At 50.2% G+C, this 106,482-nt stretch overlaps 6 protein-coding genes across 11 annotated transcripts; 3 read left to right on the plus strand and 3 right to left on the minus strand.

Moving 5' to 3' along the window:
• Window positions 1-5,359: 5,359 nt before the first annotated feature.
• Window positions 5,360-8,706, minus strand: CLP1 (cleavage factor polyribonucleotide kinase subunit 1). Of its 2 annotated transcripts, none has more exons than XM_046014336.1 (3): window positions 8,389-8,706; window positions 7,267-7,894; window positions 5,360-6,469 (listed from the first exon to the last, which is right to left on the minus strand). In XM_046014336.1, exons 2-3 carry the CDS (start codon window positions 7,870-7,872, stop codon window positions 5,798-5,800), a joined length of 1,278 nt encoding a protein of 425 aa, XP_045870292.1. In that variant the 5' UTR covers window positions 7,873-7,894; window positions 8,389-8,706; the 3' UTR covers window positions 5,360-5,797. The 2 variants fall into 2 exon arrangements, with proteins under 2 accessions (XP_045870292.1, XP_045870293.1); XM_046014337.1 differs by having other exon boundaries at window positions 8,643-8,704.
• Window positions 8,707-12,591: 3,885 nt separating this feature from the next.
• YPEL4 (yippee like 4) lies at window positions 12,592-17,484 on the plus strand. 2 transcript variants are annotated; one of them, XM_046016189.1, is made up of 5 exons: window positions 12,592-12,881; window positions 15,276-15,609; window positions 15,755-15,798; window positions 16,158-16,266; window positions 16,488-17,484. In XM_046016189.1, exons 2-5 carry the CDS (start codon window positions 15,460-15,462, stop codon window positions 16,575-16,577), a joined length of 393 nt encoding a protein of 130 aa, XP_045872145.1. In that variant the 5' UTR covers window positions 12,592-12,881; window positions 15,276-15,459; the 3' UTR covers window positions 16,578-17,484. The 2 variants fall into 2 exon arrangements, with proteins under 2 accessions (XP_045872145.1, XP_045872146.1); XM_046016190.1 differs by having other exon boundaries at window positions 12,601-12,881; window positions 15,276-15,600.
• Window positions 17,485-45,385: 27,901 nt separating this feature from the next.
• SERPING1 (serpin family G member 1) lies at window positions 45,386-57,959 on the minus strand. The gene is made up of 8 exons (XM_046017192.1): window positions 57,840-57,959; window positions 56,995-57,072; window positions 55,139-55,571; window positions 53,457-53,591; window positions 51,207-51,410; window positions 50,877-51,016; window positions 46,922-47,141; window positions 45,386-45,893 (listed from the first exon to the last, which is right to left on the minus strand). The coding sequence occupies exons 2-8, from the start codon at window positions 57,046-57,048 to the stop codon at window positions 45,640-45,642; spliced, it is 1,440 nt and encodes a 479-aa protein (XP_045873148.1). The 5' UTR covers window positions 57,049-57,072; window positions 57,840-57,959; the 3' UTR covers window positions 45,386-45,639.
• Window positions 57,960-73,890: 15,931 nt separating this feature from the next.
• UBE2L6 (ubiquitin conjugating enzyme E2 L6) lies at window positions 73,891-88,542 on the plus strand. 3 transcript variants are annotated; one of them, XM_046017690.1, is made up of 5 exons: window positions 73,891-73,987; window positions 77,170-77,265; window positions 81,736-81,922; window positions 86,863-86,981; window positions 87,258-88,542. In XM_046017690.1, exons 1-5 carry the CDS (start codon window positions 73,961-73,963, stop codon window positions 87,282-87,284), a joined length of 456 nt encoding a protein of 151 aa, XP_045873646.1. In that variant the 5' UTR covers window positions 73,891-73,960; the 3' UTR covers window positions 87,285-88,542. The 3 variants fall into 3 exon arrangements, with proteins under 3 accessions (XP_045873646.1, XP_045873644.1, XP_045873645.1); XM_046017688.1 differs by lacking the exon at window positions 87,258-88,542 and having other exon boundaries at window positions 86,863-87,183; XM_046017689.1 differs by lacking the exons at window positions 86,863-86,981; window positions 87,258-88,542 and adding an exon at window positions 83,723-84,442.
• SMTNL1 (smoothelin like 1) lies at window positions 85,999-93,418 on the minus strand. Its single transcript, XM_046017691.1, has 7 exons — window positions 92,444-93,418; window positions 92,096-92,244; window positions 91,918-91,969; window positions 90,342-90,500; window positions 90,030-90,144; window positions 89,756-89,907; window positions 85,999-86,340 (listed from the first exon to the last, which is right to left on the minus strand). Exons 1-7 carry the CDS (start codon window positions 93,205-93,207, stop codon window positions 86,196-86,198), a joined length of 1,536 nt encoding a protein of 511 aa, XP_045873647.1. The 5' UTR covers window positions 93,208-93,418; the 3' UTR covers window positions 85,999-86,195.
• A 9,823-nt stretch (window positions 93,419-103,241) lies between these two features.
• TIMM10 (translocase of inner mitochondrial membrane 10) lies at window positions 103,242-106,165 on the plus strand. Of its 2 annotated transcripts, none has more exons than XM_046016245.1 (3): window positions 103,242-103,334; window positions 103,764-103,879; window positions 105,704-106,164. In XM_046016245.1, exons 2-3 carry the CDS (start codon window positions 103,809-103,811, stop codon window positions 105,903-105,905), a joined length of 273 nt encoding a protein of 90 aa, XP_045872201.1. In that variant the 5' UTR covers window positions 103,242-103,334; window positions 103,764-103,808; the 3' UTR covers window positions 105,906-106,164. The 2 variants fall into 2 exon arrangements, with proteins under 2 accessions (XP_045872201.1, XP_045872202.1); XM_046016246.1 differs by lacking the exon at window positions 103,242-103,334 and adding an exon at window positions 103,350-103,462 and having other exon boundaries at window positions 105,704-106,165.
• Window positions 106,166-106,482: the final 317 nt, after the last annotated feature.

Here is a 106,482-nt window from a genome sequence, read left to right on the forward strand (position 1 = left end):
TGGGCGAGTCTTCCCTTTCCCTGTGTCCTATTTTGAATCCCTACAGTATCCAAGAAGAAATCCTCGGAAGTAAAATTAGTTATATGTGTGTGCTGGAGATAATCAAAAGCCAGGAGCCACCCTCACTCCTTCTCCAGACCCCCTCCAAGTAAGTGTGGTACGGCCCAGACAGGCTTCTGCTGTGGCCAATCATCACTCAGCACCGCCGTCCTCCCAGTTCAGCCCCGTGGCGCATTGGCCAACCGCGTGGCGACTGAAGAGCTTCACCCCTCCCTCGCCTCTCCCCCCGGTCCCATGGCGATAACTTTATTTAAAGCCCTCCTACTGGACGAGTCCTCAGTGAAGGGAGCTCGGTGGTCCCAGCGCGATAATGGTTTAATGGGCCGCTTTGGTTGTGACTCCTGCTTGGAAGGCGCGCCAGGACTAGGAGGGTCGTGTGGGGCGAAGTTCCTGCCAAAGGCGCAGGAGGAAGAGGATGGAGAGCGGCGCGAGTTGCGGCCTACCGTAGGACCATCCGTGGAAAAAGGCTCAGAGTGGGCGCCTCCTGAGGCGGTGGCAGCCCCCCGGAGAGGGAGCAGGCTCTTGGCTTCGTTCCCTCAGTTTCTCACTGCAGCACAAGGGATGGACGCCCGCTTCGCTAGCCTCGCCGCACGCCGGGAACACCGAGTGGAATCCGGCTGTCCCTGGCGAGCTGCTGGCCGACTCTGCATAGATCGCAGCGCCACACTTTTTCCCTAATTAGCCCTACCCAGCTGTGAACCCAAGAGCTAGGCCAGGTGTTCGCTCCTCATTTAGCTCGAGGCCATTTCTCTTTTGAAAGGAGCTCTGGCTATTACATAACAGTCTTTCAAAAGCGTTCCAGCAGCCACTTCTCTGAAGCCAAAGTTGCTCACCTATGAAGTGTGATTCTAAATCCTGCGGTCTGTCCTCGGGTTTGGTGTCAAATGTTGCTGGTTTAACTGTGGTCTAATACTTCAGTACTAGGCAGCAAGGTAAAGGGGAAAGGTCTACCTTCAGTTTTCTGGGGTCTCGTTCTCATACATATGCCTCCTCAGGCATGGCATATGTATCAGGGTCTAGTTCCTTCTTACTTAGGACTTCAAGCCACGATTTACTGCAACACTCTAGAGAGTTCTTTTTTAATGACCAGTGTGTATTAAGAAATGAAGTTTTCTTTTGTTTTTAGGTGTGGTTTTTGTTGGCTTTTTTTTTTTTTAATTAAAAATGAAATCTGGGGGCGCCTGGGTGGCTCAGTGGGTTAAGCCGCTGCCTTCGGCTCAGGTCATGATCTCAGGGTCCTGGGATCGAGTCCCGCATCGGGCTCTCTGATCAGCGGAGAGCCTGCTTCCCTTCCTCTCTCTCTGCCTGCCTCTCTTGTGATTTCTCTCTATCAAATAAATAAATAAAATCTTTAAAAAAAAATGAAATCTGGGGCGCCTGGGTGGCTCAGTGGGTTAAAGCCTCTGCCTTTGGCTCGGGTCATGATCTTAGGGTCCTCGGATCGAGCCCCGCATCGGGCTCTCTGCTCCGCAGGGAGCCTGCTTCCTCCTCTCTCTCTGCCTGCCTCTCTGCCTAGTTGTGATTTCTCTCTGTCAAATAAATAAAATATTTTTTAAAAAATGAAATCTTTACCTTTTATATGAGCTAAAGTGCTTTAAAGTTATTATTGGAGATAGAGTATTTATAGAGGCTTTCTATCTATAAATCAGGTTAATTTGTTTCCTTGAGAAATCAAATTTCGGGGCGCCTGGGTGGCTCTGGGTTAAGCCTCTGCCTTTGGCTCAGGTCATGATCTCAGGGTCCTGGGATCCAGCCCGGTATGGGGCTCCCAGGGAGCCTCCTTCTCTGCCTACTTGTGATCTCTGTCAAATAAATAAATAAAACCTTAAAAAATAAATAAAAGGAAATTAAATTTCGTTTTTCTATGGTATATTTTTCTTGGATTTTAAGACTGCCACTTCCCCAACTTCACAGGTTAGGCGTCTTACCTTTACTACTTACAGCCATCTTAAGAACTTGTAAACTGTCTTGTCTTTTGGCTAGACACTGCCAAATGAAAATAAAAATTCGATCTTCCATCAACCAGTCACACATAATAAAGCTCTCCTAGGACACTGGACTACTGGATGCCAACCTTTTAGCTGGATGAGCACTAATGGTGGCATAATCACTATCCCAAGGTTTAGGCACAATTTATTTTCTTGTCCATTTTATTTTAGGGTTATTTAGCAAGATATTTCCTGGAAAGGATGTTTAATAGAACATAAGGTTTAAACTACCAGCCACTTCTCAAAAATACTGCACAGTGAAATCTAAGCTAAAACAAACTAGACCACCAAACTTCAAATAAATTACTTTGCTATTAACACCTTATACTTCTCTGATGTGTACTTTTTCCAGTCCTCTTCACTTGCATCTTTACATGCCTATAGATGGCAAACCACAAGGTCATTTCAACGTACCATAAATAAACAGGCAGGCAGAACAAACTGTTACCCTTGGGTATAGGCACAGTGAAGTTTTTTAGTTTTTCAGTAGCAAAACTGCCACTGACCTCTTTGGGTTTTTTACTTTTTTTTTTTTCTTTTAGTAATGCCTACACCCAACATGAGGCTTGAATTCATGACCCCTAGATCAAGAGTCACATGCTTTTCCAATTGAGCCAGCCAAGTGCCCCAACCTTTTTATGTTTAAATACCACTACCCATGGGGCACCTGGGTGGCTCGGTTGGTTAAGTGTCTGCCTTCAGCTCAAGTCATGATCTCAGGGTCTAGAGATCAAGCCCCGCATCTGGCTCCCTGTTCAGCAGGGAGTCTCCCTCTCCCTTTCCCACTCCCCCTGCTTGTGCCCTAATAAATAAAATCTTACAAATACATACATGCATACCTACATGCCCTTGCCTTCCTTCCTGTCCTTAGGCAATCTGCTTGTGTTAAAGCACTTTATCCCTTTGTGCTCTGGATCCCATCCCCTTCACTCCTTCATTTTTTTCCAAATTTTTTCTTTGACGAATTTTTCTTAAGATTTTATTTATTTGACAGAAAGCACAAGCAGGAGCAGTGGCAGGCAGAGGAAGAGGGAGAAGGCAGCTCCCCCCCGAGCAGGAAGCTTAATTCGGGGCTCGATCCCAGGACCCTGGGATCATGACCTGAGCCAAAGGCAGATGCTTAGGCAACTGAGCTACCCAGGTGCCCCTCTTTAATGTTGTATTTGGGAAAATACAGAAAAAAGAGTGGTGTTAAGATTCTCCTCCCCCCACATTAAATTCTCTCTCTAGTCTGTTGATACGCTGAGGCATCCTATCTAAAAAACTAACAAAAAACCCTCTCTTGACCCTACATCCAGCCCCCCTCCCTTTCTTAGCAAAGTTTGTCTATGGAGGTTATCTGTACATCTTCACAATAATAAATGTATTTCAATAGGACTTTTGTCCTTACCATTCCAAAACTACACTTGTAAGGTCAAAACTGACATCCATGCTTCCAGATCCATAGTCCAATCTCCTTGGCTAACTCCCACTACACTTCACCTCTTATGTTTGGAGTGCCTTTAAAGTCCATCTCTGTCTCCTGATTTCCACCTACAGAGTCCCTGACTTCATCCAATACTACTGCCTTAAAAAGCCCTCTATAAGCCAACAGCTCCCATGAACCTTCAGCCCTAACTTCCCCAAACCTAGCTTCTTGTTTCCACGCGTCCACACAGCATCTCCATTTGGATGAATAATAAGCACCTGAAACTTAATATTGCTAAAGTAGAATTTGATATTCCCTCATCCCCTCCCTGAGTTTCTCCAACCTCATCCAATCTAGTTACTCAAGTAAGAAATACAAGAATCAGCTTTGATTCCACTTTCTTTTCCTCACCACTGCCATCAGCAGGTCCCATCTTATCTCCAAAAGATCCCAAGACAATCTCCTACTCCACCTCGGCTACTCTAATGCCCCCCATCAGTTCTCACGCTGAAACTACCACAAGTCTCCTCACATATCTTTGCTCCTACTCTTCCTTCTATAAGCCATCTTCCACAGAGCAGTGATCTTTTCAAAATCAGGCCATTCCTCCGTTTAACCACCTGCTTTGGTCTGGATTATGTCCCCCAAAATTCATAATGTTGAAATCCTAAGCCCCAAAGATGATGGTATTTAGGAGGTGGGACCTTTGAGAGCTACTTCAATCATGATTGTAAAACTTTCATGAACAGGATTAGTGCCTTTATAAAAGCGGCTCCACAGTGCATCCTTGGCCCTTCTATGGGAGGACATAGCTAGAAGCAGGCAGTCTGCAACCCCAAAGAGAGCCATCATCACAACACGACTGTGCAGGTGCCTTGACTTTGTAATTTCCTGTCTCCAGGACTGTGAGAAATCTCTGATGTTTATAAGCTACCCAGTCTGTGGCATTTTTCATATAGCAGTCTGAAGGAACTAAGACACCACCCCTCTCCCATCCTTTGCCACTGCTCTTAGATTACAGGAGCCCAATATTATCTGGTCTCTGCTGCCCCCTCCAGCCTCAATTTTTTCCAATTGCCCCTTGATAACACCACACCAGCCTTTCCTTTCATCGAATACATCATTTTTTTTTCCTTTCTTAGGATTTAGCATGAAGATGTCCCAATTTCACACAGCCATTCAGGTCTTAATGTGACATGTGCTCAAGGAGGCCTTTCCTGACACCAATCTAAAGCATTTTCCTAGTCATTCTGTCTCAGACCACCCAATTTTAACTCTGCGTAGCACTTAACCTTTTTTTGTTTATTTTATGAAAGCTCTGTAAGACTTTGTCTAACTTGTTCCCCACCTGGAATGGTTTCTGGCAAATAGACGTTCAATAAATATTTATATTTGTTCTATAAATTAATATTTGTGAAAAGAATGAATGGATGAAGGGCATTAGACAGTACTCAATTATCCAGTCTAAACTAGGAACACAAATCATTTGCAAGAGATCAGAGAATGGGGCTTTCCCAGCTTCTTACCACCTGAAAGCTCAGTTTACACTGACCTAGGGCCCAGTTCCAATCAGACAGACAACAGGAATGATAGCTGCAGCTGAGAGCAAATGGGCTATGTCTGGAAAATGATTAAACCAGAATTCTCAATCCAAGTTTATCACCACCACCTGTAGCTCCTCAGAGTAAACCTTGCATTGACAACAGATTTAGTATCTGTTTACCTACGAGGAAGGCAAAAGAAAGCCATTATAAAAATTCAACTGCTTGGCTCACAGGTGGGCTCTTGGCTTTCCTCTCCTCTAAGGATTTAGCAATAACTCATTCCAAGAATGTTTCCATCTTGCTAGGGAGAAAAAACAAAATTTAAAAAAATTATACAACCTTCTGTGATATGGCAAAAATATTTATTAAAATTTTCCACATTTGAACTTTATTACAAAGAGGCCTTCTGATTCATTCCTTCATCCTGGATGAGATAGTAAATGCTATATACAGAATATAAAGTAGTAATGGTGTAAAAAAAAAAAAAATTCCTCCTAAAAATCAGTCCACCAAGTAGCATTGTGGAAGAAATGGGATTCTCCAGGACCTCAGAGGATTCAAAGTGGCACCTTCGGTTATCCAAAAAAACCAATTATATTCTCATGGTTGTCCTTTTGGTTCAAGATTAGAAGAGCTGGGTTTCCACCACCTGTTTTAAGAGGTAGCAATATGCTTTCTACTAGTTCACTATTTACTACTCTGCATGGCCTCAACAGAGTCTCATACCTCGGCCTATCTGCCTTTGGTGATGGCCAGAAGATCTCTAATGCCCAGGCAGCAAGGCTTCCTGCCAATCTCTACTTAAGATCCATGAACCGAATATCCATGATGAGAAGGAAGTTCTTGGGCAGTGGGCGAGGGGCTGGAGAGAGAACAGTAAACACCTGATGTTCCAGGTCCACACTGGTCACCACGATGAAGCCAGCCACACTGGTCTCGGAAAGGTTCTCCTCTGTGCCCTCAGCAGTGCTAACACTCAGGAGGTGGTGTACCATATCTCGACCAGGTGTGACAGGTACTAGCTTGAGCTGATTGTCCTCCTGAGACATGCCCAAAGGCAAACAGGAGTCTGGAATGGTGGGTGCCCCAACTTTGTAGATTTTCACATCTGAAAATTTGACATTGAAGGCATGGGGATAGAAACAGCCCCGGAATCCATAGAAATACTCACGGATACGCTCATCCCTACATTCTCGCCGGAAGTCTTTGGAGCGTTCAACCACACCCCCCGATTTAGGGAGCAGCACAGTGCGGACAAAGTGAGGCAGGTCCCGTTTTAGTTCATTGTACAGTCGTTCTTGATCCAGAACCACTACCACATCAACCTCAAAGGCTGAGGCTGCGTGCACCAGGGCCTGGTACCCAGAGCCCTTGACCCAGCCACAGGTGTTAATGACACAGCCACTCACAGAGGCCCTTCGGTTCACTTCACACCTTTGATTGAACACGTCCGCTAACCGAGATGTAATCTGCAGAAGAGAGCATCAAGGTGAGGAAAAAAACCCACAAAACCAACAAACTCATAGCTACATAGATTAAGTGGCTATTAGGTACAAGAAAAAAATGATATTCTTAATGACTGTGGTTTTAACCTGTAACATGGATTTCATTATGTTGCTTCTTCTACTGTTTCATGTCCTAAGTAGAAATTTAGTAAATTACTCAAGAACAGGGCCACAGGGGCGCCTGGGTGGCTCAGTGGTTTAAGCTGCTGCTTTCAGCTCAGGTCATGATCTCAGAGTCCTGGGATCGAGTCCCGCATCGGGCTCTCTGCTCAGCAGGGAGCCTGCTTCCCTCTCACTCTCTCTGTCTGCCTCTCTGCCTACGTATGATCTCTCTGTGTCAAATAAATAAATAAAATCTTTAAAAAAAAAAAAAGAACAGGGCCACAAGGATGCCTGGGTGGCTCAGTTGTTTAAGCAACTGCCTTCGTCTCAGGTCATGATCCTGGAGTCCCGGGATCGAGCCCCGCATCGGACTCCCTGCTCGGCAGGGAGTCTACTTCTCCCTCTGACCCGACCCTTGCCCTTCTCACGCTCTCTCTCTCTCAAATAAATAAATAAAATCTTAAAAAAAAAAAAGCCACAGAAACGTTTAACAATCTGAGGTTGACTTCTATTTGAGGCTGTCTTTTCTGAAATAATGTGGCCATCATACCAGCTGAGAGGGAGCAACAAAATGGTCATAGACAGTTTTAATTAGCACACTTTTGCACAACTTTCTACCCTAATAGCAGCCCTTCCCTCCATCCCACCTTGGCTCTGACCTTATTATAAAGCTTGATGTTGGTGCCAGGAGTGGTGGAGCCAAAGTGATATACCAGAGGGGCTTGGATAGAGAATCCCTCTTCAACATCTGCTGGTCGCTCAATGTAGAGGGCCCCCATGGTACCAGGGATGGAAACGGAGCCCTGGCCCACATCCAGCTCCACATAAGTGGGACGGCGGCCCAAACGCACTGCGTAGTTGAGCAGTAGACGACACACTGTGGACTTGCCCACATCAGTGGGGCCCACTACCATCACCCGGGGGCCTCGTTCTTCTTCCTTCTCTGCCTGCCTCCTCATCTGCTCCAAAGCTGTGTGAGTGTTGAGATAAAGCAACATAGGTGTGTCCTTGGAGACATAAGCCACCTCGGTGCGGCCACTCAGCTGTAAAGAACAACCATGCCAAGTGAAAACAGCCACCTTGGCACCAGCATCAAAGGTGAATTTCTTGTTTCGGGTCAGCTCTGTGCCAAAGATTTCTGCCATGCCAGCCAGCAGCTCCAACTGAACTGACTGAGATGCCTCCACCTCAAAGCGAAGTTCTGTTTCTCGCTCTAGTTCAAATTTAGTTGTTGGCTTCTTGTCATCGTTGGCCTCCTCTCCCATCTTTTCTGGGTAGCTGCTGTGCCTAGAACACAAATTAATTATCAGATCTAAACGGAAGTTACGACGCTGTTCAAGATCCTCCCATGGATAGTTCCCCTTACCTTGCTTTACTTTTCTCCCTATGTGTCTCATTCTGTATTTGTTTGTTGTCTGACTACCCCCGCTGGAATCTAAGGGTTGGGCAGTCTGGTCTGCTGCTGTATCTCTAGTATCTAGAATAGGGTTGACAACCCGAAGGCACCTCATAAATTCACCAAGTGAATAAATAATTCAGACATAAAATTATTTCTACACATTGACCTAAGACTTGATTATATCACCTCCATAGCTCCTTTCGTCACTCTACTGGGATACTCCACTTGATAGGGCAACAAATGTCCACTCCCCAACTCTCTTAATCAACAAGAAAGGGCGTCTGCGATCTGGATGCAAAGCAGAAAATACTGGGTTTGGACTTAGAAAAGAGCATTAACGCCCCGCTCAGCAACTGCCAAGTACTGTCGTTAGACAAATCATCTTATCTCTCTGGACCTCTTCCTCGGCTGTCAACTGGAGGCACTTAAACGCTTCCTCTCACAAAGTGTTGTTCCAGGCACTGCTGAAGGGAAAAAATTACTTCGTGGTCTAGAAAACGCCGAGAAATAGTGAAGAATGATCTCCGATCGCGAACCGCAGCTCGAAGTCCAGTACCTGTCCCGGGACCCCCAGACGCCGAAATCCGTCCTGGCCCTAAGAGGGCGACGGTTGCATTCCCGAGCCTATTATCTCACCTGCGCAGCCACAAACCCAAACCCGTAAATCGAAGAGCCCCGCCGGCACCTAAACCCAAAAGCACTCCACGCTCGCCCAGACAATGCCGGAAACGAAGGCGGTTCCGCACTTGCGCAATGGAGAAGCCGCGGTCGCGCGACGCCTCTCGGGATGTGTAGTTTTGCCGAATGGCCTCAGGCGGCTGTGCTCGCGGAGCCGCTTGGCCTTCTGGGAGTTGTAGTTAGGGGATTGTTTTGATCGTGACGCCAAAGGTGGGCGGGGCAGCGGCCGTCATTGTTCGCGAAGCTGGCCAGCCGTGGGTAGGAGGAGTGGCGGTTACGCCCAGCGCGAGGCGGGGACCGGCCAAGGAGCCAATGGTTGCCGAGGCGCGGCTCTGTGCGGACTCTAGCACCAAGGTTCCCGCTCACCTGCAGCCGGGGAAAGAGATGGGCGGTGGAGAGCCAGTTACGGGGTAGCGGGAAGGCGGGGGAGGAGGAGGGTAGGGAGAGGGAGGGAAGGGGCTGGTTAGGCTCGCCATCTGGGTCTCACGACCATCTGCTTGCCTGGACCACAAGCCGGGAGGTGGGGGGAAATCTGGGAGTAAGGAAAAGTGGAGGAAAACAGCCTGTCACAGGCCAACCTGGGCTGTCATCCCCTCTCTGATACAGCGCTTGGCACCTAGAGGGCATTAACTTTTTTTTCTTATAATAAAAGAATAAATATCCAAGAATTTCTGGCAGTCATTACCCAACAACGTTTCTCCTCTTGAGAGGGAATTTCTGTTGGTGACTCGTTTTCCCTCCCTGAATTCCTGACAGTTCTACAAAGCCAATCATTTATTCCACAGGCAACGGTTTGGGCCACATCTATAATCCTCAGGAGCTTGGGCTTTGGAATCGTGTGCTCTGCTTTGCCACTTTCTTGCTGTGTGACTTTGGGCAAATCAGGCATAAACGCTCTGAGACCGTTTCTGATCTGTAAACAGGGATAATAACAGTACTCAGCCTCTTAAAGTTGTTTTAAAGATTGAATGGGATGATACTGTAAAGTACTAAGCACAGTGTAATATAGCATCTGATGTTAGCTTTTAAGTTTTTATTATAGGCTGAGGAGGGGGAGCTCTAATAATGCCAGCCATTTGTACAACCGTTTAAACTTTTCAAAGCCTTTTCCAGTATCTTCTTTCACAGCCAACCTATAAAGTCAGTTTTGTTATCTCCAATTTCAGATGAGGAAGGAGACTAAGGTAGGTGAAGGGACTTGCCCAAGTTAGGACTCAAACCCAGGATTTGGGATTCTGAGTCCAGTTATTATAGTAGCAAACACATAGTGTTAGATGCCAGGTACGGTTCTCTGAGTTTTACAGGTGTACATTCATTTAATCCTCACGGGAGTCCTATAAAGCACCATACCATAATTAACACCCCCCAGTTTACGGATGAGTAACTTCCTTCAGTCCAACTCCCATGGTTACTCTGGATCAAGAAGCCCGGGACGATTATTTTCTGGGTTGCGTCTTTCACACCGACCCTGCCTTAGCACTCATTCTGTCGGAGTGCCATCCTCATCTCCCAAGGCTTATTCCTTAATGATTTGCTTGATTCATTCATTCACCACATATGCATTAGTTCTCCAGCGAACTTTCAGGTATCCCATAACTTTTCACCACTCTTCAAAAATTCAGTTCCAGGCTACTATTTGCAAATTCTCTCCCGGAATAAGCTCAGCCTCTCTTTCCCTGCAGTCTGTTTCCCAGATCTGTTTCTTCGCCTCCACACTCTGTCCCTTGAGGCAATTTCTCCCAATTATCTGAAGGTCATCTTTATTTGGCTTATTTATATATCCACCTCAAGCTGAACTTAGGGAAAAGAAACTCTTCTTGCCTTTAGATTATCTCCATTTCACTTCCTTTTTTTTTTTTTTTTTTTAAAGTAATCTCTGCCCCCCATTGTGGGGCTCTGACTCACACTCCCTTCCCCTACTCAGATCAAGAGTCACATGTTCCACCTACTGAGCCAGCCAGGGCCCCTCCAATTCACTTCTTGAACAGAGTGAGGACATAACATTTACAGCATGCATGCTTGCCTACACTCTCTCTTCTTCCTTGTCATCTTTCACCAAGCGTTCCTGCCATCTCCACTCCCACCCCCAAAGAATACTGTCCTCATATGTCTTTTTCATTCCCCTCTCCAGTTAAATCCTTGATCATTTTCTTCCTGAGTTAATTGGTATCCCCTTTTTTCCCTCCAAACTTCAGTCCTTGCCCTAAGAACTACTCACCTATCTTTTCCCCACTTCCCATTGTTTTCCTCAAGAATGGTTCCTCAAGTTCCTCCCCCCACTTACCTTTCCTCTTTCATCTGCTACCCAGACAGAAATACTTCTTTCTTTACCCAGCTCTCCCTCTCAGTTCCAGACTTCTGGTAATATCACTCAAGGCACTTGCAGTGTGTTTTCAGAATTTATCTTAAACCCCAGAATCTTCCCAGATTAAATAGAATTACTTGTATTTATTTTTTAATTTTATTCATTTGAGAGAGTGAGAGAGCACAAGCAGGGAGAGTGGCAGGCAGTGGGAGAGGGAGAAGCCAGCTTCCTGCTTAGTAAAAAGATCCTGGAATCCTGACCTGAGCAGAAGGAAGAGCCACCCAGGTGCCCCTCCTGGTACTTTTTCATACCCAGCTAGCAATGCCTCCCATTACCCACATTTCCCTACTCTTCCCTGACTTACATGTGAAAAGACAAAGGACCCATGAGCTGTCCTTTCTGAGTACCTGTCTTTGTCACACTTCATTTTCTAGATGGTAGCCTCTGTTAGAAATTGGGGCTTTCATCTTAGAGGATATGTTCCGTATCCACACACTTCAGAGATATGCACAGGACAGCACTCCATGAGAAACAGAATCTGAGTCAAATGAGATGTAATTGGAAGCTGCTAGAAAAATAGCCCCGAAACGTATAAGTTCTTCAGAAGATATAAAATTGGTATGTGTCTCTTGAGATGTCAGAATTTAATAGCAAATCCTCTCTGGGGTTCCGGGTATGAAGCTGAGAACAGTGTTTGGAAATAACTACCGTTTACTAAGTGCGGATCATATGTCAGGCACTTTTTCGGTGTTTACATGCTACCTCACTTTACTTCACATCTCCATGAGGTAAATCTTAGGAGGAGTGGAAAACTGGTGGCACAAAGACCAGAAACTTGTCCAGGGGTTCCTGGTGAGTGTACTGGCAAAGCTGGTACTCGAACTCAGGTCCCTTTGAGACCAAAGCCAGACACCTGGATCTTGTCGGAAGATGCAGCTCGACTGCTGTTTTGTGATCATCTTCTATAGGCAAGGCTCTGCGCTAGACGTTGCAGTCTTGGGATGCAGAGAGGAGTTTCCCAGAGGACCTTTCTCAGAAAGTTTACAGCCCAGTAGAGAACCTTATGTAATATGGGTGTCTCTCTTCCCGAAGCACAAGTAACTTGGAGGTAGCTGAGGGTTCCTGCTTGTGAGAGGTCATATTCCATCTATGACTCCTTGAGGGGCATTAAGCTGAGGCTCCGAGGCTTGGAAATGTCCGGTTCAAGCTTGGCGAGCACAATGTAACCATCAGTATGTCTTTCTTCTCCCTGCGTCAGGGCTGGCGTCCGGGCTGAGATGGGAAATATATTCTCTTGAATGTGTGCACACGCCTAGTTCTCTGCATCCATCTCTCACTGTCACTGCCTGGCCACCTCCCTCCCTCCAGCCTGCCACCCGTACTCCATCCTTGCCCAGCCCTGTCCTTCCCCCAGGTTCCTTCTGTCTCCTTGGCCACACTGCCTTCCTCCTCAGCAACCAGCCTCTCCTCTAGCATCCCTCCTCCCGTCCTATCCGTCTGCTCCCACCCCCCTGCTCCCTCCCCTAGACCCATCCCTCAACGCCTGCCCCCTCCTTTCCTCCCAACCCGCCTCCTGTGTCTCCCAGCCCTGCTCTGACGTGGGAGGTGAGGGGGTGGGGGAATGGATGACTCACAGTGTTATGATGCAGTTCCACAACACACAGCTACATTCACCCACAGACCGAGGTACAGACGAGAGACAACCTCTGGCCCCCCAGCAGCTGGCCAGCTTGGCAGCCCCAGTCTCCAGCCCCTAACTACCTTCCCCCGCCCCCATCCCCTTCCCAATTGAAGGAGCGGAGAGAGAAGAGAGAAGAGTGAGCAGAGAGATTGAGAGAGAGAGAGAGAAAAAGAGAGAGAGATAGACGGAGATCTCTGGAGCAGACCTCAAGGTGAGGGGGCAGCCCTTCTCCAAATGAATTTTTTTCCCTTTTGCAAATTTCCTCCTCCTGCTGCGTGTTGCTTTCTCCCCATTGCAAAAGCATTATTCATCCACCCTTTGTCCTCCCTTCCCCCTCCCCGCTGCCTCCGCTCCTCTCTCTGCTCCTCCATCCCTCTCAGGGCTCTGACGGTTCCCGCACTTATTTTCCGGCAACTTTGGCTGCTGCATCAGGCCTCACTGTTTATTGTTTTGCTGCTGGTGCAGACCCCCGAAGCCCGCCCGGGAGGTTGGCTGCGCTGCTAATTATTTGGACCATACCATGCCGAGAACGCCAGCCCGGGAGGGGGGGGCGGTGAAACCTCGGAGCAGATGAGAAAATCCATTGTGAGCAGGTGTTGTGTCCCACCCCCCCCCACCCCCCCACCCCCCCCCCCCCGCAACCAGGCACAGGATTCGCACCTGGTTCCACAAGCCTCCGCCTGGGCGCCTCTGCTGTCAGCGCTGGTTGCTCAGCACCCTCCTCCCCCCAGCGCTCCCTCTCCCCCACCTCCCACGGTCCAGCCCCATCTCACTTGGGGGAACATCCTCTCCCCGGCACTCAGCTTGCCTTTGTTTTTTCCGTCATTTGCCTAACTTGATTCCTCCTGTGATCTGAGCCGGGGAAGCAATGACCCAAGCTCCCCCTCCTGTGAGTGAGTCTCTGGCCTTCTGTGCAGCCTCTCCTTGGCCTGATGGGGAGGCAGGGGCGAGAGAGGGAGGGAGGTGTGTCGGAGGCCTGGGGAGGAGATAGAGAGCAGGGACCTAGCCTGGCCCCTGGCCGGGCCCCTGGCAGGTGCACTAGGTGGAGCGCAGCAGAGGGGAGCTCACAGGCAAAGTTGAAGGCAGACCTGGGAAGTGGGCGCTGAACAGTGGACGCTGGTGAGGAGGGCCCCTCTTCTGCGGCCAGAGCCCAATGTCACCCTGAACTCAGCTCAAGGTGTCTTTCTGGGGCCCAGCCAGGGGTAGAGGACCTCAAACTGAAGATGAGCTCTGTCCGGGGTGGGGGTTCTGTGGAGAGACTGCCTGGCAGCCCCAGGAAACACTGGAACGGCTGGGGTGCCAGTGGCCACCACAGGGCACAGGATGAGAGCCTGCTTGCCCAGGCTACTCGCAGTCATGCCACTTCTGCTCTGCTTAATAGCATTGTGTTGCCAGAGTACCCAGCTGGCACCTCGGAACCAGACTTGAGCTAAGTCACCCAAGGCAGGCCTCAAGGCCCCATGGAGAAGGCAGAACCTCGCCCGTTTATCAGAGCCAACAGGGGGCCCCTCCCTTCTTATCTGCTGCCTCTAGCACCCTCTGCCACTTTGGGGTTGGAGTCTAGGCAGATACTGACCTCTCCCTCAACATTCCTAATCCGAACCCAGCAATTTTATCTAATGTCACCCACAGAGTCACTGCTGTTTGTCCCTACTCCAGGGAGAAGGTGGAAACGTTCTCCGCATTGTATCCCCAGGCCTAGGTTTTGAAAATAGAGTCCCCCAACTTTTGCAGTGGACATTGCTCCCACACCACACCACACAGCCCAGGAGGGCAGCCCTCCCTGCCGTGATCCCCATTACCCATTGTTTCCAGCTAGCTATTAGATTTTCCTGAAGGAAAGATATTGTTCTCTCCTAGGGCTGGATGTCGAAGTCTTTAACTGAGGCTAAGGCAACAGTGAGCAAAGAGCAGTAGAAACCAAGGGGGCTCAGAGGCTGAGAAAAGAGCCAAGTCGCTGTTTCTGAGCTGGAATGAGTGGACCAAAGTGCAGGGCTGGCAAGCGGCCACGTCTGAGGTCTTTGGTACCAAAGGAGACATCCATGAAGTTCTAGTTCCCAAAGTGCAGGACCCCAGCCCCAGGACAGAGCTGAGCAGGGTGTGTGTGCCTTCCTGCCTTTCGGGTCGGCTTCTCCCCGACACAGAATGTATGGACCAATTGCATTGCAAATGGAGTCCGCAGAAGAGAAAAACCGCCAGGCTTCCCCAACTTGTCAAAGGCTCTGAACCCGAGCCTAGCAGCACACGTGGGGTGCAGACCCTCACAAAAGGGCTGAAACCCAGGAGAGAGGACACTTGCCAATGACAATGCTCCCATGGCAGCGTTGGTACCAGCAGGCTGCTCTCAGTGGAAAACGGCGAAGGCTCCTCCTGCCCCAGGAGGGAGAGACACCACCTCTCCGGCTGTGGCATCAGAGGCCTGGAACGGCTGCCAGCGCAGCCGGGAATCCAGGGGACCGGGCGATGGTGCGACTGACACACTGAGGGTCCCTGGTGGTGGGGGAAGTCAGGGCAGGGCGGAGTGGAGCCCATCTTCCCCATTCCCCCTGGGGAGGGGCTCTTTGGGAGGTCAGGGCTCTCCTGATGCACTCTTTCCTCTTCCCAGGTGACTTCCATTTCTATCTGGTTCACGTCTGGGGGGGCCCTGGCCGGGCAGCCCCCCCACATTTCTCCTGCCCTGAAACACGGCTCTAGCCAACCTGCTCCGCTGCTTCACCTGCGACCGTCTGTGCGGGGGCTGCACGGCGCCAGCCCCTCCGGCCCGCCAGGGCATTGTCCTCCAGCCTGTCATGCCCAGCTGCGACCCTGGCCCGGGCCCTGCCTGCCTCCCCGCCAAGACGTTCCGCAGCTACCTGCCCCGTTGCCACCGCACGTATAGCTGCGTCCACTGCCGCGCACACCTGGCCAAACACGATGAGCTCATCTCCAAGGTACGCCAGGTGGGGCTCCGCCACTTCTCTCCCACCGGGATTCACGGAGGGGAGAGCCAACGAAGGCCGTCCGCCCTCCGCCTCGCCCCTGGGGGGCTCAGGCAGTGGGGCCAAGGGCAACCCAGCAGTCACTCTCTGTCCTGTGTCTCCACAGTCTTTCCAAGGGAGCCACGGCCGAGCCTACCTGTTTAACTCCGTGTGAGTCTACCTCTCTCTGTGTGTATGTGTGTGCGTGAGTCCGAGCAACTTTCCAGGGCAGAGAAAGGGGTGAGCCGTCAGCAGGTGGCCTTGCACCTTTGGCTCTTGCCTCTCCTTCTGCCAAGGGGTCCAGAAACTCAGTCCTTGGTTCTCTCGTGGAGAGTCTGGGCAGAACTGGAACCGCTGCCCTGGAGAGGAGAGGCCCAGGCCCTAGGCATGCAGGGGTGGAGTGTGGCCGGCCCGGGCTTCCCGTGGGGTGGGCTAAGCGCTCTCCAGGTGGAAGCTCCTTTGGGCTGTTTGGGGGCTGAACTGACAGAACGACCCCACTGGTGCCGGGTCCTTCGTGTTTCCTGAGACAGGGTCAACGTGGGTTGCGGACCCGCTGAACAGCGCCTCCTGCTCACGGGGCTCCACTCGGTAGCTGACATTTTCTGCGAGAGCTGCAAAACCACCCTGGGCTGGAAGTATGTAAGTACCTAGAGAGGGGGCCACCCTCTCACGTGGACGCTCGTCATGGCCCCCAGAGCCCCAGGGACCACTGCAGGCTTTTGCATGGTCCAAAGAAGCAGGGAGCTCGTTGCTGGGTCGGACTGCGCAGGGGCTTTTGGGGACAGGGGTAGGAGCCCGGGTAGGAGGAGGACCTGGAGGGGGTTTGTTTTGTTCTACATTCACTGCTTCCCCTCCACCAGGAGCAGGCTTTTGAGACAAGCCAGAAGTACAAGGAGGGGAAGTACATCATTGAAATGTCACACATGGTGAAAGACAACGGCTGGGACTGAGGGGCTCAGGCAGGCTGTGCCCTTCCTCCGCATGCCCACCCTCCCCACACCTGTCCCCTGGCCCTGCCAAGCAGTCCATACCAGCATGAGTACTGCCCCACCCCTGGGGGGAAGCCGGCTCCCACCACCGCTCCCCCTCTCCACCTCATCACCCCCAGGCCCCTTTGGAAGGGTGGTCTGGGATACCCCAGGGGTGTTCAAGGCTCAGGAGTGGGCAGCAGTCAGGGAGAGACAGAGCTGGGAAAGAGGATGGTTGTGGGTCCTTCTAGCCCTAAGGTCCTGAAAGTGGAGGTGATGGCAGGGCATAGGTCAGGCAGAGGACCATAGAAGGATCCATTTCTGCCCTAACCTCTTGTTTGAGTGAACGGAGGACAAGCCTTAGGCATGGGGCTGGTAGGTCCCAGGCCACAGGACAGCAGATGAGAAGGGGTTTGAGTTGGAGTGAAATTTTGGCCTCAGACACCACGAGACACCAGTCTCTGAGGGTGAAGTTTTCCGCCCCCGTTTGTAGGAGAAAGGATTCGGGGGTGGAAGGGGAGAAAAAAAAAAAAAATCCCAGATCCCAAGCCCTGGGAAATAAAAGAATCACAGGGGTTTCCATTTCACTCCACTTTTTAGTTCATCTTGGCACTAAAGAGGCACTTTCGAGTATATTCGCCAGTGGGTGGGGTGGGGAAAGCTGCTCCTGCAACAGCCCCCACCCCAGCTGGCTGTTTCCAGCGCGAGCAGGCTTTCTGGGCATTCTCTGAGGCCCAGCCACTGCTCTCTGGGACCCAGTCCCTTGGAGGGGAGGTGGGGTATCAGTGCCACGGGGTCAGGCTTCCTCGTGGCTGCCACCAGCGAACGAAACTTTTGTATGATACATAAAGTGTTTGGGTCTATTTTTAATAAAAAGGGGAAAAGCAACTGTGAGGGACTCTGTCCTCTTGACTGTCCTTCCCGTGTACCGACCATATACGAGTCTGTCACACCCCCCCCCGCCCCCGCACCGCCCCCCAGGGGCCTGTCCCTTCCCGCCACTAGAGGGCAGCAACTGCTTTGTCTGTGTCAAAACCCCACAGGCGCTTTAACCAGGGGTTGGGTCTTCAGGTGAGGTCTGCTTAGTGAAGAGGGAGCTTTTGTGAGCCAAGTTCCAGCGGGAGCGTCCAAACCAGTTCCTCTTCCAGAGCCCTTGACAACGAATCCTGTTTTTGCCTGGATCCGGGACTGGGCCCCTGGAAGGGTCTCTTCCCTGAACAAGGGTGTCCTTGGGTCCTACTGCTTTGCAGCCTGGTTTTGAAATGTCTGGGTCAGTTCAGGGCCACACTTAGGGCTGAAAGGAAAATCGACCCACCCAAGGTGTTGCCCCAGCACAGCAGAGACCAAGTGGAAGGAAATGGCTCGAAAACCGCAGCATCAGTACCACCGTGTGCGCCACGCGCACTTTTTGGCAGTGATATGAAATCCCCATGGTTGTTTGCTGGGTCACTGACAACTGCGGGGAGGACTGTACACATCATACAAATACTTTTTTTTTTTTTTTGGTAAGCTAGCTTGTTATCCAGACTCGTTCACTGATACCGCCGATCTTTGTAGAGCACCCGTGACCTGCCAGGCATTGTGTTCAGCACCGAGGGGGCAGTGGAGAACAAGGCAGCTGTGGCCTGACTTCGGGGGACTTTCAGTCCTTCCCGTTAGGGAGGACAAACAATACCGAGCCAGTTCCAGGAACAGGGTTACAAGGGCTCTGGGCAGAAGGTTCTGGAGCTCCTAGGAGAGGCTTAGCCTAGATTTGAGGAGTCAAAGAAGACAGAGGTGATGACTGATGGCACGTGGAGGAGCCCTCGGGTGGGCATAGGGGGAAGTGGGGAGGGGGACTCTTTCAGACAGAGAGAACTTTGTATGTCAAGTGGCTTAGCTTAATTTGAGGAGGGAACAGAAGTTTCCCAGCGCTGGAGTGGAAATGCCAGTGGGTGAGAGAGAGGACACAGGAAAGACAGACCATTTAGGGATCTACATTTCATCCCAAGGGCATTGGGAAAACACTGAAAAATTCTTGTTTTTTGAACAAGAGTGGCGTGACATCATCAAATGGCTGTTTTGTGCCCAGAGAAGAGGCTCAAACAGAAACGTTAATACACGGAAGAAAAAAAGAAAGAAAAGAAAGGAAGGAAGGAAGGAAGGAGAGACTGGGCAAAAAGGCAGGAGGGAAGAAGATGCAAGACAAATGCAAGCCACGAAAGGATGATGTCCAGCACCTCCATCTGGGAGGCCTCAGAGGGCTGCCTGCAGCAAGGGACCCAGAAACCCTCCCAATCCCACTTCCCGCATCAAAGTCCAGGAAGTCTTCTCTTCTCAAGCCCCAAGCGCTAACCCTGAAAATCAGGCACAGATTAGCAACCTTCTTAAAGTTCCCCAAATCGGCCTCCTTTCTGTTTACTTTCACAAATGTTCATTAAGCTAACTAGGCACTGTGGGAAACAGAGAAGTGGAGTAGTCACTGCTGATTCTTTCCAGAGTTCTTTGTAATCTCTCTGGAAAGAATCATTCTGTGGCCTTGACTCCAGGGGTGCTATTTAATCTCCAAGGTCAGGTCATGGGCACTGCTGTCTAAACCTGGGATGCCCAGACAGGTGTACCCCAGAGAAGTATTGTTAATTGCCCTGTAGTACCCACGGGGTCATGCTCGGAACTGCAGGCAGAGATATGGCCTCCCTTTCATGCCCTAAAAGCTGTAGGTGTGGAATGCCAGGGGGCACACAGGTCCTTGTCCCTGTTGAGCAGTTCTTCCAGGTTAGCCCTTTTTCTTTGCTGTGTATCCACTTTTTGTCATGGAGGTCTACTCTGGTCCTATGAGTGATCCTCCCAACATTCTCTGCCCACCTTCCAATCCCAGTTTGAGCCTGGGAACTCTTCCTTCTAAGACAAGCCACCACTTTTGTCCTTAAAGGTTTGAGGCTTTGGAAGATACCCTCATACAACCAGCAGGTGGCATCAAAACTTTCCAACCCTCAGCTCAGGCAGCCTCCCAGGGTACAGAACCGACTCAAATCTCTCCAGAGAAGTCTACCAAAACATGGGTGAGCTGGCAGCCTTAGGACGGGGTTACATCTAGGCTCTGCAGTCTAAAAGCTGTGTAACCGTGGACACCATGCTTAAACCTGTCTGGCTCTCAGTGCTTTCATCTGTAAAATGGGGGTGTTACTTGCCAAGAAGTTCATTGGCTTTCATCATCAAGGATGAAGTGCCTAGCACATCGAAGTGCTTCCATTCATGTGAGCCGTTAGCGTGGCTACTAACAGGCTTCCCAGCTTCTTACCAGGAAGATAGCTGATTGGCGCCCAGAGGGGAGAGGAGGTCTTGATGCTGAGGAGGCAGCCGGCGCTGGGTAGCACTACACGGCCAATGCCCTTTTAACATTGCACTGCTAGTGGTAGGTGCAGACAGTAGCACAATGTGAAAAGAGCTCCGGCCCGCAGCATTAGCATGCCGGCCCTGCCTCCTCGTCCCTTCTCCCAGGCCCCGGCCCACTCAGCTCTCTTGGCCTCACTCGGTCCCTTCTCAGTTTTGAGACCCCTTTCCTCCCAACTCAGTGCTAACCCTCTATTTTTGTGTCCCCTTCCTCCTCTGGCCTCCTTCCTCACATCCTTCCCAACAGAGACTGCCTTTCTCTTAAGGTTTTGGGCAGGGGGAGGGGAGACAGGGTACATGGAGGGAGCTAAAGCGGAGACCTTAAGCTTGGCCCTCAGTTGGAAGAGACTGACAACAACCACAAAAGTCTGGGGGTCATTCATGTGAAACTGTGTTCCCCTGGCCTTGATCTCGGTCAGCTTCTCTTCTGGAGGAGCTTGCTGACCAGGACCACAGCACTGTCTATTCTCCCTTACTCGAAAGCTCTCCCTCCTTAGTACAGATAAAGGAGTTCTGGGCCTCGAGGGAACCAGCTCAGATGTACCTCCAGGACCAGAATGTGGAAGAGCAGAGTCACAGGTCCCAGCAACACCGTGCAGTTTTCAAGTCTAAGGGTGGAAGCCGCAGGGGGAAACCCCATCCATGGTCTTCAAAGTCACCATATGCATTCAACACCGAACAAAATCGTGAGGGTGCTTCCCTCTCTCGTAGTGAGCATTAGGGATAGGCTTTCATTGGCAGCGAGACCAAAATGTGAGCCGTTCCTGATTTTACCCAGGGACTCCCCTTACAGTCTTCAAGCTCACTCACAACTTCGCCATCCTCTCCTATTCAAGGGGGCTTCAACATTGGATAAACAATCCTGAGACTGATCAAAACCCAAAGCCAAAGGTTCAGAGCTTCCGCGTGGCCCATTCCTGGCTAAAGTGCTGGTCTCAGAAGCCTAACTCCAGTTCTGACCTGGTAAACGGTGTGCGCCCCAAAGGGGCAGAGGTGATTCCTCAGGCACACCAATCAATGAAAGCCTCCATGGGATGGAGCCGCCTCTGGGAGATGCTCTCCTCCCCACTCCACAGCCAGCAGCAGGCCCAGAGGGCAGGATTCCAGTTAGGAGCTCTTCCTCAGGGCTTCCCCTCCAGCTTCCTCCCACCCCCCCAGGAAGCAGGAGCCTTTGCTCCTGTGATCTGCAGACATGGGGCCCTATCCCACAGTTTGCACAGTTGCAATGACGGAAATCAAGGCCCCACTAGGGTCAGTCACCAGGACTGTGTTAGGCAAACCAGCCCCAGCTGGGAACAGGATCAGGCCAACAGGGAGCAGAGAGGAGTAAAGGCAGGACTACCCAGTCTGCTTCAGGGAGGCTGGTGGAAGGTTATTCACCAAGGAGTGCCCAGATCTTGCCTTGGGCAGAGCGGGGAGAGGGGGCTAGGGCCCAGATCCCCTCAGCTCTCACACCCATCTCCTTCCAGTGCGGGCCCTGCGATTCACCAGCCAGCAGGGCCCCTCCCCCACCTTGGGCCCAGGAGCCATCCCCCAGCTCCTTCCAGAGGCGGGTGTAGAGACCGAGAAGGAAATGGGGGAGGGGAGGCCCCGGCTCAAGTTCTCTCCACTCCCCCTCCTCATTGGCCACCATCTTCCGGCCCCTGCCCCCCAGAGCAGCAGGGGATGGGGCCCAGCCTGTGGAAGGGAGAGAAAGGGCAGGTGGAGGGTTAGCCGGAGCAGCAGGGGCAGGGGCTGGCCCCAACTGTCTCCTCCCACCCCCTCCCCGCAGCCATGGCGACAGGCGGAGGAGACCAGGAGGGTCGTGAAAGCCATGTTCTGTGAATGGGATGAGAGGGGCAGGGGGGAAGTGGAGGGTGGGGGGCTCTCTCCCTCAATACCCAACTGTGCCCCCCCCAACACACACACCTCCAGGCTGGACCACACACGCGCGCACACAAACTCCCAGCCATACTTGCTCAGCCCTTACTCCACACTTACCCAAACAGCGAGCTCTGGAGTGTGAGCACACAGCTCCCCCACAACCCTGCACCCCTTAATCCCGCACACTCTAAGCTCAGGAGCGGGCCTCCCACCCACTCACAGCCCCTTGGCTCACCCCACAACTTCTCAGGATGCAGAACTCCCTGCCCGGCTCCAGCCCTTCAGCCCCTGCGTTCCCCTCCCCGCACACCCCCGCCAGGGCCCCCGTGCCCCGCACCCCCACACCCTCCCACACACGCCCGAGCACGGACAGATGGCCCAGCCTCAGCCCTGCCCAGCCGGGCCCCCCGCCCCTTCCCCACCACACCCCCCGCTGGAAAATGACAGGGAAGCCACCCCGGCGAGACATGCCCAGGGCTCCCCAGTCGCCGTGGTTTCGAAAGGAGACCCCAAAGAGATGCCCACGAGTGGGGGAGCGTGAAGGGGGGGACGAGAAGACGAGAGAAAGAGCCCAGACCGGCCCCTCCCCGCCCGAGAGAGAAAAAAACCGAGAACCGCCGGCGTTACCCTTCTGGGAGCTCCCGATACCTACACATTGCTCTTCGTTACGTTCCTCTGCCTGCCACCTCCTTCTTCCCGGGCTCTTTCTCTGCCCTTCCCTCCCTCTCGGCTTCCCTCCCCGGCCTCGCTCCCCCTCTCGCACGCCCTCCCGCAGCCCGCCTGCCCTTCCCCCGGCTCGGGCTCCGGGCCCCCGCGCCCGCCCCGCCGCCCGCCGCCCAGCCCGAGTCCCGAGGCCGGCCGACCGCGGCGCCCTCGCCTCTGCCCAGCTCGCTCTTCCCCCCTCGCCCCCTTTCTCCTTCCACACTCCCTGCCGTCCATCTTGAATACTTGGGATTCTTGAATGGAGTGAGCAGGATCCGCTCCCCCAGGCTCCCATTGGCTGTGGGTTAACCCTTTTGAAACGAGATCCTCCCTCCCATTGGCTGCCAGGCTCCCCTCTTCTCCCCCAACCCCCATCCCCTCCGCCTCCCAACAGCCGGCGGGGTCAGGGCGCTCCCGGGCGCCCCCTCCCCTGGCCTCTCACCCCCTACCCCCGCCCCTGGACGCCCCTCTGCCCGCTCTTTCCATCACCCCCCCACCCCCCACTGGGTTGCAGGTGGAGGCAGGTCTGGTTCCCGCCAAATGCGGCCCCGAGGCTGGGGTGGCAGAAACCCTGTTCCCAGATGCCCCTTGTGCTGGACTTGGAGACCTTGTTCGATGTAGGGATGAGATTTCCTATCCCCCTGCAGCCCCTCCTGGAGCAGAAGTACCTCACCAACAGAGAATCCGTTCAGCTTTCTGCCTTGCCCAGCAGAGCAGAGAGCTCCCGAGTCCTCCCGAACCGGGCAGCCCCCTGGGCTGGGCAGGAAGAGAGGGCAGCTCCGGAAAGATCTGAGGCTCTTCGGAAAAGCTAATTCCCTGAGAGCCGCGGGGCAGGTCTGACCCTACCAGGAATGCGCAGCATCTGGAGCTCTGCTCAGTCACAAACATCCCCTGGGACCAGCCCGGCCTGGCCCACGTGCTAGGCCCACTAGGGGCACTGAGTTGGGGGAGCCCAGAGAGTCATAGGGAAAGGAGGCAGTAGGGAGTAGGGTATGGGTCAGACCTGGCAGTGGGGAACCTTTGTTCTAGGCCCACATGTACACGTAACATGCTTGCGGATGTCCAGTTTGCTCGCTGGGCCTGTTTCCTCATTTGCAATAGATTGGCCTAGCAGAGCTTGGTCCTATAGGAGTTTCTGTGTGAAGATGGAAATGTTCTATATCTGTATCACCTGATACGGTATCCCCTAGCCACACGTGGCTACTGAACACCTGAGAGTGGCCAATGTGACTGAGAAACTAGCTATTTAACTTCATTTAATTGTAATTACTTTTATTTTAAGATTTTTTTTAAAGTAATCTCCACACCCAATGTGGGGTTCAAACTTACAACCAACCCTGAGACCTAGAGTGGCCTACTCTGCTGACTGAGCCAGCCAGGCACCCCTGTAATTACTTCTGAATAGCCACATGTAGCCCGCTGGCTATCATATTGGACAGCATAGGCCTAGAATCCTTATGGTCCTGCTGGTAAGTAACATTCCATGATTCTTGTTGGGTGGTGGGTGGTTTGGCCGGGGGATTCTTTCTCTTCATCCTCAGGTACAGAATCCTCTAGATTCAAATCACCGATCACCAAGGCCGTCAATGTCCAGGAACTGAGGTTCAAATCGCAGTCACCTCTCTCAGGAATTTTTCCTTATGTTAATCTCTTCCTGACAAGGGAGATGAGATATGGTGTGTACTCACCAGACCAGGGAAGGTTGGGGCTAGCAGGGAATTTGCAGGTTGGCCCCACTGTCTTGTTTTTTCAGGGATAGAAACCAAGATGTGGATGGGGTGATGGTTGTAGATGTTCCTGGCCCAAGGGCAAGCCGCAGGTTATTTTGCTTCCAAACTAACACACATCCATTACATTTAGTACATGCCTTTGGGCTTCTGCAGGGTCCTTCCACACACCCCTGACCTCCTCTCCCCCACATAAATCATTAAGTTCACTCATTAAATGTACTCTGACCCAGGACGAATGTATGGCTGATATCAAGGGATAGCCAGCTCCATGGGAGGGGCAGACTGGCTCCTGGGTATGCCGGGTTTACAAGAACATAGGTAGCCACCAGACCTCGCTCCCTCAACCAGTGTGACTGAGTGACTCCATCATGCCGTCTTCTACCACGAGGAGAGAAAGCTGTGGGGCCGGAAGTGAGAGAAAGTCATCCTTGGGTTGACCAGGAAGCAGAATGAACCAAGGGCTGGGGCTTCTGGAGGAGAAGGGGTGCAGGGTGTCCAGGATCCTGGTGTCCGCAGGCTCAGATTGGCGCTCCGAGCCCTAACCCAGCAGAGAACGAACCGCGGCAGGGAACTAGCAGAGAGCGATTAATCCGCTTTGTCTTTATCCACTTCCCATGCCAGAGGGCCTCTCCTTCTGCCTGGGTAACGTGCCACAGGCAAACAGAAGACACAGTTGCCTGGAGAATGGCTTCTGCCTTCGATACTCCTTTACTTCCAGGTGAAAATTGCTAAACGGTTTCCTTGGGTAACAGACAGAGAAGGAGTTCAGAGGAAGAGGGATGGCCTCCCATGGAGAATGGAATCTCAGAAGGCTCCCTGGTGGAAGTAGCATTGCAGACTCAAAGAACAGAAAAGATGGGAGAAAGGAGGAGTGTTAGGGGTGGGTGGGAGATTCAGTGAGAACCTAGGATGGATGAAGGGGAACAGCAAGGATGGAAAGGTGTGCTGGGACAGATCACGGAAGGATTAGACACTTGCCCTTGGCCATTACTCAGCTCCAAAGATACTGTTTTTCTTGAAGGTGCTTTTCTTCTTTCCCCACCAAGAGATGCCTCCCATCTCTGCCTCCAACTACCCCCCCCCTCAGCTCTCTGCTGCTCCCACTATGGTCTGCAGGCCCCTTATTTATGTTCTACAGGCGTTCTTGCTAGGACAGAGTGGACACCAGGTCGCTATCAGGGGAGAAACTGTCCTCTCTCCCTCTTGGCTCAGTCTCCAGTCTCCGGATTTCCTCTGCCCAGGAATGGACTGCATGGAGAAAGCTTCCATTCTCGCTTACCACCTTCCAAATCCCGCTTGGCCCATCCATCCTCAGGAAAGAGTTGAAAAGGAAGCCAGGAACAGCCAGACACGGTCCAACTTGTTATAAGAGTGTTAAAAAAAAAAAAAGATCCAGGAGCTCTTTGGCTCCTAGCCACCCCACCCCACCTCCACATTCTTCCCTCCTCCTCTGGGAGTTCCAGAATATCCCATGGCTTTGTAGTGGCCTCCCTTCCCCACTGTCCCCACAACAAGTCTGGGACCATTCTAGGTGTGCCCCTTTTGTTTTCCTCCCTAACCCCAGAAATTTACCCAGGGTGTACCACATGGAATTCTGCAATTGTGAGACGGGGAGACCATCTGCTCCAATCCTCCACCTCTTGGAAGGACTGAATTTGAAATGTTGGGGAAGAGATCAGTGGCTCCTAATTCACCGGAATGATATAGGCTTTTCTGTGGGAACCTCTTCAGTTTCCCCTCCTTCCAGGATAAGGGGCCTCTGCCTTTTTACCATCCTCCTTCTCTCCACTACTTACATGTCTGAGTGCTTCCTGTATGGAAGGCTCTGGAATCATTGCTAGGACACATTCCTGGTCTCAGGTGCTCCCCGTTGAGGGGTACCAGGCAGACACACAAAGAGGAAGTCAGACCGTAACAGGTGCCCAAATAATGTAAGAACTTTCTTTACGAGGCAAACCCATTTCCCTGAGGTCTTTACCCTATTCTTGCTTCATCAGTTTTCCCCTGTGTTGTACCTCCTTTTCCCCTGTGTTGTACCTCCAATCCCTTTCCGTGAGCCTACAGCGAGGGTCAGCAAACTCCAGCCCACGGGCCCAATCCTGCCCTCTGCCTGTTTGTGAATAAAGTTCATCAGAACCCGGCAGTACCCATTTGGTTACGGACCGTCTCTGGAGGCTTTCACCGTATAGCAGCAGAGCTGAGTGGTTGTGACAGAGACTACATGGCCAGCAAAATCTAGAATAACCAGCTCTGTGTAACAAAAGTTTGCCAACACCTCATGTGTCCAAACGGCAGGCCGTTTTGGACCCTGGTGTCTCAACAAGCCGTAATGGGACTCAAGAAAGGCAGCCAAGAAGGGGAGTTGTGCAGGGACACAGCCCAGACTTTTGTCCTCAGCGTAGGTGTGCAGGTCTCCCACACCCTCCTGGAAACTCATCACTGTGCCAGTCGGCTTTTGACCTCCTTCTTAACAATCCCATGCTTCTCTCAATCCCCATCACACACAATCTCTCTCAAGCTTTTGACTCTCCGGACTATGTCAGAAATGCTCGTGGCTTCTGGAAGACTGGTCTCTCTTGGGTTGCCTCCTACTTCTCCAACTATCCCATCTCCTGTCCCTTCCCATGGGTCCTCTTCCTTCCCCTGCTCCCTACATACACACAGTCTGCAAGGATTTGTCCAGCCCTCTTCTCCCTCCATACTCTGTCACTCAACAAAATCATACACATGCCTGATTTCAACAGTCAGAGAGAGAGCACAAGCTGGGGGTGGGGAAGCAGAGCCAGAGGGCGAGAGAGAATCTCAAGCAGGCTCCATGCCCAGCTCCGAGCTGGATGTGAGGCTGGGTCTCACCACCCTAAGATCATGACCTAAGCCAGAATCAAGAGTCTGCCGCTTGACCAGCTGAGCCCACTAGGCGCCTCAGTAGTCACCATGGCTAAGCCATCTATGTGGATGGCTTCCCAATGTACAACCTCTGAACAGAAGGCCCAGATTTCTTTTTTTTTAATGATTTTTATTTATTTATTTCACAGACAGAGATCACAAGTAGGCAGAGAGGCAGGCAGAGAGAGTCGGGGGGAAGCAGGCTCCCTGCTGAGCAGAGAGCCCAATGTGGGGCTTGATCCCAGGATTCTGGGAGCATGACCTGAGCTGAAGGCAGATAGATGCCCAACGACTGAACCACCTAGGCGCCCCTTCTCTTCTCATGTAATCACCTTTGCTCTCCTCGCGTCTGCCCCTTCACTGTTGCAATTCCCGAGATCTGCCCTTGACCCTTCTCTCTTTGGGGGCAACTACCTCCATTCTTACAGTTTCAACAATCACCAATGCATGAATCACTGTCAAATCTCATGGCCAGGTATGTTTCTAGCTGCCTCTCTACATGCCCAAATATTTGCGAGAGGTAGACATCCATGCTTTTGCCTACGCAGACTTTATTCCCCTTCTGGTAACTACATCTTAGCTTTCCTTTGTGGAAACACCTATTCTCTACTTTCCATCCCCATGATTCACCTGAGGCTGACCTCATCTACCTCATCTACCCCTCCAGGGGCAATCACACAACGCAGCTGTTACTGTCTGTCTGTGTAACCATTTAGCCCCAAACCTAATGGCTTAGGACAACACTCATCTCTTGCAGTTTCTGTGGGTCAAGAATCTGAGCACGGCTTAGTTGAGTCCTCTGGTCATGATGTCTCATGAAGCTGCAGTAGAAGTGTCCCCCATGGCTGGGCTGGGTTTCTTCTGAAGGCTCCGTGGGTGAAAGAATTGCTTTCAAGTGCACTTTCACAGTGGTTGGTAGGATTCCATTCAAATTCCATTCCATTCCACCAAAGAAATGAGGGACTCATTTCTTTGGTGGCTGTTGGCTGGAGGCTACACTCAAGTTCCTAGGAATGTCTCTGTGTCCAACATGGCAGCCGGTATCATCGATGCCAGCAAGAGAGAGTGTCTGTTAGCGAGAGGGAAATCACAATCTTTTGTCAGCTAGTCACAGGAGTGACAACTCCTCGGGGCGCGGGATGGCGCTGTCGGAGGAGCGTGCAACTCTTGATCTCAGGGCAGTGAGTTCAAGCCCCACATTGGATTGGGTGTAGTGATGACTTAAAATAAATAAATAAAGTGAACTTAAAAAACATGACAACCTCTCAACATTGCCATATACTGTTAGCTAGAAGTCTTACTCCAGAGGAGGGATTGCACAAAGGTACAAATACTAGAAAGTACTATAACCAGAGGGCCAGCTTAGAGACTGTCAACCAACCACAGCCGACTTAGTCAGTTAAATGACATTAATTGATTCAAGGATGGGTATCCAGTCAGAGTCCGTCAGCAGCAGGCTAGAGACGTTGGCTGGAACCTTTGGGACAGTGGCATGGCCGAGGTTACACGGGTAGCAGGTAAGCTTGGAACTGCTGCTGGCCTAACTGTTACAATGTGGAGGAGAATCTGCCTAAAATGAAAGCATAATAGGGGCGCCTGAGTGGCTCAGTGGTTAAGCCTCTACCTTTGAATCAGGTCATGATCTCAGGGTCCTGGGATTGAGCCCCGCATTGGGCTCTCTATTTGGCGGGGAGCCCATTTCCCTCTCTCTCTGCCTGAATCTCTGCCTACTTGTGATCTCTTTCTCTCTGTGTCAAATAAATAAATAAAATCTTGAAAAAAGAAAACATAATAGAGAAAAAGAAGGCAAGAGATGGGGAGAGACAGATGACTGATGATATCATTTGAGAACCTGATACAGCCACGCCTGCAGAAGTACCTCTTGAGTGTTTAGTTAGGTACGCCAACACAGTCCCTCTTCTATTCACATAGGTTTCAGGATCCTGTCACCCATAATCAGAAGATTCCCAGATGATAAAATGTCTCAGAGATACCTTGGGGGGTGCCTGGGCAGCTCAGTTGGTTGGGCATCCAACTCGATTTCAGCTGAGGTCATGATCTTGGGGTTATGGGATCGAGCCCCGAGTTGGGCTCCGCACTCAGTGGGGAGTCTGCTTGAGATTCTGTTTCTCCCTCTGTGCCTCTGCCCCCTCCCCCTAAAATAAATAAATAAGTCTTTTTTAAAAAATGTGTCATCCAAGATACTTTGGATTCATTTTGCCCAAACCCAGTTTGATTATCATACCCTCGCCTTTCCCACAGACCTGCCTCTCTCCCTACATTTTGTTTCAACATTAAAATCATAACATAATGGTTCCAGCTGAAAACCTTGGCGTCTTCTTCACCCTCCCTTATCGGCTGTAGAGATTGGAATGACCTGTGCCCCATGGTTTGACTCTACAGAACCAGAGGAGAACCTTTGACTGTATTTACAAAGGTGGGGGAGGCTCAGAGGTCACCTGCTGAAGCACCATGTTCCTATAGGTAAACAGGGAACTCTAGGGCTTTTGCCAAGCCATTAGGATCTTACAGAATTTCTGGATGTGAATCACATGATGTAGAGGATGAGACTAGTGTATCTGGCTCTCCTATCAAAACACACCATAGGCGAAAATGAAATTCTGGCCAACTGCCTAGTAACTTGTGGTTTGGAAGGCACCCTGGGCTGCATTTGTGAAAATATTCCTTCTGTCTTTAAGGCAGATTAAAAGAAATCGTGCAGATGGTGTGTCAACTATACCTTAAAAATAAAAATAAGTAGGGACACCTGGGTGGCTCAGTCCATTAAGCGGGTGCCTTTGGCTCAGGTCATGATCCCAGTGTCCTGGAATCGTGTCCCACATTAGGCTCCTTGCTCAATGGGGAGCCTGCTTCTTTCTCTGTCTCCTTTGCCTGCCACTCTGCCTTCTTGTGCTCTCTCTCTGACAAATAAATAAATAAAATATTTTAAAAAATAAAAATTAGTAAATTAAAAAGAAATTGTGTCATTTAAAAGTCAGTCACCGTTTCTTTTATATCTTCTTCTGAGGGTTCCCGTTGTAATTCTAAACTTTACCTCTCTTTTCCTTTGCCACTTTCATCCAGTTGCCCTAAATCCTGTGCGTGCTACTTCTTAGACAGTCTTGTTTTCTCCATTCCTCTCTCAGATGAATATCCCTCTTGGGGGTTTATATCAGCCTCTGAAAATTCTCCCCCAACTACCCCCACCCCACAACCAGCTCCATCAGAGGGTGAACCCACAACACAAACTTCAGATCCTTCATCTGAAAGATGACATCGCCCAAATTGTGATGTCTCCCTGGTGCTTCCTAACCTTTAGCAGGTCATGGACCCCTTTTTAGGAAGGTGATGGAAGTTATGGGTAACTCTTTCCAGAAAAGTCTGTGTTTTTTGTCGTTTTGTGTTTTGATGTACATCTCAAGGGGATAATGAACCCTCTGGACTTCACTTACCTATTTTTAAATTTTTTTTTTAAGATTTTATTTATTTATTTGACAGACAGAGATCACAAGTAGGCAGAGAGGCAGGCAGAGAGAGGAAGGGAAGCAGGCTCCCCGCTGAGCAGAGAGCCCAATGTGGGGCTCGATCCCAGGACTCTGGGATCATGACCTGAGAAGGCAGAGCTTTAACCCACTGAGCCACCCAGGTGCCCCCTATTTTTGAATTTTTAAAAATTTTATTTATTTATTTGAGAGAGAGTGAGTACAAGTGGGGGTGGGGGTGTACAAAGGGAGAAAGAGAGAGAATCTCAAGCAGACTCCATGCAGAGCAGGGAACCCCAGCCAGGGCTTGATCCCAGGACCCTGAGATCATGACCTGAGCTGAAATCAAGAGTTGGATGCTTAGATTACTGAGCCAGCCAGGCACCCCTAGGTTAGACCTTCTTAAGAAGTATATAGTCCTGGAACACCTAGGTGGTCCAGTCAGTTAAGCTTCCAACTCTTGGTTTGGGCTCAGGTCCTGATCTCAGGGTCATGAGATTCAGCCCCTGAGTCCAGCCAAGCATGGAGTCTACTTAAGACTTTCTCTCCCTCTCCCTCTGTTTCTCCCCCATCAACCCCCACCCTGGGTTCACGTGCTCTCTCTCAAATAGATAGATGATAGATAGAGAGATAGAGAGATAGAGAGATAGATAGATAGATAGATAGATAGATAGATAGATAGAATGTAGTTCAAAGATTTTAGCCAGCATTCATGGTCTTCCAAACTTATCTCTACCTGCCTTTTTAGCTGCAACTTCTGCCTTGTGCAGTTATGTGATTTGTTTTAAGATTTTATTTATTTAGGGTCGCCTGGGCAGCTCAGTCAGTTTGGCATCTGCCTTCAGCTGGGATCATGATCCTGGGGTCCTGGAATGGAGTCTCTAGTCGGGGGGTGGTCCTTGCTCAGCAGGGAGTCTGCTTCTCCCTCTACCTGCTGCTCCCCCTGTTTGTGCTCTCTCTCTTTCTCTCTCTCTCTCTGACAAATAAAGTAGATGAAATCTTTTAAAAAAAGATTTTATTTATTTATTGAAGAGAAAGCACAAGCAGAAGGTGAGGGGCAGAGGAGAGGGAGACACAGTGTCCCCACTGAGCGAGGAGCCAGAAGCAGGGCTAATCCCAAGATCCTGAGATCATGACTGGAGCCCAAGTCAGATGCTCAGCTGACTAAGCCACCCAGGTGCCCCGAGTTATGGTTGTTTTATGTCTGATTCCCCACCAGACCAAAAGCTTCCCCAACAGCAAAGACTACGCCCTTCATTTTCCCTAGTTATAGCTCCCCAGACAGAATAGAACTTTCTCTGGAGCACAAATCAGAATGCCTAGCTTCGGCTAGATAAATTGTTGGCTCACTGCCAGATTTTTATTCTTATATTATTTCACTGTGCTAAGAACTCTTACCATGAGATCTGTCCTCTTGACGAATTTACACGCGGACGATATAGTATTGTTGACTACAGACACAACATCTTAAAGCCAGTCTCCAGAACTTCCTCATCTTGTTCAGCTGACACTTCACGCCAGTTGATCAGTAATTCCTCATTTGCCACCGTTCCACTCCTAGATTCTAAGAGCTTGACTATTTTAGATACCTCAGAGAAGTGGAGTCATGCAGTACTTGTCTCTCTGTGTCTGGTTTGTTTCACTCAGCGGAATGTCCTTGAGGCCCATCCATGGTATTGCCTCTTGCAGAATTCCCTTCTTTTTTTTAAGGTTGGCTAGTACTCCAGTGTGTGTGTGTGTGTGTGTGTGTGTGAAAGAGAGAGAGAGAGAGAGAGAGAGAGAGAGATGTTTTCTTTACCTATTCTTTTTTTTTTTTAAAGATTTTATTTATTTACTTGACAGAGAGACAGGCAAAGAGGGAATACAAGCAGGGGAAGCAGGAAAGGGAGAAGCAGACTTCTTGCTGAGCAGGGAGCCCATCGTGGGGCCCGATCCCAGGACCCGGAGATCATGACCCGAGCTAAAGGCAGACACTTAATGACTGACCCACCCAGGCGCCCCTCTTTTTATTTTTTAAGGTTTTATTTATTCATTTGACAGAGAGACAGCACAAGCAGGGGAGCAGCAGGCAGAAGGAAAGGAGCAGCAGTCTCCCTGCTGAGCAATGAGTCCAACACAGGCTCCATCCCAGGACCCTGAGATCATGATCTGAGCAGAAGGCAGACACTTAAGGACTGAGCCACCCAGGATCCACTTCTTTACCTATTCATCTGTCGATAGTAGTAATAATCCCTGAGACAAAGTTGTGACCCAGGAATGGTGGTTTATTATTATTGTGGCAAAACATATAACATGCAATTAACCCATGTTTAGTGTACATAACCGGAGTGTTAATATATGCACACTCTCGTGCAACAGATCTCTAAAACCTTTTATCTTGCAAAACTGAAACTCTATGTCCACTGAACAAGAACCCCCTCCTGCCTCCTCCTACCACCCAGGCAACCAGCATTCTAGCTTCTGTGCTTCTGTGAAGGCTGAGAAATATTCCATTGGATGTAGACACCACGGGTTCCTTATCCACACACTTTTCAGCCAGTGGACATTCACGTTACTTCCACCTCTTGGCTAGTGTAAACAACGCTGGAAGAATGCAAAACTAGTTTGTGTCAGAAACTAGTTCTCGGGGCGCCTGGGTGGCTCAGTGGGTTAAGCCTCTGCCTTCGGCTCAGGTCATGATCTCAGGGTCCTGGGATCAAGTCCCACATCAGGCTCTCTGCTCAGCAGGGAGCCTGCTTCCTCCTCTCTCTCTCTCTCTCTCTCCTCTCTCTCTGCCTGCTTCTCTGCCTACTTGTGATCTCTCTGTCAAATAAATAAATAAAAATCTGTTAAAAAAAAAAAAAACTAGTTCTCGGGGCACCTGGGTGGCTCAGTCGTTAAGTGTCTGCCTTGGCTCAGGTCATGATCGCAGGGTCCTGGGATGGAGCCCTGCATCAGGCTCCCCATGCTTGGTGGGAAGCCTGCTTCTCTCTCTCCCACTCCCCCAGCTTGTGTTCCCCTTCTCACTGTCTCTCTCTCTGTCATATAAATAAATACAATCCTAAAAAAAAAAAAGAAAGAAAGAAACTAGTTCTCTCCTTTCTTTTAACACCCTTGGGGTGAGCTTCATGGTTTATTTGCTTTTTTTTTTTAATAAAGATTTACCTATTTATTTATTTGACACACAGAGAGAGAACACACTAAAGGGGGAGTAGCTGGCAGAGGGAGAGGGAGAGGCAGAGGCAGGCTCTCCGCAGCGCACAGAGTCCCACGTGAGGCTCGATCCCAGGGTCCTGGGATCATGACCTGATCTTTTAAAAAAAATTTTTTTTTAAGATTTTCTTTATTTATTTGAGAAAGAGAGAGAGAGAGTGAGAGAGAGCATGAGCGGAGAGAAGGTCTGAGGGAGACGTAGACTCCCCATGGAGCTGGAAGCCCGATGCAGGACTCAATTCTGGGGCTCCGGGATCATGACCTGAGCCAAAGGCAGTCGCTTAACCAACGGAGCCACCCACACGCCCCATGACCTGATCTGAAGACAGATGCTTAACTGACTGAGCCCCCCAGGTGCCCCAATTTTGCTTTTTCTGTAAATAATTGTTAGGTTACACACCTCAGGCATTTGGAGATGAGAATTCTATAGATACTACATATCAATTAGGGGGAAAGAGAAAGGCTCCCCCCTCCTTCCCCAGAACAATAACAGAGTGTAGATTCTCTTTCGGTAGCCCTTTGACTAGTTAAAGAAAGACAATCTATCTGCCAGGCTGTCACAGTGCTTAATCCTACAGCTAAAATTCCAGATTCCAGAAGCTCACTTCTATAACGGGTGCAGAGCCATCCCCGCCCCCCCCCCCCCCAGTTCTGACTGAAGCAGCCCATCCATGGAGTCATAAATCCTGACCCCAGCGATCAAAAGCGGGAGCGGGGTGTAGACAGCAGTGAGGAAGGAAGACCACCAAACACAAACGTGTAACTCCCCGGTTCAGAGATAACTTGTAAGGCAGAACGCTGACTGATAATCAGGGCCGGGAGCTGTGCTTTGGTATTCCCTCCTCTAGTGATTTCCCGTCCCTCCTCTAGTGATTTCCCGGGGAGATACATCAAAAAACATTTTTTTTTTTTTAATCAAGTGAGCTCTACATCCACCTGACATGGGGTTTGAACTCAGGACCCCGAGATCGAGAATCTCCAGCTCTACAGAATGAGCCAGCCAGGCACCCTTGAACTCTGTACACTGGGAATCAAAAGCATTTGCTACACGTTTATAGGTATACATGGAGCCAGGGAACGACAGTGTGAGTCAGGTTCCCAAGGAGCTTCCTAGTAGCTGGAGTGAAGAGGCAAATACTCATGGACGTGAGACAAATTACACAAGGCAATGTATGTTCAGCGCTGTGTTTGTGGGGGGCGGGGTGCCATAGGCTGGGAAGAGCAGAGCACACCGTGGGGGGATGGGGGTTTGCCCTGGACTCAGAAGAATCTCAGCATTTCAATAAGTGGATAGGGTTTGGAGAGGCATTTGGTGGTGTCGCTGACGTACTGAGTGCTGGTCCGTACACATACAGTACTGAGTCCTGCAGTGGCAGGCTCCATGCTTGAAGCTGAGGATAATGACAAAAAGACATGGTCTCTGCCTTCAAGGAGGCTTTCAAAATTATTTCAACAGGAAACAGATTTGTCTAAGGTGGCCCACTGCTCTGGCCACAGAGACTCGCCCAGTATACTTAGTCCCCTGGAAGCAGAGCTAGACAACCGGGGATTGGGGATCCAGGGCGGACAGTCTGGCTCTGACGCTATGTCCTGAAGTCAGCCAAGTCCGGCCAGTGCGACCACACCAGCCTGGCCTGCGGTGCTCCTTGCTCATCTCACGCTGGCTCAGTTGCTCTGCATTTTCCACTCAGCCCTTAATCCTTGGCCCTTGAAGCTGGTGTTTGGTTTCCCAACCGCGGGATCCTTTGGCTCTTTAGCTGATTTAGAAGAGAAGATGAGAAGATGAGGAAGTGGGTCCTCCAAGAGGACAGGCTCAGCAATAAGCCAGTGCAGGGAGGTGGCAGGGTGACAGTGGAGGGAGCACTGGGACCCGGGGATACGCTAGTGGCCGACTCTGGTTTGAGGACCATCTCCAGCCCTTCCCCGCTGGGTGACCCTGAGCAAATGATTTCTTCACAGGCTCCTTTTCTGCATTTGCAAACCTGGCGAAACAGTACCAAGTCGCAGGATTATTGCAAATTTTCCGCGAAATACTGAAAAGGAAGCCCAGTGTGGAGCCCATGGTACCACGGGTTTGGAAGCGGATAATGCATGGAAGGGGCCCTGGGGCAGTGTTCCAGGAGCTCCCCCGGAGTGCAAAAAGAAGAGGCACAAGCCAGCAGCCCAGCTAGCGTAACCCCTACTTATGATTTTGGCCTGGACGGAGGCTACCACGCTTGGTCCTTGGCAGAGCCATTCTGCGGTCATTCAAGGAGAAAGGGAGGGCCGTGGAGGAGGGGCCGGGAGGCGGCTGCTCGGGCAGCCTGTCGCTGGGGGATGATGGATCAGCCTACTCCGTGCCTTGTAATTAGTGCTGACTGACTCTGAAAGTCTCACCGTGGGGAAATGTTCCCTGCTCCTCCGTGGCCGGGAGCCTCTCCTCTGGGATCCAGGCTGGGCGGGATTGGATGGAAAGTTTGCCCCGACACTCTGGCACCCCTTCCCAGAGGCTGGTATGCACGTGCTTTTGTACACATGTGTGAATGTGAGTGTATGTGCGTATCTGTGACTCTTGTATCAGCGTATGTGTGTACACATGTGTATGTACAAAAGTATGTGTGTATTGACATGTCTCTGAGTGCACATGTGTGCCAAGTTGCCCGTCAAGAGCGGGATTAAATGTGCAAGAGCTTTCGGCTGGGAGGAGGGGAAGGAGCAACGGTCTTCCGTCATCAAGAATCTGGGTTCATCCCACACCAGCCACCTCCACAATGCCGCCCAAGTTGGACCCCAACGAGATCAAAGTTGTATCCCTGAGGTGCACAGGTGGGAAAGTTAGTGACACGTCTGCCCTAGCCTGGGAGATCAGCCCCCTGGTCTGTCTCCAAAAGACACGGTGATGACATTGCCAAGGCAACCGGTGACTGGAGACTGGAAGGGTTGGAGGATGACCGTGAGGCTGACCATTCAGAGAGGCTCAGACTGAAGTTATCCTTCTGCCTTTACCCTGATTATCAAAACCCTCGAGGAACCGCCAAAAGACAGAAAAAAGCAGAAAAAACATGAAGTGCAGTGGAAACATCACTTTTGATGAGATTGTCAGCATTGCCTGATAAATGCGGCACCAATCTTTAGGCTGAGCACTCTCTGGAACCATTAAAGAGATCTTGGGGACTGCCCAGTCTGGGCCACAATGCAGATGGCCACCACCCTCGTGACATCATAGATGACATCAGCAGTGGTCCAGAGGCGTGCCCCACTAGCTAAGAACTGCAAAGAAAATATTTCAATAAAGGATCATTTGAAAACAAAACAAAACAAAACAAAAGGCAGTGAGAGGAATCTGTAAAATGCTCATCTTTTGTCTGGGTCACTTCAGGCTGACTTTCTATTTCAAGAAGTCACTTGACTGCCCCTCTGAGTTATCTAGATGGTAGGCAGCCCCTGTCCTGAAGGAGGAAGTACCAGAAGCATCCATGCCTCTCTATACAGACTGCCCCTCCCTGAGTAGCCACAACAGGGCAGGAGGGAAGAGGTGTTCCAACTTGTATAAGGGTTTTTCTGGAATAAGGGGATTCATATTTCCCTAACATTTCTTCCTAAGATTCAAAATTGCAGAAAGCTTTTGGGATGGATGAGTGGCATTTCAACCCAGGCTTAGGGCAAGGAATATCAGTAGGTTCTCAAAGATGGAACCACGTTGGGGACACCTGGTTGGCTCAGTCCATGGAGCACGTGACTCTTGATCGCAGGATCGTTAGTTCAATCCCCATGTTGGGCATGGAGCCCACTTAAAAAAAGATAAAATAAAATCTTTAATAAAAATAAATAAATCGGAGCGCCTGGGTGGCTCAGTCGTTAGGTGTCTGTCTTGCACTCAAGTCGTGATCCTAGGATCCTGGTATGGAGTCCTGCATTGGTCTCCCTGCTTGGCGAGAGGCCTGCTTCTCCCTCTCCCACTCCCCCCTTGTGTTCCCTCTCTTGCTGTGTCTCTCTATGTCAAATAAATAAATAAAATATTTTAAAATTCATTCATTCATTAATTAAATAAAAGGAAATTAGCTCGAGAGAAAGGGCGTCTAGGTTTCCGAGCACTGGAGTCTACTGTCCACTCCATCATTCATCAACCATGAGACCTTAAAGGAGTAGATTAATTACTTTCTTTTTTTACATTTATTACTATTTTTTTAGTCATCTCTACACCCAATGTGGGGCTCAAACTCACCATCCCGAGATTAAGAGTCACATGCTCTTCCCACTAAGCCAGGCAGGTGCCACTTTGTAAAATTAATTGCTTTCTAAGACCTCATTTTCATCTACAAAAAGAGGATATAATGGGATTGTACTTTATATAGCATGTAAATTTGAGTTAAGCAAATTTGAAAAACTGCAAATCCCCCTAATTATTTTTAATTTGTAAAGAGTTCATTTTTATTTTTATTTATTTATTTTTAAAGATTTTATTTATTCATTTGACAGAGATCACAAGTAGGCAGAGAGACAGGCAAAGAGAGAGAGAGGGAAGCAGGCTCCCCCCTGAGCAGAAAGCCCCATGCTGGGCTCGATCCCAGGACCCTGAGATCATGGCTGGAGCTGAAGGCAGAGGCTTTAACCCACTAAGCCAGCCAGGTGCCCCTAATTTTTTTTTTTAAGATTTTATTTATTTACTTGAGAGAGTGAGAGAGAGAGCATGAGAGAGGAGAGGGTCAGAAGGAGAAGCAGACTCCCCACTAAGCAGGGAGCCCAATGCAGGACTTGATTCCAGGACTCCAGGACGATGACCTGAGCCAAAGGCAGTTGCTTAACCAACTGACCCACCCAGGCACCCAAAGATTTTATTTTTAAGTAATCTCTATATCCAACATGGGGCTTGAACTCATCACTCCAAGATCAAGAGCTACTTGTTCTTCCAAGTAAGCCAGCCAGGTGTCCCTTTGTAGCTTAACTGCTTTTTTTTTTTAATTTATTTTCAATTCAATTAATTAACGTATAGTGTATTATTAGTTTCAGAGGTAGAGTTCAGCAGTTCATTGGTCATATATAACATCCAGTGCTCATTAGATCAGGTGCCCTCCTTAATGCCCGTTACCCAGTTACCCCTCCACCCCTTATCAACCCTCAGTTTATTTCCTACAGTTAAGAATCTCTTATGGTGGGGCACCTGGGTGGCTCAGTGGGTTAAAGCCTCTGCCTTCGGCTCAGGTCATGATCCCAGGGTCCTGGGATCGAGCCCCACATCGGGCTCTCTGCTCCGCGGGGAGCCTGCTTCCTCCTCTCTCTCTGCCTGCCTCTCTGCCTAGTTGTGATTTCTCTGTGTCAAATAAATGAAAAAAAAAATTAAAAAAAAAAAAGAATCTCTTATGGTTTGTCTCCCTCTTTGATTTCATCTTGTTTTATTTTTCCCTCCCTTCCCCCACGATCCTCTGTGTTGTTTCTTAAATTCCACATAGGAGATTAGCTGCTTTCTAAGACTCCATTCGTCATCTACAAAAAAGGAACATAAGGGGTGTGGTACTATGACATATTATGTAAAACTGAGTTAAGCAAATTTGAAAAATTGCAAATCCCCCAAATTCTTTTTTTTTTAAGATTTTAAGTAATGTCCACCTCCAACATGGGGCTCAAATGCACAACCCTGAGATCAAGAGTCACATGCTCTTCTGACCAAGCCAGAAGAACATGCCCAAACTCCCTAAATTTAAAAAAAAAAAATCACTAAGGTTACATGATTTCAAAATTGGCGAGTTGTGAGGGCCGGCGCACCGCGTTCACAACCATTATCATGTGGCAGTATCCCTTGATAACAGCTATTAATGTTCACATCGTGAGAACGGGGCCATTGTGTATGTGCGTCCTAACTTCTGAGAGGGGATGCTAATGACTACTGTGCTGTTTTCAAAGTCCGCATTGTCCTTTCAAATACTTCCTGCATCCTAGAATGATATTTTCTCAGACTTCATTAAGTGCTGGCATGAGTGCCGAAAAAAACACAGTCCAAAATCAATAACTTTGTAATGGGAGTTAGATATGATAAAACACTAGGAGAAAGCCCCAAGAACTGTCGTGACATGCCAAGCAGTTAATTTAGGAGTGCCTGCGCCGGGAAACGTTAGAGATCTTAGTGTTTAGTAAATAAAGACTAGCATAAAGGCCAAAATATTCTGAAGTGGCTGAAGATTCCTCCCCACCCTTTTAGAATGATTCTTCTGGAAAATACAGTGTCAAGTTACTCAAGTCTTGAACCGCCCGACATCTTCGGTAGCATATCCTTTCCGTAAGGTGTGATCTCTTCTTAAACGAAATCATGTAATCCACGAGAAATTCTTCATGTGGGGACCGTGGTTGCTGCTGCTGGGGTTACCGGGCTGGTCCTCAGGGTTTGCAAGGACTGGGCTGGTTCCAATTCAGCACGTGGCTCAGGTCAGAGGTGGTCTGGAATCTAGGCAAAACCTGAAGGTATTCATCTTTAGGAAATTACAGCCGAAGGAGGATAAGCCATAAATTTTACAATGAAAGTTTAAATCCCCATGTTGTCTATGAAAGCATCAGAACCTCATCGGAAATCCCGTGTCCAAAAGGCTACGCCGGACAAAGTTTCAACAGTGTCACCATGTGGTGAGAAGGGCTAACTGCGATGGGGCCCCAATCACACTTCAGGGTCCTTTCTTAGAACGTCTTCAATCAAACCCATGTGTGGAGGAGGACTGTGTAATTGGGAAAGGAAGCAGGTCTTTGGAACTAGGTGGGGCTGGCACGCAGAACTTTGTCCGTCCCAGGATAGGCTGGCAGGGTGAGGGTAGGGGTCCTAGATGTATGTCTATGTGTTTAAGAACTTCTGTCTTTCTCAAGTGACGTGCTGGACCTTGTTGAACACGCCAAGAGAGCAGCAGCAGCAAGAGGAAAACGATATGTAAGCAACTTGAAACTTCAGGTAACAAATACTTTCCGAAATAATAATGATATAGACACAAAGTCCTTCATTCTTTAAGGAAAATCTCAGAGCAGCAAGTTGCTTGGGGAAGTTGCCAGTACTTTCTCTACAAATATGTAAGAACCACTACTGTAGACTGGGAAAATGGCCACAACGATTCATGTTCCCTTATATCCACGCCCTTTGCAGGTGACTTTGCAGGTCTCTTCTAGGAAGTGGAGACTTTTCCCTATACTTTGATTCTGAGCTGGTCTGGAAGGAGGCAGGCGTGAGGTTGTATTACTTCCTAGCTTCCGACTCGAGACCTTGTGTGCCTCTGCTTACACTCTCAGACTCCTGCGGCCTCCACGAGTAAGTGCAGACTAGCCTCCTGGTACATGAGAGGCCACATGCAGCAGCGCTGGTCAGCGGCTCCATCTCAGCCAAGATCAAAGACACGTGAAAGAAATCTATGAGCTCAGCAAAGCCAGGTATCCTCAGACCTCCCAGCTAACCCCCAGCTTACGGCAGCGGGCACATAACCGAGGCCACCTTAAAGCAGGGGAGCCCCCACACTAACTCCATGACTTATACATGTGCGTCATTTTCAAGAAACAAAACTTTGGGGCACCTGTGTGGCTCAGGGGTTTGGGCATCTGCTTTTGGCTTGGGTCATGATCCCAGGGTCCTGGGATCAAGTCCCACATGGGGCTCTCTGCTTGTTGGAGCTTCACCCTCTCCCTCTGCTGATTGTTTGTGCTGTCAATTAAATAAATAAAATCTTTGGAAAAATAAACAAACCTTAAAAAAGTGACACATGCTCTTTTACATGAAATGCCTTGAGACAGAACGATCTCAATTCTCTCCATTTCCAAACTTAGATTTTCTACTCTTTCCTGCTACAAGGATGTGGGGACTCATTCACTCAATCATTCAGTTGTTTATTTACGTCCGCGCGCGCGCGTGTGTGTGTGTGTTTTAGGGTAAGACACTTTGATAGTTTTGATGGGGACGCATGGTGCAGAGCATGAGAAAATGCAGATCTGGGCCACTTGGCTGGCTCAGTCAGTGGAGCACCCGACTCTGGTTTTGGCTCAGGTCATGATCTCATGGGTCATGGGATCGAGCCCTGCACCGGGTTCTCACGCCGGAGTCTGCCTCAGGTTTTCTCTCTCTGCCCCTACCCCACCTGCCCATCTTTTTCTAAAATAAATAAATCTTTTTTTTTTTTTTTTATGAAAAGAAAATAAAATACAGATCGGAGGCACCTGGCTGGCTCGGTTGGTAGAGCTTGCGACTCTTGACCTCGGGGTTGTGGGTTCCAACCCCACGTTGGACATAGAGACTACTTAAAAATTTTGAAAATCTTAAAAAAAAGGGGCACCTGGGTGGCTCATTCGGTTGAGTGTCTGCCTTCGGCTCAGGTCATAACATCAGGGTCCTGGGATCAATCCCTGCATCGGGATCCCTGACCAGTGGGGAGTCTGCTTCTCTCTGCCCCTCTCCCTGCTTGAGCTTGCTACCTCTCTAATAAATAAATAAAATCTTAAAAAAAACTTTTTAAAAAAAGATTTTGTTTATTTATTTGACAGAGAGAGACACAGTAAGAGAGGGAACAGAAGCAGGGGGAGTGGGGAGCCTGATGTGAGGCTTGATCCCAGGACTCTGGGATCATGACCTGAGCTGAAGGCAGTTGCTTAACGACTGAGCCATCCAGGCGCCCCTACAATCTTAAAAAAAAAAATCTGATTTAAAGTCTAGTTTGGAAAGAAAGGAAGGAAGCTTGACCAAATAAGCTACCCACCAAATTTGAATTCAGACAACAGGGGATCAATTGACAGCTGTGTGACCTTTGGATAGTTACTTAATCTTTCTGAGTTTTAGCTTCCTTATCTCACAAACAGGAATAAAACCTGGCTTTCAGCATGGTGGGGAGGGTCCAAAAAATTGGCAAAGGACTGTGCTCATGGGTCAGAATCACTTTCCACCTCCTGACTCTGCTTGTCCATATCTCAGGAGGGCACTGAGCACCACCTTCAAGTTAGGATCACCCCAAGGAGTGAGGAATCTTCCTGAATTTAGGAGGTGGCTTTGCTTTCAACAACCTCTCACATACAGATCAGCCCACACAGGAAACAGGGTCCTCCCAGCATCCTGTGATGGACTTCTGCACTTTGAGAGAGAAAGGCATGCAGAGAGCACCCCTGCACATCAAGTCTGTTGTGATGTGGTGAGCTCCCCGTGCCCACAGAGCTACAAGTCATCTGGGTGACCCTTGTGGGGCTCACAGCCTTGCCTGGGACACTGAGCTGCAAGGAAGGCCTCTGACCTAGGACCAGCTGTCCTGAGGTTTGGCCCCAGGAACGGCCCACGCGGGGAGCCAGGCCTGCCCCAGTCTGAGAGCAGGAAACAAGAGCAGAGGGAGGAAATAAGCTGGGAATACCTCTCATGTCTTCTTTCTGCTCCTCTGAGGAACTCAAGCTGCAACCAGAACATGCATGAACTAGAGAGCACTGACCAGTTTGGGCTCCTGGCAATGAACGTGCTTGCTGGTCAGAACCTATCATGGCGCCCGTCCTTCTAACGCTTACTGAAGCTTGCGTCACCTCCCGCTGCATTCAGTCCCAGGCCATAGCGAGGGGAACCAGCCTGAAGGGAGAGAGCGGTGAGCCTCGCTGCAGTCCCCAGCTAGCTCAGGTTTTGCATTGCCACCCTCCCCATGCCTCAGTTTCTCCTTGTCACCAGGGTATTCCTTGAGAGGGTGGTTGGGGAAGCCAGATTCTCCAGGCAGCTTAAGTCCCTAGCGGGAGGCCGCGGTCATGCAAGCCCACATCCTGGAGGCTGATGGCCTTAGGAGATCACGCATCCTTCAGACACAGCTCAGGCAGGACTAGCTTGGCCGGAGTTAAGACCCTACGGGCACATCAAATCTTCCTGCAGGACACATGCTTATTGGAGCTCCGTGGAGCAGGGTGACATCCAGAAATCTGTCCTCATGTCTGGGTTGACAACACTGTAACGGCGGGAGGGGAAGGGGGGACTGGTGCAGACACAGTCCTCGGGGGATTAGGGACAGGGGACCGAGACCAAAATGGGATGAGAAGGCAGAGAAAGGGAGAGAGGGAGGTAGAAGGGCTAAAGTTGGAGGGAACATCGGTGAGTCGAAGGGCAGAAGCTAGAAATGAGAACACACTGAGACATCTTCAGAGATGAAAAGAACACACAGGCAGCACCTGGCTGGCTCAGTCGGAGCAGACAACTCTTGATCTTGGGGTTGTGAGTTTGAGCCCCATGTTGGGTGTAGAGATTACAGAAAAAAAAAAAACTTTAAAAAATACTAAAATAAAACCCATCTTCCTATTTGTGCCATCAAGCTGTAGGTTGTGAAGGCAGGAAGTGGGGTTAAGTCCTCTTTGCACTTCTGCTGCTTGGCATCATGCCCATTGCAATCCTAGGCACTCAGTGAACAAATCAATCAGGTATTTAAGAAAAGCCGGATTTTTCAGACAGAAGGGCAGAGAGACAGAAGAGCGTGACTCTGAACTTCAGAGTCAAACACATGCTTTCACATCCCCGTTCTGCCATTTCCCAACTGCCTGACTTTGAGCAAGACTTCCCCTTGCTGAGTTTTCCCTGTGACGCTGAGGCGAGGAGTAAAGGTCTGCAAGGCTCGTGGCAGGCTGCCTGTGTAAGTTCCTGACATTAATGCCTGCCGTTACGGTCATAGTCGTTGCAGACAAGGGACACAGGGACTGCAGTGAATGCATGGCCCTGAGACACCTGGGTGGTTCAGTTAGGCATCTGACTCTTGGTTTCGCTCAGGTCATGATCTTAGGGTCGTGAGGTCCAGCCCTGCAATGGGCTCCATGGCAGGGAGACAACTCTAGATTCTCTCTCCTTCTGTCCTTGCCTTTTCCCCGCTCACACATGCGAGGTTTCTCTACAAAAAAAAAAAAAAAAAAAAAAAAAAAAAGCAGGGCACAATAGCCCCTGATTAATGACCTCATCTGTAACTTTGCAGTGCCTTTCCATTCTAACTCTAGGTCCAGCCAAGTGATCTGCTCTGGCTGATGGGACAAAGATATAAATTTGATGCAAGCGAAGGTATGGAAAACACTGCTCCTTTCTGGGGCATCTGGGTGGCTTAGTCAGTTGAACGTCTGCCTTGGGCTTGAGTCATGATCTTGGGGTCCTGGGATCGAGCCCAGCATAGGGCTCCCTACTCGGCAGGGAGCCTACCTATCCTTCTCCCTCTGCCTGCCATACTCCCTGCTTGTGTGCGCTCTCTCTCTGTCAAATAAGTAAATAAAATCTTGGGGGAAAAAAAAAGACAGCTTCTTTCTGAGGCCTTTCTTGGAACTCTGCCATTGCAGGGTAGCCTGCTGGCAGGATGCAGGAGTCATGCAGAGGACAGCCAACGTGTCCCAGTTGAGGCCATTATACATCAGCCAACCCCCAACTATTACAGATGCACGAGGAAGCCCAGGGAAGGTCAGCCAGGTCGAACCAGGTCAGCAAGACCACTCAGCCAATCCCAAGACTTACATGAAGTAACAAATGGTTGCTATTTTAAGCCACTAAATTGAGAGTGACTTGTTACACAGCAATACTAGCTTTTACAGGGGCCATGGTTGTCCCTGTCCTCTAAAATTGAAAGGTAAGCAAGAGAGGAAGTCATGGTCTGCCAGGTTTTATTTGTAGAGTCTGGTGAACTTGAACCAGAGGAAGCTGTGAAAAGTGCTTTGGGGAGCCACAGGGAAGGGATGACAGAAGTAGGTCCCTTCACCAGACCCTGAGTGAGCCCTTCACGTGAAGAGTGGGGGACACCTAGGGCGGGAGGTGGCTGTGGGGCCAGTCCAGGCAGGGCTGCCCCTGGAAGAGCGAGGCCAGAGGGGGACAGCTTGCCTTAGCCTGGTGCCCTGCGGGTCTCAGACCCGGGGGTCATACACCCGGCCCATGAAGACAGGGAACCTGTACCGCTGGTCCCAGAGCAGGAAGATGAAGGGCTGCTGTACTTCGAAGACCAGCAAATTGCGGGCCACAGAAATCACCGAGGCTGCCGCCGCCTCCACCCCAGACTCCGTGAGCTCCAGCATGGTCTGGTGCTGCATCGCGGAAACCTGAAGATCCATGTCCTCGGTCAGCCCGCACAGGTTGAGGTCGTAAAGAAAGTCAAAGAATTCTAGAGCATAACCAAGACAAAAACAAAGAGTCAAAGAGCAGCAGGAGGGGCGCCTGCCTGGCTCAGTCGGTGGAGACTGTGACTCTTGATCTCAGGGCTGTGAGTTCGAGCCCCATGCTGGGTGTAGAGATTACTTTAAAAGAAAAAGGAAAAGACAGACCAACACGAAAGCTTCAGCTACTGGAGACATCTGTCCTAAATTTTCAGAATTGGTCCCAAGTCCCAGTGTTCTCTTTGTCCTCCTCCTCTGCTTGTCACGTTATATATCATGCCTTCTGGTCCAATTCATGGGATCCTCTATCAGTGGGCCCATCTTCATTCCCACCACCACCTTCTCTGATGAGGTGGGAGGCCTTGCCCCACCCGCCAAAGAAACCTGAGAAATGATGTCCTTGTTTCCAAGGACCCCAAAAGTGAGGTCATATATCAGAAAGAGGTCATGTTTTATCAGATGAAGTCATATACAAGGATGTAATGTCATATACTAGGAAACCAGTTCACCCATCAGAGAGTCAAGTTCTATCACAGAAAATGAAGTGGTACATCTGGACATGAGGTCAAGACCAGGAAGTGAGGCCAAAGGTTAGGTAATAGAGTATTGCCTCCTCCAAACTCAGAAGGGTCCAGACTGTATCATCCAGACAGCTTCTTGCATAGCCCACAAGGTGGTTGAATGTTATGAATGGTCCTGGGGAAGGAGTGTCTATGACCCATCCCGGTCACCTGTCCCAGTGTCTTTGTCACAACGAACCACGGTGGAAACAGTCAAGCTGGAGACCTGGGCTGGTGTTCTTGCTCACTTCTAACCAGCTTAAGGAACCTTGGGTAAGTCAGGTAAATTTCAAGTCTCACTTTCCTCAATGATCCAATGGGATAACAGCACCTTCCCCTGTAACTCATGGGACTGAGGCATGACCTGACATTACGGGTGTATACAACACTCTAGAGAGAGTTAAACCATGCTTTAAGGACAACCCCCCCCACCCCACCCAACAGCCTAAGAGCAATCCTGAGCTGCCAGGGCTCACTCAGTTTCTCCATGATGGTCAGCATGTCCTGGTTGCTTTTCACTTTGATGCGGGGCAGCGTCAGGAGGGTGGGCTGGAACTTGCTCATCTCCAGCTTCTTCATGATGGCCTTGAAGACAGTGGGGTTGAGAGCCTTCTCCAGGTCTTCGAGATGGTGTTTTATGCTCTGAGGCATCAGGATCACCAAGCTCAGGTTGTGGGAGAGCTGGAGTTGCCCCACCTGAGAACAAGAGACGCACCTTATCCGTCTTCCTACCCCGGCACTCCTGGATCCCACCCACTAAGTCCCAAGGCTTATCTTCTGTCTGCTGCCACCGTTCATGCTATCGCAACAAGCCACAGCTGGACCTGGGCTCCCAAGTTTTATGACAAAATGGGGATGGCAGCTGGGTGGACAGTGCTGGTCTAATCCCATGCGCATGAGATACGGAGGAATGAGTATGCCTTTCTGATCACACAGGCTGGGGATGGCACCCTGACTCTACTTCTGACTAGCTAGGTAATACAGGCGAGTGATTGGATCTATCTGAACCCTGCTCCTTCCTCTTCCAGTGTGCTGGGCATAAAGTGTGTAACAGGCAGGGGCACCTGGGGAACTCCGTCGGTTGAGCGTCTGCCTTCGGCTCAGGTCGTGATGGGATCGAGCCCCACATTGGGACCCCTGCTCAGCGGGGAGCCTGTTCCTCCCTCTCCCTCTGCCCTTCTCACAACTTGTGCACGTGCTCTCTTTCTCTCTCTCAAGCAAATAAATAAAATCTTTAAAACAAAAAGATTTTATTTTTAAGTAATCTCTATACCCAATGTGGGGTTTCGAACCTACAATGCCAAGATCAAGAGTCGCATGGTCTACCAACCAAGCCCGCCAGGGGGTCTGGTCCTTTTAAAGACTTTTTTTTTTTTTTTTAAAGATTTTATTTACTTTTTTGACAGACAGAGATCACAAGTAGGCAGAGAGGCAGGCAGAGAGAGAGGAGGAAGCAGGCTCCCCACTGAGCAGAAAGCCTGATGCGGGGCTCGATCCCAGGAGCCTGAGATCATGACCTGAGCTGAAGGCAGAGGCTTTAACCCACTGAGCCACCCAGGCACCCCAAAAGACTTTTTTTTTAAAAGATTTTATTTATTTATTTGACAGACAGAGATCACAAGTAGGCGGAGAGACAGGCAGAGAGGAGGAAGCAGGTTCCCCGCCGAGCAGAGAGCCCGATATGGAGCTTGATCCCAGGACCCCAGGACCCCAGGACCATGACCTGAGGCGAAGGCAGGCTTTAACCCACTGAGCCACCCAGGCGCCCCCTTTTAAAGAGTTTTGATGGCTCTTTGCAGCTTACAAGATTAAGTATAAATGTCTTAGTGTAGCATTCGAGATTGTGGACAAGCCAATCCCAGCCTACCTTTCAAGCTTGCCATTAAAAGGACTTCCAACTGGTGGCCAGACAAAATTACGACACGGGTATCGGACCCATGGGTCTAATATATAGGGGTTCTCGACTTGCCCCAGTGGACACCTGACAATGTCTAGAAACTTCCTGGTTGTCACAACTGGAGGAGAGGGGACTCACAGGGCTGCTGTTATCTAGTGGATAGAAGATAGGGATGAGGGGCCCCTGGGTGGCTCCGTGGGTTAAGCCTCTGCCTTTGGCTCAGGTCATGATCTCAGGGTCCTGGGACTGAGCCCCACATCGGGCTCTCTGCTCAGCGGGGAACCTGCTTCCTCCTCTCTCTCTGCCTGCCTCTCTGCCTACTTGTGATCCCTCTCTCTGTCAAATAAGTAAGTAAAATCTTAAAAAAACAAATGAAAAAAAGAAGACAGGGATGATGCTAAATCCTGCACGATGCCCAGCAATCGTCCTCCTCACAAAGAATAATCTAATCCAAACGTCAACAGTGCCAACAGGTCCTGTGCACTGACCTTGAATCTCGGACCAAAAGGTTACCATGTTGCGGTCTTGACTTTTCCAGCCGGTAACCCAACCATACTGGAGTTGGTAAATCGAACCTCCTTGGTTGGGTAAATGCTCTTAAGTCCCAGAAAGATTCAGAATTAAGTACAGGTATGACAAGGTAAACCAACTGCATAATATATATTTTTTAATTCCCTTTTTGAGAGAGCGCGAGCTTGAGAGCATGAGCAGGGGGAGGAGCAGAGGGAAAGGGAGAAGCACACTCCCCGCTGAGCAGGGAGCTCTATCCGGGGATCCATCCCAGGACCCTGTGATCATGACCTGAGCCGAAAAGGCAGATGTGTAACTGACTGAGCCCTCCAGATGCCCCCCAACTCCACGGCATTAACATCAGGGTACTGAGGGTAATCTGTGTGTCTGCTATTCAAAATAGTGCTTATAATTTTTAAGAGAAATCAGATATACTAGTTTTATGCTTTGAAGCAAAAATGTATAGGATAATTAAATGGGAGAAGGATACTGAGATGCTGGTAGAAAGCTGATCTACCCTTCGAATTTAATTTTTATTTCACAGCGGCCTCTGGTGCTTGGAAGATATGGCCTAGCAGGGCTGTGATTCGGCTCTGATGGGTAGCTGACATGCTTCAAAAGAAAATCAAGTACATTAAACTTACCCATGCCATTCTGGTTCTGTTAGTTAGGAGTGGTCAGCTACATCGGATAGGCATAGACAGGTGGGCAGAAAGGTGCATGAATGGTTCAGAATGGTCAGAGGTAACCTTTTCTCTGAAGCCTTCCTGGGCACCCCTAAGTGGGTCGTACCCTTCACCACCCTCCAGTGATTTCATTCATTTATTCAGCAAACCTATAATGAGCACTTATTACATGTGCTATTGTTCTGGGCCCCCAGGGATGGGAAACAAGGCAGGTGAGGTTTCTGTTCCCAGGGGAGAGATAATATCTCAGGGAGACAAACAATATTGTAATAAAATAAGCAAATAAACTACCTAATTTCTGATAATGAGAAGTACCATGAATATAATCAAACAGGGCAATGTTTCAGGGTGAGGCGGGGGCCACTTTATGAAGCAGGAAGTTCTCAGGGCGCCTGGGTGGCTCAGTGGGTTAAGCCTCTGCCTTTTGGTTCAGGTCATGATCCAGGGTCCTGGGATCGGGCTCTCCGCTCAGCAGGGAGATTGCTTCCCCCTCTCTCTCTGCCTGCCTCTTTGCCTACTTGTGATCCCTCTCTGTGTCAAATAAATAAATAAAATCTTAAAAAAAAAGAAGCAGCAGGAAGTTCTCACCATTGTGGTGACCTTTAACCTGACACCCAGGAGTGCAGAAGGAACAAGTTATGTGACAATATGAGTGAGAAAAGGTCCAGGCGGTGGGAAAAGTTAGGGAAATCTCCCTCCCAAAGTAGACCAAGCCGGGCACTAAATCACTGGGTTTTCTCCCAATGTTTTCTATCTCCTAATTCTGTGTCTTGCTGTCCTCACAAGGCAGAAATATCTAGATATATCTAGAAATAATTAAAATCTTCTGGGTTCCACAGTCAATCTTCCCTCCCTCCCCATCCGTTGAAATTTTACTGCTCGATTTCTGCGAAGGAACGTAAGTCATTTACCAAGTGCACACACGTCTACACCTACCACATACATGCGCACATGTCTACACCTACCCAGATACAGGTACACCCACGCATGCATGCTATACATGGGTACACATACACACAGGACTTGCCAAGCCGCCAGGGGCTCCTGGTGGGTTGACAGGAAAGAGATACAGATGAACAGACTCACTTCTGGCCGTTTGACGCGGTAGAGATGAAGAAACTTTAGAATCCTCCTCTCCAGCCTAAAATAAACAATGCCTGCCTCGGCCAAGCTAGAGAGGGGAGAAGCACAAAAGACAGGGTAGAAATACAGATGGAAGGAGTAGAAATGATGAATTTGTAAGGGTGTAATACCCCAAAGTGATGGGGCCATAGCAGGAAAGACATCAGGACCCGCCAAGAGGCTCTGAGATGAGAGTGGGAAGGGCCGAGAACATACCCTGGCCTTCAAGGTTGGGTCAGTGAAATGGGCCACAGGGTATTTCTTGCTGTTCATCATCGACGCTTTTATCACAGAGGATTTGAGGTAAAAGGGCTCCATTGAGGTTCTTTTTGGATCAAATGTTGTCTTCCACTTGGCTAGAGGGAAGGAGAGAGAGGGTTACTCTAATGCAGGTGAGAAAGGATGAAGAGGATTGAAAAGTCCCGTTGGAAGGGGGTGGGCCGGGCTCAGTGGGATCCAGGTGTAGAATTCGGGGTTGGGTGGGCTTTGAAGCCAGGAGAGAAAGGACATGGGATAGACAGACCACTGGATCCAGGGCTCCCTTACCACTCAGGTAGACGGCATTGAGGAGGACAAGGCGGGTGTCAGAGGGCAGACTTTCCAGCAGCCGTGTGATCTTGTGGTTGGTCTTCTCTGCCACCCAGGCGTTGATGAGCTCCGTGTTGATATCACTGTCATTTCCTAGGACTCTGGGGCTGCTGCCATACAGGCTCTGAGAGGCATTCACAAAGCCGTCCCGTATGACCAGGTCTGGGGGAAGGGAGCAGGTGGAGAGAGGGAAGCATGAGTCCCCCAGACATTCTCTCCCTTCTAAGAGGACGGGAGGGAGCATGTTTTCCACTGCTTTAGCTCCCTGCAGCGAGCACAGCAGGTTGGAGCCGAGGTCCAGCCCACTCCTCTCATAGATACAGCAACTGACGCCCCGAGAAAGCAAGCCCTGGACTTAGGGCAGGACCCCTCCCAGGCCCTGGCTGTCTCTCCTTGCAGTGCACCTGTGGCTTGGCGAAATAACTCAGATACTAACTTCCATCTGCCAGTGTTTTCCCTTGTTTCTTCCCTTAATTCAGCAGGGAACCCACTCTGCTTCTCGGCCTCAGCAGAAGCTCATGGCAAGACTTCCTGGTTTTTGTTCTCCAAACGTCAAGTCCACTAAAGAAAACAGTGTTTGAAAGAAATTTTTCCTGGACTGCATAGATAATATCGAATGCAGTTGTATTCTCTAGCAATCTAGCAAGACAGAGGATTAAGTTGATTTCTAGCAAATAAGTAAACACAGTGTTTCTTGAACACCTCTGACACAGATTTTTCCCATCTCTAAAAGAGGTTATTTTTTTTAAGAGAACCAGGCTGGTGAGTTTCTTGTTGCTCCCCCCCCACCTCCTTCTTCTTCCTCCCTATGTTTTCTGGTTTGTTTTTTGTTTGTCTGTTTGTTTAAGATTTTATTTATTTATTTGTCAGAGAGAGAGACAGCACAAGCAGGTGGAGAAGCAGGCAGAGGGAGAAGCAGTTTCCCTGCTGAGCAGAGAGCCTGATGTGGGGCTCCATCCCAGGACCCTGGGATCATGACCTGAGCCAAAGGCAGCTGCTTAACTGACTGAGCTACTCGGGCGTCCCTGTCTTCTGTTTTCTACAATGAATGATATTGATTTTATAGTTGGAAAAAAAAAAAAAAAAAACAGGAAAAAAATTTTTCCTTTTATTTATTTTTTTTAAAGATTTTATTTATTTATTTGACAGAGAGAGATCACAAGTAGGCAGAGAGGCAAGCAGAGAGAGTGAGAGGGAAGCAGGCTCCCTGCCGAGCAGAGAGCCCGATGCGGGACTCGATCCCAGGACCCTGAGATCATGACCTGAGCCGAAGGCAGTGGCCTAAACCACTGAGCCACCCAGGCGCCCAAAATTTTTCCTTTTAAAGAGAGGGGGGCAGGGAAACCTGGGTGGCTCAGTTGGTTTCATGTCTTCCTTTTGCTCAGGTCATGATACCAGGGTCCTGAGATGGAGCCCCACATCAGGCTCCCTCCTCAGCAGGAGCCTGCTTCTCCATCTGCCTGCTGCTCCCCCTGCTTATGCTCTCTGACAAATAAAATCTTTTGAAAATAAATAAATAAAATAAAGAGGGAGCAGACGAGATCTTTAGCTTTCAAACCTTTTTAAGGAACAGAACTGTCCTGAAATAGTCATGTCTGAAGCCCATGGTTAAAAGGGCTCTGGTTGCGGCTGGGTGAGGGCTCAGAGCCCACCTGGCTCTATCTGCTTCCCACAGGAAGTGGTACCCCCCACACCCACTTGGCCTTCCAGATGCCCCTTGACTCCCATCATGACTCCTGAAGCTGCTCAGCAGAACCCCAGGGCTCTGGGGCAGAAAATTTGAAAATATCTGTATCAGATCATTTTGGAAGCCTGTTAATCTTACTATATCTTAATAATGTAATATATGTAAATGACCAGAAATTCATAGAACAAAATAGTACAAAAACCAGAAGCCTCAAGATTCTGCTGAGCCAGGTTAACAAAACACTGTTTATCTTGAGCTCTCTGGTTCTACCAATGAATGAAAGCAGAAGGACATTCTTATTTTAACAAGAGCTGATGAATGGAAATGACTTGTCCAAGGTCTGGGCCATCCTGCTCTCCCGGAGCCAAAGGACATTTCTGCTGAGGCCCTTACCTGTTCTGCAGTCCATCCTTGATGTTCTAGCTCTAACATGCCCTCTGTCCTCTTTCCCCTCTTTCTGAGGCATCAGAGTCCTCTCAAAGTCCTGCTGGGCAGCCGCTGGCCTTTCCCAGGGTGCTCACCTGGGCTGTGGAAGATCTGAGAGACTGCGGTGAAGCCTTTGGATGTGAAAGCCTTCAGGGCCTGGTGGACACAGGAAAAGTCCTCGGGGTAGGAGAGGAGGCTCTCCAGGTTTCTCTTGGTGCTGTTCCCAGCCCCTGCAACAAAGGGCAGAAATGAGGAAAAATTGTGGGGCGGGGGGAGCGTGGGGAAGGCATTGGAGGACTGGACATGATACCTGGCATTAGGACAAGGATTGAGGGACCAGGCTGGCATGGGTCAGGGAAGTGGGGTTATTTCCTGCTATGGAGGGGATCACAAATCATCAGAGCTGGGACGACAGTTTCTGAAGACAATTCAGAGGTCAGAATGAAAGCGATGGGGGGATGATGAATCATCCCAGTTAGGCTTTTCCAGGGCTTTGAATCCTCTCTGTTTTCTACCCAAGTTCAACCCCACACATCCCAGAAATCCTAGTCCAATCACTGCCTGTTTCACACGACGGTTGAGTTGGTTTGGGTTTACACAGGTTTACACTGCAGGCAGAGACACTAGCTCACCGTTAAGAGGAGAAATCAGAGGATCACAAAAGAGCATGGAGAGTCAATACCCCTTCAGTTATTCATTATCAAATATCTACAGTGCCCATCTTCCCTGTGGTAACAGAAACAACTCACGGAGCACTTACTTGGTTCCAGGCATCACAAGTGATCCTCCCATATGAGCTCACTGTATCTCCACAATACTTCCCTTTCACAGAAGGGTAATTACTCTCCCTATTTACAGATGAGGAAACTGAGGTTTAAGAGCATCAGTGATCTGCTCTACTCAGGATCCCAGAGTTAAGTGGAGAAGGGAGACAAGATTCAAGCCATATATTCTAGGCAATAAAGAAATCTGCCGAAGTCAATCAACTGCAACGTGCCTCCCAGGGGACACCTGGCAGTTTGGGGGGTTCCTAACTGGAGAGTGTAGGTAGAGCTTTATCCCATGGGAACATCTCTCAGGAAGACAGGGGATTAACCTTTTTTGACCTCCCTCTAAGCCAGGCACTAAACGCTCTTCCTTCCTTCTTTCTTTCTTCTTTCCTTCCTTTCTTTCTTCTTAAAGATTTTATTTATTTATTGTGAGAAAGATCACAAGTAGGCAGAGAGGCAGGTGGGGGGCAGGGGGGTGGGAAGTAGGCTCCCTGGTGAGCAGAGAGCCTGATGTGGGGCTCGATCCCAGGACCCTGAGATCATGATCTGAGCTGAAGGTAGAGGTTTAACCCACGGAGTCACCCTAGGCACCCCTAGTTTCTTTTTTGAAGTAAGTATAACCACCTCCATTTCACACCTGAGGACTCAGCCTCAGAGAAGTTAAGTAACCTGCCAAGGTCACACAGCCAGTAAGCAGCATTAGTAGGACTTTAACTCTCTGTCTATCACTTATGGTTTCATCTTCCTTGCTGCCTTACCCTGACACACGGCTGGAGACTGGGACCCTGTTTTATATGTTCCTGTGTAGTCCATGGGGTTTTGTAAGCAAGAGAGCCTGTTCAATCACTGTTAAACAAAGGAACAAATGAATGCTCACCTCCTCCTCCCCCTCCCAAAGTATCCCAGGTTTATAGCCTTCTCCCCAAGGCATGGCTTTGTAGGCATCTGGGTTGGGGACCCTCATGGGAGGGTCCAACATACAACTTGGAGAGAACTTAGGTTCTTACCAAGCAGGACCTGTGTTAGGAGGCTGGCAATGCTGAACGGAGAAAAGGCCATGTTGGTCTCTGCCTTCTTCGTCGCTGAGAAGGCATGGTAGAGCTTCACAGAGAAGTCTATCAAAGCCTCCCTCAACTCAGACTCTGCCCAAGGAGTCTCCAACTCAGAGCAGGAAGTGACAGGCTCTGGGCAGAGGGGCACAGTAGTGGGCTGGATGGGTTGAGCAGTGGAGTGGATGAAGGGCTCAGTGGTGGGAATAAGAGTGGTATTGGCTGTTACGATGGTTGAGTTGATTGTCGACAAGGTGGAGGAGCGCACGGTGTGTTCAGTGGGTGGATTCTTGGTGATCTCTCCCTCCAAGATCTGTCCTTCGCTTTCCTCTCGCCAGCTCTCTGCCGTGGAGCTGGGGCTAGTAACATTCAGATTTGAGGAGGCTCTAACCTGTGATTCAAGAAACTGAGTTTCATTTTTCCTACCATGAAGCACAGTCAAAAACTCTCAAAGCACTCACACTCAAAGCAGGAAGGGAAGGTGGGGATGTGGAAAAAGTCCTGTACCAGAGACGGATTCCTGGGAAAGCCTGGTGGGTAAGGGACCTGCCCTGAAGCTGCCACCCACTAGTTCCTCTGGAGAAGGGACAATCCAGGAGCCAATGCGGGTTGAGGCAGAGGTAAGGGGTGGGCAGGGACTCTGTTATCGCTGAGGAATTGCTGCCATAAGAGCAGCTGTTTCCCAGACTTCGGAGCGGAGAGTCCATTGCCATTTATTTGTGTTCTTGCAATTTCTTTAAGTGTCTGCCTGTCTTGGCTCACCTGCCAGACCAGTAGAGAGATCTGAGCTTGTGACCTCTGCATGAGAACAGTGGTTTTTCCAACTGTGGGTTGCAAGCCATTATAGGAAACCATCAGCATTCTGGAAGGAAGGAAGGAAGGACGGACGGACGGACAGAAGGAAGGAAGGGTGAGTCAGAAGGGGATGGGAGGAAGGAAGAAGGAAGAAATAGTATAGACCAGTGGCTCTCAATCAGAGACAATTTTAATCCCTGGAGACTTTTGGCAATGCCTGGAGGCATTTTTGGTTATCACAGGAAAGGGAATGGAATTGGGGGTAGAGCAGAGATGTTAATGGCATCTAGTGGGGAGAAACCAGAGTAGGGCAAAGCATCCTACAATGCACAGGATAGCCCTTCATAATGAATGTCATGATTTCTAGGTTGAGAAAACACGTATTATCCCATTTCACTGATAAAAGAAACCAATGCTGAGACAGTAACAAGCTCAGGGTTTCCCGGAAGCTGCTCGTCTGACTCTGATTCTAGATCCCTCGCTAACCACGGCAGCACCTACAGATTCTCTAAGGGCACTCCCCATGCCAAACTTCCACACACTACCCTCAACAGACACCCAAAGCAGGAGTCCACCTTCCTCCTGACTCCCAAGCCGCTGGGACCTCTCACTGGGATCCTCCCCCCACCCTCCACCCAGACCCAGGAGTCAGCTGCCTTTCCTGGCGTTTTGACAGGCACGGCCCAGGAAGGACTTAGGTCTCCTCAGCCAGGGCCCCACCGCACAGTTCAGCTGCAACCCCTTGCTCTTGGATCACAGAATGCTGTCCATCTCCTGGCTCTCTCTGACCCTTCTGCTTTATTCTCCGCTTCATAAACCAGTACAGGTAGGTTCGGAGAAGCGACTTGCTCAAGGCCACCCTAACTGCTGGGCAGCGGGCCGGGATTAGAACCCGGCTCTGGCCTCGCTCTCTCTGAACCCCGGTGCAAGGACCACATTTGCTGATCCCAAGAAGCGCTCTCCTCATTCTCCGGGCCCACAACGGTTAATCCTCAGCCCCTCTCAAAGGGGCCACTCACCCCAGCCAGCAGCAACAGCAGCAGGAGGGTCAGCGGGGTCAGCGTGGAGGCCATCTGGGCGGCGGCGTCAGCCCGGACCTGCGGAGCCAGCCAGCAACCTTGTCAGCGCCGAGCCCTGGGGTCCTGGGGGCCTCCAGTCCACTCCCGCGTCTCCAGCCACCACCCTGGGCCCGCCCCCATTCCGTTCCGGGACTTAGCCCCCAAGCGCGAATTCCCTCCTCCTCCTCCTCCTCCCCCGGCCACCTTCTCCCAGGCTCCTCCCCCTATTTTGTTTTCCCCGAACTGCTTCCCTTTCCCGGCACCGCTGGCCCTTCCTTCCCCCTCCCAAGCCCGGGTCTCCATCCATCTGTTCCATCTAAAGAGTCCTGCTTCAGTCTAACAATGACGCCCAGAGGCAGGGGGGCAGGGGAGGTCCAGAGCGGGGCTGGGCACCACAGCTCAGGCGGGAGCGGGGGCACCCAGGGAAGAGGGGCACGTGGGGGCGGAGGGTAGGTCAGAAGTGTTCGGTGGGGGCACCTGGGTGGCTCAGTGGGTTAAGCCTTTGCCTTCAGCTCAGGTCAGGATCTCAGGGTCCTGGGATCGAGCCCCACATCAGGCTCTCTGCACAGCAGGGAGCCTGCTTCCCCCTCTCTGCCTGCCTCTCTGCCTAGTGGTGATCTCTCTCTCTGTTACATAAAGAAATAAAAAAAATCTTAAAAAAAAAAAAAAAAAGAAGTGTTCGGTGGAAGCAAGCCTAAAGAAACTTCAGAGATCGAAAGGGGTGGGGGGCAGGAAACTCGGGGAGGGAAAGGAGGAGATGAGGACACCCCACTCCCCAAACCCCCACCCCCACCGTATCACCAAACCTGCTCCAAACTCCCGGTGGCTGGACAGCTTCAGTGCAGACTGCACGGACAGTCCCACAGGGTCAAGGAGGTGGGGTGTGCGGTGGGGTCGGTCTTGGCTATTGGCTGGCCGGGACACTGCCCGGTTACAAATTAAGGATGATTGATCGCTGATGTGAGTTCCTGTAAACGAGGATGGGCCGGACCCCTCAGTCGGGCCTTTGTGGGCCGGGCCTGAATTCAGCCCCAAGCCCCTCGGGAGCCGGGGGTGGGGAAGCTTAGGTAGAGCTTCTCAGCTCCAAGGCACCGAAGCCCCTCTTCCGTCTTCATGGGTCCTGATAAAAATTGCGGAGACCCAAAATGTGCTCCGTAGGTGACAAGCAGACGGCTTTTCGGAAATTGCTCAGCTCAGCTAATCCTCAAAGTGACCCTTTGGAAACAGGTCCCATCGCGCCCATTTGATAGTTAAAAACCTGGGCCTTAAAGCAGTTAAATGCCTGGTGGGTGATCACCCTCCCTTGGAAGACAGCCAGGACTCGGACTTAAATGGCCTGGAGTCTTAACCTCCACCCTGCTCTCCTCTGCGCTGGGTGGGTGTTTTGTTTCTCCTGTTGGAGACTCCTGGCCAGTAGTTCTCCCCTTGTGAAGCAGACAGCATCCGAGGCACCCCGCCCAGCAAGCATTCCCCTTCCTGTGGAAAGCCCGCAGCTGGGGCAGATGCAGTGGGGGTGTGGGCCATGGCTGGGAGCCAGCAGACCTAGCTTTGAGGCCTGGCTAGATGCGTGACCCTAAGTTGTTACCCCCTTAGCACCTAACTCTCTTCACAGAGTTGCCAGATAAAATACAGGAAGCCCAGTTAAATTTGAATTTCAGATCAACAACAGCAACAAAAATTCTTTGGAAGGATGTCCCATGCAATACTGGGACATAGGTTAAAAATTTTTTTTCTCATTTAGCTGAAATTCCCAGTGAACTGGGCATTCTGCATCTTATCTACTAAATCTGGCAACCTTACCTCCTTTGCAAAGCAAGGAAGTGTCTGATGACCTAATATGGCTCTAGAGTCCTATGATCATCTCACTGCTGGGCCTGTCCTGCTTGGAACAGTCAGGAAAGTTAGCTTCAGAACTGCTGTTTGATGGGACTGACCAAGGACAGAGGATAGAAAAGGTGTGTGTCTCCTTGGGGATCATTGGAAAGGATCCACAGAAACTCTGCACCAGCTTTGCCAGTGCTCCATTCCCTGGGCCGACTTGGGGACCTTCTGAGCCATGGGAAAGTTCCTTCAGCACAGAGACACACACAGTGACAATTCCCCAACCCCAGGCCTAAGCTGGGGGTCTGGAAGGCTCACTGAGCTTGTGGATTCTGGGAAATGGGCCAGCCCAACAAAAAGAAGGTGGTGGAAAGCAACATCCTTCATTCTCATGACAACTATGAAATGGGTGCTAATAATAATCTCCTCTTGAATTTAAAAAAGAGAGAGACTCACAGACATTAATAGGTCCACCCAACATCACCTAGCAAGTAAGTGAAAGTCAGGCTGTGGGTCAAGTGGGTCTGAGCCACCAGTCCTGTATGAACCCCTATAAATGACTAACCTGAAGCAGGCACCAGAGTGAGCGTCCTCTGGCCAGCTGCAGGAGTGTGGTGGTCTGTGGACCCATCTCATGGTGGACAAGACCCAATGGAGAGGTTTCCCTGGCCTTTGGGTCTATCTTGTTCCGCTATCTTACTGAAGATGGCCACTCTGGACATTTAGAGGATGTCTCTGCCTTTTCGAGACTCTCTTGGCTGATGAAGCTGGTACTGAGGCCACAGACATCAGCATTTTCCCCCAACACGAATGGCCTCAGTTGACACAATCACGAGATTTGCAGAATTTCTCACTAGTACGGGTGTTCCGAAAGTCAGTCCACTTAGGGTGGTGAATTAAGTCCTTCCCTCAACCCTGGAGGCAGGTCTAGGGTTTCTCTGCCTTGAGAACCTTCCCTGATGGTGGGGACCTCTTCCCCCTGTAGGACGTGTACATGGCTTCTGCCACTGTGGGCTTCCTGGAGGAGGTCCAAGTTCTCATTAAAGCTTCTTCTGCCCTGAGAGCATTTTATCAGGCTTTGCGTGTTTTTCGTCAGGCGGGTCCTTAGAGTGTAAAAGTACGAATTACTGTGGGTGGACTCTTTCTCAAAATCTATACACCTGTAGTTCCTCCTCTGAAGAAAAGTGATCCAGAACTTGGAAATAGGGCAGGAGAATCAGGGTCATCTTATTCTCAGATCATGGGGAACTGTTCGAGTGACTGTTTTCTTAGTTCCCCCACAGACAGGACACGAATGCGCCGGGCATTAGGGCTTCAGCCTCTTCTTCAGAACCCTGCTGAGAAATACCACCGGAGGGGAAGAAGAGTGCTCCGACTTCTTATTTACTGTGATCAGGGCCCATTGTCTGTAATGTCAGATGCTGACCTGCCCAAATGGCTAAGACACACAAGTTTTCTGTCTGCTATTAATGAAAGTAAAATAGAAACATTGGGAAGAGACAATAATGATAACCTCAAAGGTTAGGGTCTTTTTGCATTCTAAGGCATTAGCCAATTCTGCTGCTAACTTAGCCATGTTCTTCCAGAATTCTCTTTTTCACAGAGTGCACGTGCACACACACAGTTTTTTGCATACTGCTTTGTTTTTTGTGCTTTTTTTAAAAAGATTTTATTTATTTATTTGAGAGAGAGAGTATGTGGGTACACACTAGCTGGGGGGAGGGGCAGAGGGAGAGGGAGAAGCAGACTTCCCTCTGAGCAGGGGGCAACCCCGGGCTCAATCCCAGGACCCTGAGATCATGACCTGAGCCCAAGGCAGACACTTAATGGATTGAGCGACCCAGGCACCCTCTTCATCTTCCTTTGAACCAGCTTTGTTATCCTGATGTTTGTCTCCTTAATATTCTTGCTGTGTATTATGTGTGAGAATGATGTTTCTACCATTTTGAAACTTGTATGGTAGCTTTCCCTTTTGTGGGGTTATTGATGCCTTGTAAGTAAAGGTGGACCATTGACTGACCCTTGCGTCATATCTCCTACAAACACAGTCCTCTCTGGGGGAAGGCACAGGTGTGGCCGCCATGAGCTGGCGGGGGGGGGGGGGGGTGGGGGGGGGTGGGGGGGGGAGGGTTTCCTACTGCAGGTGCTCTCCTTAACCTTCCCTCATTCCCTTTCTCAGCTGGTCCCACACGGGCTCTTTCCTGCCCACCATTTCAAGGACTGAGCCATGCTGGGAACCCACTAGTGAGTCTTCATTCATGGGACCTTTCTCCCAAAGACTATCTTCTCAATATTAGCACTCCCAGTTGGTGGGGGGAGGGCGGTTCCTGGCTAGCTCAGTCAGTTAAGTGTTCAACTTTTGATCTCAGGTTGTGAGTTTTGAGCTCCACTCTGGGCTCCACACTGGGCATGGAGCCTTCTTGAAAAAAATATATTTAATACATATAATTATTAAATTATATTATTAAATATGTATTAATATATAATATATTAAAAATATATTTTACTCCAAATGCATAATGATTGCTGCTCCCTAATTTCTTTTCTTAGTTAAGTATCATGGGCTTTGCTGCATGTCATTACTGGCGGCTGTATCTATTCTTCCGAATGGCTGCCGGGTACTTCACTATACGGATGTATCACACACTATTTTTGGATCTTATGCTGCAGGACAAATGGGTTGATTCCCAACCCCTGACAGCATGTTGGGTGCTTTCTGGACCCACCTTTACACTTGTTACTACTCAGCAGCTTAACTAGTAGTCTGACTGCTGCATTTCTGTCTCTAAGCTTTGACTCCAGCTCTCTGTTGCCCTCTTTGGATGATGGGCTCAGCTGTCAGTTTGGTTCTCTTCCGTCTGTGCTTTCTCATTTTGACCTGCTGCTTCTGTTTCCACACGCTGCCCCAGTGCCTCCCCTGTCCCCGGGATGCCAAGTGGACTTACCCATCCTTCATTCACCTGTGTCTGACAGGGAACAGGGAGCCAACATCCTAGTCCTGCTTCAGTTGGGCATGGAGCCCATATGGTCACTTACCCAGTTAAAAACTGTTCTGGGGGGGCGCCTGGGTGGCTCAGTGGGTTAAGCCGCTGCCTTCGGCTCAGGTCATGATCTCAGGGTCCTGGGATCGAGTCCCGCATCGGTCTCTCTGCTCAGCAGCGAGCCTGCTTCCCTCTCTCTCTCTCTGCCTGCCTCTCTGTCTACTTGTGATCTCTCTCTGTCAAATAAATAAATTTTAAAAAAAAATTTAAAAAAAAAACTCTTCTGGGAAGTGGGGAGCCTGGGTGGCTCAGTCGATTCAGCATCTGACTTTGGCTCAGATCATGATCTTGGGGTCCTGGGACTCCACTCAGCAGGGAGTCTGCTTCTCACTCTTCCCCTGCCCCTCCCCCCACTCATGCATGTGCACACACATTCTCTCTCTCAAATAAATAAATAAAAACTTAAAAAAAAAAAAGGCAATGAAAACTGTTCTGGGGGACCTGGCTGCTTCTGTCGGTAGATCATTCAATTCTTGATCTGAAGGTTGCAAGTTCAAGTCCCATGTTGGGCATAAAGCTCACTTAAAAATAAATAGATAGAGGGGTAGGTAGATAGACAGATAGGTAGGTAGATAGATTAAAAACTGTTCTTTGCTTCAACATCTAAAATGCAATTACCATTGCCCTACAAGCCATATAAATATCTCATCATCAAGGGGTGCCTGGGTGGCTCAGTCAGTTAAGCTTCTGACTCTTGATTTTGGCTCAGGTCATGATTTCAGGGTTGTGAGATCAAGTCCTGAGCCCCAGGTCAGGCTCCACACTAAATGGGGAGTCTGCTTCTCTCTCCCTCTGCCCCTCCCCCACTCTCTCTCTCTCTCTCTCTCTCGAAACATAAATAAAATATTTTTTTAATCCAGAACAGCAGGATTTAAATCCATGTTTGCAACTCAGAGGCACAAACCCCTTCCTCTTTGTCACACATCATGCTGGGGAAGAAAATATAGCCACTCTTCTATAGGAAAAAAATTACCATTTGTCATAGATATATATTTGGATGATGATATATTTATTTATTTATTTATTTTTAAAGATTTTATTTATGTATTTGACAGAGAGAAATCACAAGAGAGGCAGGCAGAGAGAGAGGGAGAAGCAGACTCCCCGCTGAGCAGAGAGCCCGACGTGGGACTCGATCCCAGGACCCTGAGATCATGACCCGAGCCGAAGGCAGCGGCTTAACCCATTGAGCCACCCAGGCGCCCCTATATTTATTTTGTTTAAGATTTTATTTGTCTTGGGGCACCTGGGTGGCTCAGTGGGTTAAAGCCTCTGCCTTTGGCTCGGGTCATGATCTCAGGGTCCTCGGATCGAACCCCGCATCGGGCTTTCTGCTCAGTGGGGAGCCTGCTCCCCCTCTCTCTGTCTCTGCCTGCCTCTCTGCTTACTTGTGATCTCTCTCTCTCTCTCTGTCAAATAAATAAATTAAAAAAAAAATCCTGCTGTTCTGCTTATTAACTATCCAGGGGAACTTCTGGGAGGAGTCAGAGTTCCAAATCTGACATGGGGTTTGTGCTGTCTCTCCCACAGGGTCACTCTGAGGATGAAGTTAAAATAGGTTTGAGAAGCCCCTAAAAGTTGTTTGAAAATGACAGTGCTTGTGGTTAGGTTCTTACTAGCAGCTTTTGAAGGGTGATGACTGATTTCTCCTAACATTCCAGAAAAAACATCGTTTTTCTTTCACATCAGAATGGTCATAAACTCGTTGTTCATGGATGGAATTCTACCTGAGGGGTGGGTTTGTTTCTTGAACAGAGCATGCCTGTAGGCCCCAGACTTTTGTTTTCATCCCCAATGAGATGCTAAGAATCTGCCAGGGCTGCCTCTAGTCTTTGCGTTAGTAAGGTTAGAAACAAAACTATAGTGACAAATAATTTACAATGAAAATTATATAAAACAAATATATAACTTAACAAAAGATTATAAAGTTTGCATCCACTGCTCACTATGCAGTTCAAGAAACAGAAATGTGGCTGGTAGGCCAGAAGCATCCTGTTCCCCTCTTAATCTTACACAAAAATCTTACACAATCTTACACAAAGCTGTGGCCCAAATGAGAAGGTCATCAGTTCCTTACATCTATTATTTTATTTTTAAAGTTTTTTTTTTTTAAGTAGGCTCCATGCCCAGCATGGAGCCCAACATGGGGGTTGAACTCACAACCCCAAGATCAAGAGTCGCACACTCCGCCAACTGAGCCAGCCAGATGCCCCTCATTTTGATTTTCTTGATTACTAATGAGATTGAGTGCTTTTTCAGGCTCATTGTCCTTTTGGACATTTTCTTTGGTGAAATACCTTGAGGCATTCAAAGTTGTTTTTTTCTTTTTTTTTTTTTTAAAGATTTTATTTATTTATTTGAGAGAGAGAGCGCAAGCAGTGGGTGAGGGGCAGAGGGAGAAGCAGACTCCTCGCTGAGCAGAAGCCCAATGGAGGGCATCAGGACCTGAGCTGAAGACAGACACTTAACCGACTGAGCCACCCAGACGTCACCATCAAAGTTGTTTCTTTCTTCTTCTGGCCATACAGGTAGACCATATTTCCCTGCTTCCCTTGCAGGCCCGTGAGCTCATGGAATGCAGGTGGACGAGGTGAGAGCCTAGGCCTGGACTTGACAGATCCCCCCTCCCTCAGCATGAGACTCCCTTTTCTCCCCGCTCTTCTGGCTGGACGCTCATGTCCAGGATGACTTTGAAGGCCACATGTCGATGACAGTTGAGTGTCTATCAGCTGGGGAGATTTGGGTGACTTTGTGGAGCAGAACGTCCTCTGATCAGGAATATTAATTTTGGACTTTACGTGAGCAAGAAATACAGTTCCACACCTACGGTCCTATAAGGCCCTGAGATTTGGGGCTTGGCTGTCCTCACTGTTGGTTCATTCTAACTAACAACTGCCCATTTTTCTATTGTGCCTTTTCTTTTGATTTAGGAGTTCTTGGGGATGCAAGTCTTCTGTCAGTTATACATGTTGCAAATACGTTCTAGCCCGCAGTCCTTCTTTTCACTCTGTCCATCCTGGGTTTTAATGAAAATTCTTCATTATAGTACAATAAAATGTATCACTCTTTTCCTTTATGATTAGTGTGATTTTGCATTTGTTCATAAAACTTTTCTATCTGGGGCTAAGAATGTATTCTCCAGTTTTGTTATCTAAACTTTTTAAAAAGATTTTATTTTTAGGTAATCTGTACTCCCAGCGTGGGGCTTGAACTCACAACCCCGAGATCAAGCGTCAGTCACATGTTCCACTGACTGAGCCAGCCAGCATCCCCACCACCCCCCTTGCTTTTGGTATGGTGTGAAGTAGGAATACAACTTCGTTTTCTCTCTGTGGATGTGTGAATATCAGACTGTGACAACATCATTTTTAAGTTGTGATATCTGGTAGACCATATCCCTCCACTTTCTTCTTCAAAAATGTCTTTGCTTTAAAAAAAAAATGTCTTTGCACTTTGTGAACCCCGCATCTCTCTTGAGAATCAGCTTGTCAGTCTACGGCCATACCACCCTGAACGCGCCGGATCTCGTCTGATCTCAGAAGCTAAGCAGGGTCGGGCCTGGTTAGTACTTGGATGGGAGAATCAGCTTGTCAGTTTCCACAAAATAAAACAAACAGAAAATCCGTTGGGATTGACGGTATTACTTGACTTCAGTAGATTCTTTGTGGGGGGAGAATTGACAACTCTTTCAATTAATCGATATATTACAGCTTTCCAGTCTTTGTACCTTCTTTATCTCTTAATACGGTTATATTTTTCTCTGTCGTTCTATTCCACTTGTCTTTGCTCATTTCGTTCCTATTTGATAAACTTTATGCTGTTGATTTTATGCTGTTAAAACAGGTTATATTGTAGTTCAATCTGCTTCATTAAAAATAATTTTGGGGCACCTGGGTGGCTCAGTGGGTTAAGCCTCTGCCTTCAGCTCAGGTCATGATCTCAGGGTCCTGGGATCGAGTTCCGCATCAGGCTCTCTGCTCATCGGAGAGCCTGCTTCCCCCTCTCTCTCTGTCTACTTGTGATTTCTCTCTCTGTGTGTCAAATAAATAAATAAAATCTTTAAAAAATAATAATAATGATTTTGGGGCCACCAAGGCGGCTCAGTCGGTTTGGTGTCTGACTCTTGATTTCAGCTCGAATAATGATCTCAGAGTCCTGGAATCAAGCCCCAGGCTGGGCTCTGAGTTCAGTGCAGGGTCTGCTTGAGATTCTCTCCCTCCCTCTGCTCCTCACCCTGCTCATGCACACATGCTCTCTAGAATAATAAATAAAACTTTAAAAAAAATTGTGTGTATGTGCGTAGCTTCCCCTTTCTTCTTTTTATGCAGCAAGACCAGTTGGGTTTTTGGTTTTTTTTTTTAAGATTTTTTATCTTGGGGCACCTGGTTGGCTCAGTCAGTGGAACATACGACTCTTCATCTCAAAGTTGTCAGTTGCTTGGAAACGAACTCAGTACAAGCTCCTCACCCAGTTGGAGGCAATCTGGGATTGCCAGTCGTTGGTCCCGAACAATTCCACCTTTCTGCTCCCTCTCCATCCTTCATCTGAAAGAGTGAAAGGGAGAAGATGACCCAGGACAGGAAGAGCGGTTTTGAGAAGAAGCCTACCGACTGCACACCGGTGTCACCTGCCAACGTCTGCTGAGGCTGGGGGTGAATGTGAGGTACTCATGAAGGTGTCCTTGCTCTTCAGTCAGAATTCTGACCTGCCTTGTGAAAGGCTCCGATTCCATTTCTGGCCCATGTTACTTCCTTTCAGCCTCCCACCTGCCACAGAGCAGACGCTCAGTAGATAATTGTGGAATGACTGGATGACCAAGGTCCTTTGATAGGCGCTATCAAGGACACCGACTAAATTGTCCCATCAGGCCTTCTTGCAGCTCTTTTCTTCTACACTCCCCTTCTGACAGTTACTTCTTTCTGGCAGCTGCCCCCAGAGGCTGGTGATTCCTGTTACCTCCTTTAAAGAGCTGATAAGACTAGAGGGAAAGAAACAGAGATATGACATGGGGAGGGGGAGAGCAAGCCCTCCCCCAAATTCCAGAGACACAGCTGTGCCAGGAGCCCATTAACAATCCAAGGTCAAGGCATTTTCTTTACTTCCCCCATCCCATCCACCCCCGCCCCAATATTCTCCAGTCCTGCTTTCCTCCTGACTGCTAGCCCCAGGTTATCCTCATTTTCTTACTAAAAATGCCACTTCCTTAAACAGACAAGGCATTTTAAACATTAATCTCTGTTGCCTACATTGACCTGTAGAGGGCACAAAAATGATCTTTTGGTAAAAATTTTAAAATATTACAAATAGAGGGGGAACCTGGTTGGCTCAGTCGTTGGAGCGCATGACTCCTGATCTCAGGGTTGTGAGTTCGAGCCCCACGTTGGGGGTAGAGATCACTTAAAGGTGAAATCTTAAACAAGAAAATCTCTTTTAAAAAAGAAAACATTGCGAATAAGGCTGCTTTGATGCTTCCTATGCAAACCCACTGGATTCTGTCATCGCTTAATTTCATCCCTGGATTTACCTGCTTGGTTTAGGATTCATCTGGGATTCAAACCCGGCTCAGGCTTTTAGGGATTTATTTATTTATTTTGAAAGATGGGGGAGAGAGAGAGAGAGAGCACAGTCTTCTCATTCAGTCAGATGCTCTCTAGGACGCTTCTGGCTCGCCCTTCAGGCCACGCAGCAGCTCAGACAAGCAGCAAGAGCTCCCAGCTCCCAGCACTCTACCCCGTCCACATTTTCAGAAGCTACATTTTCATCTCTCACCACCATTCTCATCTGCCACTGGGAGAGCTGACCAGGAAAGGGGACCCACTGGTGGCTTGGGCTCTCTAAACTTTCTCCTCAGCCTCTTTGCCAGGGAGGCTAAAATGGAAGGAAAGAACAAAACCCTGGGGGGAGGGGTGGCTGGAGCCCCTTCTCTCCACCTGGGAGGTGGCCTCTGATCAGGACCTGGTTACCTGGGTGACAGGAGTTGGTCCTCAGGCCTTGGCAGAGGCCCCCTAGTCAGAATGCCAATTTACTCTTCTTCAAAGCTCCCTCAATTCTTTATTATTTTTCTTTAACAAGGTGCTGCTGCCTGGATTTAAAGGAACTGGGTCCTTTGTTGACCTTTCTGAATGTTTTTTGAAGCAGCGTTCTGATGGAAACAACCCCCCTCCGCCCCATCTGAAGTAGTTTCCTCGCGGAGGTTAGGGCTTGGCTAGAGTGGGCTATGTATTGTCCCCCTGGAGAAGGTCTACTCGCCCTTGGGGACGGGTCATTCAGCGTGCTGGAAGAACCCAGGTGTCCCATCACAAAATGTCCTGAAGGGCCCAGAAGGCTTAGGAATTCAAGCCCTGGCTCCAGGAGGCTTCATCTCTAAAATGAAGAGCTTTTATTTCTGCCACATTTTACACACCCATGTGCTTTCATATTAGCTGTAGACCCAGTTGTGTCCTGCCCAGTCCAATGCCTCTGTCAAAGCCCTTACTCCGAGTGTAACTGGATCTACAGATGGAGTCCACAGGAGGTGGTCAAAGTGAATGAGGTCATAAGGGTGGGGCTTGAATCTAATAGGACGGAGGCCTTATAAGAAGAGGAAGAGAGACACATGAACACCCCTTCATGCGGGGACACAAGAAGGTGTCTACAAGCCAGGGAGAGACCTCTCACCAGACCTCCACCAGCGCCCTCCTGATCTCAGACTCCGGAACTGAGAGAAAATATGTCCCTATTATTTAAGCCGCTCAGGCCACGGTATTTTGTTATGGCGGCCAGAACTGACTAATGCAATATTAAGACTTGTTTTGTTTACTTGAATACACTTACATAAAAAGGACACTTGACTTTTCCTTTGTAATTGGAAAATCGGTAATACTCACCATAAATAAGTGAATCAGGGCCAACCAGGCACAGAGCCTTGAGCCCAGAATATTTTTAGGGGCCTAGAAAATGCTTTAATGTAAATTTCTTTTAAAATCAGAAGAAAAAAGAAATACAATAATGAGTCCAGCCTGGATTATATTCTTATTTGACCAATGCAGTCAAAATATAATTTATTTTTATTTTATTTTTTAAAAATTCTTCCTTTCTTTCTTTCCCTCTTTCTTTTAAGGAAGGAAGGGACCCACTAAGGTAAAAGTGTCTAGGACCCATGAAAGTCAGGATAGAACCCTGGACTGAATGTACCTATAGAAGAAACACAATGAAAATGGAATGATGTCACTAACTTCTAGCAGATTCTACCTGCTGAAATTTCTTTTCTTTTCTTTTCTTTTTTTTTAGACAGAGAGAGAGGGTGCCTGGGTAGTTCAGAGGGTTGAGCCTCTGCCTCCCACTCAGGTCATGATCTCAAGGTCCTGGGATTGAGCCCTGCATTGGGCTCTGTGCTTGGCAGGGAGCCTGCTTCCCCTCCCCTCTGCCTGCCCCTTTGCCTGCCCCCCTGCCTACTTGTGATCTCTCTCTCTCTCTCTGTCAAATAAGTAAATAAAATCTTTATTTTTTTTAAAGATTATTTATTTATTTATTTATTTGACAGACAGAGATCATAAGTACACAGAGCAACAGGCAGAGAGAGAGGAGGAGCAGGATCCCCACTGAGCAGAGAGCCCGATGTGGGGCTCGATCCCAGGACCCTGGGATCATGACCTGAGCCAAAGGCAGAGGCTTTAACCCACTGAGTCACCCAGGCGCCCTAATAATAAAATCTTAAAAAAAAAAGAGAGAGAGAGAGAGGTGAGCAGGGGTAGGAGAGAAGGGCAGAGAGAGAGAGAGAACCTCAAGCAGACTCCCAGCTCATCGGGGAGCTGACGTGGGGCTGGATCTTATGACCCCAAGATCATGACCTGAGCTGAAATCAAGTGTCAGTCGCTTGACTGAGCCACCCAGGTGCCCCTGCCTACTGAAATTTCTGTATCTCCTTTCTGTGCTTCCTTAGTCCTTGTTGAAAAAGGAGATTAAGATGTATTAGGTATTTAGCTAGTAAAGACCTACTAGCCCCAAACTGATACTTTGTCTTTGAGAAATCAAAAAGGATCAGAAGAAGTGGAAAAAGCAAAAGCTTTCGCAGTTTGTGATTTTTTTTGTTATCTGTACACCCAAAATTGCTTGACACCCCTTCTGTGAGTTCATCCTGTACTGGGGAGACACTGGGTTTGATGATGATGATGGCGTTGAAGATGATAATGTTGGTTATCATATTCCTGCGGCCCAGATTTAGTATGAATGCTTCCTGTATTTCAGACCCTGGGCTAGAAATTTTCATATTCAAATCTCACATAATCCTCACAAGGACATTGGGAACATGGCACTATTATCCCCATTTTATGGATAAACTAAAGCCTAGAGAGGTTAAGTAACTTGCCCAGAATCACTTAGAAAATGTCAGAGCTTTAAATCCAGGGCTGATTGGCTCTGAATTCCACGTTCTTAATCCCTTGGTTACACTTCCTATTTTAGTTTCCCTCTTTGCCATTAATTTTCTTTTAAAAAAACACGTTGTAGGGACATCTGGGTGGCTCAGTCAATTGGGCATCTGACTCTTCATTTCAGCTCTGGTTATGGCCTTGGGGTCATGAAATGGAGCCCTGAGTCGGGATCCCCAATGAGGGGGTGTCTGCTTGAGATCCTCTCTCCCTCGCCTTCTGCCCCTCCTCCCACTTACATGCCCGTGGGTTCTCGCTCTAGAAAAAATAAATAAATAAAATAAGGTTTTATTTATTCATTTGAGATAGAGAAAGGGAGAGAGCATGGCAGGGAGGAGGGCAGAGGGAGAGGAGAACCAGGCTTCCCACTGAGCAGAGAGCTAGACACTGGGCTCAATTCTAGGACCCTGGGACCATGACCTGAGCCAAAAGACACTTAACAGACTGAGCCACCCAAGTGCCCTGCCCCCAAAAAATCATAAAAAAACACACTGTATTTGTTTATAGCTTTGAATGGATAGTTATTCATGTAGTATAAAGTAGAAAGTAAGTCTCCTTCCCACCCCATTGGAAGATAGTTTTCCTCACCAAACTGAGGAACTACTCATCAGTTTCTCTTTCTTCCTTCTTTCCTCTCTCCTTCTTTCTTTCTTCCCTTTCTTTTTAAATTTTACTCATTTACTTGTGGCACCTGCATGCCTCAGTGGCTTAAAACCTCTGCCTTCGGCTCAGGTCATGATCTCAGGGTCCCAGGATCAAGCCCCACATTGGGCTCTCTGCTCAGCGGGGAGCCTGCTTTCCCCTCTCTCTCTGCCTACCTCTCTGCCTACTTGTGATCTCTCTCTCTGTCAAATAAAAAAATAAATAATCTTAAAAATTTTTTACTCATTTACTTGAGAGAAAAAGAGAGAGCACAAGCAAGGAAGGGGCAGGCAGAGGGAGAAGGAGAAGCTGACTCCCCACTGAGTGGGGAGCCTGACACAGGGCTCTATCCCAGGACTCACAGTTGGCTTTTCCTTCTCACGAGTCACTTGCTCCACCAACTGAGCCCGGCCAGGTGCCCCTAAAGGAAGAATATTTTAAATTTTAAATGTTATTCATTTTTGAAGTGGTTGATGAGAGATAAAATCTCTAAAGGCCTGATACACAAGGGAAACCATTTTAGATTTCTTTCTAAGTCAACATGACTGTATATAAACTTTGTTCAAACCCAAAGCCTGATTTATGGCCGGCCACACAGACGTTATACATCTGCTTTGTGAATGTGTAGCCTACAGGAAAACCATCTTGTCCTGGAGATACCACTCAACGCTCCCATTTCCTGAATTCCTTTACAATAGAACTTGTGATTCCTGCCTATATGCTAACTGATCATCTTTTGAGCTTTTACAAGATGTAGAAGGTATATAACCTGTAAAATCTATTCCTTCTCCAGAACACTTTCTTCCCTGTGAAGAGCGTGTTTCCCCAGTTAGCTGTCTTAACTTTGGCTGGAATGAAACTTTCTTTTTTTTAATTTTTGTTTAAAAATTTAGTTTGTTTGACAGAGAGAGAGGGAACACAAGCAGGGTGAGTGGGAGAGGGTGAAGCAGGCTCCCCACAGAGAAGGCAGCCGGATTCAGGGTTCGATCCCAGGACCCCTGGGATCATGACCTGAACCTGAACCGAAGGCAGATGCTTAATGGACTAAGCCACCCAGGCTCCCCAATAAGAAATTCTTTTTTTAAAAAACAATGTTATAGTAATACAAATAATACTAAAAAATATTAAAATGATGTCTGATGCCTGTCCAGGAGCGAATTTGCTGGGTTGGAGGAAGAGAGATGTCTGAGTTTGTTTCCTGAGAGCAATGGGAATACTATGTTCCCAAATAGGAGAACCCTGTTTCCTTCTGCCCGATCTACTCATAGGCCATGTGTTCCTCCACTCTACAAAGTGTCTTGTGCACTTAACACGTGAAGCCCCGGATACAACACTGCAGAGGCTGCATTCCTTCCCTCTGCCTAAATAGCCTGAGAGCTCCTCAAGGACAAGGGACCCCACGTGCTTTATTTATTTAAGATTTATTTTTAAGTACTCTTTATACCCAGCATGGGGCTTGAATTCACAGTCCCAGGATCAGGAGTCACATGTTTCATCCACTGAGCCGGCCAGGCATCCCAGGGACCTCAATTTCTCATCTGGGTGTTTCCCAAAGGCAGGGTCAGGGTGTTTCCCAAAGGCAGGGCCTGGCACTCCGTAGTTAAATGCTAATTCACGAAGATGAATGATCAGAGTAGGTTCAGATGCCTTTCTACCCTCACCTTTAGGACAGTTTCCTCCTCACTTTTAGCATCTGAAAGATGCCCAGCTAGTTTACTGAATTGAATGAACAGACTTAATCATTCTGCAAATGCATCCCACATCGGAGCAGAGAAGTTACTTGGTTCTAACACACTTAGATAAAAACTATGTGGGATACAGAGCTTAGAATTCAAAATACGTGCTCAAGATCTGCTGATTTCCTTCCTCATTCAGACTTGTGACAGGGCTTGGTCGCAGTTAGGAATACGTGTTCAGTCCTCCCAAGGGAGGAGAGTATTACTAGTATATTCTTCCCCAGATGCTGCTCCGTGCTCTGAGGCTGCTATTCCATGGTGGTCTCAGGGTCCAGCTATGGGAAAGGTCTTTGCTCTCGCACAGAGGGGTGGAGACCCCAAGCTGTGTGTTGGGGGGCGCCCATAATATGTCCATTTATAATGGACCGGGGGTAAAATAAGGGAAACTGAGCAGCTTCCCCTGAAGAGAGGCTCCTGAAGTCCATCTTGGGGCTCCCGCCACCCAACTGTTTCCCAAATTAGCACATAGTGAGCCTCAGTAAACATTAAACCTAGTCAAGGACCGAATGAATTGCGGACGGAACCCCTAAAGCTAGAGGGGTGGGTCCAACAGCGCGCCCTTGCGGTGCTCTGCACCCAAGCCGCCACCGGGGAGACGCGTCTTTGCGGTCCCACCAGTGAATGCTGCCGGACAGCACAAAGGACCCAAGCTGCCACGGGAGCGACCCCTGGAGGGAATGTCGTCCACGCCATTCCCCATCTTTCTAGAGACGGGGCACTGGGACCAGGGCAGGTAAATGGCTCGTCCAGCGGGGCCCCAGGAATGCGCTTCAGTGGCTTAAGGAGGCGATCTGACGGCGGAGGCCGCGGGCGACCTGCGGCGGGGCTGCGCTGGCACCGCGAGCAGCCTGTGCTGACTCACGGAGAGTGTGTCCTGCTGGCGGCACGGAGGCGCCCGTGGGGATGGGGGTCCCCTGCGGCCGCCGGCGCCGGAGCTTCAACTAGAACCCGGAGGGGCGCACTGGCGCCGCACCCCGAGCACACGGGAGTCCGCCGGATCCCAGCCCCTGGCGCTGGACGGAGAGAGCCAGAGTCCTCCCGGCTGCCGGGGCCGGGCGCGTCGAGGGGGCGGGGATCAGGGGCGGGGCGCGCCGAGGGGGCGGGGATCAGGGGCGGGGCGCATCGAGGGGCGGGGCTACGGGGCCGGACGCGTCGAGGGGGCGGGGCTACGGGGCGGGGCGCATCGAGGGGCGGGGATCAGGGGCGGGACGCATCGAGGGGGCGCGCCCGACCTCAGTCCCGCGGGAGTGCACGGAAGGCCCCCAGGCTTGGTCCCGAGATGTCTGCCAGCAAGCGGGTGGCGAAGGTAACGGCGGTCAGACGACCCCTTTCTCACAGCTCCCCTTGTCTGCCTTACCCTGCCCCCTGCATCCCTCCCCCGGCTCTCGGAGCGCGGTCATTTGTCGCCCTCCCCGCCGCCGGGTCGGGAGGAGGAGTGGATCTGCGAAAGGGGCGGGAGTGGGAGTTGAAGAGAAGCTGGGGTCGGGGGTGGGGGTGTGGGGCATCGAACCGGGCTGTCGCTACCTCCCTGGGCTGTGCTGGGGATGGGGATGAGCTGGCTCCGAGTCGAACTGGTTTCGGTTTCTTTTCTCCTGCCAGAAACTTGTGATCACAATTGCTCGCGTCTCACGGAGGTGCTGGAAAGGTTCCAGGAGTCAGGGGCTCTGCTGGGGCGGGTGTGTGTGTGTGTGTGTGTGTGTGTGTGTATGTGTTAGGAACAGATAAAATAAGAACAAGGTCTTTGCCATGGAATAGCTCATATCCCGCCCCGAAATTAGGTACCTACATTTCTAGAGTCCTGAGAAGTATGGGGTGTTGAGTGGGAGTCAGGAACAACGTTCCCTGGGTATTCTCAGGAGGAAAAGATGCCAAGGCGGAGCTGGAAGGCGTCCTGGAGTAGGTGGCCTGCACTCATTCCTTCTGCAAATGTTGTCGAAAGCCTGTTATGTGCTGGCTCCTGTTCTAGGAAGTAGGGAGGCAAAGATGAGCAAAAATCTTGCCCCCCCCCCCACCTTGAGCTTTCTTTCCAATCAGGAACACAATTTCAAGATTTATGTATTTTTATTTGAGAGAATCCGCTGAGCATGGAGCCTGAGCTGGGGCTCGATCCTACATCGCACAGCTCTGAGAACATGACCCCAGCAAGTGGAAATCAAGAGCCCACCCTAAACCGACTGAGCCACCCAGGTGCCCCTCCAATCAGGAACACAATTTGAAATGAGGTCTGGGAGGGTTGGCTGGGAGGGGCGGATTTTCCAGGAGGTGGGAAAACCCAGGGTGTTTGAAGGACTGGGATGTAGCCAGGATGTGGGCGTAGGTGGAGAAGGAAGAAGGGTCATGGTGAAATGGGTCTGGCATACCCTCAGACTCTGACTCTCTTGGAAGTGGCCCTCCACTGTGTAGAGTGAGGGATGGGCCTAAGGGGTTGGGGAGGGCTGCGGTCTCCTCTCCACCTCTGAGAGAGAGAGGATCTCAGATTGGGGCATAGAGCTGGCTCAGTCCAGAAGAACTGAAATCTGGAGCTTAGCAACAAAATGGGGGCAGGAGGTCCTTCTAGCCAAGTGCGAAAGAGCTAGGAGCCAGTATTTATCACACAGGCACTACAAAGTGCCAGGCCACAGCAACTCTGTGAGGTAAGTCATATGCCCCCATTTTACAGATGAGGATGTTGAGGCTCAGAGAGAGTAACTCGGTTGCCCAGGGTCACCCAGTAGGGAGTGGTGAGGCTGAAACTGGAGCCCAGGTTGGCGGGGCTCCAACCCACAGACTTGTCCAGTGGCCTCTTACTTTCATTTTCTTTTCCTCTGAGTAAGGTGATTTCCTCACCGGCCTCAGGAAAGAGCTGTGTGTGTCCTAGTTTGGGTTTCATATCCTCAGGCTTGCAGAATCTTTTGGCAGAACTCTTCTACAACAGAAAAGCCCAAGCGATCCCAGTTACAGTAAAGTTGGGAAACTATCTGTTGGCAGAGCTCTGTTTGACTCAGGGTTTCGTCCTTGCCGAAGGGTCATAGATGATACTGAAGCTAGGACTCATGGAGCAGATGCTTTGACTTTCGGAGTGAAAAATAATCGAGGGGTCATAGACCCTGGGCAGAAGGCGTGAGAAGCAGTCTGGGTTTGAACCGAGACAGAGTATGGGCTGAGACATGGGCGATGGGGCCAGCGTTGTGTTTATTTGTTGGGGGTGCAGAGAAAGTTCATGTGGTCCACAGTATGAGAAGCCCCCCCCCCACCCTGGACTGGTTTTGAGCTTTCTGTCCACCTTTGTTTATACCGCGGTTTCTGTTGACATCTGGGGCTGGATAATTCTTTATTAGGATATCTATCAGCATCCCTGGTTTCTGCCCACTAGGTGCTGATAACACTCCTCCAATTTGTGACAACCCAAAATGGTATAGGCATTGCCCAAGATCCACAGGGTGGGAGTAGGGGTATCCAGTTGCCCTCAGTTGAAAACCAATGGTTTATACCCATTTGGTGTTCCAGAGGAATATGACTTGCCCTCGAATGTTCTTTTTTGTTATTGTTGTTGTTTGGTTTTCCAGAGAAAATTTCTGTTGTTCTTTAGGATGGACCCCAAAAGGGAAGAGGGGTTCCTTAATCAGATATGTTTGAGAAGCACTGTGTGCTCTGGGCTCACATCTTGGAGATTCACGATACACTTTAGCCTTATGTTTTCCAATGTGCTTGATCACGAAACCCTTTTCCATCAATAACTAGTCCGCTTGCATGGGGCGCACTTTACATATTTGCTCCCGCCGCCTTGGGACCTCTCCCCTTCTCTGCATGGGGGAAGCCTGTTTACTCTGCATGGCCTGGTTCAGTGCTCCCCTGTCCCTGCTTCCCCAGTGTGTATCCACACACCTTCTTCACGTAGTCCCATTCATGTTTCTCCGATTACTCCAGGGAAGCTTTGCAGGGCTGGGCCCTTCCTTCTCTCTCAAGCGTCAATAGAGGATACTCTGTAGTGGGCTGGAAGAGGAATGCAGCGATGTCCTAGTGACCGGGCTACATCTTGGGGCGGGGGTGGGCATGTAAGTCACTCCTGTCCCCCTGTTTCTCTGTTCAGTGTGTAGAGTTCTCTGCTTCAGTCTTCCTGAACCATCTCCCTTCCCCAGCCCTAGCCTGGATGGCTTTGTCTTTGCGGTCCACTGTGCCGTGAGAGAGAGAGCGTGACAAGCAGGGGGAGGGCCAGAGGGAGAGGCAGACTCCTTGCTGAGTGGGAAGCTAGATGCCGGGCTCAGTGTCATGACCCTGAGATCATGACCTGAGCCAGAAATCCAGAGTTAGACTCGTAGCTGACTGAGCCCACCCAGGCGCCCGCGTGACTGGCCCATTCTAAGTACTCAGTATATGAGGGCTCTCACTTTGCCAGCTTCTGTCCCTGAGGTCCTTTGTGGGACCTGAGACAGCTTGCTGCTGGGACGGGCAAATGGGCAGCTGAAGGAGGGGAGACTAGCCATCTGTCCACGGCTCTGCCCCCTGCAGGAGCTGGAGGATCTTCAGGCAAAGCTTCCCTCCTACCTCCGGGACCTGTTCAGCGACGATGCAGACGTCCTGGTATGGCATGTGCTCCTCCTGCCCGTGAGTGTTCCTGGGGACCATGGCCTTGGACTGGGGTGGCATGCCAGGGGCATTGGCAGGGTGGCTGAGGACGGGGCCAGAGTTTCCCGTCCCTTAGAGTCCTTTTTTGGACTCTAGTCATTGGGGGGGGGTGGGCTCAGGATAGATGCTTCTGAGATCAAAGTAGGCTGTGAAGAGGCTAAAAGAGAGTTCTGGATTTAGTAAGAGATTTTCCTCAAGCCAGTAGTCACCAAGCCCACCATAGGAGTGTCAGCAGACAAACAGCTTCGAAAGAAGAAAACAGATCTCTTGGACCTTTGTCAAGCAGTAGGGATAAATTCCTGTTTTTCTTTTTCTATTTTTTTTTAAAACTTCCTGTTTTTCACAGTTGGCGGAATTTGCCCTCTCCAACCTAAAATGTATTTTCCTTTCTTTTTAAGATTATATTTCAGGCAACTTTTTTTTTTTATTCTAGTATAGTTCACATAGAGTGATCTAGGAGTTTCAGGTGAACAATATAGTGATCAGACAACTACTGTTACGCTGGACAACCCAGGTAACTCACCTCTACTGTTCTGATTTTTCTCCATTTATTAGATCTTGCTCAGTAAAATCTCCCCCTGAAAACAGTATTCTAGAGGACCTGTCTGAGTGCAAGAATTCTATTTTACCATTAATAGACTGACAATATTTTCTATGGGAAGTCATCTACACATCTTTAGTTACATGAACATAAATATTAAAACAGTGAAAATTTATGGTAGTTTTTTGGAATATAAAGAGAACCATTCATTTGATTATTTTAGGATTTGGACTTTTTTTTTTTAAGATTTTATTTTTGTATTGTCAGAGAGAGAGATAGAGAGAGTGTGCACAAGCAGGGGGAGTAGCAGGCAGAGGGAGAAGCAGGCTCCCTGCTGAGCAAGGAGCCCAATATGGGACTCAATCCCATGACCTTGGGATCATGACCTGAGCGGGAAGGCAGACATCGGTCATGTCCTGTGGGCTGCTGGGTTGAAGTAATCCATTTAGCTGGCTCGGAGTGAGGACACCTGCTCTGGGCCTCAGGTGCCAGAGGACAAAGGTGCTAGAAGGTGCTCCAGGAACAGATTAGATCCCCCAAGGAGGCTAGCTCTGAGGTGGATGAGAGCAAAGGCTGGGCAGCAGATCAGAAGGAAGAAGGTAGATGACAAGGACCCCTGGGGTGGGTCACATTTCAGAGGATACTGTGAAATCCAAGGACCCTAATGGTTGGCAAGACCAAGGTGACTGGTCTTGTGGTCTGAGCACAATCCCAGTGTGTGGAGGGGTGTCCCCTCCCCCACCACCAAGCAATTCTCAGGACATCAGCTGGGCGTCCCACTCTTTAACTCACTTCGGACACCATCGGCCTGGAGATAGCGTCAGATCCCACAGATGAAGGGCCCAGTCCCACAAGACTGTCCCTGCTGCACACACACACCCCTGCCTCCCCTCAGATGTCCGTCTCGAGTCCTGGCTGCTTCTGACCGAATGGTTATAAATCAGAGGTTCCCATGACCCCTTCCTCAGGTTCAGTTCCTTTGCTAGAGAGGCTCGCAGGACACAGAAACAGTTTCCTTACTAGATGACCAGTTTATGAGGGAAGTTTATAAGGCGGAACAGTCAGACAGAAGAGCTGCCAGGGGCAAAGCACCAGGGAAAAGCACGGAGCTTCCCACCCTCTCTTGGCGCACTGCCCTCCCCAAACCTCCGAGTGTTCACCAGCCCAGAAGCTCTCTGAACACTGCCCTTTTGGGTTTTGGTGGAGGCCTTATGACATCAACACGACTGATTAAATCATTGGCCATTGGCGATTGAACTGGAGCCTTTCTGCCCTCCAACCCTTAAAGCCCAGGGTTGACTCTCCTGCCAGAACCCCCTTCCTTAGTTACTTCCAAAAGCTACTCCATTAACAACAAAAGACATTTGGGTCACTCTCAACACTTGGGAAATTCCAGGGGTTTTGGGAGCTGTGAGCCAGGCACTGCGGACCAAGACCGGATACATATGAGAACTATATCTGAGTGACCAGATATCTATTTCTTACAAATCACAATAGCACAGTGGTTGTACCCCTGGGAACTAGCCAGAGACTTTCCAGTCATATAAGAGTCCTGAACAAGCCTGCTAGGTGAGAAGAGTCTGGAATTGGGAGACCAAGAGCTGATATGCAGGACAGCCAGCTAAGGGGGGGGCCCAGAGGTGCCTGGTGAGGCCATAAAGGAGGTGTGGTTGGCGGGCAGGGGAAGGAGAACCCAGAAAGGTCTGTGGGTTGAGCTGACAGATTGCCCCTCAAAAGCTCAGTCTCAGTATACAAGGCTCACCAAGGTGGTCCCACTTGTCACCTTGTAAGAAAGCTGACCGGGGGACGAGCCTTTGAAAACTCACAGTAAGAGTTCCCATTCACTGAGAACCCCCTGTGGACGGAGCACTGTTTGCAGGACATTGCGTGAGCAATCCCACTGAAAACCTCGCAACCACCCCACGGGGAAGACCGACATCTCTTTACGGTTGAGGAAATAGGAGCTGAGAGGGTTGAGTGACCGATCACAGGATAAGGTGGCAGAGCTAGAAGAACAGTGACAGTTTTTCCTAAACCCAAACCCTAAGCAAATAGGACTTTCTCAGCTGACCCCAAGGTACAGTATGAAGCTGTCGGGTGGTCCAACTTCTTCATGTTACAGATAGGAAACTGATTCCCAGAGGAGCTCCAAGCCATGCCCCAGGCCCGGGGCAGAGCTGGGGCAGGTTCCCAGGGCCCCCTGCTCCAAGCCTCCTCGGCCTCCTTCCTCCGATGGAGCCCAGGAAGCCCGGTCTGGACCGCTGCAGACAGGATACACGGGCATTCTCCTATCCCTTTCCTGAAGCGTCACTCTCAGGCCTATCTCTACTTCGCAGGCCCCAGGCTCTTCTTATTATCAAAAATGGAAACGCGGAGACATTTTCCTTCTCTGTCCTATAGTCGTCTCTTCTATCTCAGAGACACACCCAGGACTCCCGTGGCTCCCATTTTGTTCTCTGCTAACCAAAAGGAGCTCCCATACAACCTTGACTCTGGGCTTACCTCTATATATCGTTGTGGCTGTCTTTGTCCTATCTTCTTGGCAACGAAGTTTCTGAAAGGATCTGGAGTTTTAGAACTAGCCAGAAGCTGCTGTGTTCTGTCCTGGGTCACCTGAGTTCCAGGACTTCCTGCCTCTAGGAGTGTAGACTAGTGCTCACATGTGGAGACGTAGAGACCGGCACTGGGTTCCCATCCGGCACTCCACTGTGACCCTGGGCAAGCTAGAGACATTGAACTTGAGTTTCCTCATCATAATATAGACCCTAACAGTGGTGAGTTTTCATGATCCTTACTGTAGCAGCTGACGCAAAGGTAGTGTTTTCCATGTGATAGGTCCTCTTCTAAGCCCTTAATATAAATGAACTCATTTAGTCCTCACATAAGCTCTGGGAAGAAGTCTATTCTCATTCTCATATGGAAGCACAGAGAGGTTAAGTTACTTGCATAAGGTCACACAGCTAGAGAATGGCAGAGCCAAGATTCATACCAAAGCAGGGTAGCTCCAAAGTTCATGTAACCGCTACTCTCTGCTGCGTGGACTAATGTGTGTCAAGCCCTCAACACGAGGTGGCACAGGGTGGTCCCCAGGAAGGTTTTCAGGTTGCTCGAAGTCTGGAGGGTCTTTTCCTGGCTCCTGGCAAACCCTCAGCCGCTCTAGCCGCTGAGTTCTTTCTTCTTTGAAAAAAGTTTTTATCATGGTAAAATACACAATGACAGTATGTACCATTCATGGACAAGCAGACTCCATGCAGAACTCAGAGCCTGAGGAGGGGCTCAATCCCAGGGCCCCGAGATCATGGCCTGAACCCAAACCGAGTCGGATGCTTCACCAACTGAGCCACCCCAGCACCCCACTTCTTTTTCTTTTCTTTGTATTGTACCTATGTGAGAAGATGGATGTTAGCCGGACCGATTGTGCTCATCATTTTACCATATAGGTAAATCAAACCGTTACTCTGTGCACCTTAAACTCGTACAGTGATGTCTGCCAATTATTTTTCAATACAACTGGAAAAAGGTTAATTATTGAAAAAACAAAAAATGCCAAGAGAGTCCTTAGAGCTCATCTGGTCAAACTTGACCCAGTCTTCGATGACGAAACGGGCCTCCAAGGGGAGAGGTGGCTGGCCGACCCCTGGTTGCACAGCAGGACTCAGGATCTGACCTTGGTGCCTCCCAGGCCTATGTTCTTTCGTGACTCCGCTCCTCTGTGAATCCGTGGCTCAGTCACCAAGTGAGTGCAGGTGCCATCTCCATTCGTGGTCCTACCTGGGAGCGAGCAGAGAATGCCTGGGAGCCCGGGGCAGGGCGGAGAGATTGGGAGCAGGACCGAGGTCCTAGGGGGAAACCAGTCTTTTCAGAGCTGACATGTCTGGGAGTCGAGCTCAACCCCTTCTCTTGCACAGGAGAAACCACCCTACAACCTCAAGGCCTTCCACGTGCGCATTAACTTCCCCAAGGACTATCCGTTCAAGCCCCCTACGGTGACATTTACTACCAGGATCTACCACCCCAACGTGGGCCACAATGGAAGCGTGTGCCTGCCCATCATCAGCCATGAGAACTGGCAGCCTCACACCAAGACCAGCCAAGGTGGGACTGGGGCTCGCCTAACAGGAGGGAGGGATCCTGGATGTGGGGTGAGGGGACTGATTCTGAGTCAGAAAAGCCCAAAAGAGGGGAGATAAACATTGCAGGTCTCAGCTGGCCTGTCTTTGGAAAGAAGGGATGCGTCCGGAGATGCTGGGCTGGCTGACCAGGTCCTGCCCCTGCTCTTCTACCTGGACGGGTGCGACAGAGCAGCGGGCTGTAGAGGGAAGGGCTCTGCTGCTCTGTCTGCGGACCTTGGTGAGGTCTGTGTCTTCCCAGGCACAGTGCCCTAAATGACTGTCAAGGGGACAGGCCCAATAATGGCAGTACACACTGAGGAAGCACGTTGAGTGCTTTGCTAGGAGTTTTGCACACGGACTTTATCCAGTTCCAGCAACCCCATGTGTGGTGTCCTCATCGCCCCTTGAGTAGAGGGGGACCTCGGGGTACATGACAGCTAAAGCGCCTGCTTGCAGTCATACAGCTGGCCAGGGGCCGAGCTGGGATTCAGAGCCAGGCTTGGCTGACCCTAGAACAGTGCTGCCCAGCAGAACGTTCTGTAGTGATAGAAACGTTCCATAGCGCATGGCCCAATTCCCAATCAGTAGCCACGTGTGGCTGTTGAGCACCGAAATGTGGCTAATGTGATGAAGGAACTGAATTCCTCATTGCAGTTAATTTTAATCCATTTCAACTTAGATATCCACATGTGGCTAGTGGCTACCTTACTTATTGGACAGCGTGTCTCTAGAGCTCATGCACATTTGTGTGCAGTCTGTCCTGCTTCTGGACCCACTCAGGAGTTCTCTTTTTTAAAATTGATTAATTAATTGACTGATTAATTTTAAAAGATTATTTATTTATTTATTTGACAGAAAGAGAGAGAGAGAGCGATCACAAGTAGGCAGAGAGGCAGGCAGAGAGAGAGAGGGAAGGAGGTTCCCTGCTGAGCAGAGAGACCCATGCAGGGCTCGATCCCAGGACCCTGAGATCATGACCTGAGCCAATGACAAAGGCCTAATCCACTGAGCCATCCAGGCGCCCCAATTAATTTATTTTTAAGAGAGAGTGAGAGTGTGTTTGCATGAGTGGGAGTAAGAGTGGGGGGAGGGAGAGGGGGAGAATCTCAATCAGACTCCCCACTGAGTAAGGAGCTTGACACAGGGCTCAGTCTTATGACCCTGAGATCATGACCTGAGACCCCGAGCTGAGCTGAAATCAAGAGTTGGAGGCTTCACTGACTGAGCCCCCCAGGTGCCCAAACCAGCTCAGAAGTTCTTAGCCTTGGAAACAAGGATCCCTGGGGGGAAGGGAGGAGGGGTTCCAGGGGGACCGTGGAAAACTCTGAATGTCGAGCCATGTTTGTGCGTGTTCATATGGGCATGTGCCTCGAGCAATGGAGTGCTGTCTTCGCCGGTCCCCAGAGGCCCCTTTTTCCCAAATTAAAGTTGATGTATTTGGAATCCTGATATCAAACAGAAAGTGGTTCTTGTTGAAAAAGGAGTGGGACCCCGAAACCCCAGTTATCTCATCGACCCCCGTGACGGGAAGCCTCTCGGGAGCCATGGATGGAACCTAGTTTGAAAGTGCTGGTGTCGCCAGTCGGGGCTCTGGGTATCATCAGTGAGGAACAAGGGGTATCCAACTCGGTAGAGCCGTCTTCATCCCGAGGGATGGACCCTCCCCAGGAGTCCCACTGCGGAGAGAGTGTGGAATGCCGGGGCGTCTGGGAGTGCGCTCCTGTGGCCTCCCTGCCAGGGTTTTTCTCTCACCCTGCTGTGCTGATCTGGCCTCTCTCCCCAGTCCTGGAGGCCCTCAGCGTGCTGGTGAATAGACCGGACCTGGGGCAGCCGATTCGGGTAGAGCTCGCTGACCTGCTGGCGGAGAATCCAGAGCGGTTCAACAGAGAGGCCCGAGAGTTCACCCTCAAGTACGGAGCCGACCGGCCCTCCTAGCGGTTCTCCCCCGTCCCTCCGTGGGATCCTCTGCTTGGCGGACAGACGCGTCTCACGGACTGGGGGCCAGAGCCCTTCTCCTTCGTTCTGTATTTTCCTTCCTGGAATGTCTGTCAGTCATTAGTCTTTGTGTGTGTGGCATGTGGGCCCATTCCCAGGTTTGCCTGGCCACAGGTGGGCTTTGCCCCACTCCTTCTCTCTGCCCCAGAGCCAGAGGAGTTCACGATGATTACGGGCCAGCTCTCCGGCACTCTAGGGTGCAGAAATCCTGGTCTCACTAACTGCTCCATCTTAGGACCTCAGGTCACCTCCAGCCTGGCTGGCAGGGAGCGAGCCCAGGAGCCCACCAGAATCCCCGGGCATCAGGGAGCAGGGGGTCATCGGGAGGGTGTGTGGGAGTCTGGGCACTCAGAATCATATTTACAATTGAGCCATTTGTTTATTGCGTGACCAAAATCAGTTAGTCCGCCAATGGGTACTACATGTCTAGAGCTAGGTGCTGAATCTTTCCTTTCCACTGAATCTTTCCACTGATAAATCATGAAATGAAGACTCTCCATTCCGAAAATCTGACTGCATGGTTTTGTTTGTTTGTTTGTTTGTTTTTAAGATTTATTTATTGATTTTAGAGAGGGAGAGGGAGCGCACACACGGGTAGGGAGAAGGGCAGAGGGGGAGGGAGAGGGAGAGAATCTCAAGCAGACCCCCCTGCTTAGCACGGAGCCCGACACACGGCTCCATCTCATGGCTCTGAGATCATTTCCTGAGCTGAAACCAAGAGTTGGTCGCTCAATTGACTGAAGATTTTATTTGTTTGTTTGTTTAGAGAATGTGTGTGTGCACAAGCAGGGGGAGGGAGAGAGAGAATCTCAAGCAGATTCTACGCAGAGTGTGGAGCCCAATGCGGGGCTCCATCTCCAACCCTGAGGTCATGACTTGGGCTGAAACCAAGAGTCAAATGCTTAACCGACTGAGCCACTCAGGTGCCCCCTGACTGCATGGTTCTAAACCCCCTTGCAATTCCCTTAGGAAGCCGGTTTCTGGGGGCCAGGCTTTAGGCTGGGAGGAGTGACCCCCTCCCCCAGTGTCCAGTTCAGGGGGAACCACAGAAGCCATCTGCTTGCCCACCCATTAAAGTCACAGATGAATTTGGAGGCAACCTGGGTGTTCGTTGAGAGGATGGTTGGGTTCATCGGGAGAACGTGAGGCTGAGGGTTAGCTGCTTTCTACTAAAAGGTGTGACCCCGCTCCCCAGAACAGAGGGCTCGCTGGACTTTGAGCCTCGTGGAACCCCAGACGCTGTGGGGAAAACTGGCAATGAGGGACTAGGTTGTCAACCCGTCTATTGGGGGAGCACCCCCATTTGACAAGGCAACTGAGGCACAGAGTGCTTTGGTGGATGGCCGGGTCTGCCCAGTCAGTCAGGGCAGGGTCCATACCTTCGGCCGCACAGCCGTGCTGGCTGGTTTTCATTTCTGTGTTTCTCATGAGCTGTTCTTGTCAGCGCACATGCTCGGAACAGCTGATGAGGTCAGACAGGCCTGTTAGCAGGAAATTATAAGCAGCTCAGGGGTGCATCTTGAACGAATGATAGAAAAGCAGAAACAAGCCAGAACTTCAGCCTGAGCTGGAGGAATTAACTTAACCCGAAGGGAGGACCTTCAGGGAGCAGAGGCTAAGCTTCCGAAAAGCCGCTGCTTGTAAGAGACTGAGTGCAAGTGTCTCCACAGGCCCTGCTAACTTAGCTTGAGATTTCCAGAGACTCTCCTAACCCAGCACCTAATCTGGGAGAAGTGTGGAAAGAGGGAAGGGAATCAGGAAAAGCACCACCAATGACTCAGAATGTACAAATGCACTCACTTTTGGACTCACTTATGGAACACTACGGGGACAGGCACCCCGTGAGGCTGTTTGCTCATTTCATTATCTCATTCCACCTCCATCAGGTCTGTTCAGACGGTAAGCTGAGACTCAGAGAGGTTAATTCACTGGCCCAAGGTCACACAGCTGCATATCGGCAGGGGGAGGGGCGGGGAGAAGTTGGGGGGTGGCACCCAGGCCACTGTCTTTTCCCAAGTGTCATCCTGGTTGTTGAGGAGATCTTGTCAGGTGAGGAACCCTGGCGGCAGGCCGGTGTTTATCATTCCAGAGGGGGTTTATCATTACAGAGGGAGCGAGGTCCCCGGGGAGGGGGGGCAGGGTGCACCGAGGGGGCCAACAGGATTTTATAAAAGTACTTTTAATGCATTTAAGACTGGTGCCACCTGCCTGGGCCCGGGCCCGCACTCTGCCCACCTCCACCCACAGGGCTGGTCCGCTCCTCATTTCTTCTTGGTCTTCACCAGCCCCTTCTGCACAAGGCTGCGGTACAGCTCCTGGATGTAGGTGTAGACGCACTTGGAGTCAGGCACCGCCAGCCGCACCATGTCATCCACCTCCAGCAGCTGGGCGCAGTCGGCCAGTTTCCTGAGGGACAGAGCCAGAGCTGAAGCATGTGGGAGCCAGAGGGAAGGGGGGCAGCCCAGCCAGGGTGAAACCCACAGAATCGCATATGTTGGAGCCGAGAGGTCAGCTAGGCCGACCGACCCATTGTACAGATGAGGTCATTAAGCCCCTGACAGTCCAAACTCAAACTCAGCTTGGTATGATCCCAAAGCCCACGTATGTCCTCAAGGTCAAAGCAAGTAACGCAGCTGGGACTCAATCCCAAGCCTGCCTCTGGCATCCTTGCCCTGAAGCTGGGTCTCAGCAGTCTCAGACTGCCATGGATGCTGGCAGTCAGAGAATCCAGGTTCCCAGCAGAAACTCTCTCAGGGCAGAGACAGCCAGGCGGAAACCCAAGCCCGACTGGCCTGAGAGCCAGGGGAGGGGCACAGACTGGAGGACTGCCAAGAATGAGACAGGGTCCCTGCAACCAGTGTGGTGTTTTCCCCTCCTGGGGGTGGGCCAGGGTTCTGTCCACCTACAGGGTTCTCTCCCCCTACACAGGAGAAGTCATTCCCACTGGACCTGAGGGGTGGCAGGGCTCGGCTTTTCTGGCCGCACAGCTGACTGGGGGTGGCGAGCACTGGCTGTTCCCCCACATCCCAGGACTCCATGGGAATCAGGTGAGTTCCAGAACAGGGGCAGTGGGAGGTGATGGCTGGGGCAGGGGCCCCCTTACTTCACACCCTTAATCTTCACACCAAACCCAAAGAGAAGGGAAGTCCATGGTCAAGAATCACAGAGCTAAGAAAGCAGGGACAAGATCTGAATTCAGCAGGTCAGACTCTCCATCCTGCAGCCCCGGGCATCCCTGCCATAAGCCTTCCTTTTTGGCTGCTCCCCGAGGCCTTCTTGCAGCTGGGTCCTTGTCACCTGATTATTCATCTTGCCTCCCCTAGGCTCTGCCTGGCTTGGAACCAAGGTAAGACAGCTGCAGGAGGACAGTGACCTGTGTCCAGCGAGCCAGGGACACTTGGTTCCTGGCATTCACTTAAAGCTCTCAGCCTCGACCGGGAGTTTCACATCCATGTCCCGGCTCTGCCAGGCCTTCCTGTATGAACCCAGGACATTGAGGGACCTCACTACTCACATCGACACTCTAAGACTGCCGAGAGGATAGAAGGGGGTGCTCCAAAGAAAGCTCTTAGCAGGACGCCCAGCACCTAAGCACCCTCAGTCCACGGGGCTTGTCATCATCATTAAAGCTGCTTCTGAACCCAGAGCAGGACCTGGCACTCCTGACCCCTTTGGCTTCCCACCCCAGTGCACGCACTCCATCTCTTGGCAGGAAAATATGAAACTGGAAGGGATCTTCTGGAATACCAAGTCTGGTGTTTTTCAGATTGCATTCTTGGTGCCCTAGAGCCCCATACACGTGCCTCAGGGAGCGTCTTGGGAAGGAAGGGTGTTGGGTGCTTAGCTGGTGTGCTCCAGAAACACCTCCCAACCTAGAAGGGTCTCCTTTTGAGTGATGACCTTGACAGACCATGAACTCGAAGCTGAGGAGTGAAGACATAAGGAAGCTGACAGAAAGCGGAAAATGGTGAGGTTAATGGATTAGAAGTCTCCACGGAGCTAAAAACCTCTGGGAGTGGGGCTGCTAACCTAAGTGAGTTAGAGAGGTGAGGGGTGGAGGCAGGGAGAGAGAGCTCAACGTCTGAAACCAAGATTTTGAAGGTGGTACAATTATTGGCAAAAACAGGTCATTGGGCCACCTGGGTGGCTTGGTGGGTTAAAGCCGCTGCCTTTGGCCCAGGTCATGATCTCAGGGTCCTGGGATTGAGCCCCGCATCGGTCTCTCTGCTCAGTGGGGAGCCGGCTTCCCCCCTCTCTCTGTCTGTCTGCATCTCTGCCTACTTGTGATCTCTATCCATCAAATAAATAAATAAAAATCTTTAAAAAAAAAAAACCAAAAAACTAGGTCATAACCATGAGCAGGTGGCTGAGAAGAGTGATAAGCTCAACTAACCTAGAGGCCAGGGGTTGTAATGATTCCTTTTAACAGGTTACTTCATCCAATGTCATCCAGGCTACGGACAATTATCATTTGGGTTAGGACACGTTTTGCACCTTCTGTACCAGTTTCATGACATACAAATTACAACCTTGAACTCCAACCTCTAGGAACAAGCTAGTGTTTGAAGCAATATGTACACTTCATAAGAAAAGTGTTATTTAGTTAAATGAAAGTTAAAAATAAAAATAAAAAGATCCCCCTGAAATCTGTTTTATATGTCGGGCATTCACTTAATGTTTTGTTTGAGGAATCTGCTGAAAAAGAAAAATCCATTTGCAAAGCACATCTCCTCATCCATCTCCTCGTTTTGCCCCTGGAGGATATGCAGGTCCAGAGAGGGGAATGCTGCTACCCCAGGCTTCTCCATGGGTTTGTGGCTAGGGGCCACAGGCAATATCCTCTGCCTAATCCATTTCTACCAGGTGGCTCAGAAGCCTCTCCCTGGGGTTGGAAGGAGGCGTGCGTCTGGCATGCACTCTTTGGGAGCCCTAAGGCCATCACCGTGTACTCTGGCCTCCCAGGTAGGTACAGACAGGAGCCTCCAGCTGAGGCCGGCTCTGGTGGGGCTTTGGTGGTGGGTGTACCTCCCCTTCCGCCACCACCCAGCAGCCACGTCTTTGTGTCTCAGGTTCTTCCTGGGGCCATACTGTTCCTCACACTCCTCCTGCCCTTCCAGGACCCCTTTCTCCATCCCACTGCCAACACCCTTGGCATCCAGCCGTGTGAGCCTCAGCAAGAAATCCCCCTCCAGATTCCAAAGTGATGAATAATTATATAAAAAAAAACACCTGTGCAATCATCCATCATCATGTAGGAATAACAGCTCAGATCCTTTTTTAGGAGTTTTTGCTGTGGGTTAGGCACTGCTATACAGACCTCGCCTAATTATTTACTTAATTCTCACAGTAGCCCTGCAGAAGAGGAAACGTTGTGCCCATTTTAGAGATCAGAATGTGAGGGCTCAGAGAGGTAAAGGAGCCTGTTCAAGCTAAGAAATGGCAGAGTCAGGCGGTGGCCCCAATCTCAGCACCCACTGTGTGTAAAACGGCTGGCCTGCCTCCTGTCTATCGCTTGCCCTGCCTGTTCCCCTTGGGGCGCCGCCCCCTGACCCCCACGTTACAGATCATACGGAGGGGTGTGCTTGTGATCCGTCTCCCCCTTTAGACTCTAAGCCACGACAAGTGGGGACTCTGTCAGGACAGCGGCATCCTGACACATAGCTCCTGGTGATCGAAAAGCATGGGTTGGATTTGTGACCCATCCGACCCGCCAGCTACCTGCCCTGCGTGAAGCCAGTGCACTTGTGCAGCTCCCAAATATCCCCCCTTCTCCCCCACCCACCCCTCACCCCAGGGACTGCCATCGGTGGCAGCTGCTCACTCTGCTGTGTCGAAGGCCAAGGTGAAGTTGTGCCGGCGCTGCGTGGGCTCCAGCGCTGCATAGTCAAAGGCGTCGGGGAAGAACTTGTGGATGAGGGCGCAGAAGGCCATGCCGCTGCTCCAGCTCGAGGAGAAGTTCTGGATGTCCACGTGCTGCCGGCGAGCGGGGCCTTGATGAGCTTCCATCCCGGGGGACTGCCCCACTCAGACCCACCCCGTCCCTGCCGCCCCGGGGAAGGGTTCCCTGCCCCACATGGCCCCTGCTCCATGCCCACCTCGTAGTTTCTTGTCATGGCCCGGCACCACTCCAGGAGCATGTTCTTGACCCCGCCGATGGCTGCCCCTGCGGCCTTCGTGTTTCGGAACAGGGCGGTGGGACCCGACGCGGCCCTGCAAGGGGAGGCATGGAGAAGGCCGACCCCCAGTGGTGAGAGGCCACAGGAGGCCCCATTGAGGAGGAGCCCAGGCCCCAGATATCAGTCCTCCCACCCAGCCTGGGCTGTTCTGTTCCCACACCCTCAGGCCTCCCGGCCCCACCGATGGGTCCATGGTTCACCGGGGAAAGCCCAGCCCAGCCTGCACCCTACCCGCCAAACTTGTCCACGATGGCTTTGCGGTTCTGTGCTCTGGGCCCCCGCGGCCGGGCAGGGGCTGACACCCTGCGCTCTGGTGCCTTCTCTTTCTTCTTCTCCTGGGAGGGAGGGGGCTCTGTGGGACTCTGGGGCACATCGCTGGGTGAAGACTCACTATGGAGAAGGTTCAGAGCAGTGTGAGAGGGCCGGGGACCAGCCACTCCAGAGCACAAGGTGGGGGCAGGAGGCAGGGGGCCGGCTGGTGGTGGTGGGGAGCTCCCTGCAGTCAGAAGAGGCATAGAAAATTGTGGCCCCCACTCCTGGCACACGTCTCCTCTGTGCCCAGCACTGGGAGGGGGTTGAAATGAACTAATGATGCTCAATCTAACTTTGGGGGAGCCTGTGGTCTGGTGAGATTGCGGACGGAGCTAAGACAAGTCTGAAGTCTGACCTGAGTTTGAATCCTGGCTTTGCCTCTTATTTGCTGTGTGATCTTGGGCTGTCATGTCACTTCTCTGAGCCTCAGCCTCCTCCTCTGGAAACGGGACAAGAACCACCTGACATGGTGGCTCTGAGGCTCGAGAAAGAAGGGGAGTGGAGAGCACCCCGATGAGCCCGAGTGAACATGCACCCACTGGCTTTCCTAAAAAAAGTGGCATGGAGGGGGATCTCGGGTCAAGACAAAGGAGGATTCTTCCAGTGAGTCAAGTTACACGATGGCAATAAGGCTCTCACTTTATCCAGCACCCACCGGGTATCAGGCACTGTGCTCAGGGCTCTATGCTGTTGTTTTTAAAAAAGATTTTATTTATTTATTTGACAGAGAAAGAGAGAAGAGAGACAGCGGGAGAGGAAACACAAGCAGGGGGAGTGGGAGAGGGAGAAGCAGGCTTCCCACTGAGCCGGGAGCCCGATGGGGGTATTGATCCCTGGATCCTGGGATCAGACCTGAGCCAAAGGTAGATGCTTAAGGACTGAGCCACCCAGGCGCCCCTCTATACTGTTTTCTAAAAGTAATCTCTATGCCCAGCATGGGCCTCAAACTCATGACCCGGTGATGAAGAACGGCATGCTCTACCGAGGGAGCCAGCCAGGTGCCCCACATGCTTTATATATTTTACGGCATGTAAGCCTCATGCTAATCCTATGAGGCAGGTATGATTACGGGGTCGCTTCACACAAGAGAACAGCGACGTGACCAAGAGCACACAGTTGGTAAGTGGCTGAGTCATTGTCTGAACTTGGGCTTTCTGCTCACACTCTGTTGGCCGTGCTGACGCCATGGCAGTATGCTCAGGGACAAGATGAGGAGCCCCGAGAAGATCTGCCTAGGACGCTGGGGAGGAGGAAGAGGAGGAGGAGAAGGTGGGGAGGCTTTAGCGGTGGAGGGGGCATGGTCCCTTCACTTCCAGCCTCTGGCTCCTTTGGTTTCCTGGGCTCTGCCCTGGGGTAGGGGGCTGAAAGCCAGGAATTCTGGAATATCTCTAGATCAGTCGCCAGGGAGACCCAGGCCCTGGTGACGGTAGACTTGGAAGGGAGAGGGAGCGTGTGGTAGAGGGAGCTGGAACGGGGCCCCAGAATTTGACATTACCTGGCTGAAGGACTGGTCTCTCCAGAAGCTGCCGAGTCTGGACCCAGCCCATCTGGAGGGAGAGAAGGGAGGGAGAGAGGGAAGCTGGAGCTACCTTGACTCGCTATTGCTGTCGGCCCACCCCCTCAGGGTAGCTCCTGCACCCCCCCCCACCCCATGGACCCCTGGACTCACTCACCTGGGCTGAGGCCACTGCCCTCTTCTGTGGGGCTCTCGAGCCATTCCTCAGGGGAGCTGGGAATCACCCCTGCTCCTTCCTCCGACTCTATCTGTGCACCCCCATCCTGCTCTTCCTTGGGACTGCCTGGCTCCTGGAACCAGCATGATCTGTGTGGGCTTGTGGACACAAAAGCACCTGTCCCAGGATTTGTGAGGAGTCCAGGAAGATCCGGAAGGGAGCCTGGGGCCACTGGGCTGTACCCCCTCCCCCCCAGCTCTTGATGTCATTCAGAAGACTGGACTTACCCAAAGGAATAAAGCCAGGGGGTGGGAGGCTTAGTTCCTGGGGTGCAGGGGACTCCAGAACATGGTGGGGGCCTCCTCCCTCCTCTCCTTTGCCACACTCACCGCCTCCTTCTTCACGTCAGCTTCCTGAGGTTCAGCGTCGGTCTCCCCTTCCACAGCAGCCTTCTTCTGAGAGTCTGCAGGGGCCTCTGGGGCACTGGCTTTCTTCCGGGCTTCAGCTGTGGGCTCCTCTGTCTTGCTGCTCTTCTCCTGAGAGGCTGTTGTGGCCTCCTCCTTCCCGTCAGCCTCCTTGGCTTCAGTCTTGGCCTCCTGCTCCCCAGCAGCCTGTTTGAGCTCAGCCTTGGTCTCATCGTTCCCACCGGCTTCCTCTCTAGATGGAGGCTTGGCGTCCTTCTCATCAACTTGCTGCTTCTCAGAGGCCAGCATGGTCCCCTGTGCTTCCTCAGCCTCCTTGGGGTCGGGCTGGGTCTCTTCTTTCCCATCGGTCATCTGAGGAGCCACTGTGATCTCTTCCTTCCTGCCCTCTCCCTTGTGAAGTTCAGCCTCTGCTTTGGATTCCACCTTGACCTCATCCAACCCATTGGTTTCTCCCTGAAGTTCAGCTGGAGTGCCGTCCTCGGCTGGTGCTCTTTCCTGCTTTCCTGCTCCATCCAGAGGCCCCTCTTTTCCGCTCGCCTCGGTTGTGCCTTTGGCCTCTCCTACAGAGGCTCCACTTCCCTGTGTCACGGGGGCCTCTGGGGTTGGGGACACAGTGGTCCCATCCTCAGAGGGCTTCTCCTCCTTCTGCTCCATCTCTAGAAAGTAGAGACAAGCAGACCAGGTCATGCCGCATCCCGTGAGGTGAGGAACCCGCCCTCAGAGAGCACTGGCCCGCGAGTCTGGAGGCATGCTGCTCAGTCCCGGGTCCCCCACGTCGCCACTGCTTGGATATGGGACAGGAGCATCAGTGTTCCCTGTGGTAAAATGAAGGGGTCCAGTGCTGCTTCCCCAAGGGTGAGATGTTGGGCCACATGGACTTGGCCTTGGATGGTGTTCACCCAACTGCCCTCTGCAGTCTGTGGCTTGGGCTTTAAAGAATATTAGATCACGTGATGCCTTTTCAAGGACTTTGCCTCTTTCCGATGAAGCGAATGAAATGGTTAAAACGGGATCCTGGCATCAGGAACACCTGGGGAGCGGTTGGTCTCCCTTGTTAATGGAGGTAGTAGCTAGGCTCGGGGCCCAAAGCAGGCGGGAGTATCCAGATCGAATCTAATGGTACTGCTTGGTTTGGTTTCCGGTGTATTTTTTTGTTGTTGTTGTTACTTTCTATTTCTGGCCAGTGATATTGAGTTTCCATTTCCAATAGTGATACAAACTTTCTTTTAAATATATTTGTTGAATTTAAAAATAAGTTAATTCAAAGGAAGGCATTCAGGAAAGCAGAACACGGGTGGTACAGATGTGCCACAATCCCGGGGGTGGCGTGAAAGTGCCTGAAATTTGGGAAACCCAGAGCCAGCTGGTCTCTGGGGCTCTGCCGGGTCTACCAGCTGCCCCTGCTCTGTCACAGCTTGGCCAGGGGTTCTCTGCAAAGCTGGGCCTGGATATGGGAGAGTTTATTTTGGTGAGGAAAAGAAACGTACTCTCCCTAACTTGTGCCAGAGAAACCTGACCCTCTAACTGCCAGGGATGGGGTGGGGAAGAGAGCGGTCGTGATAACTTGACATGAGCTTTCCTATTCGAGTACTGTATCACTGTAGAATCTACAAAGACAGGGGGGCGGGGGGCAGGCAGGGCCACCTCCTTCATCCCCCTGCCCTTCTTGGGTGTCTGTTTACAAAGAAAACAATCCTCAAATAGTGTTCAGGGCATGACTCAGGGAGTAAGAGAACGAGGTACTCCTGTCACTGGCTAAAAATACCTCCTGCTCTCTGCCGTGCCATCATTCTGGGCGACAGTACCCAGGGCACCTGGGCAGTTGGGACAGAGGCAGGAAGACAGGCAGGCTGGTACAGGGCTCCGTTCCCTGCCATCCACTCGGGTGTTACTGCCCCCACTCCAGAGTCCCCGGGGTCCCTGGATTTGGGGCCCCCACGGTTTCTGAGGAAGCCGACTGGGATTTGCAAAGATGCTCACACTGCCCTCCAACCCCACCCTTCCCACCAGAGCCCCTTCATGGTTCAAAAGCTTCAGCAGTGTATTAACTGGGAGCTAACCAGCCAGAGTTGGCATGCACGTCAGCAGGGATCTAGGAGGCCATGGACCCAGATTGACCCCTATCGCTTAGTTAGTTGTTCACTCTGAGACCTGAGTTGACCCTTTGCTTCTCGAATCCTCAGTTTCTACTGACAGTGATAGGATTGGTCTAGATGAGATTTCCCAAACTGTTCTGTGGAAAACTAGGGTCTCCTGAGACATGAATAGCAGCTGGGGTTGGGGAAATGTATTCTCTGGATGAGGCTGTTCCTGAAACAGCCTCCTCTTTACCCTTTTAGAGATACACAACTTCATTAGTAAGGAAGGGGGTTCTAGATACTCCATAGTAAAGAAACCTTAACTTTGCTTAGCTTGATTTAACTAATTGTTCCCCAAACCTATTTGACCATGGATTTATTTTTTTCTTGCTTTCTTTTCTTTTCGCTTTGCTTTTCCTGAGATGCATCTACCGCCATCTTGAGGAACGCCCTGTGTCCCAGAAGCGAGTATGGCAGATGCTGGCCTAAATCATCCACACAACCCCAAACTCCACGTTCGTGTTTGGAAGGTGGTATGGAGCAGTGGTGAAAATCATCAGTTCTGGAGTCTTCCCACTGTTTACTAATGGTGTGATCTTGAGCAAGCTACCCGCCAGCCCTGTGTTGTGATGTGGTAGAGATAAAAGTCACCCTGTGGGGTGCTGGTGGGTTAAGGAAGCCAATGCATGGAAAATGTTTTGAGGTGTGCCTGGCCTAAAGGGCGCACTCAGGACTTTATTGTATTATTATTATTTTTAACTAGGCTCCACGCCCAATGTGAGCCTCGAACTCACAACTTTGAGATTAAGAGTCGAATGCTCTACCCGCTGAGCCTTGTGTCTGCCTATTAATGTTGGCCCTGACCCAGCCATGAGGGCATTTCGTTGGTAAGACAAGGCAAAGAGGACTGAATGCCAGTAAGATGACAACAAACCCCTTTTACACCTCAAAGTGCGATGGTGCTTAGCTAAGACTCACCAGAGCCCTGTAGCCATCTTCCCCTTCGTCCACCTGCTACACACTGGGGGGGTGGGGTGGGAGGGAAGGAAGGGCAGGTGCACGCGTGTGCACACACACACACACGCACGCATACACACACACCCCTCAGCCGTCCCGTGTGCTCATCACCTCAGCTCTCCACACCCCGCAGGCTCGTCATAAATAGATAAGGAGTGAAGAACCCCAGAATGTGAGGAGCCAGGGTAGCATCACCCACCCCAACACTAAGGATCCGCTAGCAGGTTTCCAGCTTTCCCCACAGTGCCCTGCGGGACCTCACTCATTCCTCACTCTCGCCCTTTGGCATAGGTGTTCCTGGCCCCATTTTACAGATTAGGAATTTGAAGACCCTTGAGTAAAATCACAGGACAATTAAAGGGCCAAGCCATACCTAGAATCCAGTTCTCCTGAAAACCAGTCTGGCGCTTGTGCCAAAAAATGATGCTGCTCCCACCAGCTCTTCAGCGAAAGTCCCTTCAGGGGCCCTAGCCGGGTGTGAGGGGCACCCCACAGGTGAGCGAGGGCAGCTGGGTGTGGCTGAGGAGTGCAGCTCTCTCTCTCCCACGTGCAAGGCAGGCCCTGGCAGGCCCTCTCCTCTGTCCCCTCTTCCTCTCCACGCCCCCCCTCCTCTTTCCTCCAGGGAAGCCTGCAGGCACCCTATTTTGTATCCAAAGCAGCACTCCCGACAGCTCCTCTTTCCTCTGGGAAGAGAGCTGGGAGAAAAAGAACCTCCCCGACCCCCTGACACCTGGTCTGTCTTCTCATGGTCCTGAGGCTTCTGCCGTCCCCCATCCCAGCCAGTGACTCCCCCTTGGAGAAACCACTCTCAACTGCTTAGAGAATCTGCCTCCCACCCTGACCAGACCAGGACAAGACCAGACTCCCAGGGCCCTCTCTGCCCCTGTCAGGTCCTCCCGGGGATGGCCACCTGCAGGCTACTCTGTAGGTGATTTCGAGTTGCCCTAGACCTGGGTCCCTGACCTCTGGCATCCAAAGAGAGTTGACAGGGAGGTGGAGCGGATTAGCAAAGAGCCTGGATTTCTCCCATTTTGTGGCTCCATGAGGAGGCTCCAGCCCCTGGAAGGTGGGAGAGGGGTTGGCAGCAGGAGGGGACACTTAGAAAGGGGCCCAGAGTTTCTCCTACCTGTGGGGCCTCTGCCTGGGGGTTTGGAGCTGTCTCTTTCCTCCAGCTGAGCGACCTCACTCCTGGGCTGCCTTTAGCCCCAGCCAGTGGCCTCCAGCCCCCAGCTCTTCAGTCGGCTGCCTCCCCCCTCCTCCCCCCTTCCGCCCCACCCCACCCCCACTCCAAGAGCCTTCAGCCGAAGAAGAGCATTGTTTACGGCCCTGTTGGTACAACACTTTCCCTTGGCCTAGGAGGCTCAGATTTCCCATGAAGATCTGACAGGTGGCACCTTTCAATCACAGCTCAGCCCGTCTTTCCTGCCCTGACCCCGGCCTTATCCATCCTGTGGCCACCCTTCTTCCCTATGTACTCGCCAGGCCCTGGTGACCCCGAAAGCCAACTGCAGGCCATGTGGAAGATGGTCACCAGCCCTCTGGACTCGCCTGCCCATGGAGAGCCCAGGCTAGGTCTCCTCTGCTCCTTCTGCCCCCTTCACCCCATGTTCCTTTAAATAGTCTTTTACTCTTCCTCAGACAGAAACAGCTGCTGAAGGGTGGGCTGCAGAGGGGGTGAACGGGACAGCTGCCCACAGGGGATGTCTCGGGGCTCACACAGCACAGAGAGATGGGAGGGGGAGGGGCGAACAGGTGAGGAGGCACAGCCCAAGCCCATGGGTCTAGGAAATACAAGACCGACCGAGTTCTGTTTTAAGTTGAAGTGACTGGTACATATGAAAAGGCTGAGCTTTTTCATACTGAATTGAGATTTTTTTTTTCCTAGATTTTATTTTATTTTTTTTAAAGATTTATTTATTTATTTATTTATTTATTTGACAGAGAGAGATCACAAGTAGATAGAGAGGCAGAGAGAGAGAGGGAAGCAGACCCCTGCTGAGCAGAGAGCCCGATGCGGGACTCGATCCCAGAACCCTGGGATCATGACCTGAGCCGAAGGCAGCGGCTTAACCCACTGAGCCACCCAGGCGCCCCTAGATTTTATTTTTAAAGTCATCTTTATGCCTAACAGGGGACTTGAACTCAATCCCGAGATCAAGAGTTGCATGCCTTCCAGGCGCCCCTGAATTGAGATTCTGCTCAGAAAAACAAATCTGCATCTTCTCTATGTGTCCTGCGATCTCAGAGAGGGCCTACTTTGGGAGAGGGTGTGGGACACTTCTATCCCCTACGAAGCCTGGGACTCCCTGCCACCTCCTCCCCCAGTTCCTTCCACCTGGACCACACTGGCTTCCTTCCTGTTTCTGAAATTAATCGATTCCTTCCCAGCTCAGGGGTGTCACCTTTTTGCTTCTGCTCTTTGCAAGAATGTTTCCTTCTCATTCTGCTCTCAGCTCAAGTTCTGTTCCCTCGGAGAGGCGCCCGTGGCTTCAGTCCCTCTCCATCATTTCGTCCCAGCTTATTTTCTTCATAATAGTTATTGGAATCCAAAGTGAGCTTGTTCATTTCCTTACTGTCTGCCTCTCCCTGCACTCTAAGCTCTGTGTCTCTAAAGGCAGAGACTTTATCTCCCATGCCCATGGCTATGTGCCCAGGGCCTAGCACATTGCCTGATTTACACGAGGTGCTCCATACACATATATTGAATAAATAAATAAGATAATAGAAGGTCATGGGGGGGGGGGGGACAATCCTGTGGGGCTTAGAGGCTCCCGTCAGGATGTTGGCTTTTGCTCTGTGATTGGAAGCCAGTGGAGTCTTTCAGGTTGTGAAGGGACATGATCTAACTTTAGTTTTTGACAAGATGACTCTGGTTGCTGTTTTGAGAACAGACTGAGGGGGGAGCATGAACTGAGGTGGGGAAGGCAGTCAGGACTTTACTGCAGGAAGCCAGGGGCAAGATGGTGGTGAGGAGACGTGGTGAGGAATGGTAACTGTGGATAACAGTGACCAAGACTGTGCCAGCTTTGTCTCAAGCCACTAGAATGACCTCTCTGTTCAAGTCACTGACATTCTTGCTCTCTCATCTCCTGTTCTCCTCCAGGGAGTTCACCTAGACTGCTTTGTGTTCTCTGCTCCTCTCACGTGTGGTCAGGGTCCCCTCTCAGATTCTGGGTCACAATCCTGCATACCCTCCTTTGGGGTTGAGGTCCCATCCAAGAGGACAGTACTGATCCATGGTGAGTACAAACACACAACTCCCTTCTGGGAGCCTGGGAGGCTGGGAAGAGGTGGAACAGGGTAGAGAGAGAGAGGCCAGAGCCACAGGGTGGTGCTGACAGAGGTCAGCTACTTTAGACAACGGATCTGGATTCCAAAGAGATCTTGGAAGCCTGGGGCTGTATAAACTGTTTGTTGTTGTTGTTGTTGTTGTTTACAAGAAGAAACTTAACAGGAACAATTGGAAATTCCTACTTATGGGTTCTCAAATCCCCAACTGTAAGTATAGAAAGGAAAAGACACAGTTTCATAGTAAATAATAGCCATGACGTCATCATCAGTAAGAACAATTATTACCCGGGCACTGGCGGGAGGAGGAAAAGTGTGGAGTTGTTCAATGGGTATAAGGTCTCAGGTGTAAAGTCTCAGGTGTTCAAAATGAATAAGTCCCCAAGATCTTTTATACAACGCTGTGCACACAGTTAACAAAACTGCATTGTGCACTTAAAAATTTGCTTAGAGGGTAGATCTCATGCGAAGTGTTCTTACCACATAAAAAAGGGACCATTTTTTTAAAAAAAGGGACCATTTTTTAAAAAAAGGTTTTATTTTTAAGTAATCTTTACACCCAACATGAGACTTGAACTCACAACCCCAAGATCAAGAGTTGCACCCTCCTCCAACTGACCCAGCCCGGTGCCCCCCAAAAGGGGCTATTTTTTAAAAAAGATTTTATTTATTTGAGAGAGAGAGAGAGAGAGAGACCGCGAGAGACGGAACACAAGCGGGGGGAATGGGAGGGGGGAGAAGCAGGTCTCCTTCTGAGCAGGGAGCCCGATGCGGGACCTCAGGACCATGACCAGAGCCAAAGGCAGACGCTTAACTGACTGAGACACCCAGGCACCCCTAAAAGGGGCTATTTTTTTAAAAAAGGATTTTATTTATTTATTTGAGAGAGAGAGAACACACAAGTGAGGAGGCAGAGGGAAAGAGAGGAAGAAGCATATTCTGTGCTGAGCAGGGAACCCGACACTGACATGGGGTTCAATCTCAGGACCCCAGGATCATGACCTGAGCCAAAGGCAGATGCTTAACCAACTGAGCCACCCAGGCGCCCCAAGAGGGGCCATTTTTGAGAAATTGGGGGAAAGGGAATATGTGCAAAAGATCACATTAAGAAGTTATTATAATTTTGAGAGTATGAAAATGGTGTTGTGGAAAAGGACTTTATTTGGGAGAGGTCAAAATTGATGAAGAAAATATGACCAAATGTTAACAACTGTTAAAGTCTGGTGATGGGTATGTGGAAGTTCAGTGTACTGTGATTTCCACTTGTCTGTATGTTTTATATTTGCTCTAATGCATCTAAAAATTAAAAGGAATGAGAATAATGATTTTTTTAATGAGCGTCTGCCATGGGCTAGGTGCTCTAAGTCTATTTTTTCTTTTTCTTTTTTGTAATGATTGTTTTAATTTTTTATTTTGAAGTAATTGTAGGTTTGCAGGAAGTTGCATAAATAGTACAGAGAGAGTACTGAAAGTAAAATCTTACATAACTACATGCAATATTAGAGCCAAGAAATTGACACTCGAACAATGGTATGTATAGTTCTATGACATCTTATCACATGCTTAGATTTGTATCAACACCTCCACAATCAGGATGCATAACCACCCCACCACCACAAAGATCTCCCTTGTTCTACCCCTTTATGGGCACACCTCCTCCCTAACCTTAAGGCTGGGCAACCATTAATCTCTTTGTCTCTATAATTTCGTCATCTTGAGAACATTATTTAAGTAGAATTGCACAGTGTGTAACCTTTTGCAATACCTAATAAAAATCCCATCAAGGAAGTAGATTATTCTTGTCAGAACCCATCTCCTTTTCCCATGCAATTTCTTAATATTCCATAAAGTGTTGACTATATTATCAAAAGCTAAAACCAGGGGTGCCTGGCTGGCTCAGTCGGTTAAGTTTCTGCCTTCGGCTTAGGTCATGATCCTTGTGTCCTGGGGTCAAGTGCCACATTGGGCTCCCTGCTCAGAGGGGAGCCTGCTTCTCCCTCTGCTTGCTGGTCCCCCTGCTTGTACTCTTTCTTTCTGTCAAATAAATAAATAAAATCTTAAAAAAAAAACAAGCAAAAACCAGTACAGCAACATGTGTCCACTAAAATACATGTACAATAATATTCACGGCAGCATTGTCATAATAGCCCCAAACTGGAAACAATCCAAAAATCTATCAACAGGTGAAATGACAAATGAATTGTGACTTATTCATACAAACACTAGACAGCAATAAAAAAGAATGAATGACAGATACACACAACAACATAGATGAGACCTTATGGACAGTACATTGAGCTAAAGAAGTCAGGCACAAACCAGCAAATAATGTGTAACTCCATTTACATGAAGTTCAGGAGTGGGCAAAACTGATGGCAATATAAGTCAGAATAGTGGTTAACTTTGGGAGCAGAGGTAATGACTGGGAAGGAACCCAAGATAACTTTTGAGGGTGTTGGAAATAGATTGCATTTTGATCTGAGTGGTGGTTATAAGAATGAATATATATATATTTAAAGATTTTATTGATTTATTTATTTGACAGGCAGAGATCACAAGTAGGCAGAGAGGCAGGCAGAGAGAGAGCGGTGGAAGCAGGCTCCCTGCTGAGCAGAGTGATGTGGGGCTCAATCCCAGGTCCCTGGGATCATGACCTGAGCTGAAGGCAGAGGCTTTAACCCACTGAGCCACCCAGGCGCCCCTAAATATATATTTTTAAATTCAAGTTAAGTTTAAAAAAATTTAAGCTTAAGTTTCATGTATTTTAGTCGAAATGTTATACCTTAATTATATTGAGAAAAGGTTGGTTTTTTTTTTTAAGATTTTATTTATTTATTTGACAGAGACAGTGACAGAGGGAATACAAGCAGGGGGAGTGGGGGAGGGAGAAGCAGACTTCCTGCTGAGCAGGGAGCCCTGACCTGATCAGAAGGGAGGAGCTTAAGGACTGAGCCACCAGGCACCCCTGAGACAAGGTTTTTAAGTAACCTCTATACCTAAGGTGGGGCTCGAATTCAGGAAGAGTTTGGGGGGTGTGGATCAAGAATTGTGTGCTCTACTGAGCCAGCCAGGGGCCCCTGCTATACCTTTTTTCCAGATTTTATTTCTTTGGGAGAGAGAGAGAAAATGAGCTCAAGTGCACACTTAGGAAGGGGCAGAGGGGGAAGGAGAGGGAGAGAATCTCAAGGGGATTCTGCACTGAGCGGGGAGCCAAGGCAGGACTCTATCTCACCACACTGAGATCATGACCTGAGTGGAAACTGACAGTCCCACGCCTAACTGAGCCACCCAGGCACCCCTACCTTAATTTTATAGTCTGGGGGCACAGGGCTTGAGAAAGATGAGTCTTTACAGCAGAAATAAGGGCCACGATTTAAAATCTTGACTTTCTTGGGCAATTAGGAAAGCATATAGTGACCAAGCAGCCCACCTTCGCCAATGGGCATGTATACTTGCACCATTAATTTACATGGCCTAAACCTCGTTTACCGGGAATCCCTTGAAAAATCAAAGGATTGGGGTGGGTTTTTGCGGTGCAGGGGTGCAGATCGAGGAACACATGAAGTCTGGTAAGATGAAAAGAGTTCACAAGTACTTTCTTCCTCCCTCGCTCAAATACACTAGGTTAGCTCTTGCGGCAGCCAAAAATCACTCCTATCCATCTCTTTATGGTCCAGGGCGTCTAACAGAAGAAGTTGCATAAAACAGACTATACGTATCTCGTTTTTCTGTGAGCAGGAACGGTGCCTCGCTTCTCTGCAACCCCAGGGAAAGCTTAGGACCTACGTCCCCTGTATATACACAGTCCACTGGAGCACTGGCTCTCAAACCTGGCTGCACAAAGAAATCACCTAAGGAACTGGAACATTTACTGATGCCTGGGTATTACTCTTTAATTGGTATGAAATGAAGTACGAACATCGGGATATTTTAAAGCGTCCCAGGTGACCTTAATTCGCAGCACGAGCAGAACTGCTCTTTGGGGGAGTCCTTCCTTCTCCGCGCCAGTTTGCGCTGGGGCGTGAACTCTCCAAGGGTGGGAGCGAGGTTCACCGAGCTCAGCCCGCTACCCCTTCCTACGAAACAGTTAAACTCCAACCTCTCCGCGATAACCCGAAGGACTTCACAGCCAGGCTGCAGGCGCTCTGCACTCTGCCCAAGCCTCTATGGTATTTTGGCGTCCTCTCTAGCACATGCAAGGCGCCTTTGTCTTCAGCCACGGCCGGCGGCTCCCTCTCTATGGTAGCCGATTGCCCGGCCGCCTCTTTGGTACTTCATTCCGGAAGCGAGTCCTATCATGGAGGAGGCGGGACTTCCCTCCCGGAAGTGACCCACGTGCTTCCGCCTTAGCCTACCTGGTCGCACCGTGAGTTTTGAGTGTTTGCCTGAAGTTGGGGACACTGCGGGCATTGTGACAGGCTGCGGGCCGTGGTAAGTGACCTCTGTCCTCAAGGTGACCCTGATGATGGCGCCGCCATTTCAGAGGTGCAGGCCCTAGACCGGGACCTTTGCATCTTAGCTCCGCGTGTTTTCGAATTCCTAGGGTCCTGGAGGTTCAGGTGCGCGGTTTAGTGTTCCTCCCCGGTCTCTAGATTTTCTCCTGGGTAGAAGTGACCAGGAGGCACTGGGCCGCCAGGGCTCGATTTCCAGCCGCTCCACCGACATACTGTGTGACCTTGGGCTAGGCAGTGTCCCCTTTCTGGACCTCAGTTTCCACGTCTGTGAGATGGGGTGGTTGAGCGCACTGAGGCCAGTGAGCGGTGCCAGCCCCATGTCTTACGATTCCTCCGCATCCTCCACTCCCTTGGGATGGGAAATGGAACGGGACGGGTGGAAGCTGACGGTGGTGTCTGCTCCCAGGACTAGGAGGCCGGAAGGAGCTCTCTTCCACGGTGCAGGGCTGAGATGGATCCGCTCAGGGCCCAGCAGCTGGCTGCGGAGCTGGAGGTAGAGATGATGGCTGATATGTACAACAGGTAAGGGCCAACAGTGCGCTCCCTTGTCTTTGAGAATGATCCTAAGTCACCCTCTCTGGAGTGCCTTTCGGAGGGTACCCGCCCGCACCTGCACTTCTCCTGGTTGAGGGCTAGTGCGGATGCAGTATGGGGTCACTAGACCAAGTTGGACATCTAGATTGGGATGCAGTTGGCGAGCAAGTAGCTGAGCAGGAAGAGAAGCACCAGTCCAAGCTCTGGTCGGGTTCCAGACAAAGTTGAGCGTTTGCCTTTGTGCCAAAAAGCACATAGCCCACTTAGTAGTTAACATTTCTTAAATTCTTACTCCACCTCAGGCACATGCTGAGAGTTTACATGCCTTAAACTTTTTTTTTTTTAAGATCTTATTTATTTATTTGACAGAGAGAGATCACAAGTAGGCAGAGAGGCAGGCAGAGAGAGAGGGGGGAAGCAGGCTTCCCGCTGAGCAGAGAGCCCAATGTGGGGCTCCATCCCAGGACCTTGAGACCAGGGCCTGAGCCAAAGGCAGAGACTTTAACCCACTAAGCCACCCAGGCGCCTCTGCCTTAAACTTTTTTAAGCTTCAAAGTGATCGCCTGGGTCAATTTTAGTTGTCCCATTCTAAGGTGAGGACACTGAGGCTTCTAGAGGTTAAGTAACTTTCCCAGGGCTCACAGCTGGTCAGTAGCAATGTCAGGACCAGTACCTCCGTTCAACTCCAAGCTAGTGCCCACAACCATTCGGCAGATTTGGGAACAAATTGTAACTGCTCTAGTCACCCCTGGTTTGGCCTAGGGCAGGTTACTTGGACTGTTTGGTGGTTTTCCCAGCTATAAAATGGAGGTAGGGATGCCTGGGTGGCTCTGTTGGTTGTTCAGTGCACGTTGTGATCTTAGGATCGCAGGATCAAGCCCCACCTTGGGTTCTGCGCTCATCAGGGAGCCTTCTTGAGATTCTTCCTCTGCACCCGCACACTCATGCCCCTGCACATGTTTTCTCTCTCCCTGTCAAAGAAATAAATAATAATAAATCTTTCTAAAAATAAATAAAATGGACATAGTAATGGTACCTACCTTGTCCTTGTGGAGACATTGTAGATGTTATGTGTAAAAACGTATGACAAGCTTTTAGTATTAAGCCCAATACACAGTAAGTAGTCCACACCTGTTTGCTGTTTTTATTGCCTTAAGCCCCCTGGTATTTTCTCTTGATGGTTTATCTTGAAGGCTGTATATTAGAATACTTCCAAACCTTTTTTAAGATTTTTATTTATTTATGACAGATAGTGAGGGTGGGGACACAAGCACGTGGAAGCTGGAGAGGGAGAATAAGGCTCCCCACTGAGCAGGGAGCCCGATATGGGGCTTGATCCTAGGACGCTGGGACCATGACCTGAGCCGAAGGCAGATGCCCAATGACCGAGCCACCCAGACACCCCACTTCCAAATATTTTAAATAATTTAAAAATGCAGGCTGTGAGGTCAGACTCTGGGGTTTCATATCCCGGCTTTACATGGTCCTGAGGCTTTCCATGCCGTAATTTCCTTATCTGTAAAATGGGGATAATGATTGTGCCTACATCATCGGGTTATTGTAATGACAGCATGATAAGCCATCTCAAGCACTTAGCATGATGCCTGGAACATAGCCAGTACTCAACTAATGGTTCCTATTTAAATAAACCTGGGCTCAGATAGGCGAGCATTCTCAAGGACCCTTTAATACGGTTGAGATGCGAACTGCCTTCCTGGGAGATGAAATCAGCACAGCAGGACAGGAATGATGGAGAGATCTGATATGCCTCTGGATGCTGCTGACCTGACCTTGCCCTTCCTCCCCACCCAGAATGACCAGTGCCTGCCACCGGAAGTGTGTGCCTCCCCACTACAAAGAAGCAGAACTGTCCAAGGGCGAGTCTGTGTGCCTGGACCGGTGTGTCTCCAAGTACCTGGACATCCACGAGCGGATGGGCAAGAAGCTGACAGAGTTGTCTATGCAGGATGAAGAGCTGATGAAGAGGGTGCAGCAGAGCTCCGGGCCTGTGTGAGGCCCTAGACAGAGTACACCTCAAGGTGCGCCCTGCCCCTTCCCACTTGTCCAATAAAAGTGCCCCCACTGGGTGTCAGCTATGAAGACTGCCGGGCCTTGGCTCCCTCGGGAGAGCCTCCAGGAGCCCAGAGTATGGTAGAGCTACTCTCCTGGTTGAAGAGGAGTATTTGTCACACTGCGATGTGACCGTCTGTGTACGTGTATGTGTGTGTGTATATATATATATTAAAACAGGTTTGTTGACACCAACTACATGGAAAGCAGTGTGCCTGGCACTTGCAAGCAGAGGCGGCAGCCTCAGCCTCTACCAGCAGAGGGAGTCTCATGTGTTTCAAAGCATAGACTGGTGCCATGTTCTGGGTTATACCCCAGGGCAGCCGCTTGCCCTGTGACCCTGAACATGTCACTTTACTGTGCTTTAACTTCCTCATCTGTGGAATGGGGATAATCACAGGGCTGTGGCGAGGATTAAATGGTTTAATATGTGTCCAGCATGTGGAGTAATGGCTGGGACATAGGAAGTGCTCTGTAGATACGAGCTGTATACATGTGTTTCAATAACAACCTAAAATTTA

This window comes from Meles meles, chromosome 8 (genome assembly GCF_922984935.1).
Source record: "Meles meles chromosome 8, mMelMel3.1 paternal haplotype, whole genome shotgun sequence".
Taxonomy (NCBI): Eukaryota; Metazoa; Chordata; class Mammalia; order Carnivora; family Mustelidae; genus Meles; species Meles meles.

Bases quoted from the DNA above. Each gene is read 5' to 3' on its own strand.
- UBE2L6 (XM_046017688.1), top strand. From the start codon at position 73,961: ATGTCTGCCAGCAAGCGGGTGGCGAAG. The intron at 73,988-77,169 runs GTAACGGCGGTC...TGCCCCCTGCAG, and splicing joins CCAGCAAGCGGGTGGCGAAG to GAGCTGGAGGATCTTCAGGC. The intron at 77,266-81,735 runs GTGAGTGTTCCT...TCTCTTGCACAG, and splicing joins GGCATGTGCTCCTCCTGCCC to GAGAAACCACCCTACAACCT.
- SMTNL1 (XM_046017691.1), bottom strand. From the start codon at position 93,207: ATGACCTGGTCTGCTTGTCTCTACTTTCTAGAGATGGAGCAGAAGGAG. The intron at 90,145-90,341 runs GTAGGGTGCAGG...CTCCCCTTGCAG, and splicing joins ATCGTGGACAAGTTTGGCGG to GGCCGCGTCGGGTCCCACCG. The intron at 89,908-90,029 runs GTGGGCATGGAG...GCTCGCCGGCAG, and splicing joins CCATGACAAGAAACTACGAG to CACGTGGACATCCAGAACTT.
- YPEL4 (XM_046016189.1), top strand. From the start codon at position 15,460: ATGCCCAGCTGCGACCCTGGCCCGGGCCCTGCCTGCCTCCCCGCCAAG. The intron at 15,799-16,157 runs GTGAGTCTACCT...TTCCTGAGACAG, and splicing joins GCCTACCTGTTTAACTCCGT to GGTCAACGTGGGTTGCGGAC. The intron at 16,267-16,487 runs GTAAGTACCTAG...CCCCTCCACCAG, and splicing joins CCACCCTGGGCTGGAAGTAT to GAGCAGGCTTTTGAGACAAG.
- CLP1 (XM_046014336.1), bottom strand. From the start codon at position 7,872: ATGGGAGAGGAGGCCAACGATGACAAGAAGCCAACAACTAAATTTGAA. The intron at 6,470-7,266 runs GTCAGAGCCAAG...TCTCTTCTGCAG, and splicing joins ACATCAAGCTTTATAATAAG to ATTACATCTCGGTTAGCGGA.
- SERPING1 (XM_046017192.1), bottom strand. From the start codon at position 57,048: ATGGCCTCCACGCTGACCCCGCTGACCCTCCTGCTGCTGTTGCTGCTG. The intron at 51,017-51,206 runs GTAAGGGAGCCC...CCTTCCCTCTAG, and splicing joins CAATGCCGTCTACCTGAGTG to CCAAGTGGAAGACAACATTT. The intron at 47,142-50,876 runs GTATGTTCTCGG...TCTTGTTCTCAG, and splicing joins ACCCAACCTTGAAGGCCAGG to GTGGGGCAACTCCAGCTCTC.
- TIMM10 (XM_046016245.1), top strand. From the start codon at position 103,809: ATGGATCCGCTCAGGGCCCAGCAGCTGGCTGCGGAGCTGGAGGTAGAG. The intron at 103,880-105,703 runs GTAAGGGCCAAC...CTCCCCACCCAG, and splicing joins ATGGCTGATATGTACAACAG to AATGACCAGTGCCTGCCACC.